The sequence below is a fragment of the Leucoraja erinacea genome, chromosome 24 (assembly GCF_028641065.1).
Source record: "Leucoraja erinacea ecotype New England chromosome 24, Leri_hhj_1, whole genome shotgun sequence".
In the NCBI taxonomy this organism is placed as follows: domain Eukaryota; kingdom Metazoa; phylum Chordata; class Chondrichthyes; order Rajiformes; family Rajidae; genus Leucoraja; species Leucoraja erinaceus.
In genome coordinates, this window is record NC_073400.1 from 19248836 (window position 1) to 19379582 (window position 130747).

The 130747-nt window shown below is 52.1% G+C and overlaps 9 protein-coding genes and 1 non-coding gene across 16 annotated transcripts in view; 6 read left to right on the forward strand and 4 right to left on the reverse strand.

Annotated features, from left to right (window-relative positions):
• Positions 1–390: 390 nt before the first annotated feature.
• LOC129708712 (protein turtle homolog A-like) lies at positions 391–13256 on the forward strand. The gene is made up of 11 exons (XM_055654655.1): positions 391–857; positions 1279–1419; positions 1709–1825; positions 2745–2892; positions 3050–3161; positions 4130–4305; positions 4931–5175; positions 8419–8503; positions 11767–11812; positions 12202–12689; positions 12982–13256. Exons 1-11 carry the CDS (start codon positions 735–737, stop codon positions 13164–13166), a joined length of 1866 nt encoding a protein of 621 aa, XP_055510630.1. The 5' UTR covers positions 391–734; the 3' UTR covers positions 13167–13256.
• A 5014-nt stretch (positions 13257–18270) lies between these two features.
• Positions 18271–18344, forward strand: trnar-ucu (transfer RNA arginine (anticodon UCU)). Its single transcript has one exon. It is a non-coding gene; the product is annotated as a tRNA-Arg (tRNA).
• Positions 18345–22663: 4319 nt separating this feature from the next.
• Positions 22664–52129, reverse strand: LOC129708715 (ubiquitin carboxyl-terminal hydrolase 2-like). Of its 4 annotated transcripts, XM_055654658.1 has the most exons (15): positions 51896–52129; positions 49512–49557; positions 48332–48397; positions 45340–46160; positions 44157–44216; positions 34097–34220; positions 32802–32913; positions 30979–31116; positions 29995–30059; positions 29739–29842; positions 29276–29359; positions 28223–28301; positions 27546–27653; positions 25533–25647; positions 22664–22758 (listed from the first exon to the last, which is right to left on the reverse strand). In XM_055654658.1, exons 4-15 carry the CDS (start codon positions 46123–46125, stop codon positions 22671–22673), a joined length of 1863 nt encoding a protein of 620 aa, XP_055510633.1. In that variant the 5' UTR covers positions 46126–46160; positions 48332–48397; positions 49512–49557; positions 51896–52129; the 3' UTR covers positions 22664–22670. The 4 variants fall into 4 exon arrangements, with proteins under 4 accessions (XP_055510633.1, XP_055510634.1, XP_055510635.1 ...); XM_055654659.1 differs by having other exon boundaries at positions 48332–49557; XM_055654660.1 differs by lacking the exon at positions 49512–49557 and having other exon boundaries at positions 51896–51993.
• Positions 52093–66076, forward strand: b4galt3 (UDP-Gal:betaGlcNAc beta 1,4- galactosyltransferase, polypeptide 3). Of its 2 annotated transcripts, XM_055654662.1 has the most exons (7): positions 52211–52590; positions 55862–56170; positions 58277–58512; positions 59287–59477; positions 61472–61594; positions 64107–64211; positions 65412–66076. In XM_055654662.1, exons 2-7 carry the CDS (start codon positions 55882–55884, stop codon positions 65611–65613), a joined length of 1146 nt encoding a protein of 381 aa, XP_055510637.1. In that variant the 5' UTR covers positions 52211–52590; positions 55862–55881; the 3' UTR covers positions 65614–66076. The 2 variants fall into 2 exon arrangements, with proteins under 2 accessions (XP_055510638.1, XP_055510637.1); XM_055654663.1 differs by lacking the exon at positions 61472–61594 and having other exon boundaries at positions 52093–52590.
• Positions 66077–66931: 855 nt separating this feature from the next.
• Positions 66932–82184, forward strand: ppox (protoporphyrinogen oxidase). The gene is given in 15 exon segments (XM_055654665.1): positions 66932–67021; positions 70638–70729; positions 71169–71303; positions 73214–73329; positions 73703–73763; positions 73765–73842; positions 74446–74577; positions 74579–74594; positions 75113–75306; positions 77464–77524; positions 77620–77738; positions 78146–78259; positions 80374–80523; positions 80690–80732; positions 81782–82184. Coding segments are annotated over 15 exon segments (1509 nt in total). The 5' UTR covers positions 66932–66951; the 3' UTR covers positions 81910–82184.
• Positions 82185–83245: 1061 nt separating this feature from the next.
• LOC129708717 (CD276 antigen-like) lies at positions 83246–91990 on the reverse strand. The gene is made up of 4 exons (XM_055654664.1): positions 91348–91990; positions 90709–91095; positions 84458–84799; positions 83246–84269 (listed from the first exon to the last, which is right to left on the reverse strand). Exons 1-4 carry the CDS (start codon positions 91397–91399, stop codon positions 84115–84117), a joined length of 936 nt encoding a protein of 311 aa, XP_055510639.1. The 5' UTR covers positions 91400–91990; the 3' UTR covers positions 83246–84114.
• A 183-nt stretch (positions 91991–92173) lies between these two features.
• Positions 92174–106149, reverse strand: LOC129708719 (V-type proton ATPase catalytic subunit A-like). Its single transcript, XM_055654666.1, is given in 16 exon segments — positions 92174–92331; positions 92621–92792; positions 94515–94609; positions 95875–96078; positions 97201–97264; positions 98233–98347; positions 99406–99528; positions 100309–100417; positions 100780–100942; positions 101324–101475; positions 101980–102099; positions 102101–102118; positions 102486–102700; positions 103138–103266; positions 105223–105320; positions 106009–106149. Coding segments are annotated over 15 exon segments (1854 nt in total). The 5' UTR covers positions 105305–105320; positions 106009–106149; the 3' UTR covers positions 92174–92238.
• A 2046-nt stretch (positions 106150–108195) lies between these two features.
• LOC129708721 (kelch domain-containing protein 9-like) lies at positions 108196–116716 on the forward strand. 2 transcript variants are annotated; one of them, XM_055654669.1, is made up of 5 exons: positions 108196–108232; positions 112930–113465; positions 113868–114030; positions 114275–114473; positions 116312–116716. In XM_055654669.1, exons 1-5 carry the CDS (start codon positions 108227–108229, stop codon positions 116476–116478), a joined length of 1071 nt encoding a protein of 356 aa, XP_055510644.1. In that variant the 5' UTR covers positions 108196–108226; the 3' UTR covers positions 116479–116716. The 2 variants fall into 2 exon arrangements, with proteins under 2 accessions (XP_055510644.1, XP_055510643.1); XM_055654668.1 differs by lacking the exon at positions 108196–108232 and adding an exon at positions 109405–110013.
• A 2258-nt stretch (positions 116717–118974) lies between these two features.
• The window catches only part of pfdn2 (prefoldin subunit 2), a 48389-nt gene continuing 36616 nt past the window's right edge, over positions 118975–130747 (reverse strand). Inside the window, exons 2-4 of the mRNA XM_055654672.1 lie at positions 121495–121690; positions 120826–120949; positions 118975–119380 (exon numbers count right to left, since the gene is read on the reverse strand). Of these exons, the coding sequence (XP_055510647.1) occupies positions 119213–119380; positions 120826–120949; positions 121495–121670 (468 nt within the window). The 5' untranslated portion in view covers positions 121671–121690 and the 3' untranslated portion in view covers positions 118975–119212. The remainder of the gene's footprint in view (positions 119381–120825; positions 120950–121494; positions 121691–130747) is intronic.
• nit1 (nitrilase 1) overlaps positions 121881–130747 on the forward strand; it is a 14398-nt gene continuing 5531 nt past the window's right edge. For both annotated transcript variants that reach the window (XM_055654671.1, XM_055654670.1), the window contains exons 1-5: positions 121881–122020; positions 127566–127808; positions 128222–128325; positions 128595–128728; positions 129476–129601. In XM_055654671.1, the coding sequence (XP_055510646.1) occupies positions 121986–122020; positions 127566–127808; positions 128222–128325; positions 128595–128728; positions 129476–129601 (642 nt within the window). In that variant the 5' untranslated portion in view covers positions 121881–121985. The remainder of the gene's footprint in view (positions 122021–127565; positions 127809–128221; positions 128326–128594; positions 128729–129475; positions 129602–130747) is intronic.

Here is a 130747-nt window from a genome sequence, read left to right on the forward strand (position 1 = left end):
CCTCCAATGCAGGCAGCGTTCGGGTAAATCTCTTCTGCACCCTCTCCAATGGGCGACCAGAACTGCACACAATGCTCCTAATGCAGCCAAACCAGTTTGATAAAGCTGCATTTGACCTTCTGACCCTCATACCAAGTGCCCCGACTGATGAAGGCAAGCATACCAGGTGTACTCTTTACCATTCTATCAACTTGTGTGGCCATGTTTAGGGAGCTACGGACTTAGACCCCAAGATCCCTTTGTGCTGTTCTAGACCGAGACTGAATTGTTCTAGAGTGGTACCGGGCTGCGTATGTGCTGTTCTAGAGTGGGAATGGGGTGTTCTAGAGTGGGAATGGGTTGTTCTAGAGTGGGAATGGGTTGTTCTAGAGTGGGTGGTTGGCTGCTATAGAATGGGATGGGATTGTTTTCGACAAGGGACAACTGCTCTAGAGCGGGGTTGTGTTGTTCTAGAGTGGGAATGTGTTGTTCTAGAGTGGGTGGTGGGGTGTCGGCTGCTATACAATGGGGCGGGATTGTTTTGGAGTGGGATTGGATTGTTTCTGAGAAGGAACGGATTGTTCTAGAGCGGGGCTGTGTTGTTCTCGAGTGGGGATGGGCTGCTCTGGAGGGCGACCGGCTGTGCTAGAGTGGGGCTGGGATGTGCCGGAGTGCAACGTGGTAGTGGGTGTACCTGGGGCTGGGCGGTGCTGACACTCGCTCTGTGCCCCTCAGACCCAGCCTACACCCTGCCGATGCCTCCCATCACCATCCTCGCCTCGGGGCTGGGGGGTCGGATCCCGTGCCCGTCTGTCTCCACCCCCCCACTGAGCCACGTGACCTGGAGCAAGGACGGACACCCACTGCCAGTCGCTCAGGTAGACGTCTCACTGCCGGCTCCCCACCGTCTCCCCGTCTCCGCCATCTCTCCGTCTCCCCTTCTGTGCCATCTCTGCTGTCTCCGCCTTCTCCCTGTCCCCTGCATTTGTCCATATCCCTGTCTCTCCCGTCATCTCCTCCACCCCCCCGCACCCATCTCACCATCATAACCCCACCATCTCCTCACTGTCTCCTGGTTTTCCCCCACCATCACTACCCTGTCCCCCCACCATCACTCAGTCTTCCTGTCATTGCCCCATATGTGTCCATCTTCTCCACATGGGCACTACACCATCTCTCTCAAATCTCTCCCTATTTATTTTGTGCTTGTTGGTTCTTGCTATTGTGCCTCCCCTCTCCCCCCTCCCCCACTCCCCCTCCTCCCCCCCCCCCCCCCCCCTCCTCCACCCCCTGCTGCAGGTGCCTGGTTGGTCCCTAGCGGAGGACGGGGCCATACTGATAGCGGTGGTGGACAACACAGCTAGGGGTGTCTACAGCTGCACCCCCTACAACAGCCTGGGCACCCTGGGGAACTCCACCCCCACCCACATCATACTCAAGGTTTGTATCTGTTGCCCCTCCTCCCACTCTCTCTCTATCCCACGCTCTCTCCCTCCCACTCTCTCTCCATCTCTCTCATCCCCCTCTCCCCCCCTTCCCCTCTTCCTTCTGTCCCCCTCTATCCCTCTCTCGTACACACCCCCATCTCCATCCTCTCAACCCTTGTCTCTACCTTTCCCATTGTCTCCCCTCCTATTTCTCTCTCCCCCTGAGCCCCTCCCCCCCATGGCTCTGTTCTCTGCCACTCCCTGCCTCTCCCTCTGTGACTGAGCTCAGTATTTGTCCTCAGGACCCTCCGAAGTTTGTAGTGCGGCCGGCGGCGAGATACCGGTCGGCAATCGGTCAGGAGCTGAGAATCGGCTGCAGCGCCACAGGGGATCCACGGCCCAGAGTCAGCTGGAGCAAGGTGGGGTGGGAGGGGGAGTGAGAGGGAGGGGGAGTCAGCAGGAGGGTGGTGGAGGGGAGAGGGAAAGGGGAGAGTGGTGTAGAGGATTGGGTGGAGAGAGAGGGATGGTGGAGAGAGAGAGATTGGGGATGAGTGGGAGGGGAGAGGGGGGGTGTCAGCTGGAGCATGGTGGGTTGGGGGGGTGGAGGGGGAAGGGGGGGGAAGGAGGGGGACAGGGGATGGGGTGGGTGTGTGGAGAGGTGGTGGTGAAGGATAGGGAGAGGGAGGAGGGATGAAAGGAGGGTGAAGGAGGAAGAGAGAGGGGGGGAAGAAAGTTTAGTTGAGTTTATCATTGTCATATGTACTGAGCTACAGTGAAAAGCTTTTTTGTTATGTACTATCCAGTCAAATAAAATACTATGTATGATGACAAGCCTTCAACAGATAAAGGATAAAGGGTACGACATTTAGTGCAAAATAAAGTCCAATAAGATCGGATTAAAGATAGTTCCAGGTCTCAAATAAGAAAGATGGGAGGTCAGGACCACACTCTAGCTGATAAGAGGACGATTCAGTTGCCCGATAACAGCTGGGAAGAAACTATCCCTAAATCTGGAGGTGTGCATTTTCACACTTCTGTACCTCTTGCCTGATGGAAGAGGGGAGAAGAGGGAGTGACGGGGGGCAGTCCTCGATTATGTTGGTGGTCTGGCCACGGCTGTATGAAGTGTAGATGGAGTCAATGGAGTAGAGGTTGGGTGGGCACTGGGGGAGAGATGGGTGGGGGCTGGGGGTAGACGCTGGGGGGGGGGGGCTGGAGGACCGAGGAGTAGGGGGTGGGGGCGGGGGGTGACAGGGTACTGGCAAAATGGGTGCGTACGGCCCTGGGTGACTCCACTCTCTCCTCTCTCTTTCTCTCTCTCTCTCTCTCTCTCCACAGCCGGACAAGGTGGGTGCCCATTACCGGGTGCTAGTTGACGGGACACTGTTCCTCGGCCCCGTCTCCCGGCAACACCACGGCCTCTGGGAGTGTGTCGCCAGCAACAACGTGTCGCAGGTCACCACCAACACCCGGCTCCAGGTCACAGGTCAGAGGTCACCGCCCAGCCAGGGGCAGGGAGGCGCGTGGTCCTACAGACTATGGGGGTGGGGTCCCAGTGTTTGAGGATGAGTTTGGCCGTCTGGGGGTTTGGGGGCAGTGTGGCTTGTGGGTGTGTGAACTCTCCCCTTTGACCCCTGCCCCAGGCACCAGTCCACACCCTGCGACCACGGTGACCCTCGGCGCTGGAAGTTTTGGGGTGAACGTTTCCTGGTCTCCGGGGTTCGACGGAGGTCACCAGCAACACTTCTCCGTCTGGTAAGCCCCCCATGGTGGCGAAGTCAGGGTTCATCAGTATCATGGATATGAGGGCGGATTTGGTCAAAGCTCGCTTGATAGGAGCTGCTATCTCCTCCCTGACCTATGACATGGCCTGGGTAAACCTATCTCCTCGGCCCAAAGCCCTTTGTTTGGACCATGGTCCCCTCCTTGACCTCCACCACTACTACACCCATTGGGGCTGATTGTGCCCAGGGATGACTTTTCACCTCATGGAGACCACGTTGCCAAGATGGACCAGTCCCCTCATTGTATGGCTCCAGTGGCCCCCACTGCCCACTTTGTGTGACCCACTGCCCTCACTGTGAACCCCACTGCCCTCACTGTGACCCCCACTGCTCACTGTCACCCCCACTGCCCTCACTGTGTGACCCCCACTGCCCTCACTGTGACCCCCACACTCACTGTGTGACCCCCACTGCCCTCACTGTGACCCCCACTGCCCTCACTGTGACCCCCACTGCCCTCACTGTGACCCCCACTGCCCTCACTGTGACCCCCACTGCCCTCACTGTGACCCCCACTGCCCTCACTGTGACCCCCACTGCCCTCACTGGACCCCCACTGCCTCACTGTGACCCCTGCCCTCACTGCCCTCACTGTGACCCCCACTGCCCCCCACTCACTGTGACCCCCACTGCCCTCACTGTGAACCCCAGTGCCCATGATGACACCACTCTGGGGATGGGCCAGAGCTCCACGGAGGGAGACACTTTGCTTTCTGCACCCATCGATCTGAGTGCATGGATGATGAAGATCGGAGCTCAACGTCTCTCTTCTTTCCCTCCGTCACACTCCCTCCTTCCACCCCTCAAACTCTTCTTCCGCTCTCCTCCCCATTCGTCCTCTATTCCTCTCTCCAACTCTATCTTTCCATCAGTCTCTCCTCAACCACCTCTTCCCATGTCTCTATCTTTCACTCTCTCTCTCGTTCTCCCTCTCCCCAGGTTTCGGCAAGTGGCCCCCCAGCAACACGGCTGGATTTTCCGGAAGGTTCCGCTGGGTGCCCATTGGCTGTGGGTGGCTGGTCTGTGGCCTGAGACGTGCTACCAGTTCAGTGTGCTGGCACAGAGCGAGCGGGGGAGCAGTCCCTTCACTGAGATCCTGTCCGCCTGCACCCAGAGTGAGTGCCCACCCTGACCCTTGACCCCATGCCGACCCCCGAACCTGTGTCCACCCCCTACCCCATGCAGACTCTGACCCCTGACTAGCACAGACCCTTGACCCCACGCCGACCCCCTACCCCATGCCAAGCCCCGACCCCGCGCTGACCCCGACCTCCTGCCGACTCTGACAACCTGACTCGCACCGACCCCTGACCCTGCGCCGACCCCACGTTGCCATCCAAACCCACAACACCAAGACAGTGCCATCTTCTGCCCCTGTGCTGACCCCTGACCTTGAGCCATAGACCTCTTACTCAACTTCCCCAAGTTGACCCTGAGCTCTGCTCACCTCTGACTCCAAGCTGACCTCCGCTTTGACTCTGTGACGGTGACATCAAGCCCCTGGAATGACCCCTCACCCCTCGCTGTATTTGTCACCAGCCAATACTGCACTGACCTCTGCCCAGGATCCAACCATCTGTGACCTCTGACCTCCAACAATGAGCAAGGACCCTGTTGTTACCATCCTGACCCCTGGGAGAAATACTTGACCCCTGACCCAAAGTGCTGACCTCTGACACCCATTGACCGAGCTGTAACTCCCAATCCATCGAACACTCTTTCACCCTCCCCCCAAAACAGGTGTTCCCATGGCAACAAGCCCACCCCGGCACCCAGTGATGGAACGGCTTCACCTCCTCCCACCCAGCTCCCTGATGGCCAATCGGACCCAGAGCGGGATCTTGCTGTGCTGGGCAGCTCCCCTCCCCTCCTCACTGCCTCCCAACGCCTATATCCTGGAGTCCTGGGAAGGCAGTGGCTGGAGACTGATGTACAGTGCGATCCCAGCCACACAAGAGGAGCTGCTGCTGACGGGGCTGGTCAAGGTGAGAGGGAGGGAGAGTGGGAGAGAGTGGGCGTGAGAGACAGGGGAGGAGGGGGAGAGAGGGAAGGGGAAAGTCATAGAGAGGGGGATGTGAGACAGGAGAGAGGGTGAGGAAGGGACACGTGGGAGAGAGGGAGCGTTGTGATGGACAAGGGAGAGAGGAGGGGGTAGAGGGAGGGAGAGTGGGAGAGAAGGTGTGAGAGACGGGAGAGAGGAGGGAAGGGAAAGGTGGTAGAGAGGGAGTGGATGTGAGACAAGGTGGAGAGAGAGAGGAGGGGGAAATAGGAGAGTGGGATGAGGTGTGGGAGACGAGAGGAGGAGGATGTGGGAGAGAGGGAGAGTGAGGGAAAGAGGGGGTAGGACCGGGTGTAAGGTGTGAAATAGGGGAGAGAGAGAGGGAAGGATGAGGAGGGTGATCGAGGAGAGTTCATAACAAGAGGATTTCAGTATAGGAATAAAGAGGTTCTTCTGCAGTTTTATAGGGCTCCGGTGAGACCACATCTGGAGTATTGTGTACAGTTTTGGTCTCCTAATTTGTGGAAGGACATCCTTGTGATTGAGGCGGTGCAGCGTAGGTTCACGAGATTGATCTCTGGGATGGCGGGAATGTCATATGAAGAAAGATTGAAAAGACTGGGCTTGTCTTCACTGGAGTTTGGAAGGATGAGGGGATATCTTTCAGAAACATATAAAATTATAAAAGGACTGGACAAGCTAGATGCAGGAAAAATGTTCCCAATGTTGGGCGAGTCCAGAACCAGGGGGCACAGTCTTAGAATAAAGGGGAGGTCATTTAATACTGAGGTGAGAAAAAAACATTTTTCACCCAGAGAATTCCCTGCCACAGAGTGCAGAGGAGGCCAAATCACTTGATGGATTTAAGAGAGAGTTAGATAGAGCTCTAGGGGCTAGTGGAGTCAAGGGATATGGGGAGAAGGCAGGCACGGGTTATTGATTGGGGACGATCAGCCATAATTGTAATAAATGGCGGTGCTGGCTCAAAGGGCCGAATGGCCTCCTGCACCTATTTTCTATGTCTATGTTTTTAATTGGGAGAGAGGTGGAGGAGAAGGCAAGAGGGGCGAGAGATGGTGTGTAGGAGAAAGGGGGGGGGGGGGGGGGGGGGGGATACGGGGAAGAGAGGGGAGACCGGGTGAAAGAGAACAGAGGGAGCCATTGGCATTGTTGCTTTTATTGTCACATGAGCCAAGATAAAGTGAAAAACTGTAGCAACACAAGAACACGTGGTGCAAAGTGAAAACTAACCAGAGTGCAGAATATAGTGGAACAATGTTATAGCTTTACAGTACAGGGAACTCGTAGATTTTAAAAGTCCGCTATGAGGTAGATTGGCAGATTCGGACTACACCCTAGTGTATGAGAGGACTGTTCAGTGGCCTGATAACAGCGGGGAAGAAGCTGTTCCTGATAATCTGGTCGTATGTGCTTTCAAGCTGTTGTATCTGCTGCCCAACAGTAGAGGGGGGTGGAGGGAATTATGTTGGCTGCTGTCCCAGGGCAGTTTCTTGTGGTCTTGTGCAGAACTAGTGCCCAAACCCACAGAATGCCTCCTGCGGTACATCTGTAGACGCCAGTAACAGTCGTTGGAGACACGCTGAACTTCCTCAGTCTGATGAGGAAGTAGAGGCGTTGGTGTACTGTTTTTAGCAGTAGTTTCACTGGGGCTGGTCCAGGACAAATTGTTGGTGAAGAGGGGAGGGGAGGGGAATGGAGAGAGAGAGCAAAATACGAATAAAAGGATTATAATCGTTGGTGACTTTAATATATTGACTTTGTTAGCCATCGGTGCCAAGGGCTTGGTTGTGACACAATTTGGGCACTATGACCAGGAAGGTTTTCTGAAACAGTATGTAATGACTATACTAGGGAGAGAGGCGGGGGGGGAGGAGCAAGTCAATGACTGAGTGTCAATAGACAATAGGCGCAGGAGTAGGCCATTCGGACCTTCAAGCCAGCACCGCCATTCAATGTGATCATGGCTGATCATCCCCAATCAGTACCCCGTTCCTGCCTTCTCCCCATATCCCCTGGCTCCGCTATTTTTAAGAGCCCTATCTAGCTCTCTCTTGAAAGCATCCAGAGAACCTGCCTCCACCGCCCTCTGAGGCAGAGAATTCCACAGAGGGAATTAGTCAGTGGGGGACCACTATGGGACCAGTGACCATAAGTCTAATAATTCTAACTATCTTGAGATAGTTATGAAAAAAGTATAGGACTTGTCTAGAGATTAAAGTTCTAAAATTAGGTAAGTCTAATATGGATGTAATAGTACACTTAGGAAAGAAATGAAGAGGATTATAAACGTGTGCATGGGATCTACCTGCCAGATAAGGTGAGGGAGAATCCTAAGAGGTTTTGTAGGAGACTAGGCAGCCTAAAGGATCCATGTGCTCAGTCATGGGACCTAGGGGAGATCCTCAATTAATTCCTATTGTGTGTATTAAATGTGGAGAGTGTCATGCAATCGAGGGAATTTGGGGAAGAGAATTTAATGAGTACAAGGACAAGCCAGGGTGGTGCAGCGGTAAAGTTGCTGCCTGACAGTGCCAGAGACCCAGTTTTGATCCTGACTACGAGTGCTATCTGTAAGAAGTTTGTATGTTCTCCCTGTGACCACATGGGTTTTCTCCGAGATCTTCGGTTTCCTCCCCCACTTCAAAGATGCACAGGTTTATAGGTTCATTGGTTTGATATAAATGTAAAATTGTCCCTAGTGTGTGTAGGATAGTGTTAATGTGCAGGGATGGCTGGTCGGCGCGGACTCGGTGGGCAGAAGCTGTTTCCATGCTGGACAACTCTATGTGAGATGGAGAGAGAGATGGGAGGAGAGAGAGGCGAGGAAAAGAGAAGGAAAGTAGGGGAGAGAGGAAAAGGGAAAGCAACATGTAGGGGAGAATGGAAGAAATGATGCAAGGAAAATGGAGGGAAAGAGGAAAGGAGAAAGAGAGATTGAGGGAGAGTGAGAGAAAGTGGCAGAAAAACAGAGATGGTGAGGCAGAGAGCGGTAGGTGGAGGGAGGGAGGTGGTGGAGGGAAGACCATGAGCAGAGAGCTCTGAAGGAGGGAGGGGGAGCGAGTGAGGGAGGAGGGGAGTGAGGGAGGTGGGGAGGGGAGGGATGCGGCGAGGGTGGTAGTAATGGAAGGATACAGAGTGGGAGTGAGGGGGTGAAGGGCAGCCTCGGGCCACACTCCCTCACCCTGCCGGCTCTCGCTCCCTCCCTCAGGACTCGCACTACCTGCTGCGTCTGCGGTCCCGGCGTGGGGAGCAGGTCAGTGTGGCCAGCCTCACCGTCAACGTGTCCACACAGGGTGAGTAGTTGCGGCCTGGAGCCGCCATTGATCCGTGCCTCCTCCCTCTTTCTATGGGCCGAGCCTCGTGGGTGGCGGGCGGGGTGCACAGAGTCACTGTGGGTGACCAGGTGCACAGAGTCACGGTGGGTGACCAGGTGCACAGAGTCACGGTGGCCAGGTGCACAGAGTCACTATGGGTGGCCAGGTGCACAGAGTCACTGTGGGTGGCTAGGTGCACAGGCGGCACTGCATCAAGCAGGGGCAGGGAAGGGCAGAGAGGAGCCGCACATTCAGCAGTCGGGGGTAATGAGCAGTGCGGCCACAGGTGATGGTTAACTGTGAGGGGTCACGTCTTGCAGGGAGAAGGGGCAGTGTAAACTGGAGGGCAGGGTCTATAAATGGGCAAGGAGGGGGCATGGGGAGAGGAGAGGAGGAAGGGAGCAAGTGGGGCTGTGGGGATAGGAAGGAGCGCGAGGGGGAAGAGGAGGGAGTGCAAGGGGGAGGGGAGTCAGTCACCTGACCAGGATTGCTCCTACATCAAGATAGTAAGCTGTGGTTGGGCAGAGTGACCTCACGATCTCCCTGTCATCCCCTCTCCCTGCAGGAATGGTGTGGCTCCCTCCCCGGGAGGGGGGGGACGGGTCGGTGAGGGCAGGGGTCATCGCAGGAGGCTGCTTCCTGCTCACGGCCGTGATGGTCAGCGTGCTGGTCTCCTGTGTCAGCAACCTGCGGCGGGCACAGGAACGGAGGAAGGGGGGGGGGGGGGGGAGCGCGTGTGGGGGTGGAGGCACGGGGAAGAGGGGCAGGTGGGGGGGGGGGGGGGTGTCAGGGAGGGGGACGCAGGGTGGGGGTGTGGAAGGTAGGGGGAGTCGTGATACAGGTATGGGAGTGGTTGGTGGAGGAGGAGGGGTGAGGCATGGGGTGAGGGCTGGTGAAAGCTGTGTGGGTGGGTGAATAACTAGGGCAGGACCTACACAATAAATGGCGGGGCTCTGCGGAGTGTTGTAGAGCACAAGGATCTAGGAGTACAGGTACATAGTCCCTTCTATTAAGAGAGAGTTAGATAGAGCTCAAGGGGCTAGTGGAATCAAGGGATATGGGGAGAAGGCAGGCACGGTTATTGATTGGTGACGATCAGCCTTGATCACAATGAATGGCGGTGCTGGCTCGATGGACAGAATGCCCTCCTCCTGCACTTATTTTCTATGTTTCTTAAGGGGAATGGGTAGGGTAGAAGCCCAGTAGGGGAATCAAGAACCAGAGAACATAGATTGAAGATGAGGGGGGAAGGATTTAATAGCAACCCGAGGAACAACCTTTTCACACAGAGGATGGTGGGTATATGGAACAAGTTGCCAGAGGAAGTAGTTGAGGCAGGTTCTATCACTTCATTTAGTAGACATTTGGACACGTTCATGGATAGGACAGGTTAAGAGGGACTAGTGTAGATGGAGCATCTTGGTCAGCATGGGCAAGTTGGGCCGAAGGGCCAGTTTCCGTGCTGTGACTATGACTATGTAGTGGGAGGGAGAGGCAGCATCTGTAACCCCATCCAGGACCTACACTCATTCACCACTGCACTCGACTCTCTACAACCCATCCCATCGCTACACCACTCAGATTCACTCTGGGGAGAATTTGTACAATATGCTGGCTCTCTGAAGTTGAAGTTGGGGGATGTTGTGGAGACAGTGTGGGTGGGCTCTCTCCATTGGCTTATTGTGCCTGGACTAGGTAGTCCAAGTCCCAGCAACAGATGTGGACACAGGAACTGCAGATGCTGGTTTTGCAAGAAAGGACACAAAGTGCTGGAGTAACTCAGCAGGTCAGGCAGCATCAGTGGTGAACATGGATAGGCGACGTATTGGGTTGGGATCTTTCTTCAGATTGATTGTAGTAAGGGGGAGTAAGCTGGAAGAGAGGTATGGTGGTTCAAAGCCTGGTATGTGATAGGTGGATATGGGTGGGGGAGGCAGATGTGCAGGAAGGAACTGCAAATGCTGGTTTAAACCAAAGATAGACACAAAAAGCTGGAGTAACTCAGCTGTTCTGCGACACGAGCGGGTGGACCCGAAACGTCACCTATTCCTTTTCTCCAGAGATGCGGTCTGACCTGCTGAATTACTCTAGCATTTTGTGTCTATCTTGATCAATAGATGGGTGGACAAAGGTAAGGATGGGAACAAGACAAATGGCTGTGAGATATGGAGATGAGAATATGAAGTGGCTGCTGCTCCAGGGCGCGTGTGGTCACACTCTGGTGGTGGAGGAGACCCAGGGTAGAAAGGTTGGTATTTGTCTTTCCCGAAGTGGCCTGTGTTAGGGGATGATCAGCCATGATCACAATGAATGGCGGTGCTTTGGTCGGCAAGACCAAGACCAAGCTGAGACTCGGCTGCCATTTCACCGAACACTTGACCATGTAAGGCTTAGAATAAAGGGGAGGTCATTTAAGACTGAGGTGAGAAAAAACTTTTTCTCCCAGAGAGTTGTGAATTTGTGGACGGCAGTGGAGGCCAAATCACTGGATGAATTTAAGAGAGGGTTAGATAGAGCTCTAGGGGCTAGTGGAGTCAAGGGATATGGGGAGAAGGCAGGCACGGGTTATTGATAGGGGATGATCAGCCATGATCACAATGAATGGCGGTGCTGGCTCGAAAGGCCGAATGGCCTCCTCCTTCACCTATTTTCTAAGTTTCTATGTTTCTAAGGTCTGCTGGATCTCCTGGGGTTGCTAATCATTTTAATTCCCCTTCCCATTTACATACTGACATTTCTGTCCTGGGCCTCCTCCATTGCCAAAGTGAGGCCACATGCAGACTGGTGGAACAGCATATATTCTGCTTGAGTAGCTATCAACCCAGCGGTATATTCATGGACTTCTCCAATTCTAGGCAACTAAGCAACAACCCTTTCCCCGTCTCCTTCCATGTGTATCCCTTCCTCAGACTTCACATTTCTCATTCCTTATCACGCACGCTTTTGACTTCTCCCTAATCTGGCTTTTGACCAGCCATCTGCCATCAAGCCTCACCTGTATCCACCTATCACTCACCAGGCTTTGTCCCACCCCACCTCTCTTCCAGCTTTCTCCCCCCCTACTACAATCATTCTGAAGAAGGGTCCTGATCCAAAATGCCACCTATCCATGTTCTTCATTGATGCCGCCTGACCCGCTGAGTTACTCCAGCACTTTGTGTCTTTTTTCTCCTGGGAACTGTGAATAATAACTCCTGCAATTATTTGAAGTTGCAATCATATTTTTCTTTGCACTTTTACAGACGTTCCAATCATGTTCAGTCATTTCCAGACATCTCCAGAATCACGGTAAGTCTTTCTGTGTCCAACCCAAACTGCCTGGCAGTTTGCAAACATCACTCAATCAATCACCAAATTACTACATCTGCAATAAGGTCATCCGCAGTGACCTTATCCACAATGTAACGTGGCGACCAGCATTCACAGGAAGCCTCCAGAATGGCTGTGGACACCGCGTGCTCCTTCTCCAGGGGGTCATGCGGACACGGACGTAGGCCCAGAAGAGGGGCCAAGCCATCGACTTGGGTAGAAGCTGAAACTGCCCACTGCCTGGATCCACAAACCATGCCTGGCAGTGTGTGACGGGACAGTGTAGAGGGAACTTCACCCTGTGTCTGATCCGTGGGAGTGTGTGACGGGCCGGTGTGGATCTAACCTGCCTGCCTCTTTGTCCCCAGATACCCTGACAGCCCAGATAGTGTCCTGAAGCTGAAGGTCCTGGTTCCAGTCTACGAGACTTTCTCTGGTGTTTCCCGCTCCCCCGGGGCAGTCAGTGCCGGGGCGGACCGGCCAGTGTCGGCCTGCCTGCAAGGTATACGCCGGGGCCCCGATGGTCGCTTTGCTGTGGACCCAGGCCCCAGCCCCGTGGCTCTGGCCTTCCCACAGAGAGCGGAGGGCAGACTGGAGCGTTGGGGTCACCAGCTGGAATCTGGGCAGACTTCCACCCCTCTAGCCAGCAGCCCAGCTGGCGAATCCAGGCCTGTCTTCACCCCAGGCCTCAGCCCCATCCATGTACCACCAGGCCCCAGCCTTGGCCTACCCAGGGCTCTGGGACCCAGCCTGAGGAGCGGGGCGGAGCTCGACGCAGGGACAACCGACACAGGGATCCTGAGGTGCGGGGAGAGGAGAGCCCACTGCACTGACCCACCGCACCCCAGCTGGCAAGGTCAGTGGCTGGGTGGGGACAGGGAGGTGGGGTTGGGGTTATGGGATGGGGAGATTGGGGGAGGAGTTGTGGTGGCAGGGATGAGGGGGGGGTCAGGGGAGGGGGGGGGGGGGGGTAGGGACTGGGTTGGTGTGGATACGGGGGGTTGGGGGCGAGGACAGGGGTGGAGGCCAGAGGGAGTTGGGGGTGGGGATGGGAGTGCGGGGACGAGGGAGGTGGGGGGGTGGGATCATGTGATTCTCACTGCTGACCCCCCCCCCCCCCCCCCCCCCCCTCTCTCTCTCCTCCCCAGACCCTAGGCTTGGGCTGGACCTCCCCCCTGCGTCCCTCCCTCCCCCCCACCTGGCCTCCCCCACTTCCCGCTGTGCTGCTCTGTGGGCAGAGTTTCAGGAGGTGCGGGGGGCAGTGAGGGGGGTAGGGGACTGGCAGAGGGGAGGGAGCCCCCATCGCTCGATCCAACAAGCCACTCTGCTCTGAGACCTGCCCTGGCATCGGACTGTGCACCTTACTGCAAGGAGTGGAATCAGACACTGTGCACAAGTTGGAATAAAACCATTCTCTTGATCACTCACGTGTCGATCATTTAACTTGTGAACAATTTGCATCAGAGGTGTAAAGGGAGTGTCGGTGCAGGATTCCCCAAAGGTTAATGTGCCTGTTGAATCGGTAGTTCTCGCTCGCTCCAGAGTCAGACAACGTTCTGCCATCGCTTTGCCGCATCTGTGCCGCTGCGGAGACTGTCTGCAGTGCAGGCCTCACCGCCGCAAGTCAGTAGTTGGGCCGTTGTCTGTACCTCTCCTCAGTTGCACTCGTCAGAGTTCGAGAAACCCCACTTTTTCAGGTTGAGTCTGCAACGTCTATATACACATAATCAGTAGTAATGAAGGCAAATGTAATGCTAGCATTCATTTCAAGAGGACTAGAATATAAAAACAGGGATGTGATGTTGGGGGAGGGGAGGGGAAGAGGGAGGGTGAAGAGGAGGGGGAGGGAGTGCTGGGGATGAGGGGGAATGGAGGAGGATAGGGGTAGGAAGAGGGATGGGGAAGAGCAGTTGGGTGGAGGGCTGCCGTGACTCGTGTCACAAGGGGAACCCCTCAGCTGCGCCTGTGCAGTTGTGGGCTATGGGTCAGTGGTGGAATATTGCCTTGGGGCACGGGCCCAACGGGTCCGCACCTGGTCGAGTCATTTTATAAAACTCTATAAGGTCACTCTTCTAAGCTTCATGATAAAAAAGTTCCAGCCTCTCCTTATAACTAGTTCTGGGAATAGAGTTGACTGAAGAAGGGTCCCAACCCGAAATGTCACCTCTCCATGTTCTGCAGATGTGGGGCCTGACCCGCTGAGTTATTCCAGCACTTTGTGGCCAGTAATGCTAAGTGTTACATTGTGGGAGGTTCAACCATCGTGCATTCTAGGCACTCATCCCTCTGTGTCTAAAAAAGAACTTCCCCCACACATCTCCTTTAACCTTTGCCCCTCTCATCTTAAACCTATGCCCCCTAGAATATTATTTTTTGATCCTGGGAAAAAGGTTCTGACTGCCTATCTGTACCATAATTTTATATTCTTTTATCAGGTCTCATGACCTCTGGCATTCCAGAGAAAAGTACCCAAGTCAGTCCAACTTCTCCCTATAGCTAATGCCCCCTAATCCTGGTATAATTCTGGTAACCTCCTCTGCAATTTTTCCAAAGCCTCCACATCTTTCCTGTAATGGGGACCAAAGTCCTATAGTGCTGCATCATAGCTACTTGACGTATATTTGATGCCCACAGATAGGAAAGCAAGTATACCACATGAGTCAAGAGTGTTTTATTGTCATATGTCCCAGATAGAACAATACAATTCTTACTTGCTCCAGTGCAACAGAATATGCAAACATAGTATGATATGACAAACGAGAGAGAACTGAAAATCTCAGTGTGTATATATACACATATTCACAACATACCCATACTTACACATACATATACTCAAAAAAACAAACAAAACAGTGCAACAATAATAATAATAATAATAACAGTCTGATAACAATAATCATAATAGTCAGAGCCTATATGAGGTTGTAGTGTTTAATTGCCTGATGACTGTAGGGAAGAAGCTGTTCCTGAACTTGGACGTCACGGTTTTCAGGCTCCTGTACCTTCTTCCCAATGGCAGTGGTGAAAGGAGTGTTAGGCCAGGATGGTGCGGGTCTCTGAAGATGCTGGCTACCTTTTTGAGGCAGTGACTACGATAAATTCCTTCGATGGTGGGGAGGTCAGTGTTCACAACTTTTTGCAATCTTTTACGCTCCCAGACATTCAAGTTGCCAAATCAGATAATACTGTAGAAGTTCAAGAGAATCCTCTTTGACATACCGAATCTCCGTAATCTTCTCAGGAAATAGAGGCGCTGATGTGCTTTCCTTATATTGAGAGCCAGGTTGTTGTGCTGGCACCAGTTGGTCAATCTCACTTCTATACTCTGGCTCATCGGCATCTGTAATTTGTCACACACAACAGTGGTGTCGCTGGTGGACTTCGCACTATGTCCGGTTGCACAGTCATGAGTATAGAGTGAGTAGAGCAGGAGGCTGAGCATGCAGCCTTGAGGTGCTCACGTACTGATTGTTAATGTGGGTGAAGTATTTCTGCCAATTTGGACAGACTGCTCTGTGGATGAGGAAGTCAAGGATCCAATTGCAGAGAGATGCGTAGAGACCCAGTTCCGTGAGCTTGGTAACCAGCTTTTTTTTAATCAAAAAATTATTCAATTATTAAAACATAATATTTACGCTACAATAAAACAAGGCAGAACCCACCACCATAACACAATACAAACATATATCCATAATAAACTACAATACAGCTATGTTACAATCCTTATTGAGGATACATTCAACACCCTGCGGAGCCCAGCGGTCCCGGAACTCCCTCAGGGTGTTGGTAACCAGCTTCGAGGGGATGCTGGTATTGAATGCCGAGCTGTACTCAATAAACAACAGCCTGACGTACGTGTCGAGGTTCTTGTTGAGGTAGGAGTTGATGTGCGCCATAACCAACCTCTCAAAGCGCTTCATCACCGCGGACATTAGTGACACTGGTCAATGGTCATTGAGGTACTTCATCTTACTATTCTTGGGCACCGGTATTATTGATGTCCTCTTAAAGCAAATAGGAACCTCAGACCTCAGCAGTGAGAGGTTGAAAATGTCTGCAAAAAACTCCAGCCAGTTGATCTGCACAGGTTTTGAGAACTCGACTGGGTGTACCATCAGGTCCAGATGCTTTCCAAGGGTTTACCCCCCTTGAAGGATCTTCTGACATCGGCCTCTGTGACAGTGACCATAATACCATCAGTGCGTATCGGGGCTCGGGAAGGCACATCAGTGTCCTCCCTATCAAAGCATGCGTAGAACGAATTGAGCTCTTCAGGGAGTGATGAAATGACTGTCGCTTGCGGTGGCTCCTGATTTGCTTTCTTTACCACTCTTATCTACTTGTCTTTCCACATTCCGGGAGATTTTCACTGTACCTCATACATGTGACAATAAACTAAACTGAACTGAATTGATGGACTTGGACCCCAAGATCTCTCTGTAAATCAATATTGTTAATTAAGGGTCATGCCATAAATTGTATGTATTTTCCTTTACATTTGACCTCCCAAATTGCTAAATTTAACACGTTCAGATTCAGGAGCAAAGGGGTCCTTCTGCAGTTGTACAGGGCCCTAGTGAGACCACACCTGGAGTATTGTGTGCAGTTTTGGTCTTCCAATTTGAGGAATGACATTCATGCTATTGAGGGAGTGCAGCTTAGGTTCACCAGGTTAATTCCCGGGATGGCGGCACTGTCATATGTTGATAGAATGGAGTGGCTGGGCCTGTACACTCTGGAGTTTAGAAGGATGAGAGGGGATCTTAATGAAACATATGATTATTAAGGGTTTGGACACGCAATAGGCAGGAAACATGTTCCCGATGGTGGGGGTGTCCAGAACCAGGGACCACAGTTTAAGAATAAGGGGTAAGACATTTAGAACGGAGATGAGGAAAAACATTTTCACACAGAGTTGTGAGTCTGTGGAATTCTCTGCCTCAGAGGGTGGTGAAGGCTGGTTTTCTTGATGCTTTCAAGAGAGAACTAGACAGATAGCGAAGTCAAGGGATATGGGGAGAAGGTAGGAACGGGGTACTGATTATGGATGATCAGCCATGATCACATTGAATGGTGGTGCTGGCTCCAAGGGACGAATGGCCTACTCCTGCACCTATTGTCTATTGTCCATTGTCCATTAAACACACCTGCAATTTCTCCACCAATTTCTGCAGGTAATCTATGCCCCACTGTATACTTTGACAACTTTGCTCACAGGCTAGCAACATTGGTGTCATTCTCAAATTTACCAACCAACCCGTCTACATTTACGTCAAGTCATTTATATGCAGTATATCACAAACAGCAGAGGTCCTAGCACAGATTCTCTGCAAAACTCCACTGGTCACAGGCCTCCAGTCTGAACGTTTGTCATGATCTCCTCGCTTGTCTCTCCCAATAACCTAGGATGCACCCCATCAGGTTTTGGGGATTTGTTCATTATAATGGTCTTCAAGAGCCCCCACGCCTCTTTCTCCTTAATTTCAAACTGCCCTTGCAGGTGACGTATTCTCCACTAGCTCAGGAAAGCACTTGTCCGTGGAGTTCAACGGATTAGTGGGGTGGGAGATTGCAACCTTCACATGGTCCGCTTTGTATCGACGAATGCAATCAACCTGGCGTGCACAGTCAAATTAGATCAAATGGAACAAGTTGTCCTACAACTTTAGGCTTTAAGAAGAACGGATTAGTCTTAAAGGTCAATCGGTCTGGAGAAGGGTCCGGACCTGAAACGTCGCCTGACCATTCCCACCACAGACGCTGCCTGACCCGCCGAGCTCCTCCCGCAACTCGTTTTTCGCTCAGGATTCCAGCACCTGCAGTTTCTTGTGTCTGCACGGTTAGGCACGTTGGTCGGCATGGACTAGTGGGGCCGAAGTGCCTGTGGAACTCTGCCTTGCTGCCCCCTTTCCTTGCTCCGGATTTGTGGAGGCAGCTGTGAATGGCCGAGAATTCTGGTGCTTTCCCCGATCCAATCAAACGGGGTTGCCGGGGGGAGAGCCGCTCTCTCACTGCTCCAGAGACCCGGCACCGGACCCGACTACGGACGCTGTCTGTGTGGAGTTTGCAAGTTCTCCCTGTGATTTTCCCCCGGGTTCTCCGGTTTCCCCCCACATCCCACAGAAGCGTGGGCCGCTCCAACCTGCTCCCAGTGTGTGGGCGAGGGGTAGAATGTGGGGGCGGTTGATGCGAGTGCGAGAGGGTGAACGTGATTCAGTAAACCGCGCTGCCTGGAGCCGGAATGGGCCGAATGGCCTCCGTCTGCGATCTCATGTTTCCTCTCCTTCCTTGGATTTCTCATATCCCAATCCAGTTGGAGGAGGAATCCAGGTCCGGGTCTTGCCGCACCCCATCTCTCTGATCCACCCCACACTGTAATAACGCTGCCATGAAAATTTACTCAAATTCTTGCATCCAGGAGCATCGAGAGCGGGTCGGTCTCTGTGGCGCAATGGACGAGCGCGCTGGACTTCTAATCCAGAGGTTCCGGGTTCGAGTCCCGGCGGAGATGATTATTAAGAAATTAATTAATTTTTTTAAGACCATTCTCCTTCCCCCCCCTAAATACCACACGGGATAAAATTTACAGATTTCTGCAAAGCAATTTCCCTCTGACACGGCGGCGGCTGCCTCGCATCGCCGGGTACCGAAGCCGGTCCCACTCACTGTGAGAGATCCACATATAATCGTGGATCCCCATATCTGCCTCGCAGCCCATCCCTCGCCATCTGCCCCCTCCCCTCTCCCCACCAACCCAACTCTCCCCTCCCACCCAGGCTCCATCACCCTCTCCTCTCTGCATCCCTTTCTATATCAATCTGCCCATTGTCACTCTCTATATAGTTACAGCCCAACCTTTTTCGCTTTAAAACTCCCCATCCCCACAGATAGCATTCTAACCCCTCTATATATATATATATATATATATATATATATATATATATATATATATATAGCTATACTTCTACATAGCGATACTGCACAGTCTCTTCTTACTGCGCTCCAACCCTCCCTCCCATATCTCTCACTGTGTTGTACACATAATAGCTGTATCTCTCTCTAGTCTAGTCTTATCACTTTCGCCCCCTCTCTACAGAAATAGTTATTTATATTTACCTCGTCGCTAGAACAAGTATCTATGTTATCCATTCAGAAAAGCTCTTATCTCACCATTCTTTCACTCCACTTTTTCTCTAACTTTCTCTATAAACAGGTCCCTGTTATTTCCACCCTTCTTTTCGTATCTGATCATTTACCTCAAACCCCAACGTCTGCTCTCTCTCTCTCTCTCTCTCTCTGCAACCCTGTCACTTTGCCCCCTTTCTCTCTGTGGTTATTCATTAATCACCCTCCCCCCCCCTCCACCCTCACCCCCATCTGCGCACCAACCGGTCGAGAGTAACTCAATGTGACCCCAAGTCTTAGTTCGTAAACACCGTGTATGTTTGTGTGTGCGTATGTCTGTGTGTGTGTCTATGTGGGAGCGCGTGTGTGTCTGTCTGTGGCTGCGTGAGTGCGTGTGTGTCTATGTCTGTGTGAGTGTGTGTGTGTGTATGTATGTGTCCGTCTGTGTATGCGTGTGTGAGTCTATCTGTGTGTGAGTATGGGTGTGCGTTAGTCTATCTGTCTGCGTGTGTGAGTATGAGTGTGTGTTAGTCTGTCTGTCTGCGCGTGTGTGTGAGTATGAGTGTGTGATAGAGTCTATGTCTGTGTGTGAGTGTGTGTCTCAGTGTGTGAGTGTATCTGTATCTTTGTGTCGTGCATGGGGCACATTGAGAGGCCCTGGCTACAGCAGGTCGGTGCTGATGGAGCCGGGATCTGTCCGAGGTACTGAAAGCCGAGTGAGCTGTCGGCGGTTCTGAAGGCGGCTGTGCTGAATCCCAGAAATTTAACAGCGCGGGCGTCGGCTATTCGGCCCATTCCGTCAGTGTTATTCCAGAATTAGCCCGCGTCCTGATCCCACCCTCCCTGATTGAGTCCGTACCAGGTAAATCCCGTCACCCCTCCTCATCCTGTTTAACTGTGGGAGGGTCTTTGCCTCCCCTTCCCTCGCAGAACCCATCCTCTGCAGAAGCCCTTCCTTATCCCCTCTGGTCGCCAGTTTCTGCACCCCACCCCCTCCCCTGATCTCTGACCCTCTGGAGATGACCTTTCCTATTGACCCTGTTCAGGACCCTCACTATTTTACCCCCATCGATCGTTCCCACTCCCGCCTCTTCTGCTCTGGGTAAAACAATCGCAGCCACTCCGGTCTTCCATCACGACTACAACGTTCGAGTCCCGACAACATCCCGGTGACCCCCCCCCCCCCCCCTCCCTCTCCAGTCTGACCCCGTCTCTCCTGGTAGGTGGTGAGCAGAACTGTCCGCGGGGCCAGGCTGGGTTTTAACTGGTATTGGACACGGTTCCCGCACCCACTCCTTGCTCTTATACACTGAACCTCGTCTGGAGGACAGGGAAAAGTTTGACTTCCCAACCCCATATAGCAGTCCCACTCCTTTAGGGATCTGTGTGTGTCACCACAAGACCAGGTTTAGTGCCCCCTACATTTAATTGTAAATCACTGCTATCCAGAACAGCGAGCGAGGCAGGCTACAGAGTCACGGAAACACCCATCACCCACCTCTCCTTGTCTGTTCTTCCCGAGGCGTCCTGGGTCCAATCTACATTTAACTTGTGATGGAAGGGCGGGCCTGGATGAAGCTGCTGAAGATGGTCGGGCCCAGGACACTGTCCTGAGGAACTCCTGCAATGATGTCGCCAGAAGAAGGTGCAGGTGCTGGCATCTTGAGTAAAACACAAAGTACTGGAGTAACTCAGCAGGTCAGGCAGCACCTGTGGAAGGAAATGGCCAAACGATATTTCGGGTCAGGGCCCTTGATCAGGCTGGTAGAAAGCTGGGGAAGAGAGGTGTGGGTGGGGCAAAGCCTGCTACAGGTGATGGGAATCAATTGGCAGGTGGGTGTAGTGAGGGGCATCATCGTGTCAGATAAGGAGCGGAGGATTGAGATGTAATGCCGGAGAGAGGGATATGGGTGGAAGGAGACATAGGGAGACGAAAGAGGGGGATAAAAGGAAAATGGTGCCCCTGGAGTAGAGGAAGTGGGGAATGAGCATAACGAGGAGGGGGAAGATACAGGGCGATGGGGTGATGCTAGAAACATACCTACACAAGGGTGGGATCGAGAATGGAGGCTAGATGTTGTGAAATTGGGGAAGTCAATGTTCATCTCATTGGGTTGGTGCTGTACCTACAGTTTGTGCGTGGCCTTAATCTAGCAATGGAGGAGGCCCAAGTCCGAGGTTGTTGTTATGGGGAGTTTAAACGGTGAGCAGTCTGGAGTTCTGGCTGTTCTTGGTGGACTGAGCGCACGTTTGGTGAAATGGCTGCCCAGTCCTCCCTTGGCCTCACTGATGTAGAGGAGTCTGCAGCAATGTCCTGAGAGGATTGGCCTCCCGTAATCACAACCACAGACCTATATCCTTGAGCCCTTTGGTTTCCATGTGTCAGTGTTGAACCACAATGATGAACCACTGGCTCTTACGCCCCAGCTGGAGGTACACGACCCATAGACCATTGAATGGCCACTGCACTACCCCCCCTCCCACCCCCAAACCAATCTGACACTGGCAGGGGCCAATACCCAGCCACACCTGGTCGACACATTCAGCCACCAAGGCTTACACGGACACTCCTGATGCTATGTGTCGTCACAGCTGTAACACGAGAGGCCGTGACAACCCTAAAGGCAGTGACAAGGAGTTAACCGCCGATCAAGAGGTTCTCAGGTCGAAGCAGATGCAGGTAATACAAACCAGGCAAAAATGTAAAATAGTTTATTTTGTGTGTGGCATTTTTCTGTACAGTTTGATTCTATTACAATATTTACAGCTGCCCAGTTATATTTACAGAAAACAATGTGGGCAACGGGAGAGTGGCAGAGGGGGAGATAGAGAGAGCATGGGGATGGGAGAGAGAAAGGCAGAAAGTGAGAGAGCAGGGGAAGAGAGAAATGAGAAAGGGAAAGTGAGAGTGAGAGGAGTGGGGGGCAGTGAGGGGTAGGGGAGAGTTGGGGTGGGAGGGAAAAGAGACTAAGAGGGAGGAGGGAGCAGAGGAGTGTGGAGGGAGGAGGGGAGGAGGAGGAGGGGAAGGCAGTGGGAAGGTAAGGAGAGGGAGAAAGGAGGGGGGAGGCGATGGAGATGGGAAGAGGAACCGTTAATAGACCCGTGTATAGGAGAAAGAGACGAGGTTAGTGCATGGCAAAGGTGGGGGAGTGAGCTGACTGGGGATGGGGTCAGCGCATTGGGTCAGGGTGGGTGACCAGTGGCGAGGGGCCGGGGATTAGAGGGTGGTGTGTCCGTGACCCTGGTAAGGGGTGGGTGACATGGGCTGGTCCAGGTGGAGTAGATTTATTACTGAGGTCAGGGGTCAGTGACCACGATTAGGGGGTCAGTAACGGGGGTCGAGACCAGGGAGGGGGGTCAAGAACTAGGGGGAGGGGGATCACGAGGGCCAGGATGGGTGACTGGGGCCAAAGGTGGGGGGTGAGGAGTGAGGGGGACACATTGTGGGGACGGGCGATGGCTTATTTGGGGGTGGGGGGGGGGGGGCAGAGTTCGAGGTGGCTGCTGCAGTGACAGGGACCCGCCATCCCTCCCCTCCCTCCCCCGGTGACCCACAGCCCCTCCCCCAGTCAGACGATGCACACACACGCTCCTGTCCAAAGCCTTTACTGTAATCTGCTGCTCTCTCTCTGTCTCTGCTAAAGCTCCGAGGTTAGGCGACTGCATACGGGTTCGGCCTCACCTCCCCACCCCACCCACCCCCCCCACCACCTCACCGCGACCCCACACCCTGCTCCAGCTCGTAGAACAGCAGGTAGGCCTCACTCGATACAACTTGGTTGTCCTGTATTAGCGACACCCTGCAGAGGGAGAGGGGGGGGGGGGGTTCGAGAGAGGGACGGGGAGTGACAGGGAAGTGGAGAGAGAGGTACGGGGAGAGAGGGGGGAGGGGAACAGGGATATGAGGGGGGAGAGGGACAAGGGTGAGAGGAATGGAAAGATGTTGGAGAAAAGGAAAGGATGAGGGGGGACGGGGAGAGAAGGGACAGGAGATGAGAGAGCAGAGAGAGGGAAAGAAAGGGAAGATGGAAGAGGGAGGAGAGGAACAGGGGAGAGAAGGATGGGGCAGAGTGGAGAAATGTAAGGTAAGGGAAGGGGGAGAGAGGGAAGGGAAGGGGGAGACAGGGACATAAGCGGGTGGGGTGGGGGGGGGGGGGGGGAGAAAAACGAGGAGAGATGCCGAGAGTAGAGAAGGGGGAGACAGGAGGTTGGAGATAGAGAACGAGGGAAAGCGAGAGTGAAGGCAGGGGGGAGAAAGAAGGTAGGAAAGGGAGAGACAGACGGGAGAGGGGAAAGAGGGGAGGGAGGGGGGAAGAGGGAAGAGGAGAGGGAGGCAATGTGAGGAGGGAGCGGGAAGGGGAGAAATAGGGAGAGAGGAAGGGAGAGAGAGAAAGTGGGGATGGAGAGGGGGAAGTTGGGAAGGGAGGGATTTGGGGAGAGGTGGGAGAGAGCATGAGTGAGTGAGGGGGAAAGGATTTGACACATTTTGTAACATTTGTAACTGTTTTAATAATTGTTTAAAAACACAGTGACATTCTCTCCTTTAATCAAGGGGCAGAAACTCCAGTTCTAATGAAACAACTTTTCCTTTATTCATTTTGAGGATCTGGGCCTCAGCAGCAAGAGCATGTCTTGCCCATCCCTCATTGCCCAGAGAAAATGAGTGCCAGCTGCCTGCCTGACCCAATGCTGCCCTTCTGGTGAAGGTGCTCGCACGGTGCTGTCGGGGAGGCAGTGCCAGCACTTGTATCCAGTGACCATAATGGTCACATTATTCCCAGTCAAGGTGAGGTGAGACCTGGAGGGGAACCTGCAGGTGGTGGTGCTCCGCTGTTGCTCTATCCTTCTTGGTGGGAGATACGGCGGGGGTTGGGAGGTCCTGTCGGAGTAGCCAGGGTGCGGACCCACAGTGCATTTTGTAGATGGTGCACTCTGCAGCCACTGGGCAATGGTGGTGGAGGGAGGAAGTGTGTAGAGTGATGGAGGGTGTTTGGGGAGGTGGATGGGGAGGGGGTGGAAGGAGGGTGTTTCGGGTGGAGGATGAGTTTTTGGGATGGAGAGTGGGGGGGGGGGGGGGGGGGGCAATCGAGCGGCTGATTTCTCCTGGACGGCGTTGAGCTACTGCAGAGTTGTTGGAGCCGCACTGACCCAGGTAAGAGGAGAGTGTTCCCTCACGCTTCCGACATGCTGTGGCTGGGGCAGGGCCCTGGGCTGTCATAGGGACTGGGTCTGGTCCAGTGGTGTTTGTGGTCCAGTCTGAGCCCAGGGTGTTGATGTAACTAACGTGCAGCCGATGTAACAGGAGGAGGGGCAGCGAGAGCTGCGGTCTGCCTGCACGGGGAGGGGGCCTGTGTGGGAGGGGGCCTGTGGGGGAGGGGGCCTGTGTGGGGCGGTAAGAGTGGGCTCTGCCTGCACGGGGAGGGGGCCGGTGTGGGAGGGGGCCCGTGTGGGACGGTGAGAGTGGGGTCTGCCTGCACGGGGAGGGGGCCTGTGTGGGGCGGCGAGAGTGGGGTGGGGGGGCTATTTACTCCTGTCTCTTGAATTGTAAATTCTCTGGAATTCACAAAATCATTCAACAGCAAGCCACTCTGCCCCTCCTGCCTGCTTGCCACTCACTGCCTAACATTGTACACAGCCCCAATTCCCTGTCTATTCCCCACCCCCGTCTGCCCCCTGTAACTCAGGGACAGTGCCACTTGCCACATTGGGGAGTGCACAGATTCACAAACTCCCTCTTCAGCACGTCTGAAATGTCGGCCCCCAGCTGTGTTTTGAATTAACAGTGAATGAACCACATCCCCCAAATCCACATCCCCTGGGAGATCCACATCCCCCGGGTTCATGGTGAAGACAGCACTGTCCCTTCCTCACAGCAGCTGAGACAGTACTACGGCCACCGTCTCACTGAGGTAAAGAGTATGGCCTTGAATCCTTTTTAGGTTAGTTTTAGTTTGGAGATACAGCGCGGCCACAGGCCCTTCGGCCCACCGAGTTTGCGCCGACCAGCAATCCCCACACACTTACACTATCCTACACACACTAGAGACAATTTATACTTATACCAAGCCAATTAACTGACAAACCTGTATGTTTTTGGAGTGTGGGAGGAAACTGGAGTTCCTGGAGATAACTCACGCAGGTCACGGGGAGAACGTACAAACTGTGCGGACATCACCCGTCGTCAGGATTGAACCCTGGTCTCTGGCGCTGTAAGGCAGCTGCTCAACCATGCTGCCAGTACAGGCCAGCGCACCTTGGGCCCTGCCCGCTGGCTTCAGTGACGGGTGTACATGGACACCAAGGCTCATGCACCAACACACCCAGACTCTCAGCCGCTCCACAAAGACCCAGCCCTGCTGGAGTGGGGGAGGAGCTACAACAGCTGGCACTGAGGTCAGGAGATCTGGCACATCTGGATCTGAACGCCTGGGCAACGGTAACTAAAGGTGTGGACGTGGGGTTGGGCTGTCTGCTTGTGCTGTCTGCTGGCATTGGGAGGGAACCCTACTGGCAAGGGGCTTGTCTCGGTTGCCCCGTGCCCCTGGAGTGGGTCCTGGCAGCTTACTGTGCCTACCTGGAGTCGTTGTAGACGTGCCACTTGCCCATGGACTTGCAGTAGGCCGTGTAATGCCCTCCGTTTACAGTGCCAGTGTGGTTACAGACCGCATAGAGGTCGTACACGCCGTTACCTGGGGAAACAGGCTGGGTGTGAGACAAGGTCAATGTCTCTAGACCACCACCCACACATTCACAGCCTGTCCCAGCACCCACACACAGTCACGTGAGCATGGAGACAGGCCCTTCCGCCAAACTCATCCATACTGACCAAGTTGCCTGATTCAGCAAGTCCCACTTGCCTACACTCACCCATATCACTTTCCAAGACATGAACCGTTCAAGTGTCTGTTAAATGTTGTAATTGTACCCGCCTCTAATTCTTCTGGCAGCTCGTTCCATGTACCTACCACCCTCTGTGTGAAAAGGTTGCTCCTCAGCTCCCTTTTAAATCATTCCCCTCACTTTAAACTTGTGCCCTCTAGTTTTACACTCCTCTAAGCACTGGGGAAAAGTCTGAGTATTCACCTCATCCATGCCCTTCATGCTATCCTCTCCAAGGTTTTGTAAACCAGCATCTTCAGTTTCTTGTTTCTTTCATTCAGGTAAATATCTTCTGCACCCTCTCCAAAGTTTCCATATTCTTCTCTTAACTCAGATTAGTTTAGTTTAGTCTTAAACCTTGCACGTGCTTCCTTTTTCGTTTTGACCAAATTTACAACCTCTTTGGTCATCCAAGATTCTCTTACTTTGCCACCCCTTATCCTTCCTCTTTCTTGGAACATGCCGGCTCTTAGCTTCGATCAACTGGCCCCAGTTTTTTCCTGCTTGCTTTATATTCCTCACTGGCTAGAGGGTGAAGCAGACTTGAGGGGCAACATTTGTACACAGAGGGATAATGTACATGGAACAAGCTGCCAGAGGAGGTGGTAGATGTGGGTAGAATTGCAAAGTTTAAAAGACATTAGGACAGGTACATGGATAAAACATTTGGAGGTAAATTGACTAAATGCAGACAAATGGAAGGAGCTCGGGTATCTTGGTTGGCATGGATTTTGGGCCTGTTTCTGTGCTATTTAATTCTATGACACTCACTCGCAGTGCACATGCAAACATACATACAGCAGACATGCACAAATGTACACGTGTAGAAACACAATCAGTAACAAACACGCACACACACTGCAAATGCTCACAAATGCACGCCTGCACGATCAGTCACACAGCCACACTCTCCGTGCAAACATCACACACACACACACACACACCCGCTTCTTGAATCACAGAGACATACACCACAGCGCACAATCCACCAACTACCCACGTACATTAATTCATGAATCCCATTTTTCTATTCTCCCCACATTCGTAGCAACTCCACCTGGATTCTATCCCACACCCCCACTAAGGGGGGAATTTACGGAGGCCCATTAAGCTGCCTTTGGGCTGTGGGAGGAAAGAGGAAACTGGGGTAAACCCACACGGTCACAGGGAGAACATGCAAACTCCACATAGACAAAGTCTGAGGTTGGGATCTAATGCAGGTCCTTGTAGCTGCTAGGCAGTAGTACTACCCGCTGCACCACTGAACCGCCACATGTGATCCTCCCGAGCTTCCATGTAGTGCAGTGCTGGCCGCAACGTCCCAGTGTGGGACAGAACTGTTTAAGTATCTGTTTAAATGCTTCTAACAGCTAGAGGCCCTTCGGCCCAGCAGATCTTGCCAGTCCCTCTGCTCCCTCCAGCGTCCCCCTTTTTCTCTGCGTACCACTCCATTCCCCATGCCCCCTGTAATGAAGCAACAGTATTGTCCTCAGACCCCTCCCCTATGCAGGTGCGTGTCACCTCACCGATCGCTGGCCAGAGGAGCTCCCATTGATCTACTCTGGGGTCCCCTCTCACACCAACAACCTCCGGTCCTGTCCGTCCCACCTACCAAACCTTTTCCCTGCACCTACCCAATCCCCCCTGCCCATCCTTCCGCAGGGGGAGACCCCGTCCCCTCACCCATTTCATGGGCAATCACACTCACCAGCTCTCTCTGCAGAGTAGTGTCGTAAACTCAGCCCGTACAACGGGAAGTCCACAAAGGTGGTGCATTTCCTAATCGCATAGCGACTGAAAGCAAAACGATTCAGGTCTGAGGAGCTAGTTAAAGGCCGTCATCATGGACTGTGTACAGGTGGGGGGGGGTGAGGCAGGGAGGGGGGGGCAGGCAGGGAGGGGGCAACGAACATCACAGAAAGAGGGTGGAGCGAGGGAAGGAGATGGAGTGAGGGAGGGAGTGATGGTGAGAGGTGGAAGCAAGGGAGACAAAAACACAGATAATGAAGAGATGTAGAGGCAGGAAGAGAGAGAGAGGCAGGAAGAAGAGAGAGGGGGAGAGGGGGAGAGAGGGAGAGAGAGAGAGAGAGAGAGGGAAAAAAAACGGAGTGGAAAAGGAGAGATGGAGAGGGAGAGAGAAAAAAAATTGAAAGAGACTGAAACAGAAAATGGCGGGAAATACGAAAAACTATTTTTTCCGAGTGTCAGGGAGAGTATAACAGAGGGAACATGGAGAGGCAGCAGCAGAGAGAGTGGGACTGAGAGAGAGAGATGGGGAGAGACGGGAGGGGAGAGAGGCAGAACGAGTGAGAAGGGGAGACAGAAAGACAAGTGATGAGAATGGGGCAATGGCGACAGAGAGTGGGAGCAACCAGTGAAGGATACGTAGAACGAGAATCTTGGGGAATCTCTGGATAGTTAACTTCTTTGTGCTTCTCTTCCTCTGGTTACACCTCTCGCACATCTGAAGAGAGAAAGCATGGTGAGGGAGGGAAAGGCTGCAAGAAACGGCAGAGTTGTGGGTGCGGCCCAGTTCGTCACACAGACCAGATTCCCCACCATTGACTCCATCAGCAATTCACACTGCTGCAGGAAAACAGCCAACGTTATCAAAATCCTCTCCTGCCCAGGATGTTTGCCCTTGTCCCTTCTCCCATCAGGCAGAGGAAACAGAAGCTTCAAGTGCACACCGCCAGGAACAGCTTCTTCACCTCTGTTATCAGACTTCGGAACAATCCTCCCATAAGCTGGGACACAAGTGCCAATTCTCCAACCTGTCCCATTACAGACATAGGATTTAGTCTGTGGAACTGTTACGCTACAATGCTGAGAAACGTCTGTATATTCAGCACTCTGGCAGGTTTCTCTCCACTCTACCTTTTGTACTTTGTGTTTGGCTTCAATGTATTCATGGATAGTACATCTGATTTGATTGCATAGCACCCAAATAAAAGCTTTTCACTGCACCTCAGTATATGTGACAATAATGAACCTAAAGGTGGTATCGGTCTACAACTGGCAGAGTGCATGTTGCTTCCAGTGTGCAGGAAGGAGCTGGTTTAAACCGAAGATAGACACAGAAAGCTGGAGTAACTCAGCGGGTCAAACGGCATGTCTGGAGAAAAGGAATAGGTGACGTTTTGGGTCGAAACCCTTCTTCAGACTGAGAGCCAGGGGAAAGGGAAACAAACGCTACAGATGGTGATATAGAGAGACACTGAACAAATAAACAAAAGATATGCAAAAAATTAACAATGATAAAGGAAACAGGACATTGTTAGCTGTGGGCTAGGAGACGAGTTACAGACAATGAGACTCTACAAGGCGACTTTAAACCAGGCACAGCAACTTGGGTGGGGGAGGGTCAGAGAGAGAAGGGGATGCAAGGGTTACAAAGTTAGAGACATCTCAGTGTACAATGGGTTACACAGTCCTTACCGGAGCGTTCTCCGTGTCCAGCTCCTCCTCTGCAGTGAAGAGGTTGAGGCACTCGGCCAGCGACACCCGGCTGGACACTGATGCCTTTTGTGGGGCAAGAGGGAGCTGAGTGAATGAACTAGCCCTTGCACCCCTCTCCATGCTCACACCCAGGACATGCTGGGGACCAGCCCACCCCTCTCCCCAAATACCCCCTCCTCAGCAGCCAACCAACCACTCTCACCTGAACCCCACCTCATTCGGAGCCCCCCAACCCTCAGTGGCCTGACATCATCCTCTGGAGCCCCCCCCCCCCCCCCACCACCCCCCCACTTCACTACCCCACCCACCCTCTCCGGAGCACAACACTCTCCTTCCCTCAGTGACCCCATCCCCCTGACACAGTCCCCCTCCCATCTTCAGTGCCCCCGCCCTCCTCCTCCACAGCCCCCCACCCTCTGATCCCCGTGTGCGAGGGACCTACCTTTGGGATAGGCAGTGAGAGGTCACAGAACACGTCGAAGGTGCTGGACTTGTGGCCACACAAGGTACACCTGAGCGTGCTGTTCAGCTGACCCACAAAGAGATCTGTGTAGCAGGAAGCGGCATTGTTAATCTCTGTACCCAACCCCCACACCACCCCACCCCAGCAGTGTGTGATGGGACAGTGTCGACGGAGCTTCACCCCGTGTCTGACCCATGCCCTGGGAGTGCGTGTGGGGATGTAATAAATGCCTTACCTACGATTTTGCTGTCATCCCGCTCCAAGTATCGTTTCCACATCTGGATTGATTTTTCGTCGTCACTAGGAATGGAAAATAATTGGCATCGGAGAGAGAGTGAGAAGAGAGCAGAGACTAACAGACTGAGAGAGAGAATGGAAAACAGAAACAGGCAGAGAAGAGGGGAAATGGAGGACAAATGAAACAAAAGGCGAAAATAAAAACAAAAAACCCAAAGAGCGGATGAAATGCCTACACCAACCTGACGTCGCGGTCTCCGGTGGGGGAGGCACCGATTCAGGACTTACCTTGACTTTCATTCATCTGGACGCCCGCAGCAGCAACTGCGGAGGGTTGAGGTCCAGACCACGGGGGGAAATGGAGGAGGACTGACCAATTTCTGTGCCTTCCACCACAGCGATGAATGCTGTGGTGGATGTTTGTGTTACATTTTTATTGTGTTTTTGTGCGTTGTTTCTCATTGTACCGCTGCTGGCAAATTCATTTCACTTGCACTTTATGTGCAATATGACAAATAAAACCATATTGTATTGTATTGTATTGTATTGTCTTTCTTCTGTTGTATCCACAGAATAAATTGGACCTGAAGCCAATGTCTCAAAAAAAAGATCAAGCCACAAATCTAATTCTTCATCATGTGCATTTTCAAGGGTCTCTTCACTTATTGCTCAAGTAGATATGGCTGTTCTCAGAGAGAGGAGAGACGGTGGGGCAACCTTCTTCATACCCAAGAAGGACTGGAAGTGGTTTTTTTTAAATCTTTGAATGCATTCAAGTTGGCAGAGTTGTAAGGAGGGAGGAAGGGAGTGGATCCAGGAGGTATAGAAAAGATAGAGACAGACAACACGAGGCAGAGGAGAGAGAAAGTGAGGCTGATGGGGGGTGGAAGAAAGAGGGAGAGAAGAGACACAGAAAGACGAGTGGGGCGAGGGAGGCGCGGAGAGAAGGGGAGGGGCAGGACAACCTGCCACGAGCACTCACCGCATTCGCTCCATGCCTCCGGTGGAGCCTCGGATCCCCGACACCGACATGATGCTGGGAGATTTGCGGGATTTCCGGTTGATCTCCATGTGGAGCCAGTCCATGAGGAAGCGGAGGAACTCCTGAGCATCCTGCTGACTGTGAGAGAGGGAGGGACAGAGGGATGGGATGGAGTGATTGAGAAAGGGAGGTAGGCAGAGTGGAGGGTTAGAGAGCGGGATTGGGAGGGGAGGAAGAAAGAGACAGAGAGGGAATAGTCAGTGAGCTTTCCAGGGGATAGGAGACCATTCGGCCCCTGTTGAATGTTACACAGGGAGTGGAGAAGGCCACTCCAGACCTGTATGCGCTGTCACAATGCTGTGTGTGGGATTCGCCACATCTCACTGACTGCCTCGTCCCATACATTAGAGTGATGTTTTGGGGAATGAATGGTTGGGTGTAGAGGTTGGTGTGGTGAATGGCAAGGACCAGAGTTCTATCTGGGGGAGGTTGGGGGAGCGAGGGTAGAACTGCTGGACATGGTAGAGGGATGGGAGAGGGATGGGGAACAGCATGGGGAATAACGTTCACTGACTACACAGGACGTCTCAGATCTCCTAAGTCCAAAGCCGCACCTTGGGGACAAATGTGGTAGAGATGGAGACATTGAGAGTGAGACGTGGCTTCCTTGCAAGAAGCAATGGTGGGAGGAGTCAGATAGAGCCCTGCCTGAGCCTAGGGACAGTTCTAGTCACCGTGTACCAGGGAGACAGTGCAGAGGAATGGAAAACACGAGCTGATGACTGGAGAGGTCATGGATCAGTCATTTACAGATACAGTGTGGAAACAGGCCCTTTGGCCCACTGAGTCCACGCTGACCAACAATCACCATACACGAGTTCTATCCTGCACACTAGAGACAATTTACCGAAGTCAATTAACCTACGAACCTGCATGGCTTTGGAATCTGTTTGGAAAATCAGCACGGTCACAGAGAGAACGCACAAACTTTGTACAGACAGCACCCATAGTCAGGATCGAACTTGGATCTCTGGCGCTGCACCACTGTTATATTCAGGGTGAAGGGCTATAACGAGCAGCCTGCTGCAGGGATCAGAGCTGGGGCTCTCCACAATTGACATTCAGGACCGTGAGGATTGAATCAAATGCCTCATCTCCAATTGTACAGTGTAAAGTCAAGTGGGGCCCAAGTTGTGAGGAGGGTGAAGAGTTGCAGGGGGGCGGGGCGGACACAGACATTTAGCAGAGCGAGTACCATGTGGTGAAGGTGGTCTTTACTCATCCACATTTCAGGATGGGGGGCATCGCCGGGAAAGGTAAAGTTCATGCCACAATCGTGCCAGGCCACAACCATCCATTTTTTTTCAGCTCAGTCACTTCAGAGAACATTGGTGGGTGAACCACGATGGTCGGTTTGGAATTGTACATGGGCCAGTGCACAGTGCACATTGCTGCTCTCCTTAATGGGGGGGGTGGGGGGGTCCACGTGTAGGGGTCATCTCAAAAGGTGAACCTAGGGGTCATCTCAAAAGTTGAGCTACCCCCTTCGTTACCTGGAATCTCCCTGTTGAGGAGAGGATTAATTCTTGGCACCCTGCCCCAACAACACTGAGCGAGCACTATGACCAGGAGTGCAGTAGGCAGGGAATGCAGTTCACCACCACCTTCTCCAAGGAACTAGGAATGGCCAATAAATGATGGCCTTATCATCACCAATTGCCAACATCCTGGGGGATGGGTGAGGGGCCAGGCTGGAGATAGGCTCGGTTTGGTGGGTGAGGGGAAGGGTTTACCGGGGATGGGTGGGATCGTCCATTGCTCACCTGTAGCCCATGAAATGTGGAACAAACCTCTGGAACGTCTGAAGAAAGCGGAGTGGGGAGACAGAACCAGAGCTGGCGGGATCCCACAGAGCAACCACCAGTTCAGCAAAGGCTGTGGGGGGCGGAGAGGGGAGGGAGGGAGAAAGGCAGAGGCAGAGAGAAGAAGATTCAAAATGAAAAGAGAGAAAGTCAAAGAGAATAAGAGAAAAACAAGACATTTTTGGTAAGGAGAGGGAAGAGAATAAACACACATCAGCCTAATTTAGACATACGCGAGCACCAATATACACCGACCGGAACTATTATTCACCCACACATAATGAGGGGGTCATGTTCCCAGTAATATACACGGGGATGGTATTCTCTATGATATACACGTGGGTTGCAGTTCCCCGTGATGCACATGTGGGCTGATACACTGTGACTGCATTCCCCGTTCCATACATGATGGACGTATTGCCTGTTCTATACAACCTATCGCTGGTTCTATACACTGCAACCGTATTCCCTTTTCTATACACTGTGGCGTTGGCCGCTGTTGTACACACTGTGCTACCTTCCCTGTTCCGTACACCATGGCTGTATTCCGTGTACTATACACGGTGACTCCAATGCCTGTTCTAGACATTATGGGCATATTACTGGTTTTATACACTGTCACTGTACTGCCTGTTCTAGAAAATGTGCCTGTTCCGAACACTGTGTCCTTATTCAATTTTTCATTCTTTTGGCTGTTCTAAAAAAAACGAGGCTACTCTACACACTATGGATGTGATCCTTATTTTGTATATCCTGGCTAGATTGCCTGTTTTATACACTCTGACTGTATTACCAGTTCTGTGCATCAACGCAGTATTTCCTATTCTATAAACTGCTTCTTGTTCTATACACTGTGGCTGTATTTCCTGGTTCAATACACTGTGACTGCATTGCCTGTTTTCTACTCTTGGCCTGTGTTCCCTGTTCTACACACAGTAGCTGTATTCCCAATTCTATACATCATGGCCATATGCCTGCTCCATACACTGCAGCTGTGTTGCCTTATTCAACGCATTGTGGCTGCATTCCCGGTCTATTGCCTATTTCCTTCGCTCCATAGATGCTGCTGCACCCGCTGAGTTTCTCCAGCATTTTTGTGTACTGTGACAGTACTGCCTGTTCTATGCAATGCACCTATTCTGCACATTGTGACTGTATTCCCTGTTCCGTATACTGTTGCTGAGCTCCCCTGTTTTATACACGGTGCTGTATTGCCTGTACTATATATGGTACACTCCCCCATGCACAACTCCTACCATCCATCAGCTCGCAGTGTTTCTTTCCCGATCCATTAGCATCCAGCAGGTATTCTTTCCGGATGCAGTACTCCTGCAGATCCCTGGTGTTGCTCAGACACTGGAGAATAGCGTTCATGAAACACTGTGGAACCGATGGGCTATGTGTTAGTTCAGTCAGCTGGAGTTTGAACACACCCGTCTCCGTCACCAGCCTGGGTCTCGGCCGGCACTTGTTCAGCTGCCGATTGTTACCCACCCCTGACTGCCCCACAAGGAGTGAGTGTACGCTGGCCCTGTACCTCATTGCAATAAATGAGGCGTAAGTGTTTGCAGAGAACTGCCAATCCCACCCCCTGTCAAATCCTCTCTCACCTCTCTCTCTTTCCTCCTCTCTCTCCCATCCCTCTCTCTCTCTCAACAATTCCCTTTCAATGCAGGACCATCCCCCAGTATTGTTAATGCCATTTCTCTCTCCACAGATACTGCCTGATGTGTCGAGAATCTCCTGTATTCCCCATCTTCGTTTTATTCCCTGTCTAATCCCATCCTCTCACCTGCCTCCCTCCTGCCCTGTGGCAATGTCCCACCGTGTGCTCGAGGAACATCACCTCATCTTGTGACTGGGCACTTTAATCCCATGGCTGGATATTGACCTGAACTTCAGATAACCAGCAATTCCAGTTTGTGCTAGAAACAGCCGGCTCTGATGCAGGGTCATCAACCTACAACCTAACTCAATTCTCTCCACAAACACTATTCCCCACCATCTCTAGAGCTACACATTCTCTGTGAATGCTGTGCTCTAGTTCATGCAATGTCTCTTTCCCTCTCAGCATTCACTTCCCTCTATTTATCCCTTCTCCAGATACATCAACTGGGATTAACCACCCTTCCACACCCTTGCCCAGCCAAACCACAACCACGTACATCATCCAAACTCCCCTAGACTTACCCCTCCTGAGGAAATATTATACAAATAGAACCGCTTGGATAGTGACTTTTATATAAGCTAGGTAATTTGCAAAAGAAAAGCTAAAAGCTTTCCTGAACCGAAATAAAGTGCAAACAGACACATACACACAGGCAAAGATGAATAAAAACATGGAGGCCTGAACCAGAACCTGCTTAGCTTAGGTTATTGTTTGGGGCAATTATAGCACTGAAAGAAAAATTGTATTTGATATGGCTTTGTGTTGAAGATTCGGAAGCTGAATAAGGGGCCTCTTCTTAGGCCATCTGCTCTGTCTCTATGGTACATTTTTGAGCTCTGAATGTGACATAAAGGTGAAGAGTTATGGCTTGTTTTGCTAGGTTTGAGAGAATTCAAGGCTGAGAGATGATAGACTGCAGTTAGCTTTGGCTGTGTACAATTATAATGTGTGATAAGGAATAAGATGCAAGTGAAAGAATAGTTGCTTTGAGAAATAATTAGATTAAGGGAGTAGTTTATAGAAGGTTGAAGCAGATGGAATTCTGACGTAATGGTCTGAGATGTAGTCTCTTGTGTTCTGCCTGGTACATGAGATTGGAAATCCTACTTCCCGATAACAGGAAAGGCACCAAACTCATATTAAGTAAATTGACAGATTTACGACCCATGTATCTTTGGATGGGAGATGGAAATGTGTGTTTTGAACTTAGAAACCGTAATTCAGCAAATTTATATAATTAATGTTTTAAAGACATAGGTAATGGTATTTCAAAATGTATAAAATTATAGTAACACCAATTATGAAATGTATTGGCTTAATAGAAAGGTACACTTTAGACTTATAGAAATTGTTTAGATTTATAGAAATATATTTTCTCTTGGTATAGACAGTGTATGACTTGTGTGATCATTGTGTTATATATGTATCTTGTATTTTGAGGAATGGTCTTTCATAAGAGCCTACTGGGGTTTTGCTGTGTTGCAATAAAATAATTCTAAAACAGTTATAAAGCACAGGCAAACAAAGGCTGTAATGAGGCCAGGGAAGGGGGATCATGTGACTGATGTTGTAAATCACCAGAAGGACTCAGATGATTGGTTACTAGCTTGTCATACCCTCTGTATCTGAAATGTCTAATACCTATATAAATGCCATGAGTTTGTATCAAAGTTACTCCTCTCTGGACCCGCCCCAGAGCATTAGCTCTGTGTTGGAAGGTTCAAGAGACTAGTCTCAGCTGAATAAAGAATTGATTTTAACAGCAACAAGTGTTTGAGTCAAGTTGACTTTAGATTGAAAGAACTCAGTTTAACATTTGGTGTCAGAAGTGGGATTCAGATGGATAACTGACAACTCAAGGAACGAAAATAAGAGTCAAACTGCGCACTGATCAGACCAGAGGAATTGGCCAAGCAGGAGTGAGTAGTTAAACACCACTCTGTTTTCCTCTTCTCCGTATTCTCTGTGTAGTCGACCCTTCGTTCTTGTGTTGAACGGGATCCTGACAGAATCAAGTCAATCTAACAAACCTTGTTGAGTGGTAAGATAGACTTTTAAACATACTGGTCCATTGGGAATGGAAAGACTCTGCCATTTGGAATGGAGAGACTTGGTTATTGGGAATGATCGATGGTAAATGATGGCTGAACTGGATCCTGTCAGCTAAACACTGACAATGCTAAATTCCTCTTGGTAATTTGGAATGGCAAGAGGGTTGAACTGGATCCTTCTTCTTGTCATTTAGAATGGCAAGAGGGGGGTTAAAGATTTGGAAACAGGGTCGGCTAAACACTGACAATGCAAAATTAATCTTGAATCATTTGGAATGGTGGGAAACAATTGAATTCAGATCCAGTGATGTCACGGTTGCTAAATAAGAAATAGTAAAACGTTAACGTCATTATTATATTGTTGTAAGAATAAAGCATAAGAATATTAATACTGTGTATGGAATAAGTGGGTGTGAATATTGTAGTGTGATAAATTTAATAAGTGGAGGTATTGAAATGAGAGTGTGCACACTAGAGGAATAAGCAACAGGAGAGAGAGAGAGAGAGAGAGATAAGACTGAAAACAAGCAGGCTGGAAATTCTGGAAGATAAGAAAGGACTGTGCAGTTCAAATGGTTGGCCTTCAATTAGCAGTGGGAGACGAAGGGGAGGTATAGGAAAATAATTGGAATTTGTTCCCTATCAGCCCCCGGGTCACAGTCCGAGCTCTAGTCAGTGGTGGCAGAAATTTACCCAAGTTTACCCAGGGCAGAGTCAGGAACCGACAGTGCATCCACCTCAGGCGTCTGACCCAAGAAGAAGGAGAAGCCCCAGTTTAGTAGCAAGGCATACTAGGTCCCAGTCTAGAGAAGGTGCTGAAGAACAGTCCCTAACCCCAGAGCCCTAATGCCTCCTCCACCCAATCAACAAGACAACGACGAAACAGCCATGAATAATGTGTGGCTGCTGTGGAAACCACATGAGATGATGGCAATTTTGTTGGGAGTGCCTAAGAAACGGAATCCACAAGCTTTCATTGAATTTTTAAGAACAACGATATCTGTATATCACGCTGATTCCCGAGATTTATTGGTACTAGTTCAGCAAGTCTTAACAGCGATTGAGTATACCAGATTCTTGGTTCATTTAACCTAGAACAACCATGCAGCCCTAGCGGTGGCGCACCCAGGGGCAGGTAACAATGAGGATCGATTACAGCTTATGCTGGCAGCCGTGGGCCTCACTCTCCAGCAGCCAATCGATATATCAAAGGGAGATATGAAACCAGGGGAAGGAGAGGCTGCAGAAGATTTTCTGGGAAGGTTTAAAAAACCCATCTACGGCAACCAGTCAGGTGACACTCAGTATCAGCAAGGAAATGACTGGCCACGGTTTTGTGCTATGGTTATGAACTGTTTGCCTTCCAGCATTGCAATGGGTATTTAAACCAATAATATGGACTGGTCAGTCTTCATCGGCCCGCATGTCAAGAGCTGTGAAAGCCTTTTGGAAAGACTGTCCTATTGGAGACAGTGAAGCCCAGGTAAAGGTAAAAACGAATATGTGATGAGAGAAACGAGAGAATTTCCACCAGTGACTGTCCCTGACTGAATGGGCTAACAAATCTGGATGTTACCCTGTTTACGGATGGCAGCTCATTCATTGTTGAAAAGGGAGAATGGTTGTCAGGCTATGTGATTGTTAATCAGGAGGGAACGACCATTGAAGCAGCATCTTTTGAGGCTCCCTTCTAGGCCCAGCTAGCCGAACTATTTGCGTTGACTAGAGCCTGCACCCTGGCCGAAGAACTATCTGCAAATATTTACACAGACTGCCAATATGCTTTTGGAGTGGTTCCTGATATGGACAATTATGGAAGAATCGGGGGTTTCTAACCTCTTCAGGGACAGTGATATCTCACAAAAATTGGTTTCTAATTTGCTACAGGCCATTCAGTTACACAGTCAGCATGCTGTTATCAAAGTTAGAGCCCATAGTATAGGCCAAGCCCCATAGACATAGGGAATTGCCTTGCCAACGAGTTAGCTAAGAAAGCTTCTAGGAGTTACCAAATTGTGGGTCCCACACGATGAGGCAGTTTAAAAATTCTACTATGAATAAGTCTCCCTCGAAAAAAGGAATGCCAACCATCCAAGAAGTACTTCAAATACAGGAGGACGCTCCTGCATGGGTAGAACAGCTGTGGCAGGACCAGGGTTGTCTGTACGATCCTGTCACTAGCTTATGGGTTACGCCTGCCGGACAGACTTGCAGGTCTGATGAGCTTGCGTTGTGGATTATTGAATTTGTACATTTTGCAACTCATTGTGGGGCCAAGGCTGTAAGTGATATGCTTTTAGAGACCTGGTGGCACCCGAAACTTTTGACTTGTCCCAACGCATCAGCCAGCAATGTCTGATTTGCTAGCAGCATAATCCAGGTAAAGGCTTGCCCTGTGAACCAGTTAAGACTCCTTTACCATTTGAGACCTTTCAAGTGGACTACATTGAGTTGGAATGATTTCAGTGTTATAAGTATGTTTTTGTAATCATTGATGTTTTTAGTAAATTAATAATTAGTGTAAAGACCTCTCATGTGTGTGGTAGCATTATGGTTTTTGAATGAATGCTGAAGTTAAGTCTTTTATTTGTTGTAAATCACATGTTATAAGTGTAGGTGTGTGTCCCTTTAAAAAAAAACTGTAAGCAGGGGGCTGAAGTTTTTTTTACAGCTACCCTCGGCTGTGAGGTTAACCTCTCAATTTAAAAGGGGAAATAAGTTAATTGCTGAAACACGACCAGCTTTAATGGTTTGTTTAGATAAACATTCTTGTTGATGAAGGGAACTGACTGATAATGGGTTAGTCATGAGTTAACGTGATATTTTGCTAAATCACTGGAATATAACATCTTTGATCACTCCTGTTTGACAGAAAAATTGAAAGTATGTTGGGTTTATTTTAATTTGTTGTATTTTACCTGTTTTTAAGATGCAAACAGTATTATGTGACAATCCACCTGAGATTTCGAAGTGGATTGATTTGATTGTTTGCTGAAATTTTCAGAAACAGACAGTGTATCGGATAGTATGGAGAACTATAGAAGAGGGGAAGAATAAGAATACAGACCACTCCATCTGGTACAGCATGAATAATGCCTGCGGGAATCCTATGTATTAACTTTAACCTGTGCTTTGCAAACTTCTCATTCACAGGTCAGGGCTGCATATGGTGAGGAGCCAGCAGTCAAAGTTCCAACTAATATTGAGCCATGTTGCTATGTGCTGGTCAGGAACTGGATGGGTAAGCACTTGGACCCAATCCGACCGCTGCCAAGGTCGAGGGTCGTGCTGCATGGGTTCATCTGAACCACTGCAAATTGATTGGGGAGCCCAATCAAAAGGGGGGAGAAGAGTAATTTTATTAAGTTTTTAGTTTTTACATTCCTGCTTTGCTTGGAAGTTGTATCATTATAAGTTTAGTTGTATCATTATAAGTTTAGTTTTGAATCCTTATTTTGCTATATGGTTAAGTATATGCAACTGATTACTGGACTGACTGACTGAAGGACGGTTAACTTGAATGAATAGTTGATTAAGTCAATTAAGTAAGAAATGAACTTTTTGTGAGCCTTTGCATATTTCAGATAAATTAAAATGAGGCGATTCATCCTGCTATGCATCCTGATGCTACTACAGATGGAGGGAAATGAAGGAAAAATTTGACGATGTGTCCCGGGACAAACAAGCAGAGTCTTTCACCTCTGCAAAAGAGATGTGGTACAGTGCAATGGCCCAGATGCCTTTGGATCCTGGGATGTCACCAAGATTGACTATTGCAATGGGATACAGCGTCAGCCCGATTGGCAGGTAGACTTAGATAACCAACACCCAGGGAATTACCCTGTTGGTCTCTGGAGTGCAAATTTGACTTTTTCTGCAAACGGTATTCTTTGGAAGACAACTCGGCAAAGGAACATTTGTATGATGGACTATGCTATCGAGAAGCATTAGAGGTCTACCCTTGTTTACAGGAGAAAGAACATGAGAAAAATATGGGAAAAATGGGCATTGGAAGAAATAGACTCTAACATGTTTATACAAGCCCATAATGAACTATTTGGTAAAGGACAAATTGTGTGTTACCTTGCTACTATCAGAAATACATCTGTTCTCTTTACAGGATAGATATGCCTTATACTATCTGTTGGCACATGAGGGAGGGACATGTGCTATTGTGAAAGACAGATGTATGATGGGAATTCAGGACAGAACAGTAACATCACAAACATCAAAATGACATTATTACACTGCTCGATGGGATACAGGAGGGTATTGAATGGGGAGACTGGGGATTTGGGGGATTTTCTAATTGGATAAATTGTACTACTTTGGTTCTGTCTTCACCAAGGAAGACATTAATAATCTGCTGGAAATAGCAGGGGACCGGGGGGTCAAATGAGATGGAGGAACTGAGTGAAATCCAGGTTAGCTGGGAAGTGATGTTAGGTAAATTGAATGGATTATCTGAATGGTGGCCGATTAGGAAAAGGGGAGATGCAACGAGACCTGGGTGTCATGGTACACCAGTCATTGAAAGTAGACATGCTGGTGCAGCAGGCAGTGAAGAAAGCGAATGGTATGTTAGCATTCATAGCAAAAGGATTTGAGTATAGGAGCAGGGAGGTTCTACTGCAGTTGTACAGGGTCTTGGTGAGACCACACCTGGAGTATTGCGTACAGTTTTGGTCTCCCAATCTGAGGGAAGACATTCTTGCCATAGAGGGAGTACAGAGAAGAATCACCAGACTGATTCCTGGGATGTCAGGACTTTCATATGAAGGGGTTGGACAGGCTAGATGCAGGAAGATTGTTTCCGATGTTGGGGAAGTCCAGAACAAGGGATCAGGGGTTATGGAGAGAAGGCAGGTACAGGATACGGAGTTGGATGATCAGCCATGATCATATCGAATTGCGGTGCAGGCTCGAAGGGCTGAATGGCCTACTCATGCACCTATTTTCTATGTTTCTATATATGCAGCAATAGTGGTTTTGTGTTTGTTTGTGGGAATTGCTATTGTTAAATGTACTATTTCTAGACTAATGACAGCCTTGGGTAATGTGGAAACTGGTGAGAAGATATTATTGCAACATCTAGAAGAAGACATTCTAATGTTGAATGATGAGGTAGTTGAAAGGATGGTAAATGCGCAGGTTGAGAAATAATTATTAGAAGATGAATGTATTAGAATGAATAAAATGGAGATAGATCAGTGGTATGGAACCCAGAATAGCTGAGCACCCTAAGGGCTAGGGTATTAAACACAGCAGAGAAGTAGGGAACAGCATTGGTGTCAACAAGCCAGCCTGCTGACCTACGTGGTCCAGGTTTTGGGGGCTATAAAGCATCTCGAGGTTAGGTATAAACTTGGATGACTAATAAGCCAATGCTGATGAATCTCTGCCTTGTGTTATTATCCTATTAGTGGTCATAGAATGACCAGAGTGGGGAATGAGGAAATATTATACAAATAGAACCGCTTGGATAGTGACTTTTATATAAGCTAGGTAATTTGCAAAAGAAAAGCTAAAAGCTTTCCTGAACCGAAATAAAGTGCAAACAGACACATACACACAGGCAAAGATGAATCAAAACATGGAGGCCTGAACCAGAACCTGCTTAGCTTAGGTTATTGTTTGGGGCAATTATAGCACTGAAAGAAAAATTGTATTTGATATGGCTTTGTGTTGAAGATTCGGAAGCTGAATAAGGGGCCTCTTCTTAGGCCATCTGCTCTGTCTCTATGGTACATTTTTGAGCTCTGAATGTGACATAAAGGTGAAGAGTTATGGCTTGTTTTGCTAGGTTTGAGAGAATTCAAGGCTGAGAGATGATAGACTGCAGTTAGCTTTGGCTGTGTACAATTATAATGTGTGATAAGGAATAAGATGCAAGTGAAAGAATAGTTGCTTTGAGAAATAATTAGATTGAGGGAGTAGTTTATAGAAGGTTGAAGCAGATGGAATTCTGACGTAATGGTCTGAGATGTAGTCTCTTGTGTTCTGCCTGGTACATGAGATTGGAAATCCTACTTCCCGATAACAGGAAAGGCACCAAACTCATATTAAGTAAATTGACAGATTTACGACCCATGTATCTTTGGATGGGAGATGGAAATGTGTGTTTTGAACTTAGAAACTGTAATTCAGCAAATTTATATAATTAATGTTTTAAAGACATAGGTAATGGTATTTCAAAATGTATAAAATTATAGTAACACCAATTATGAAATGTATTGGCTTAATAGAAAGGTACACTTTAGACTTATAGAAATTGTTTAGATTTATAGAAATATATTTTCTCTTGGTATAGACAGTGTATGACTTGTGTGATCATTGTGTTATATATGTATCTTGTATTTTGAGGAATGGTCTTTCATAAGAGCCTACTGGGGTTTTGCTGTGTTGAAATAAAATAATTCTAAAACAGTTATAAAGCACAGGCAAACAAAGGCTGTAATGAGGCCAGGGAAGGGGGATCATGTGACTGATGTTGTAAATCACCAGAAGGACTCAGATGATTGGTTACTAGCTTGTCATACCCTCTGTATCTGAAATGTCTAATACCTATATAAATGCCATGAGTTTGTATCAAAGTTACTCCTCTCTGGACCCGCCCCAGAGCATCAGCTCTGTGTTGGAAGGTTCAAGAGACTAGTCTCAGCTGAATAAAGAATTGATTTTAACAGCAACAAGTGTTTGAGTCAAGTTGACTTTAGATTGAAAGAACTCAGTTTAACACTCCAACAGACTCTTGCTCCCTCTCCCCTCCCACCGAGCTGCAACTTCAAACCTTTGCCTGGGTCTGAGGAAAGACCGTCGACCTGAAATCTTAATCCTCTCCACGGGTTCCACCAGAGTACCCCAGGCATTGTCCGAAGGCCCGCAATGAACACAAACACCAGAACAGCAGTAGGCTATTCAGCTCCTTTGGCATGCTCTACCATTCAACAACTCCTCAATCTTGGCCCACACCACTGTTCCCCTCCCTCCCCACAACCCTTGTGTTTGAATGTCTGCCAACCTCTACTTCCAGTCCACTCAATCAAGCTTCCTCCACTGTTCTCTGCGGGAGAATCCACATCTCGGAGAAGAAATCCCTCCTAAGGGATGCTAACTGCATTTCGATGTCTCTGTACTGTACATTGCACAATGACAATAAAGATTGAATCTGAATCCTTTCCTCGGTCTGACACTGACAACCCCGTATCCCACAAGGGTGGCGTCCTCTCAACGCCCACCCTGTCAGTCTACCTCAGGAACCCTTTCACCTCTCATTGCTCCCCACTCCAATGAAAAATGACCTCTCATCATTAGTTTAGTTTCGTGATAGAGCGTGGGAAACAGGCCCTTAAGTTAAGTGGGAATGAGAGGAAAAAATAGATTAGCCATGATTGAATGGTGGAGCAGACTCGATGGACAAACTGGCGTAACTATGTTCCTATGTCTTATGATTGTATGATCCCATCCCCCCTGTTCTCTCCATTTAGTCTCCAATTTTCCATCTACTCTGTCCTCCTTTACACACAGCCCCCAATTTCCCATTTGCATACAGTCCCCAATTCTCCATTTGCACACAGCCACCCCATTTAATCTCACCGTATTTCCGAGATTCCTGAGCCCAATTTGACCGTTGCCAATGGGCAAGATGGAGTCCCTCTGGAAAATAAAGCAGAATAAAAGGCAAACTGAGACGTGCAGCTTATTTACATACCAGTACATTCCCAGTTTGCTCAATAACGTTACTTTTGTCTCATGACTTGGGCCTCTCTTGATGAGCATTTCTTGCCCATCCCTCATTGCCCTAGAGAAGATGCGGCCAGCTGCCTACTGCTACAATGCTGTCCTTCTGGTGAAGGTGCTCTCATGGAGCTGTCACGGAGGCAGTGCCCAGCACCTAGACACAGTGACCATGAAGGAGCGATGATGTATTTCCCAGTCCAGGTGAGAACTGGAGGGGAACCTGCAGGTGGTGGTGCTCCCTCATTGCTCTTTCCTTCTTGATGGGTGATACGGCAGGGTTGGGAGGCCCTGCCAGAGTAGCCTGAGTGAGGAACCACAGTGCATTTTGTTGATGGTGCACTCTGCAGCCACTGGGCACTGGTGAACGGAGGGAGGGAGTGTTTAGGGTAGTGACAGAGAGACTGAGAGGTACAGATATATATTTTACTGAAAGTGGATACACTGGTAGACAGGGTGATGACGAAGGCACATCAAATGCTTGCCTTCATCAGTCAGGGAATTGAGTACTAGAGAAGGTACAGCTGTACAAGTCATTGATGAGACCACACTTGAAGTATTGAACCAATTCCAGTCGGCTTGCTATAGGACAAATATCATTATGCTGGAAAAGATGCAGACAAGATTCACGAGAATATTACAGAGACGGGAGGGCTTGAGCTATAAGGAGGGTCTGGATAAACTGCCACCGTTTTCCCTGGAGCATTGGAAGCTGATAGGTTTAAAAAATAATTTAAAGGCGACCGGAGGAGCAGCTTTTTCTAAGAGAGACTTTTTCTAAGACATGGAATGAGCTGCCAGAGAGTGAGAGGGTTGGGTACAATGACAACGTTTAAAAGACACTTGGACAGTACATGGATAGGACTCACGTTTAGAGGGATATTTGTCAATGGGAATGGCTCATGTAGGCACTTTGGTTGGCATGGGAAGGTTGGGCTGAAGTGCCTGTTCCAGTGCTGTGTAGCTGCTGGACTCGAGCAGGGAGAGCGGGTGTGCACTGGGGCTGAAGTGAAGGTCGGTGGTGTGGCTGCACGAGACTCACCTTGGACGTCCGTTGCTGCTCGGGGGCGAGGCGGTGCCCGCTGCGGGCTGTTGGTCGGGAGCCGTTCGTGGTGCGGGAGGTCCCGGGCAGGGTGTCCAGCTGGCCGGAGCGAAACGTCCCACTCGCCCCTCCCGCGCCGGGTGGCCTGGCATCCGGGTCCTGGGGCAGTCCCCGCAGCGAGGAGCTGCGGCGGAGAATGGGGGGCCGGTCCCGGCCCTCCAGCCGTCCCAGCGAGGGCGAGCGCCGCGGCTCCGTGCTGGGCAGCTTCTGCAGGCACTCCTGCACCTCCCGTGGGTCCCGCAGCTGAGAGCAGCGGCTCAGGGGGGCTCCCCGGGACCCCCGGACACGGCCTGGCTTCTGCTGGGCTGGAGGCGAGGAGGCGGGCGAGGGCGGGCTGGAGGAGGAGGATGAGGAGGAGGAGGAGGAGGAAGGTGGGGCAGGGGCAGTGGGAGGCTGAGAGAGCCTCAGCCCCAGCGAGTGGTCAGCACGCAGGGGGCCACGTCTGGTGGAGGGCTGGGCCGTGTGGGGCTGCCCCCGGGCTTTGGCCTCCAGCTTCCTGCCCCGCTCGTCCAGGGGCCCCGGTCCCGGTGGCAGAGGCCGAGGCTTGGCCGGGGTCATGACAGACAGCCGCCCGCCCGGCGAGGTGTGGCTGGTCCCCACCGAACGTGGCCCCACCCGCTCCGTACCCACCGAGATCAGCAGCGGCCGACGGCTGGGCTTGGGGGTCAGGGGAGCGGAGCCGAGGGGGGCAGGGTAAGGGGTGCGGAGGGAAGAGGGCTGAGGCATCTCTCATCACGGTGAGGCTGAAGGAAGCAACAGACCTGCGGAGGGAAGCAAAGGAGGTGATAAGTAACAGTGAGGGGGGGGGGGGGCAGGTCACAGAGCAACGGGGTGAGAGAGCCGGATTAAGGTCAGTGGAGATACAGTCAGTGACACTTGTGGGGAGGGGTTACCGTGGGACAGTATGAGGGGAAATGGAATAGCATTAACGGGATGCAGTCAGTGTCGCAAGGAACTGGGAGTGGGGCGTTACTGAGGGAAATTATGATGAGATTGGGATCACACCTGTGGAGATACAGTCAGTGTCACAGGCCAGAGGGGAAGAATTACTGAGGGAGTGTGTAAGGGAGCTGGATTAATATTAGTTGAGATAGTCAGTGACAGAAAAACTGGGGGAGAGTGAAGGCCGATGGCGGGGCTGCAAGTGGTCTCAGGGTGATGGCTGGTCAGCACGAACTTGATGGGCCAAAGGGCTGTATGCCGAAGGTCTAAAAAGGGATAATGAGACAGTTAGGGAACTGAATTAACACGAGGGACGAAACAATCAGCGACACGAGGTTCTTGGGTCGAGAGATTACTGACGGACATTGTGAGCAAAGTGCATTAACATCAGTAAGGATGCAGTCAGCGTCACAAGGCAAGGCAAGGATTACTGAGGGAGCTGGATTAACCGATAGAAATAGTGACACTGGGGAGAGAGTCAGTGACACACGGTTCTAGGGACATGAGATTATTGAGTCATAGAGCACGGAAACAGGCCCTTTGGCCCAACTGGCTCATGTCAACCAAGATGCCCCATATGTATTAGTCCTACCTGGCCACATTTGGCCCATATACATCTCTAAATCTCTCCAATCCAAATGCCTTTTAAATGTTGTTATAGTACCTGCCTCCACTACATTCTCTGGCAGCTTGTTCCATGTGCTTACTTGTCTGTGTGTGAAAAAGTTGCCCCTCAGGTTGCTACTAAATCTTACCCTTCGCACCTTAAACCCATGTCCTGTGGTACTTGATCCACCAACTCTGGGGAATAGTCTGTGTATTCACGCTATCTATTCCCATGATCGTATACACCTCTATAAGATCACCTCTCAGCCTCCTGCGCTTCAAGGAATAAAGTCCTAGCCTGTCCAGCCTCTCCTTGTAGCTTAGGCCCTCAAGTCCTGGCAACATTCTCGTAAATCTCTGCACTCTTTCCATCTTAACAACATCCTTCTTACAGCGGAGTGACCAAAAATGAACACAATGCCAAATGTGGTCTCACCAACATCTTGTACAAATTTCACATAAGGAACTGCAGATGCTGGTTTACACCGAGGATATACACAAAATGCTGGAGTAACTCAGTGGGTCAAGCAGCATCTCTGGAGAATAGCAATAGGTCGAGACCCTTCTTCAGTTTCGACCCGAAACGTTACCTATTCATTTTCTCCAGAGATGCTACCTGACTCGCTGAGTTACTCCAGCATTCTGTGTCTATCCCGACTTCTATACAATACCTTGATTGATGAAGCCCAATGTACCAAAAGCTTTTTTGATCAACCTATCTACCCGTGAGGCCACTTTCAGGGAACTGTGCACCTATACTCCTAGATCCCGCTACCCTACAGCACTCCCCTGGGGCTATTTACTGTGAAGATCCTGCCCTGGTTTGACCCTCCAAAATGCAATATCTTGCACTTAACCATTCCCAAGCGCACTTGCCCAACTGATCAAAATCCTGCTGTAATTTGTTAGTACTATCGTCACTATCTATGATACCATCCACTTTAGTTTCATCTGCAAGCTTACTAATCATGCCTCCTACATTCTCATCCAAATCAACAGCAACAGGCCCAGCACCGAACCCTGAGGCACACCACAAGTGACAGTCTGTAAATCAACCTTCCACCATCATCCTTTGCTTCCTTCCATGAAGCCAATTCTCTATCCAGTCGGCTGGCTCTCCGTATCACATGCGATCCACCCTCCAGAGCAGCCTTCCTTGCGGAACAGGGACAGTGTAAGGGAACTGGATTAATACAGTCAGTGACTCAGCGCACTAAGGGAGGTCTTACTGAGGGACAGTGTTAGGGGGCTGGATCAACGTCAGTGCAAATACAGTCAGTACAGGGCATTGGGGAGAGAGGTTACTGAGGGCCTGTGTGTGTGTGTGAGCTCGATTAACATCAGTGGAGATATAGTCAAATTCAAATATAGTTAAATTACTTACAGTATCAATGATTGTTTAGAGGGTGATGAGTGAAATTCTTTTCTTTCCCATCAAAATGCTGATCAACTGCAGGAAAAAGGTAATGTTACGGATATGAAACGACTGCGTGTATTTGTTGGGGGGATGCGAGGTTTTTCACTTTAGTGGAGACGCAAGGCGTTGTGTAAACGGAGAGAGGATGCAGAACGCTGAGTGTGGAGAGATGTGGGATCCCCCCAGTACCCGCAACTCAGCAGATCAGCACGGGGTCACCCCCAGGGCAAGGGGGTGCGATGGCCTTTAATACAGAGGGAGGGGTTAAGAATGCAGGCGTGTCAGTACATGGGACCTCACCTGGAGTAGTCCCGTCAACCCCAGAATCCTACGGGCTAATGCAGTCACTGGAGAATAAGGTAGAAGCCCTTTGGGGCGGCACGGTGGCGCAGCGGTAGAGTTGCAACCTTGCACCGCCAGAGACCCGGGTACAATCCTGACTATGGATGCTGTCACTACGGAGTTTGTACTTTCTCCTTGTGACCTGCGTGGGTTTTCTCCGAGAGCTCCGGTTTCCTCCCAAAGACCTAGAGGTTTGTAGGCTGATTGGCAATAAAATTGTAAAATGTCCCTAGTGTGTGCAGGATAGTGCTAGTGTACTGGTTGGTGTGCACTCGGTGACCGAAGGGTCTGTTTCCGCGCTGTATCTCTAAACTAAACCAAACCTAGAAGCAAGCCTGCTGTATCAGAGGGACATAAGGAACTGATAGAGACTCATAGAGACATGGCTCACGTCCAACACTCCTGATACGGCGCTCCAACCCGCATGGAGTGAAGGTTGGCATCTGCTTCACAATACACTCATTGTGATGCTCAGATGACAGTCTTGTTCCATTCCTGTTCCCCTGACCTGGAACATCTGAAGGCAAGTGCGGACCAAGCGACTGAAGGAGTTTGCCGCATCTACTGAATGCAGTCTACATCCTGCCTCAGGCAGACGTCAAGCCCACACTTGGGGAACAGAGTGCTGCGATCAACAAGCACAAAACTGTGTGGACCGACGCCTTCCTCATCATCGCTGGGGACTTCCAACCAAGCTGAATGGAAGATGTCTCTGCCTAACTAACATCAACGCAACACTAGAGGACCCAACACACACAACCGATGCTAAACCATCACCAGGAACGCCGACCACTCCATTCCTCACCTGCATTTGGAACATCGCACCACCCGGCTGTGCTTTTTCTTCCCGCCTAAAGACAGGGAATGAAGAGCAAGAGGACCTTAAAGAGCTGGACAAAGGAGACAGAGGAACGCTTTTAGGACTGCTTCAAGTCAGTGGATTGGGTCATGTTCAAGGATTCATCAGTGGACCTGAATATGCTACACTTGTCACTGACTTCATAAAGCAAAGTGTGGACAAGTTTGTACCTACAGAAGCCCTGGATGAAGCAGGAAACTCATAATGTGTTGAGGCATAGATCTGCGGCGTTTAAAACAGGTGATCCAGTATCATACAAGAGGTTTAGGTGTGACTTCCTGAAGACCACCAAGTGCGGCAATTCCAAGCTAAGTTGCAGTCACAGGTGGATGCTCGACAGCTAAGGCAGGGCTTGCATGCCATTAGCATCTCTGAGGAAGGATGTGCTGGCGTTAGAGAGGGTCCAGTGGAGGTTTACAAGAATGATACCGGGGTTGATTGGGTTAACATAGGATGAGTTTGAGGTCACTGGGCCTGTACTTGCTGGTTTAGATGGGGGACCTCATTGAAACTTACTGAATAGTGAAAGGCCTGGATAGAGAGGATGTGGAGAGGATGTTTCAACCAGTGGGAGAGTGTAGGACCAGAGGTCACAGCCTCAGAATAAAAAGATGTACCTTTAGAAAGGAGATGAGGAGGAATTTCTTTGTTCAGTGGGCGGTGAATCTGTGGAATTCATTGCCACAGGCGGCTGTGGAGGCCAAGACATTGGGTATTTTTACCACAGAGATCGACAGATTCTTGAATGGTAAGGGTGTCAATGGTATGGGAAGAAGGCAGGAGAATGGGGTTGAGAGGGAAAGATAGATCAGCCTTGACTGAATGGCTGAGTAGACTCGATGGGTCGAATGGCCTAATTCTGCTCGTGACATGAACTTATCACCTCCTCCAAGGCGAAACCGAGTAGCATAAGTGGCAACAGCACATCATTTCCATCTGCGCTCAATGGCTTCCATGCACGCTTTGAAAGGGAGAACACTGACACACTTACAGTTGCTTCTCCAGCCCTGACTGCCCTGTGGTCAAAGCATCTTTCGAGAGAGTCTATCCAGAAGAAGTGTGCAGCCAGGGGGAGTACCTGGCCGAGTGCTGACAGCCTATGTGCACCAAACGGTTGGAGTATTCAAGCTCACCTTCAACCTAGCGCTTCTGCACTCTGAGCTTCCACCCACTTCAAGGGCAACTACATATGGTGCCCAACAAGAGCTCAGTGACCTGCCTCAATGCTACCTGGCGAGTAGCACTTACATCCACTGTGATCAGGTGCTTTGAGAGGTTGATTATGGCACGTCAACTTCAGCTTCAAAAATGAACTAGATCCTCTTCAATGTACTTATCGCCACGTTAACAACTTTCGCATTGAGTCTCCACTCTTCTCAGGACATACATCAGGCTGTTGTTCATCGACTATCGCTCGGCATCAAGCATCCCCTCTATCGTCACCAAGCTCCAAGACCTGGACCTCTGTACCACCCTTTGTAACTGGATCCTCTGCTTTCTCATCAGCAGATCTCAATGTGGAACAGTAATAACATCTCCTCCCCACTGACCATCAACACAGGTGCCCCTCAAGCTGCGTGCTTAGCCCTCTGCGCTACTTTCTTGACTCCCATGTTGGTGTGGCTAAACAGAGCTCCAATGCCATCTGTTGATGAGCTTGTGATATTAATTTAAAATCTGAGGAATAGGTCCGTGTCACTGAAGCTTTTATTTTATGCAGAGAAGTTATGATGTGAAGAAGGAAAGAACTGCAGATGCTGGTTTAAAACCAAGGTAGACACAAAATGCTGGATTAACTCAGCGGGACAGGCAGCATCTCCGGAGGGAAGGAATGGGTGACGTTTCAGTTATGATGTGATGATGTCTAAAGGGAGAAACGGGATCAATGGGGATAGAACATATTCCGGGAACAAATCCAGAAATGGGTCCAGAGGTTTTCTATGCTGTGGCAAAGGGATGATTGACAGACTATGTGGGTTTACTGATTGCCATAATTTTGCTTACTGTTTGGTCATTGGCTGATTCATGGGTTTATCGCATGTTTATTGACCAGCTTGGGTTTATTCATTAATTATTGGTCGGCATTGGGTTTATTGATTGGTTACTGGCTGAATGTTTACTTTCATTGGGTTTACTCACTGAACGTTAACCGACTGTGGGTTTTGTCATTGGCTGTTGTAGTGAGCCCCTCTGACCTCGCGGTAACCCCTCCCCGGGATTCAGTCCCAACTGACCGTCCTGTCCACCTGCTCCAGCCTCTCCACTCATGATCCAACTGGGAGCCATCCCGCCCCTCGCGCTCACCCCCCCAACTACAGCAAACCATTTACCTCCGCGAGAAACCCATTGCCACCGCCGCCGCCGCCATCTTAGATTTTCCCCACCGGCGTTGGCGTCAGCGACGCAGCACGCGCGGGGTGACGTCACCGCGCCTATTGTTTGGGAGACGCTGTCGACGAGGAGGAGGCGACGGTAGGCGTTAACTCGAGCGAGCGCTTGATCGCCGTCTTAAAACGAAAGGCGCACATTCAACACGTCGAATTAGGTTGCAGTTTCCATTTGCCGTTACAAATACTAATGAAGGGATCAACAATCGTATTATTATTCCCCATTGATTGGTGCAAAGTTGGAGTCGGCGGAGTTAGAGTGGCCAGGCGGTGATGTCACTGGGAGTGGGTGGGGTCAGGCTGAGTGACAGTTCAGACCGCTGAGGGCGTGGTCAGTGACGTCAGGAAGGCGGAGTCAGAGTGATGGGCGGTGTGTGGCAGCATGAGGCTGGTTCAGAGCAAAGATCCTATAGCTATAGGATCTTTGGTTCGGAGTGATCGTCGGCACGTGATATCCAGCGGGCAGGGCCAGTGACGGGGCGGGACCAGGCTGACGCACGCTCAAGCCAGACGTCGGTGGAGGTCGCGCCAGTGACGGTCACGTGGGGACGCTCCAACGTAGCGTGCCCACCCGGGCCTGTGCGCCGTCGCTGTCGTCGAGGACCGGCGCCGGGCCGCGGGCCTTCGAGCGGCGCCGGGTGAGTATCGGGCTCGAGCCTTCGCGACGTTACCGCGAGGACCCGCCTGGTCACCAGGAACCCGCGCTGCAGGCCGTTAAGGTCAACTCTTTCCTCACTCTCGCTAACCCCGCCTCTCCCTGACATCACATCAAGCGGCCAGTCAACAGCCCCGCCCCTTTGCACGCAGCTGTCAATCAACCATGCCCCGCCCCCTCTGACCGCAGACACTTGTGCGTTCACACTATCGATAGAAACATAGAAAATAGGTGCAGGAGTAGGCCATTCGGCCCTTCGAGCCTGCTCCGCCATTCAATATGATCATGGCTGATCATCCAACTCCGTATCCCATCCCTGCCTTCTCTCCATACCCCCTGATCAGTTTAGCCACAAGGGCCACATCTAACTCCCTCTTAAATATAGCCAATGAACTGGTAGTTACCTTCTGTGGCAGAGAATTCCACAGATTCACCACTCTCTGTGTGAAAAATGTTTTTCCTCATCTCGGTCCTAAAAGACTTCCCCCTTATCCTTAAACTGTGACCCCTTGTTCTGGACAATCTTCTTGCATCTAGCCTGTCCAACCCCCTTAAGAATTTTGTAAGTTTCCATAAGATCCCCCCTCAATCTTCTAAATTCCAGCGAGTACAAGCTGAGTCTATCCAGTCTTATAAGATCACCCTCTGCTTCCTGTACTCCAAGAAATAACATTCTAACCTGCCCAATCTCTCCCTAAGGCTCAGGCACTTGAATCCTGGCAACATCCTTATAAATCTTCTCTACACTCTTTCCAGTTTAATGACATTCTTTTGGAGTGACCAATACGCCAATTGCAGCGTCACTAACGGCTTGTACTTCTGTAACATAACCTCCCAATATCTACAGCTTTGCCCTCGTCAACCTTTTTGGTCATATCATCAAAAAGCTCGACCACACTGACTATCCCTAGACCAGTCTGAAGAAGGGTCTCGACCCGAAACATCACCTATTCGTTCTCTCCAAAGATGCTGCCAGTCCCGCTGAGTTACTCCAGCTTTTTTTGTCTATCTTCTGACTATTCCTAATCAGCCGTGTCCATCTAAAAATGCATATATATCTTATCCCTCAGAATACTCTCCAACCACAGATGTTTGGCGTACAGTCCTTTAATTCCCAGCTTTTCCCTTCTGCCCTTCTTAAATAGAGGCACAATATTAGAGGCTACTCTCCTGTATTCTGGCACCTCACCAATATTTAATCGTAAATCTCATCCAGGGCACCTGCAATTTCCTCTCAAGCTTCCCACAATGACCTCCGATATATATGATCAAGCCCTGGAAATTTGTCCACCTTTAAACACGTCAGGACCTTCAGCTCCATGTGTCAGGCCCAGGACCAGACCTGGGATGGGAGCCCAGGTGGGTCAGAGTGCAAAAAGACTGCATGTTCCATGCTCCTGAAACTCCTTCCCGTCACCTTATGTGTTTCCATTGAGATCTCCCTTTTTGGACTGCACCGCAGCTTTCACCCCTTCTCCCCCTGGATGGGGCAAGAACAGACTCTCCCAGGTCCTCATCTTCCATCCACCAGCCTCCGCATTCAACGGATCGTTCTTCACAATTTCCGTTCTAACGAAATTCCACCTCCAGACACATCTTTCCCTCCTCTTCCATCCTTACCCAGGGACTTCTGAGATGCCCTGTTCCCCACCTCCATCTCCACCCACCACTACCTGCGGTTCTTCCCCGTCAACCACAGGAGGTGCAACACCTGACCTTTTTCCTCTTCTGCCCAGGGACCACAGTCCTGTAGGTGAAGCAGTGAGTCACTTGCACATCTTCCAATCCAGAGGGCTGTGTTGGCTATCCCAACTGGGGGTCTCCTCTACACCCGGGGACACTGGACACAGGTTAGGGGTGACTGCTCTGCAGACCGACTGTGCTCAGTCCACAGGGGAGACCCTGAGCTTCCAGTTGCTGACATGTTGATTCCCCACCTCACTCCCACTCTGTCTGTGATCTGTTACAACCAGGCCCAAGGTCCCCCAAGATGGACACAAAATGCTTGAGTAACTCAGCAGGTCAGGCAGCATCTTTGGAGAAAAGGAATAGGTGACATTTCGAGTCAAGGCCTTTCTTCAGACGCCAGCCCCACCTCATCTTCAGTTGGGACAGATTGTATCCAGCAGGACTCTGGCACGATTCCTGTAACTGTAGATAACGTTCTGTCTTCCTGACTAAACTGGATTCGCTTCCAGCTGCCAGCCTTTTCCTTTCCCTCTCTGTCGTGCTGGGTTTGCGCTGGGAGCCAGAGCCACAGTAGCTCCCATTACAGAGTGCGGTTCCCATTATAGAGCGCAGCTCCCATTACACAGTGTAGCTCCCATTACAGAGTGCAGCTCCCATTACAGAGCGCAGCTCCCATTACAGAGCGCAGCTCCCTTTACAGAGTACAGCTCCCATTACAGAGCACAGCTCCCATTACAGAATGCAGCTCCAATTACACAGTACAGCTCCCATTCCAGAGTGCAGCTCTTGGCCCGGTTGGGAGACTGCCTAGCTAGCCCTTGTCCCACCGTACCAGGTGTTGGGGAGGCTCAAATTTGTAGAGTAGTTCCGGCTGAGGTAGACTCCGCTCAGCCGGAAGTACTTGTTGGCACCATGCCCAGGAATCCTTCTCGGGAGCCGGTCCCACACAACCTGAGCCGCCTTTCCTCGACATCCTTCATCTCCCTCTGAGATGCTGGAACGACTCACCCCAGTTACAGTTCTGACATTAACGACACTCCCTGGTTACAAGGTTCTGGGGTTAACAACTCTCCCTGTTACAGTCTTGGGGTTAACAACCCTCCCCATTACAGTCCAGAGGTTAACGACTCTCCTCGTTACAGTCCTGAGGTTTACAATTCTCCCCATTACAGTCGTAGGGTTAATGACTTCCCATTGCAGGGTTCTACTAACGACTGCCCCTGTTACAGTCCTGAGATTAATAACTTTCTCCGTTACAGTCCTTGGGTTAACAACTCTGCCTGTGACAGTCCTGAGGTTAATAAATCTCCCCATTACATTTCTTGGATTAGCAACTCTCCCTGTTACAGTCCTGAGGTTAACAAATCTCCCCATTACAATCCTGAGGTTAACAACTCTCCTCATTATAGTCCTTGGGTTAACAACTCTGCCCATTACAGTCCTGAGATTAACAACTCTCCTTGTTACAGTCCTGGGATTAAGGACTCTCCCTGTTACAGAACTGGGGTTAACAACAGCCCGTTGCAGTCCTGAGGTTAATGACTCTCCTTCCCCCCTCATTCCAGTGTCCGGAGGCTGATGGTTAATGCTCCCCACCCCCGGGACGATGCGGTGTCTCTCTCTGCCCTCTGGCTGGGGCTTTCCTCTGGACCGACAGTGCACCTTCGGCCTGCTCCTGGCCTCGCAGCTCCTCTTCCTGCTCTACTACACATTTGGAGGGATCCGTAGCATGGCCCTCCAGCTGTGGCACGGGCCGCAGCCCGCCTGGGACTACTCCAAGACGCAGGACGTCTACACCAACCTCAGCCTGATCCAGCTACTCGTCCCGGGCACCCATCACCTCGCCTACTGTCCCCAGAAACCCCCGTACCTTGGTAAGTAGCTGCAACCCAGCCAGAGTGGTGGGAGGTGGTTGAGGATTGGGGGGTGGAGGTGATGTAGGCAGGTGAATGGAAGACAGAGGGGGGCGGGAACGGGGAAGCTGCAGTCTGACAGGGTGCACTGGAAGGAGTGAGAACTGTGGCAGAGGAAGGAAGAGGAAGAAGAAAATGAGAGCAGCAGTAAGATTGCAGGCACCACCACTGCCTCTGTTTTATTTATATACAACACTTTGACCTCAGTATTCGCGTCCCCCCTTGCACCGCTCACAATTGGCCCTGACCTTACTCTCTTCTAGAACTTTCCTTCCCATTAATTCGAAAATCTTTTGTAACTATTCACTATTCCTGTATTCACTTCCCCTTCTTCTCCATCTATACTCACAATTTGTCAATCCCTCACCCCACTATTTAGTTTAAACCCACACGTGTAGCCCTAGCAAACCTGCCTGCCAGAATGTCGGTCCCCCTCCAGTTAAGGTGTAACCCGTCCCTTTTGTACAGGTCATCCCTACCCCAGAAAAGATCCCAGTGGTCTATAAATCTAAATCCTTGCTCCCTGCACCAGCCCCTCAGCCACACATTCAGATCCCCTATCCCCCTGTTCCCGTCCTCACTAGCACGAGGTACTGGAAGCAATCCAGAGATAACCACCCGAGAAGTCCTGCCTTTCAGTCTTCTTCCCAACTCTCTGAACTCATGTTGGAGAACCTCCTTCCTCTTCTTCCCAATGTTGTTTGTGTCTACGAGCACAACTACTGCTGGCTGTTCACCTTCTCTCTCGAGGATGTTCTGAATTCGGCTCGTGACATCCTGAACCCTGGCACCAGGGAAGCAACAGACCATCCTCGCGTCTCGTCTGCCGCCACAAAGTTTCCTGTCTGCTCCTCAGACAATGGAGTCACCCACCACTATGGTTCTGCCCAACGTTGGTCTCTCCGGTCGAGTCCCATCTCTAGGTTTCAATTCTAGGTTTCTTCAGTTTCAATTTATGTGTAGGAAGGAACTGCAGATGCTGGTTTAAACCGAAGATAGACTCAAAGTTCTGGAATAACTCAGCGGGACAGGCAACATCTCTGGATAGAAGGAATGGGTTACGTTTCGGGTCCTTCTTCGGACTCCTTTCTCTCCAGAGATGCTGCCTGTCCTGCTGAGTTACTACAGCATTTTGTGTCTATCTTCTGTTTCAGTTCAGGTTTGTTTATTGTCACGTGTATAAGGTACAATGAAAAGCTTTTGTTGCGTGCTAACCAGTCAGCGGAAAGACTATACATGATTACAATCAAGCAATTTACAGTGTACAGATACATGATAAGAGCAACGTTCAGTGTAAGGTAAAGCCAGCAAAGTCCGATCAAGGATAGTGTGAGGGTCACTAAAGTGGTAGATCATAGTTCTGGTTGTGGTAGGATGGTTCAGTTGCCTGATAACAGCTGGGAAGAAACTGACCCTGAATCTGGAGGTGTGCGTTTACACACCTGTACTTGTTGCCTGATGGGCGAGGGGAGAAGAGGGAGTGGCCAGGGTGAGACTCGTCCTTGATTGCGCTGCTGGCCTTGCCGAGGCAGCGTGAGGTATAAATGGAGTCAATGGCAGGTAGGTTGGTTTGTGCGATGGTCTGGGCTGCGTCCACAATTCGTTGCAATTTCTTAATGCTTGCTGAACCTATTTATTTTTCTGGGGAGAGTTGTCAGTGTCAGTGGTTATTGGGGAGAAGGCAGGGGAATGGGGTTGGGAGGGAGAGATAGATCAGCCATGATTAAATGGTGGTGTAGACTTGATGGGCCGAATGGCCTAAGTCTACTCCTACTTGTGGGAGAGTCTAGGACTAGAGGTCTAGCCTCAGAATTAAAGGACGTTCCATTAGGAAGGAGATGAGATAGAATTTCTGTAGTCAGAGGGTGGTGAATCTGTGGAATTCTTTGCCACAGATGGCGGTGGAGGCCACGTAAGCGGATAAGGCAGAGATTTACGTAGTCTCTGAAATTTATGTTAAGATTAGAGTCGGGACTTTTTTACCGACTCCAGCAGCACCAAAATTGCTCCGACTCCACGACTCTGACTCCAGGGCCCTGGTACAAACATCAGTCTCCCTCTCTCTAGTGGGCCCTCTGGCCATTGCCTTTAACCGGACCCCCTCGCTGGACGAGATCCGGGATCGGAATCGCCTTGTGATGCCCGGGGGATTCTACATGCCGCCGAATTGCCAGGCCCGCCACCGGACGGCAGTGATTGTGCCACACCGAAACCGGGAGCCTCACCTCCGGCACTTCCTCTACTACATCCACCCATTCCTGCAGCGGCAGCAGCTGCAGTACGGGCTGTACATCATCCATCAGGTGAAGAGCCCTGGGACCACCCTCCTCTCACAGCACTGCCCTGACACACACCCCACAACACCCCCTCCCGATTGTACCACCCAGACATCCCCCTCCTCCCATCAACTGCACTACCCAGACACCCTTATCCCACAGCACCGATCTGATAGTCAGCCCCCCCACCCCCCACTGCCCTTGCACCACCCCCTCATCCCATCGACTGCACCGTCCTGACACCCCCCCCCCCCCCCCCAACGGCACTGCATTGACACCCTCCCCACAACACCCACCCTGTCAGCACCGCTCCCATACGCTCAACCCCATCCCTAGTGCCCCTCTCAACACCCCTCCCCTACTCATCCCTATACCCCTTACCTACCCCGTCTCCCTACCTCATCCTTACACCCCCCACCCTACCTCATCCTTACACCCCCTCCCTACCCCATCCCAACACCCCTCCCTATCCCATCCCTACACCCCCTCCCTACCCCATGCCACCTCTGTCTATGGTCCCACCACTCTTCCTCCTAACCCTGCACCCTCTAACCTTACTTGCCAACAACACCTTCCACCCCCCTCACACTCACCTCCCACCCTCTCAACACCTACCAGCCCGCCCACCCCCTCCTACATCTCAACTCTAACTCCTTCCCCTCTCCACTAACACCTCCATTCCCATCCCTCCCAGCTCCACCCTCCCCTTACCTCTCCCAGCCCTATAGCCACCGTCCACTCCAAAGTCCTTGTCTCCTTCCTGAAGCCACATCCAACATCTGACCCCCTCCCTTTGGCCAGGCTGGGAACGAGACCTTCAACCGAGCCAAGCTGCTGAACGTGGGAGTGAAGGAGGCGATGAAGGATGAGGACTGGGACTGCCTCTACCTTCACGATGTGGACCTCATCCCAGAGAATGACCACAACATCTACACCTGCGACCGCTCTCACCCCAAGCACGTCTCCATCGCCATGAACAAGTTCGGCTACCAGTGAGTAACACACACGGATAATGGACGATTCCACACATCGAGGCTGACACACACTGACACCAGGACTCATGCCCACTGTAATCCTCACACTCACATGCTCACAGTGCCCTCCATAATGTTTGGGACAAAGACCCAACATTTATTTATTTGCCTCTGTACTCCACAATTTGAGATTTGTAATTTTAAAAAAATCACATGTGGTTGAAGTGCTCATTGTCAGATTTTATTAAAGGGTATTTTTATACATTTTGGTTTCACCATGTAGAAATTACAGCTGTGTTTATTCTGAGACTTTGCCCCTCTCAATTTAAAGCTAAGCCCTGGAAAAGAGAGGGCATACTGGGAAAGGTAATGGCTGTCTTCCGTGACTCTGCCTCTCATAATTTAATATACTTTGTTTAACTCTTCCGTCAACCTACCTTTCCAGAGAAAACAATCTAAGTCTGTCAAACCTCTCTCTGTAACTAATATTCATAATCTAAGTAACATTCAGGTAAATCACTTCTGTATGCTCTCCAAAGCCGCCACACCCTCCCTGTAATGAGACAACTAAAACTGCAGGCAAAAATCCAAAGTCTTATGGAGCCGCATCATGATTTCCTGACTCGTATACTCTGCCTCGACCACTAATGGCAAGCACACCACAAGCCTTCTTTACTACTCTTATCTGCTTGTTTTGCCACTTTCAGGGAGCTATGGATCTAGAGCCCCAGATCTCTCTGCACAATCTTCTTAAGGGTCTTGCCATCAACCATATACCTTCCACCTTACATTTGACCTCCCAAAGTACAACACTTCGGATTAAGTCTGCCATCTTTCCACCCATTTCTGTAGGTGATCCATATATCACTGTATACTTTAACAGCTTTCCTCACAGTCTCAACTCCACCAACTTTGGTGTCATCAGCAAACTTGCAAACCAACCCATTTACATTTACATACAGCACAAACAATAGAGATTCCAACAAAGATCCCAATTGAACTCTTCTTCTTTTGTATGGCGTGCACAGCCTAAAGTAGGACAACTTGTTCTTTTTGATCTTTCATTTGTGCACGTCGAGTTGATTGCATTAATCGAAACAAGGCGGACCACGTGAAGGTTGCAATCTTCCACCCCATTGAACTCCATTAGTCACAACATACAGGTGCTGGCTGTATGGAGTTTGTACGTTCTCCCTGTGACTGCATTTGTTTTCTCTGGGTGCTTGGGTTTCCGCCCATATTTCAGACGCGCAGGGTTGTAGGTTAATTGGCTTTGGTAAATTGCCCCGATAAAACTAATGCATGAGTGATCATCGTCAGCGCAAACTCGGTGGAACGAAGGACATGTTTCCACACCGTGCTCTTTCACCGCAACCCTCCAACTTCCATGTAATCCAGTTCTATGCTCTGGGAAAGAGAGGGCACTCTGGGGTAAAAGGTTCCGGCTGTCCACCCCATCACTGCCTCTCATAATTATATATACTCCAATTAGCTCTTCCCTCAACTAACCTTTCATTCCAAAGAAAACAATCCTAGTCTGTATCCGTATGACCAAGTCACTGTGAATCTGTGCATCTTAATCTTCTGGATCACCCTTACACCTACACACACTGACATCACTTCAAAAGCAGTGGTCCATCGCCTGTACTCTGAAATTACACTAAAGCAGTGTTTCATAGCACCAGGGTTTTCACACAAAATTCACCAAATAGAGGCATCATCTATCACACTCGGGCTCACAGACATTTGTTACAATTATCAGAGCATTCACTTACACCCAGTCTCTCACTCTCTCACACACGCGCGCGCACACACATACACACATCACTATTAACAGAGGGTTCCCTCACACCCAGCCTCACGCACACACTAACATGACCATTAAAGGAGGGTTCTGCCACTCCCAATGTTTCAGGTGCCACATTCTGATGGGGCCATTGTGCGTTGATGGTTCTTGGGGTAGTTTGGCGCTCTGTTTAGTTGCTGACCTGCCGTTGCTGGTGTGGTTTCAGACTACCGTACAGGACGTATTTTGGAGGCGTATCTGCCGTGACACCCGAGCAGTACCTGCGAATGAACGGATTCCCCAACGAATACTGGGGCTGGGGGGGTGAGGATGATGATATCGCTACCAGGTAATCCCCAACTGACCACTCACCCCGACCCTCCAAACATCCCAGCCTGGGACTCACTTGGACATCATCTGTTATTCTGTAAAGTCCTGGCCCCCTCCATTGCATCCCAGTCTGTGACCCAGAGATTTGTTATGCTGTAAACCCCTGACCGTCTCAGAGATCTGTTATTCTGTAAAAACCCCGCCCCCTCCATTACATTCCAGCCTGTGACGCACACAAATATCTGAATATAAACTGCAAAACCCTGGCTTAGATCCCAGCCTGTAACTCACCCTCAGAGATCTGTCATTCCATATATAAACCCCAAATCCACTCAATCAGTTCCAGGCTGTAACTGGTTCCTGGAGATCTGTAATTCTTTATAAAAACTCCCAACCCCTAGATTAATATCCTAGCCTGTAACTTGCCCCCCTGGGATCTGTTATTCCCTATATAAACCCCCAAACCTAATGATTAGATCCCAACATGTAACCCACACCCAAATATCTGCTTGCGTGTGTTATTCCACATGGGAGATTGTGAGGGCATGCGAGAAAGTGAGTTTGTGTGAGAGAGAAAGAGAGAGTGATCAAGAGGGAATGTTAAAATAAGGAGAGAGGGAGAGTGAGTCACTGAACACTCTGATTTTCCTTGTCAATTGTACCTGTTGTTTTCTGTCTTGCCTGATGTATCTCTCATTTTACATTCTCTCTCCCAATCCCACACTTTTTTCCCCATTTCCCAGTCACGTTTCTGTTCCAGGAACTCCGACATTTCAAGGTGAGTGCAACACTGTCCTTCAGTAACCTCTCCCTCCAGCATCCTGTGTCACTGACTGTATCCCAGCCAATGTCAATCCAGCTTCCCCAGTAAGCCCTCTTCCCCCAGTACCCTGTGTCACAGACTGTTTCCCTTGACTTGCTCCATCTACAATGATGTGAAGTCAACCCCCTCATGCTGTCCCTCAGTAACCCCTCTTCCCAGGCCCTGTGTCACTGAATGTATATCCATCAATGTTAATCAGGCTCTCTCACACTGGCCCTCGATAACCATTTCCTCTTGTGCCCTGTGTCACTGAATGTAACCCTACTGATATTAATCCAGATCCTTCACATAATCTCGCAGTAACCCATCTAACTCAGTGCCCTGTGTCACTGACTGTATCTCCATTGATAATAATCCAGCTTCCTCACCCTGTCCCTCAGTAATTCCACTGTCCTAACCCTGTTGATATTAACGTTTCCGTATGTATTACTATTTCTCCTTATCCCGGCAGCCTCTTTGACCCCATTATCACTCCTGGTATTTTCCCTATCAAACCTGCCCATACCAACATCCTACATTCTTTCCCATGCTCACTGAAGAATATTTCCTCCCTTTACTCCCTCTTTCACGTGTTGCTCCCTCACCCCTCTCTCTGCCCCCACCCCTCTCTCTGGCCCCACCCCTCTCTCTGGCCCCACCCCTCTCTCTGCCCCCACCCCTCTCTCTGCCCCCACCCCTCTCTCTGCCCCCACCCCTCTCTCTGCTCCCACCCCTCTCTCTGCCCCCCCCCTCTCTCTCTGCCCCCCACCCATCTCTCTGCCTCCTCCCCTCTCTGCTCCCTCTCCTCCCCTCCCTATGCTCTCTCATTCCCCTTTCTCTCAGCCACTCCCGTCATTCGCCCAACCCTCGTTTGCCCCCCACTCACTCCCTGCTCCACTCGCACCCCCTAGCTCTTTCTCCCCCTCTCTCTTTCTCCCCCCCTGCTCGCTTGCTCCCCCCCCCTGCTCGCTCACCTCCTGCTCGCTCCCCCCGCTCACTCCCCCCCCCCCCCCCTCGCTCACCTCTCCTGCTCGCTCCCCCCCGCTCTCACTCCCGCCCTGCTCGCTGCCCCCCTCCCCTCTCGCACTCCCTTTAATTCCCTATCCCTCTCATTCCCCCTCCCTTCCTTCCCCCTCCCGCCCTCCTCCCCCTCCCTCCCCCTCCCTTCCCCCCTAGCCCTCTCCCCCTCCCTTCCTCCTCGTCCTCCCTCCCTTCCCCACGATCTGCACTCCCCCCACCCCCACCACACCCCTCTATCCTTCTGCTACACTCTTTCTGTGCCCTCTCTACCTCATCTCATTCCCTCTACCTCTCCCTCTTGTCTCCCAATCACCCCACTCCCTCTGTTCCCCACTATCTCTCTATATATCTCCGTGTCTGTCTCCTCCCCTTCCCTACTCTCTGTCCAATATGTATTTTCCTCTCTTTTTTTGCTTCCCATTGTCTTTCTTTGGGGACATCCAGTGTTTTTCTGTTTATGTTAATCCCCCCCCCCCCATTCTGTTGCAACCTCAGTCCATCCTTGTGTTATTTTCTTGGTCTCTCACTAAATTCCTCCCCTTCAGTCTTACATCTCATGAACTCTCCTCGTTCTCTCAACCTTAGCTCCCTCCCTCTGCCTAACTCAATAACTCTGCCATCTCTCTCTCTCGCACATATTTCTGCGCATCCTCTCTCTCTCCTCTTCCACCTGCCCTCTGTGTAGCTCACCCTCCGCTCTGCTCCGCAGGCTCCAGCTGGCTGGAATGACAATCTCGCGCCCCCCTCTCTCCGTGGGCCGCTACAAGATGATCAAACACAACTCGGACCGGGGAAATGAGCAGAACCCAAGGAGGTGTGTGGGCCCGGGGACAGGGCAGGATGGTGGTGGGGGGGGGGGGTTCCTGTGTGTTGGAGAGGGGGTGAACAGAGGAGGGGGTGGAGAGAGGCCGTCCTGTGTCTTTGATGAGGGGAGGGGAGAGGGTTGTTTGGGGGTATCTATCCCCTGTGTGTTGACTGGGGGGAGGAATGAAAGGAAAGGGAGGTACCTTCCTGTGGGTTGGTTGGGGGGGGGGGGATGGGTGGGGACTGGGGTGAGATACGTACCTGTGTGTTGGACGTGTGGAGGTGATGGGCAGAGGGGTGGGGCGGGTGGGGGCTTGCGCAGGGTGGAGGGGGGGGGGGGGAAGTGAAGTGGGGGGGGGGGGGGGCAAGGGGGGAAGAGTGCCACCGATGCGGTGGGTCCGCCCACCACTGCTCTATGGAGATATACAGCCGGTGCGAGCTTCATCCTGGAGGGGTTGGGGTCGGGTGGGTACAGCCCCTGCGGTGGGGGGTGTACAGCAGTTCAAGTATTCATGGACATTCTCTGTTTCCCTCCCACTCCCCCTCCACCACTCCCTCCCACTCTCCCTCTCCCCTTTGTTCCCTCACACCTTTCTTCCTTCATATCTCTCTTGATCCCGATATTTATATTTCACATCTATTTCTTACATTATTTCCCTCAAACCCTTTTCTCGCATTCTCTATCCATTCCATCCATCTATACCTACCTTCCTTCCTCTATCACTTTCATTTCCTTTCCTACCTGCTTGCTGTTTCTCGCTTTCCATTTATATGCATTTTCCACCCCTCCCCCTCTCTTGCCCCCTCTCCCTCTCTCTTGTTCCTTCTCCCCCCTTGCCCCTCCCCTTCTTGCTCCACCCTCGTCCCCTTTCCCCCCTCTCTTTCCCCCTCCCCTCTCTTGCCCCCTCCCCTTTCTTGCCCCCTCCCCTCTCTTGCTGCCTCTCCCACTCTTTCACCCTCTTGCCCCCTCTCGCTCCCCCTCTGTTGCCCCTCCCCGTCTCTTTCCTCTCTCACCCCTTCTTCCCCCTTTCTTTCCACTTCCCTCACACCCTCTTTCTCCCCCCCCTCTCCCTTACTCTCTCCCCCCCTTACTCCCATCCTTTCCCTCTCCCCTTTTTTGTTCTCCGTGCCTTTTTCCCTCCCTACCGTCCTTGTCCCCTCTTTCCCTTCCTCAATCTCTGATTCTCCCTTCACCCCACACTCCTGGCAGGTTTGACCTACTGCTCCGTACCCGCCGCTCCTGGACCCAGGATGGGATGAACTCTCTGGTCTACACTACTCTGGCTCACCAGCGCCACCCTCTGTTCACCAATGTGACTGTGGACATTGGCCCTGCTCCCCGCCGTCCAGGAACCCCTCTCCCCAAAACCCACAAAGGCTCCCTTGTGTCTCTGAGGGCAGCAGGGGTGTGACCAACACATGGTCTGACTGTGCTTCTACTCTAGAGGAGGGGCAGTGTGGCCGTGAGCTCACGGCCGGACGTCATGGGGACAGTTGGGCTGGACGATGATATCCGTGATGGGGAGGCAGGACAGTGAATTTACAGGCCCCTCACCTCCATCACTTCCCTCTACCTCACCAACTGTCCTCAACTCCCACCATCCCAGCCAGAGCTGAGATCAGGGGCTGAGAATCGCTGTCAACGTGGGGAGCTGCCTTCTGCCTCAAGTGACGGTTCCTGGTTACATTGTGGAGCAGGACATCACTATGCGAGTGTGTGTGGTGTCCCTGTCTGTGTATGTTTGTGTCCACCTTCTTTCCCTGTGTGTGGGGAATGCCTGTTTCTTAGCTTTGATAATGTGCTTTAAATCTCTGCGTCAATTTTCTAGTGGAAATCATTATATGGAGATAAATAGTTTAATTTTTGTACAATTACCTGGTCTCTGTGTTTCAAACACTGTGAAACTCCCTCTGCACTATCCCGTCACACATTGGCCAGGGATAGGGGGGAAACGGGCGAGGTCGCACAGGGAACTGGGTGAGGGGCTGTGGGTTATTCCGGCATGAACCCAAGCCCAGCTGTTCCTGAGCCCCCTCCCTCTCTTCCCCCTTCCCTCCCTCCTGTGGGCTCCATAATGTACCATAGATCTTTGGGGCAAGAATGCTCCCTATTCACAGAAGCATACTGTACCTTATTGGCAAACCAACAAAGTACAGTGTAAGGTAGACAAAAATGCTGGAGAAACTCAGCGGGTGAGGCAGCATCTATGGAGCGAAGGAAATAGGGAACGTTGCCTTGTACTCACTAGAATTTAGAAGATTGAGGGGGGATCTTATAGAAACTTACAAAATTCTTAAGGGGTTGGACAGGCTAGATGCAGGAAGATTGTTCCCGATGTTGGGGAAGTCCAGAACAAGAGGTTGCAGTTTAAGGATAAGGGGGAAGTTTGTACCCCAGTTAAATTTTGCGGTCATGTGGGTGAGGATCTATGCTCCAGTGACCTTTCGTGAAATCACCTTATAGGCAACGTTTCGGGTCGAAACCCTTCTTCAGAAGAAGGGTTTCGGCCCGAAACATTGCCTATTTCCTTCGCTCCATAGATGCTGCACCCGCTGAGTTTCTCGAGCACTTTTGTCTACCTATTCCTTCTGTACCATTTTGGCATTTGTCACTGGCTGCGGCAATGAGGACTCAAACTACAAATCCCAGGATCCTCCAGGACGCAGCTGCGCAGTGACCAAGCGGATCGGGGAGCACCACGGCCGCGCATGTGCATCTCCAGTGGGGCGGATCCTACTGCCGGCGGGCAATGCGTGCACGCATGCGCCGTGCACTGGTCCTCCGAGTGCGGACATGCGCGGTGAGGCGAGGAGTGGGAGGTAAGGCCGCGACCCGCAGGCTCCTCCAGCAGCAGCAGCTGCCGCCATCCCCGTGTATCCCCATCTCACTGCCGCCTGTGGCCAGCGGTGTGATCGCTGGTCGCCCACCGCAGGCAGGGTGGGGTTGTGCTGGAGAGGGCGCAGGGAAAGATATTGGCCGGACTGGGGGTAGGTTCAGTCTTGGTGAGAGATCGTGTAGGAAGGAACTGCAGATGCTGGTTTATGGTGAAGATAGACAGAGTCCAGAGTAACTCAATGGGACATTCAGCATCTCAGGAGACGAAGGATGGGTGACATTTCAGGTCGGGACCCTTCTTCACACTGTCCGAACTCCCGTCCGGAAGAGGAGAACAAAGTAGGCACAACCAAAGATACTAAAGTATAACTTGAGGAGCTATCGAAGTGGGTCAGACAAACAGAACTCCCGTCCGAGTGAGGAGGAGAACTTCAGTCTGAAGATGGGTTCCGACCCAAAACGTCACCTATCCCGCTGAGTTACTCCAGCACTTTGTGTCTATGAGATCAGTCTCTCTGAACGTTGTTTCACAATGCTTGCGCTTCACTAAGCTCCGATCGTTTTTGCAGCAAAGTTGCATCAAACATCTGAATTCTTGCCTTGAAAATTGATCCAGTTATTCATCATTTTGTTGTTCGAAATTTTTTGAATGCATTTAACTGATTATGTTTACATTTTTGGTTAGCTTTACTGGATAAACTGACTGATATGTTACCAAACATTCATTGACAAAACAATGAATTCTCATAGTGTCCAATTTCTAGTGCTAATCATTGATCACTTAAACAAAAACTGATTCATCAGAGCAGCCTTACTCTAAACTAAACAAACTCCCCCCCACAACATAAATACGTCCATGCAAACCACATACACCCTAAAGAACCAAAATACACCCCTCCCCCACAATCCGCATACACCCCCACAAGCCAAATACACCCCTCCCAGCACAACCCACTTTCATCTCTCCCCCCACAACCCACATACACCCCTCCCCCCACAAACCGAATTTCAGGTACACCCTCCCCACTCAAATAACGTACCCCCCGCCACTCAATTTAGGCACCATCCCACTCAATTTATATCCTCCCCCGCTCAATTTAGGTACCCAGCCCCCCTTCATTCAATTCTTTAAATGCTTCCCCTCTCACCTTAAACCTATGCCCTCAAATGTTGGATTCCTTAACCCTGGTGAAAAGCCTGTGACCAACCATCTTTTCTGCACCCCTCATCATTTTATAGACCTCTATAAGGTCACCTCGCAGCCTCCTACGCTCCAAGAAAACATTATCGGCCTATCCAGTCTCTCCTTATAACTAAATCCACCAATCCCAGTAGCATCCTCCTGCAATCGTTACTGCACCTTTCCCAGAGACAGACACACACACACACACACACACACACGGGGAAAACACACATACACATACACACACACACACACCGGGGAAAACACACACACACAGCGAGGAAACACACACACACACACACACACGGAGTAAACACGCACACATATACACACACACACACACACACACACACACACACACAGCGGGGAATATATATACACACACACACAAAAGTTCAAGTGCGGTCTCACCAACTTGTATCTTTGTAATATGATGTCCCGATTCCTGTATTGAGTGCCCCAATTCGATCCCCTCTTCCTCACCCGCTGGTGCTGGAGGGATGATACTGAGAAGTTAATCCCCAGTGCTGTCCCGAGCCTCATGCCGGGGCTGTATGCAATGGGAGTGCTTTATTTACAATGCTGTGTCAAGGAGCGCTGCTCCCTCCTGGTGTATCGGTTCTACCCAGTGGCTCAGTGTTAACAGACATGGGCTCCTGCAGAGTCCCCTCCCCTTCTGCCTGCACCGAGTGTGGAGGGAGATAACACGGGCAGGCTGTCCCTGACCCACCTCTCCTCCCAGTCCCCCACAAAGCCGTAAGGCTCCTGCCTCGTGGCAGCTTCACAGGGAATCCACGGGAAGAAGGCCACAGCTTACCGGTAGGATGCAGCTTGGGCGACGGTCAGCTTGGACGGGGGGGCTACAGGGTGCACTCCTGATCATCCAGCTGTACAGAGGGTGCTTTGAACAGCAAAGGGTACAGAAAGCATTCACTAGGAGGCTATCGGGACTGGAGGGCTTGTGTTATAAGGAGGGGCTAGACAAGCAGGAAGTCTTTCCCTGGTGCAAAGAGGCTGTGGGGTGACCCAGAGGGGCATCAAATCATGAGGTGCTTAGATAAGTTGAATTCTCACAGTGTTTTCTCCAGGGTAGTAGAGTCTAAAACTGGAGGGCACGGGTTTAAAGTGAGAAGGGAACGTTTTACAGGTGATCTGAGGGGCAACTTTTTCACACAAAGGGTGGTGGGTATGTGAATGAGATGCCAGACGTAATGGCAGAGGCAGGTACGATAACAATTTGGACAGGTATGTGGATAGGAAAGTTTTGGAGATATAGGCTAAATGTAGGCGAATGGGACTAGTTCAGGAAGGCACTGGTCGTGGGTGAGTTGGGGTGAATGGACTGCTTGGTGCTGCCCAACTCTGACTGCAATTGGGGGGTTGCTGGCATTCTTTACCTATGCTGCTTGAAGCATTATTTACTTGTGGGCCGAAGGGCCTGTTGATGTGCTATATTGCTCTATGCTCTCAGTGCATCCTCCACAACTCAACTGTGGCTGTGACACAACTGGGTGGCTCATTGAAGAGGAAAGATTCAGACCGCAGGGAGGTGGAGAGGATCTGGGCAGCTGGGCATGGAAGTAGCAAATGTATTCATTTAGATGAGAGTGTGATGGTGGGTTGGGAGGTGAAGCATAGTTAGGAATGCACAATAAATGGGGGGTGGGGGAGATTGCATTCCCACCGATCCCCAAAGGTGCGGGATAACTCATCACGGGTTAGAACGACAGACTGTTTGCTTTCCTTCAGACGAGGCTCAGAGTACAAGGGCAGGGAGGGAGTGCAGGAACCGTGCCCTACACCAGTTAGACCCCAGCCTGATCCTGCAGCGAGTTGTGGTCACCATGTCCCAGAGGGACGGGATCAGACGGGAGAGGGTCTGGGACACTGCTTGAAGGGAGGGTCAAGGAGTCAGAGAGCCTCCCCACAGTTACACATCACCCGTGGCTGGGCTTGAGAGCAATGAGAGAGTAGTGGTGGTCTCCATCATCTGATATTGGAGAGGCCTGACTCACTCCAACAACAGCTGTACAAGGAAACCAGGAACAGGAACAAACCTGTAAAACAACAGCAAGCCACTCGTAAGGCTTGTACAGGGAGAGGCAGGTCGATCCGGCTCTGCGGAAACATTGCAGATAAAGGAACTTGCTGTGTCACCCTGATAAACAGCCAGGCGCAGAGAGCACAAACTCAGACGTGAGGGCTCAGCAGGAAAGGCACGTTCACCAGAGTGTCCACAAGTGTTCCAGCTCCCTCTATGTTCCCTCCGCCTACCTTTGTCTCCTGCTTCTCTCTCTCCTCTTCCCCCTCTCCCACACCCTCCTGTTCCCACCTCGCACTCCCCCTTCCCTCTGTCACTCGGGCTTCTGCCCCTCATGTCTCTGGGCCTTACCCTGCTCTTCCTCATCTCCCCGCAGGTTTGATGCCGCGCACCGTGGTCGTTGTGGGAGCTGGTGTCAGTGGCCTCGCTGCCGCTCTCCACCTCAGCAGAGTTGTACCTGCTGCCAAGGTAACGTTCCCTGCCCCGATGCTCCACCAACCCACCCCTGGCGGTGCTCCCACGCAACCCCTTCCTCCAGTGCCTCCACCCAATGCCTCTTCCCAGGTGCCCACCAACCCTCCCTGTGTGCCCCCTCACCCACCACCCCCCCCCCCCCCCCCGTGTGTTCCCTACCCCAGCACCCAGGATAAAATCCCAGCGTCAGACCTTGTGAAGTGCTTGGAAATTCTGCTTGGTTCTAACCCAAGTAACTGCAGCATCCCTGACACAGGGACAAGACTCAAACTGTAGTAATCCATCATCCACTGTTTACTTCCTCTTCCACCTGTTCCCAATCCCATATTTCCCCACCCTCTAATCCCCTACTCCCAGTCGCCTGTCCCACCTCCCCTCCCTTCGTTCCTCCCTCCACACTATCCCATCCTTCAATCCTCACTTACCTGTCCAGGTGCTGCTGCTGGAAGCGAGTGATCGCACGGGCGGTTGGCTGCAGACCACACGCACCGAGGAAGGGGCGATATTGGAGCACGGACCCAGGGGAGTCCGGTCAACAGGGACAGTGGGCACGAACACGCTCCAACTGGTGAGGGAGAGGGTCTGCGACCCGGGCCAGGGGGGGTTTCACCAGAATTTCACATCTCCAGGAGTGCGTTACAGGCTGCAATCTATGCAAGGGTCTTGTGGGTTTATTTATATTATGACGGTTTCCTAGGATCTAATCCAGGCATTGGGGTTTATGTATAGAATATCAGATCACTGGGAATGAATTAAAGGCTGGGATCTAATTGAGAGGTTCGGATTTCATGTTTTGACAAAACATTAATGTTTTAAACTGAACAAAACTAACAGATTATGTATAAGTGATGTAACATAGAACAGTACAGGAACCTTCAGCCCACAATGTTTGCGCTAAACATGATGCCAAGTGAAACTGAACTCATCTGCCTGTACATGATCCATAACCCTCCATTCCCTGCACTTCCTTGTGTGTATCTGAAAGCCTCTTACATGGCGGAGGTCCCAGCACAGATCTCTGCGGAACTCCACTGGTCACAGCCAGAATATCTATCTTCCACCACAACCCTCTGTCTTCTTTGAATAAGCCAATTCTGAATCCATGTGACCAAGTCATCATGACTCCCGTGCATCTTAATCTTCTGGAACAGCCTACCATGAGGGACCTTATCAAAAGTTTTACTAACACAATATCCCACCTTCATCAATCTCCTTTGTCACCGCAGAAAATGCAATCAAGTTAGTAAGACACATCCTGCCATTTAGAAAGCTGTGGTGGCTCTCCCTAATTAGCCCATTCCCAAATGGGAGTAAATTCTCATCGAAGATTTCTCTCCCGTAGTTTCCCAACCACTGATGTGAGGCTCGCCGGCCTATAGTTCCCTGGATTCTCTCTTATTTTCCTTCTTAAATAAAGGAACATCACGGGCAACTCTCCAGTCCTCCGAGAAGGAACATAGATCCTAATCAAGGCCCCCTCAACAACCTGGGATAGATCCCATCAGACTCTGGGGGCGTCCATCTAAATGCTCTTCAAGAGCCGAAGCACCGCCTCCATAATCACATAATACATACTTTGTCACTATGACCAAAATAGTGTCAATTATTGGCGGCACGGTGGCCAGCCGTAGAGTTGCTGACTTACAGCGCCAGAGACCCAGGTTCGATGCTGACTGGGTGCTTGTATGTACGGAGTTTGTACATGCGGAGATTTTCTCCGGGACATCTGGTTTCCTCCCAGTTGCCAAAGACGTGCAGGTTTGTAGATTAATTGGATGTGTATAATTGTAAATTGACCCTAGTGTGTGTGTAGAATAGTGTTGGTGCGCGGGGATCGCTGGTTGGCGCGGACTCCCAGGAATGTGTAGGTTAACCTATGATGAGTGTTTGTCGGCACTTTGCCTGTACTCACTGGAGTTTAGAAGAATGAACGGGGAACCTCATTGAAGAATAGTGAAAGGCGTGGATGTGGAGAGGATGTTTCCACTAGTGGGAAAGTCTACGACTAGAGGTCATAGTCTCAGAATTGAAGGTCGGTCTTTTAGAAAGGAGACAAGGAGAAATGTCTTTAGTCAGAGGGCGGTGAATCTATGGAATTCTTTGCCACAGAAGCCAGTGGAAGCTAAGTCAGTGGATATTTTTAAGGCAGAGATAGATAGGTTCTTGATTAGTACAGGTGCCAGAGGTTATGGGAAGGCAGGAGAATGGGGTTAGGAGGGAGCGATTGATCAGCCATGATTGAATGGCGGAGTAGACTTGATGGGCCGAATGGCCTAATTCTACTCCTATCACTTGTGACCGTAAGACTCGGTGGGTCGAAGGGCCTGTTTCCGTGCTGTCTGTCTAAACTAGAACTATATGTTGGGACACTATTGACCCCAATTTGACACTATTTTGGGAGTGAATTACAGGGTGGGATGGACATGAAAAGTTTACCTTCATTTTCCTTTTTCCTCTTCCTTTCTGTTTCACCTCCAGGTTTCTGAGATTGGTTTGGAAAGTGAATTGCTTCCAATCACTTACAATGATGCTGCAACCAAGAATAGATATCTCTTCGTTGGCGGCAAGCTTTGCAAATTGCCTACTAGTATCAGGTAGATGGCCATCGCGATGATCAGCCTTTGGTTCACAGTCGCCTACTGCATGGTCGCTCGACCCACCATTGCTCCATCAACCCATCTCGGCCCAGTGCTCCCACCTGTGGTCTGACCCAGGGACACTGATCTCTACACTATCCATTTGTCCTCAAATTCCAGAATGCAACTGATGGGGATTCATGGGGGGGGGGGGGGGGGGGGGGGGAGGGAGGGTCAGAGGTCAGAGGTTGGGGGTGGTCGAGCGGAGGGTGGGGGGGGGGAGGCTGGGACTGGCTGGGATGGATTTGGTCCTGTGGTAATATCTGGCCACAGTTGGGCTCCCATGGACAGCCTCGGTGTTGACAGTTTCTTGCCCATCTTCCTTGTGCAGGAGTGTGTTCAGCAAGTTACCTCCGTTCTCCCAGCCCCTGGCCTGGAGCCTGGCCCGGGAACCCCATCCTGCCACGGAGCAAGGAGGAGGACGAGAGTGTGCACGCATTCTTCCCCCACAGGTTCGGGGCCGAGGGGAGAGTCCTCGGAGGAGTAGGGCAGCGTGTATCCACTGCCAGCAGCCCCCACACCAAGGCCCACTCCCCATCCCCCAGCCCCCCCCCCCCTCACCCCCCCCGACCCCCGCTCCCCCACTCCCCGCTCCCCCCCACACCGCCCGCTCCCCAGACCCCGCTCCCAGCCATTCTCCCCCATCCCCAACATTCCCCGCCAAGCCCCCTACTCTCTGCACCCCCCTTCCCACCACACTACCCTTGCCCCCACCCTGCTCCGCCCCCCTTAGCTCCTACCTCCCAGCCCCCAACTCTGCCCCCCTCACCATACTGCCCTCACCAACACCACTGTACCTCTCCCAGCCCCCACCTCCCAGCCCTCCCTCATCAGGTGCACCACTCCCCACTGGCCCCCCGTACACTCCGTCCCCCTCCTCCACTGCCCCCCCCCCCCCCCACATTGCCCGAGCCCCCAACTTGCTGACCCCATTCCTCCAACCCCCATCTCCCAGCCACCTGCCCAACAGCACCATCACTGCCCACTGTTCCGCCCTGTCCTTTCTCCCCCCCCCCCCCCCCCCCCCACACACACTGCCTTCCACCCCCGTTGCTGACGCTGGCTCTCCCACAGGTGGCGGACTATGCGGCGGACAGCCTGTGCCGAGGGATCTTTGCTGGTGACAGCCGGAAGCTCAGTGTCCGCTCCTGCTTCCCCCCACTCTTCAAGGCAGAGAGGAGCTGGGGCTCCGTGCTGCTCGGCATGTTTGGTTGGATCAGGGGGTGAGTGAGGCCCCCTTCTTCTCTCCGCCCCCCTCCCCCTCGCTGCCTTGCATGTCTCGCCCCCTCTCCGCCCTTCCCCATCAGCTGCCCGTGCACCCCCCCCATCACATCGCCCCTCCCTACCCCCCCTCTATGTCTTGCCCTGCCTCCCTCCTTTGCCCCCCCCCCCCCCCATCCCACTCCTCCCTCTCCCTCCTCCTTCCTTCGCTCCCTTCCTCCTCCCTCTCTCCTCCTGGCCTGGCTCCCCTCCTCCCTCCTTCCTTCATCTACCTCCCTCTCCCCCCCCCCGCCCTACCCTCCCCCCTCCTTCCATCTACATCCCCCTACCTCCCCCTCACCCCCCCCCCCCACCCCCCCCTACCCATCCTCCCTCTTTCGCCCAGCCCCCCCCTCCTTTGCTCTGCCCCCTTCTTTCCCTCCTTCCTTCACCCGGTCCTCCTCCCACCCTCCCTCCCTCCCTCGCTCTCCCGTCCCCTCACGCCTCCTGCAACACGAACCTGTGGCCACTGTCTGTGCAGCTGTGAAGTGGGACGGAGCAAAGACGGAGGTGATGGAGCGTGCGCGGCGCGAGGGCTGGGCACAGTGGAGCCTGCGCCGGGGGATGCAGAGCCTGCCCGAGGCCATGGAGGCTGCCTTACGGGCGAAGGGGGTGGAGATCCACCTGCACACCCCCGTCACCGAATTACGACCCGCTGCCGATGGAGGCTGCCAGGTGGGTGACGTGGAGAGCCGGGTGTTTCATTGGCGGATGTACCCGTCACATCATGTACCCGTCACATCATGTACCCGTCACATCATGTACCCGTCACATCATGTACCCGTCACATCATGTACCCGTCACATCATGTACCCGTCACATCATGTACCCGTCACATCATGTACCCGTCACATCATGTACCCGTCACATCATGTACCCGCCACATCATGTACCCTCACATCATGTACCCGTCACACAACAGTCACATCATGTACCCCGCCACATCATGTACCCGCCACATCATGTACCCGCCACATCATGTACCCGCCACATCCCATGTACCCGCCACATCATGTACCCGTCACATCATGTACCCAGCACATCATGTACCCGCCACATCATGTACCCAGCACATCATGTACCCGCCACATCATGTACCCGCCACATCATGTACCCCAGCACATCATGTACCCGTCACATCATGTACCCGTCACACAACAGTCCATCATGTACCCGCCCATCATGTACCCCTTCCATCATGTACCCGCCACACCATGTACCCGCCACATCATGTACCCAGCACATCATGTACCCAGCCTCATGTACCCAGCACATCATGTACCCGTCACATCATGTACCCGTCACATCATGTACCCGTCCCATCATGTACCCGCCACATCATGTACCCGCCACATCATGTACCCGTCACATCATGTACCCGTCACATCATGTACCCGCCACATCATGTACCCGCCACATCATGTACCCGCCACATCATGTACCCGCCACATCATGTACCCGTCACATCATGTACCCGTCACATCATGTACCCGCCACATCATGTACCCGTCACATCATGTACCCATCACACAACAGTCACATCATGTACCCGCCACATCATGTACCCGCCACATCATGTACCCGCCACATCATGTACCCGCCACATCATGTACCCGTCACATCATGTACCCGTCACTCATGTACCCAGCACATCATGTACCCGTCACATCATGTACCCAGCCATCATGTACCCGCCACATCATGTACCCGCCACATCATGTACCCGACATCATGTACCCAGCACATCATGTACCCACATCATGTACCCGCCACATCATGTACCCAGCACATCATGTACCCGTCACATCATGTACCCGTCACATCATGTACCCGCCACATCATGTACCCGTCACATCATGTACCCGCCACACCATGTACCCGCCACATCATGTACCCAGCCACATCATGTACCCAGCACATCATGTACCCGCCACATCATGTACCCACCACATCATGTACCCGCCGCACAACAGTCACATCATGTACCCGTCACACAACAATAACAGGCCAGTAAACACAAATCACATACATAAATATATAATAATTATAATACAACACATTAACTGTCATATTAGGTAACCAAAGACACAGTCCGTCGAAGATTAAAATAGGCACAAAATGCTGGAGTAACTCAGCGGGTCAGGCAGCATTCTGGAGAAAAGGAATAGATCGAGATCCTTCTTCAGACTGATGATGAAATGTCACCTATTCCTTTTCTCCAGAGACGCTGCCTAACCTATTACTCCAGTATTTTGCGTCTATCTTCAGTGTAAAGCGGCATTTGTAGTTCCTTCTTATATAGAAGATTCATGTTGCTCAGGTTCGTGTTGTGCAGTGTTCAAGAGCCGGGATGAAGCGGTTCTTGTACCTGGTGGATGGGGTTTTCAGTCTCCTGTACCTTCGTCCTGACGGTCGTAACAAAACGATTCGGTGCCCAGGGTGGTGTGGGTCTTTGATATTGGCTGCCGCTTGTGTAGATGCCCTTGATGGTGGGGTGGTCAGTAGCTGCGTTGTGCCGGGCGGTGTCCACCATTCTTTCCTGACCAGTTACTGTCCCTTGTTGCTGGGTGTCTGTTTTACATATCACCCCCAAACTCTTGGATTAGAGCCTGTTCTGTAACCCACTGCTGAGTATCTGTTATTCTGTACACAAGCCCCAACCCTGGGTGGGGTGACGGCCTGTAGCCCACTCCCAAGTACGTGTTAATCTGTGTATAAACCCTGACCCCTTGGGTGAGGTGTCAGCCTGTAAGCCACCCCCAGGGGTCTGTGTATTAGCCCCGATCCTGGGTGAGGTCTCAGCTCTGTCTGATCGGTTTGTGTCTTTGGCAGGTGCTGACAGAGGGAGGGATCCTGGCAGCGGACCACGTTTTCTCTGCACTTCCTGCTGGAGGTAGGTAGAGTGGTGCAGTGGCGTCTGGCCCCAATCACTGTGTGTGCCGCCCCTGACCTCTGCTCTCCTCACTCCCCCCCCTCCCCCCCTTGCAGTGCTGGGCCCGCTGCTGCCCCCTGCCTGGCGACCGCTGGCACAGGCCCTGGGCAAGATCGGCAGCGTCTCTGTGGCCGTGGTGAACCTGGAGTACGAGGGACGAGTGCTGCCTGTCACGGTGAGCAAACCACCCCCTTCTACACTCCTCGTTCCATTCTAGCCCACCCCTCCCTCGTTCCCTCCCGCTCCACACCCCCTGGTGACCACTCCACCCTCCTTGCTGGCCCCTTCCACACTCCTCGTGCCCCACCCAACCGTCCCAATCTCACCCTCGCTCCCACTCCACACAGCACCCCTCCCCGCCCCACTCTCTTCCCCCTCGCTCTCCTTTCCCCACCTTCACCCCATCTCACTCTCCCCATCCTCTCTCTCTCCCCCCACACTCCTCTCTCTCTCTCTCCCCATCACCCTTCCCCTCCCCGCTCTCACTTTCCCCTCCCCCTCTCTCCCCCCCCCCCCTCTCACTCTCCCCCCTCCCTCAGTGCCAGTCGTCTAATTCTCCCTCTCTACCGCCCCACCCCACAGGGTTTCGGACACCTGATTCCGTCGGGTGAGTGTGGGGAGATTCTGGGTGTTGTCTACGACTCCTGCAGCACCCCCCAGCATGACCGATCGGGATCACCGACCACCAGACTGACGGTACGCATCCCTGCCGGGTGGGTGGGGACATCAGTGGGCACACTGTCAGGTTCCCCTCTGGATGGGTGAAGTCGTGGGCACTGGGACAGATACCCTCATGGATGAGGGTGGGTGCATCAATGGGCACTCTGGTTAGATATCCACCAGATGACGGTGGACCAGTGGGCACCGTGCCAGATACCCCACTGGGTGGGTGTGTGTATATCAGTGTGCACTGACACAGATACATGACTGGGTGGGTGAATATCAGTGGGCACCATGTCAGATACACCACTGGGTGAGGCTATCGGTGGACACTGGGACAGATACCCCTCTGGGTGAAGGTGGACCAGTGGATACCCATGTTGTGCTCAGGCCGACCCCAGATTGGGTCCCTATGGCAACAATGGAGGCCATTCATGCTATCGTTATCCCAACAATGGAGGCCATTCATTGCATCCTGTCTATCCTGCTCTTCCACTCTGTGCCCTGACTACAAGGCCATTGCACAATTTCCTTGTAATTCACCCCTCCCCTCACAGATCACCATCAGCTGCTGCCAGATCCTCCCAGAAATGAAAAAAAAACAAAACGTGTGAGGCAAAATGATAGAAGAGTTGTGAATTGGAAAGCCAGAGGAAGGAATGTTGGGGTTGAGGAGAGGAGGGGGAGGGGGGGGGGGGGGGGGAGGGAGAAGAAAAAGGGTCTGCGTGAGAAGGGGTGGAGGGGAGTGTTACCTAAAACTTGAGAATTCTGTTCATACCATTACGTACAACCCGGTGAGTTGTGTTGGGTGTCCACACTGGGGTCTCTTCTACACTGGAGGTACCGGACACAGGTTGTTGTGGACCGCACGATGGACCGACTGTGCTCAGTCCACAGGGACTGTCACCTCTCACTCTCCAGCCCCCACCAATCTCATCACACTGTCTGCCTTGCTGCCCTCTCCCAGCGTATGCTTGAGTACCACCCTAGTCACTGACTTGCTGAGTACAGACACAGATCCTTCGGCCCACCATGTCCCTGCTGACCATCACGTGCCCATCTATGCACATCCCATCTCCCAACAATGTTCTTCAGCCACCTCTATTTTAGCAATTTAAGTGGTTATCTGGGGACTTTTGTGAGTCCTTGGCTCGACCACCTCTTCACACTCCAAGCATTGTTTGGCAGAAAATAAATCCTCAGATCCTCAAAACCTCACCTTGAAGCTGTGGTTTCGGACATCTCTGAAATGAGATGTTTCCTGCTCTCACCCCTGCTCTGCCTCTCATAATTGCCAGCCTCTTATAATTCCCAGGTCCTGACAGAGGGCACAGGCCCTGGGCACGACCCTCGCCCCTCTCGGAGGAAGGACATGCAATACTCCAACTGCAGCCTAACCAATGTTATACACTCTTCCACTCTGCGCCCCACAACTACCGAAGGCCAGCATCCCCCTTCTCCACATGTGCTGTTATTTTCAGGGTTCCTTGGCTTTGTACTCCGAGGTTCCTTTGTTTAGGAAGGAACTGCAGATGCTTGTTTACACCAGATAGACACAAAATGCTGGAGTAACTGAGTAGGTCTTAGCCCAAAACGACACCCATTCCTTCTATCCAGAGAAGGATCCTTTGTTCCTCCACACCACCTGGAATCCCACCCTCCTACTTTCATCAGACTTCCCAACGTGCGTCGCCCAAGCATGGCGGGATTAAATTCTATCTGCTTGCCCAATTTACCAGCCGGCCAATCTCATTCTGAAGCTGCCTTGCTGTTAACAACACCACCAATTTTCCTGGCATCTGTAAACTTAATCTCCTGATTTGACTAACTGCAGCCCTCGGAACTCGCTATTGAATTCTGATAACGAGCCTTTCCAGTTTGTGCCTCTTGCCCCAGCATGGTTTCCTCCTCTCTCCCCTGCTCACCTTACAGTTTTCATTCACCTCTAAGTTTTATGCCAGAGACCAGCACCAGAGCATGTCATTCAATCCTGGCCCCGGCATCATGTTTGGCATAGTGGTGCTGAGAGCCCTGTTCCTGTGCTGTACTGCCCTGTGTGTCCTACTGGGACAGTTTTTTTCCGTAGATGGGGTCAGTGAGAGATCAGTTGCCGTGGGTTTCCTCTCCCTGACTGGCTCCAATCTCGGCAGGTCATGATGGGTGGATCGTGGTTCACTGGTGCATTCGGAGACCCACAGAGAGTGTCAAAGGAGCACCTGCTGGAACGAGCCAAGGAGGCAGTGCAGGAACAACTGGGAATCGCAGGACAGCCACTGACAGCCATCGTCAAAGTGCACAAGGTGAGAGGGGGCGGCAGCTCGGCAAAATACGGGGGGGGGGCACGGGTCAGACAGCGCAGAGCTCCCTCTACACTGTCCTGTCACATGCTCCCAAGGCACGGATCAGACACAGAGTGAAGCTCACCCCGTTTTTATCTCTAACTATTCCCATGTTTTTGGCACACAGGATTGTATCCCACAGTATGGAGTCGGACACTGGAAACTCCTGGGTAAGTGTGTTGAGCTACTCGCAGTGTGTCCAGGTCTGCCTGTGTCAGCGCCGCACCAGCCCCATGCCCTTGACCTGCCCCCCGCTAACCCCTCAGTGTGACCAGGTCTACTTGAGTCGGCACCACTCCATCGCACACACTCGACCCCGACCCTCACCGCCAGCCACCAGGCATGACCAGGCACAGAGAAGGACAAATGTGGCATTAAACGTCGTTGATGGATGCACCTTTGTTGGAGGCACTGTCGTGGCATTGCCCGGGCATGGCCTCCCACGCTGTGCCCACCTACCATCTCTCTGCTCCACAAGCAGCAGACATCACATAGTACTCAACACTGGCAGAATGGCACCCAATCCCCATCTGCCACCAGCCCTCACCGCCCCTCTTCTCCTGCATGAAACTACACCTCTGTCACATCTGGCTGTTCCCCCTCCTGAACCCCCCCCCCCCCCCCCCCCCCCAGCCTCTGTAACCCCCTCCAGTGGAAAACCTCCCTCCCTGTCTCTATAATCTGTGATGCCAACTTCCCTCCGTCTCCATATGCCCCCCTTTCTATAACCTTGCTACCCTATACCCACCCCATTGTCTAACTCCCTACTATACCTATACCCCTCCCTGTCTCTGTAACCCCCTCTGCCCCATACAGCCCCCCCTCCTCCAGCCAGTCTGCCTTCCACCAACTCTGTACCTCTTCACACACCGGCATCATTCCCTATCTCTGCAACGCCCCACAGCGGTCTGTCTCTGCAGCCACATCCGACCCCTACATCCCTCCTTCCCTCTGTAACAACTTCTGGCCCATACACTCCACCCTCTCTCTGTAACCCAAACCCCAACGCTGAACCCACCGAACTCTAGTGTCCTGCGACTCTCTGGTAGCTGCGATCTTGCTAGGTCAACACTGGTGACACCCAATCAACCCTGCGGCACTGACTAACTACATGTTATCTCTCCCCACACCTCCCTCTTCACCCCTCCCTCTTGCTCTCTACCCTCCCCTCCATCTCTCCTCCCTCCCTCTTGCTCTCTCCTTCCCCCCCACCCCACAGCAGACATCTCCAAGTGGACAGCCAGCCACCGTGTACCGCTGACGCTGCTCGGTGCGTCCTACGACGGCGTGTCGGTCAACGACTGCATCTACCAGGCCCAGCGCGGGGTGGAGCGGCTGCAGGGGTGAGGGACGTCGCCGCCGGTCGCAGGCCTGTCGCCAGCTCACTCTCGCCCCCTGCACGGACTCGCCACCTCCACAGCGAGGGATCCTCGGCCCCTGTACCGTTCAGCGTGGGCCGGGCATTACCGGTTTCCCGGGGGACGCGAGCCATGACTCGGCGAGCAGGGCTGGCACACAGCAGATGCATCGATGCGTAAACCCGCAGCTGCATTCGGCGGCGGAGATGGAGGTGGGGCCGAGGAGCGGCACATACTGTTCAATACAGGGAGGTGTGAAGCGAAGCACCGTGTGCGTGTATTATATCGCCTCGACGATCCTCTCGGTCAGATACAGGTGGCGGTAACAAACCCACGCTGCTTTTCACGGAACGGTCCATTCACCCGACTGGCCAATTCTTTCCTTCATCTTCATGCCTGTTCCCACCCCGAGGTCACATTGATGGCTCCATAGATCCGCTCATAGCTAGAACTCTGCAGCTCCATCCGCATCCACCCACCCCCTCCTATCTATCTCTGTAACCCTCTCTCACCCTGACAGCCCTCTCTAGAACTCCGCTCCCCCCTGTCTCTGTGACCCCTGTACACCGACAAGTCCTGGTCACCCTCTCTCACCCCCCACATCCCTCCCTACTGTCACAGTCTGTCCTCTCCTCATTCTCATCCACTTCACCTCCCGGTACTTTTCCACCGGTCCCTCCTTTTCCTCACCTGCCTGCCTGCCACTCCCCTCTCATCAGCCCAACTCTCCTCACCTGTTGCACTCAGTTGCCTCTGATCACCTATTAACCCGGTATATAGACTCTCCTCACCGTTCACATAGTGCCAGATTGTTCTCAGCATTCATGCAAGACTCTCCAGCGATTTCCCGACTGCCAACATGGATTCGAACCTGCCTGCCCCTGACCATTCCGTCCTGTCGTCTTCCCGGATATCACCTCAGCCTTCTGTCCCAGACCCCGGCCTTCGTCCCGTACCTCCTGGTTTCTGTCTGCCTCTCTCCTGGGCTGTTTGGTGTATCCCTGCAACGGCTCCTCGACTTCCTGCCTGGCTTCGACTCTCCTTTCCACTGTCCCTCGCAGGTTTGTTTGCATCGTGTGTTGGATCGCCTGGTTACCGGACTTTCCGCTACCCCGACCACGTCTCCTGCCTGCCCCTCTTCGGAACCCTCGCTCAATCCTGAGCCTCTGTGTGAGTACGGTGTACCCATTCCCGTGTTTCTACTCTGTGCTGCTATTGGGTCCAAGCTATACCCGTTACACCTACAACCCAGCAGCTTCCTTTGCACCCATATCTGTAACCCCGACACACCGCCCTATAACTGGAGCTCCGTCTTTAACCCGCCCTTTTTAGAAATACAAATATTTTTATTCAGTATAAAACAAAAACAAATATTTACAAAAGGGCAACACGATCAAAACCGCCGTTGTGGCAGTTCACCAAACAACGGTTATCAATTTTAAAATAATGTCATCCTCAACAGTAATACACTCGGGCCTCTCGCGGCGACCGGCGTCCACAGGAGGCGGCCATAGTCCCCGTGGACACCGCGTCTTCCCTCTCCAGGGACACGCGAGCCCATAGGCCGGGAAAAGGGACAAGTCGCCGACCCCGGTGTGGCCGGAACAGCGAATGGCCATCTTGGCCAGGCCCAGCTTCCCCCTCCCCCCTCTGTACCGGGTGCCCAAATATCAGGAGCGTGGGGCTAAAATGTAGCCAAAACCTAAGGAACAGCCCCTTTAGATATTCGAAAAGTGGCTGCAACTTCTCACACTCCATGTACTAACCAGCCCTGGGAGAGTTTGCGTGATGGTGCCCTGCTCTCTCGCCGTGTCCTTCACTACAGAGAGAGCTCCGTTGCAAACGAGCCCACCGCGCTGGGCAACCACTGTTGTGTGTGGCGAGGGTCCTTGCCGCGGTTACACCAGGCAGTCCCCGTGGTGAGGTAGCGAGGTGAAGCTTGCCCAGACCAGCGCCACCCCATTCACAATCTCTGCATGTGGCCGGCTGGGTCTACCGCTGGATTATGGGAGTCACTGCCTACTGTCAGGCTGTAGAGGGGCCGAACGGCCGTCACCTAGCCCAGTAGTTGCAAGAGAGAGGGTGCACGGCTTCCTCTTTCCGCGGAACAGTCTCCGGGGCCGAATGGCCTTGCGCGGCCAATCAGTGATAGTGTCTCCAGTTACCGGACTGGCCCGGGTGATGAGCCGGCGCTTCATGCGGATGGCCCTCGCTCCAGGCACAGCTCGCACGCCCGCTCCCCCAAACAGCACCGCCCTGGCAGTAAGGCCAGCAACACGAGCAACAGCAGCAGCACGGCGCTGAGGACCACGCCGATGCGTCGGTGCGGAGAGCAGTGGGCCGGGGAACCTGCAACACAGGGGACTAGTCACACACAGATCGTGCAAACTCCGCATAGGCAGCACCAGCAGTGAAGATCGAAGCCGAGTTCAGAGCGGGTAACGGGAGGGAGGCGTGGCAGGAATACAGAGAGGGATGAGTGGCGGGGAGCAGCGGTGCGGAGCTGCCTCGTGTGGTACGGGCTGAGGTGGTATTACCGTCGTTGTTTGAGCAGCGGCCCGGCATGGAGACGCTGCCCTCGCTCCTCCCGGCGGGGCACGTGGCGCGGCTGCTCTCGGACCGGTTGCTACCGGGAAGGCCGAGCACACACCGCAGGGCGGGCGCCTGGCTCACCGCCACGTCCAGCCAGCTCCGGAGCCCGAAGGTCCCATCCGTAGCCGGCATCGTCTTCGAACCCGAGGCCCCGGGCCCGTACGCGCTGCCGTTGTCCCAGCGCCAGCTCAGCTTGGAGGAAGGGTAGCCGCCTGTCGCCAGGCATATCAGCCTCACCACGGAATCCGGCTTGGCTTGACAGCTCACCCGAGGGACGCTGAAAGGAGCTGGGGAAAGAAGCCACAGGAGGGATTACTTTCAGTTCAACCACCATGGCAGGCTGCTCTGGAAGGTTAGATCGCATGGGATTCAATGAGAGGCAGCTGAACGGATAGAAAATTGGCTTCGTGGAACGAAGCAGAGGGTGATGGTGGAAGGTTGCTTCTCGGACTGGCGGTCTGTGATTAATGGTGTGCCTCAGGATTCGATGCTGGGCCTGTTACTGTTTGTCAACTACATCAATGATTCGGTTGAGAACATACACGGCAAGATTAGCAAGTTTGCAGGTGATACAAAAGTGGGTGGTTTTGCAGATAGTGAAGATGGTTGTGAAAACTTGCAGCAGCATCTTGATCGATTGGCCAGGTGAGCTGAGGAATGGTTGATATAATTTAATGCAAAGGAATGTGAGGTTTGGCATTTTGGGAAGTCTAACATAGGCAGGACATACACAGTGAATGTTAGGGCTCTGGGGAGTGTTGTAGAGCAGAGGGATCGAGTAGTGCAGGTACATGACTCCTTGAAAGTGGAGTCACGGGTAGATCGGGTGGTCAAAATGACTTTTGGCACATAGGCCTCCATCAGCCAGAATATTGAGAATGGAAGTTGGGAGGTCATGTTGCAGTTGTAGAAGGCATTGGTGAGGCCGCTTCTAGAGTATTGTGTTCAATTCTGGGCACCGTGTTCTGCGAAAGATGTTGTCAAGTTGGAAAGGGTACAGAGAAGATTTTCGAGGATGTTACCAGGACTAGTGGGTCTGAGCTATAGGCAGAGGTCAAGTAGGCTGGGACTCTTCCTTGTAGTGCAGGAAGATGAGGGGTGATCGTATGGAGGCGTATACAATCATGGGAGAAATAGATCGGGTAGATGCACAGAATCTCTTACCCAGAGCAGGTGAATCGAGGACCAGAGGGTCTAGGTTTAAGGTAAAGGGGAAAATATTTAATAGGAATCTGAAGGGTAACATTTTCCACACAGTGGATGGTGGATATAAGGAACAATCTGCCAGAGGAAGTAGTTGAGGCAGGGACTATCCCAAAATTTAAGAAACAGTTAGACAGGTAGATTGATTGGATATGTTTGGAGTGATATGGACCGAATGTGGGCAGGTGGGACTAGTGTCGCTGGGACATGTTGGCTGGTGTGGGCAAGTTGGGCTGAAGGGCATGTTTCCACACAGTGTCACTCTATGACACCGCTGTGACTGCAAAGCTCCCCCCCCCCCCCCCCCCCCCCCCCCCCCCCCCCCCCCCTCCGCTCTAGTGCTCGTGAGGGTAAGGGCAGAAATATTGGGGAGATTAATATGTGGCCAAGGAGTTGGTGCCGGGGGCTGGGATACCAATTTCTAGACCATTGGGAATTCGAATGGGGAAGGGGTGGCCTGTACAAGAGGAATGAGTTGCACCTGAACTGGAGGAGAACCACTATCCTGGCAGGCAGGTTTGCTAATGCTACATCGTGGGTTAAACTAGATTGGCATAGAATTAGGATTGTATACAAGACCAAGGCAGGTGAGAGGTTAGAAGTTGATATGGAGATTGATGAGAGACATTATAGAGGACAGAATAGGCAAGAGAAAGGCAGGGAGTGATTAGATTAGATTAGATTTTATTGTCATTGCACTTTTCAGTGCAATAAAATGATTTTGCCTGCAGTCATAACATAGAATAAATAACAAAACAAACACTCAACATAGTTTAAAGTCCAGAAGTCATTGTCTCTTCGCTCCTTGCTCTCCCTCTGCGCTGAGGCAATCCAGGCCTCCGATGTTATGACTCCGCCGGGTGATGGTAAGCAAGCCCTGCGGCTGAATGCCAGCTCCGCGAACGGGCCGGTTCAAAGTCCGCGATGAAGGAAAGTTGGTTTCAACTGCACATATTATAATGCAAGAGGCGTGACAGGTAAGGGAGATGAGTTTAGATAATTAGAGAGCTCGGAAAAAATGCTGAAAAGCAGGACCTCCAGGGTGGTTATCTCCAGTTTGCTTCCAGTTCCTCGTGCTGGCGAGAGCAGGAACTGAATGCGTGGCTGAGGAACTGGTGCAGGGGGCAGGGATTTAGATTCTTAGACCACTGGGATCTGTTTGGAGTAAGGGGGAACTGTACAAAAGGGACGGATTGCACCTTAACAGGTGGGGGACCAGTATTCTGGCAGGCAGGTTTGCCACTGCTACATGGTGGTTTTAAACTAAATAAGGGGGGGGGGGGGGGGGGGAGTTAAATGGGATAGTCAAGGACGGAGTTAAAGGGAAAGAGAGTAAAGGGATAGTTAATGACCCAAGAATTAATGGGAAAGAAAGCTCACAAAGGGATAGGAGAGTATGGACAAGTGTAATAGGGATCGATGTGAAAGGTGAGATGCGTAAGGAATTAAAATTATTGTATATGAATGCGCGAAGTATAAGAAGTAAGGTAGATGAGCTTGAGGCTCAGTTAGAGGTTGGTAGATATGACATTGTGGAGATTACTGAGACGTGGCTGCAGGAGGATCGGGCCTGGGAACTTAATATTCAGGGTAATACATCCTATAGAAAGGAAAGGCAGGTGGGCAGAGGAGGGGGGGGGGGTGTAACTCTGCTGGTGAGGGATGGCATTCAGTCCCATGCGAAGGAAGACAATAGGGACTGGCGAGGTAGAGTCACTGGATTGAGTTGAGGAACTGTAAAGGCATGAAGACTTTGGTGTTATCTATAGACCCCCCAAATAATAGCACAGATGTAGGGTGTATGTTGCAGCAGGAGTTAAAACTGGTATGTAACAAAGGTAATGCCACTGTAGTGATGGAGGATTTCAATATGCAGGTAGACTGGGAAAATCAGGTTGGTTCAGGACCCCAAGAAAGAGAGTTTGTAGAATGCCTCCAAGATGGATTCTTAGAGCAGCTTGTAATGGAGCCGACCAGAGAAAAGGTAATTCTGGATTTACTGTTGTCTAAAGAACCAGATTTGATAAGAGAACTCGAGGTTATCCCACTTTTCAAGAAAAGAGCAAGAGAGAAAACGGGGAATTACAGACCAGTTATCCTGACTTCGGTGGTGGGAAAGATGCTGGAGTCAATTATTAAAGAGGTAATAATGGGGCATTTGGATAGCAGTAAAAGGATTAGTCCAAGTCAACATGGATTTATGAAAGGGAAATCATGCTTGACTAATCTTCTGGAATTTTTTGAGGACATGACAAGTAAGATGGATGAAGGGGAGCCAGTGGATGTAGTGTATCTATACTTTCAGAAAGCCTTTGATAAGGTCCCGCACGGGAGACTTCTGACTAAAATTAAAGCACATGGTATTGAGGGTAGGGTGTTGACATGGATAGAAAATTGGTTGGCAGGCCAGAAGCAAAGAGTAGGAGTGAACAGGTCCTTTTCAGAATGGTAGGCAGTGGTGAGTGGAGTGCCACAAGGCTCGGTGTTGGGGCCGCAAATGTTTACTAAACATATTAATGATTTGGAAGAGGGAATTAGGAGCAACACTAGCAAGTTTGTGGATGACACAAAGTTGGGTGGCAGTGTGAACTGTGAAGAGGATGTTAGGAGGTTGCAGGGTGACCTGGACAGGTTGAGTGAGTGGGCAGATACGTGGCAGATGCAGTATAATATAGATAAATGTGAGATTATACACATTGGAGGCAACAACAAGGGGGCATATTATCATCTCAATAGGTAAGGTGGAAGTGCAGCGAGACCTGGGTGTCCTTGTACACCAGTCACTGAAAGTTGGCGTGCAGATACAGCAGGCAGTGAAGAAAGCTAATGGAATGTTGGACTTCATTACAAGAGGATTTCAGTATAGGAGTAAAGAGGTTCTTCTGCAGTTGTGTGGGGCTCTGGTAAATACCACATCTGGAGTATTGTGTACAGTTTTGGACCAATTTGAGGAAGGACACCCTTTTGATTTAGGCAGTGCAGTGTAGGTTCAGGAGATTGATCCCTGGGATGGCAGAACTGTCATATGAGGAAAGATTGAAAAATGGGGAATCGTATAGAAACATATACATTTATAAAAGGACTGGACAAGCTGGATGCAAGGGAAATGTTCCCAATGTTGGGCGAGTCCAGAACCAAGACAGGAGGCCTTTTAAGACTGAGGTGAGAAAAAACGTTTTTCACCCAGAGAGTTGTGAATTTGTGGAATTCCCTGCCACAGAGGGCAGTGGAGGCCAAATCACTGGGTGGATTTAAGAGAGAGTTAGATGGAGCTCTAGGGGCTAGTGGAATCAAGGGGTATGGGGAGAAGCAGGCACAGGTTATTGATTGGGGACGATTAGCCATGATCACAATGAATGGCGGTGCTGGGTTGAAGGGCCGAATGGCCTCCTCCTGCACCTACATTCTATGTTTCTATAAGTACTTATGGCGGGGACATTGTAGCCATTATGGAGACTTAGTTAAGAGAGGGGCAGGACAGGCAGCTCAATATTCCAGGGTTCAGGAGAGACGGGGGTAAAAGAGGAGAGGAAGTTGCATTATGAGTTTAGGAGGATGTCACGGCAGCGGTCAGAGGTGACATTATAGACGGGTTGCCCAGTGAGGCTATATGGGTGGAGCTGAGGAACAAGAAAGGGATGATCACCTTGTCAGGGGTGTACTACAGACCCCTGAACCGTCAACGGGAATTAGAAGTACGAATATGCCAGGAGATTGCAGACAGTTGCAGGTCAAATAAGGTTGCCATAGTGGGGGATTTTAACTTTCCTAATGTTGACTGGTAATATCACAGTGCAAACGATGTAGACAGGTAGAATTTGTCAAATGTGTTCAGGAGGAATTCCTCCAGAAATATGTAGAGGGCACCACATGGGAGAGGGCAACACTTGATCTAGTCTTATGAAATTGGGAGGGGCAAGTGGATGAATTGTTTGTGGATGTGCCTTTTGGGACCAATAACCGCTGTTCGATTAGGTTCCATGGGATTCAAGGAGAGATAGCTGAATGGATAGAAAATTGGCTTCATGGAAGGAAGCAGAGGGTGATCATGGAAGGTTGCTTCTCGGACTGGCGGCCTGTGACTAGTGGTGTTACTCAGGTTTTGATGCAGGACCCATTGCTATTTGTCATCTACATCAATGATCTGGACGAGAACGTACATGGTGGCATGGTTAACAAATTCGCAGATGACACACAAAGGGGTGATATTGTAGATAGTGAAGATGGTTGTCAAAAATTGCAGCAGGATGGCCGAGGAATGGTTGATGCAGCATTAACATGGGCAGGAGCTACACAGAGGATAGGATAGACTTAGAGCAGGGGTTCCCAACCTTTTCCGTCCCGTTTACCCCTGGCAACTTTAATAGCACATGACAATATTATTTCACTTATTTATGGACAACTAATGATGAACAGATACCGGTATACCGGAACCAAACACAGTCAGTCAATGAGAAATGTACTCCCTGAGGGTAAATTTACCCCAGGTTGGGAACCCTTGATTTAGAGGGATACGGGCCAAACGCAGGCACGTGGACTACTGTAGATGGGACATGTTGGTCAGTGTGGGTAATTTGGGCCGAAGGGCTTGTTTCCATATTGCAAGACTCTATGACTCACAGCCCCCCCCCCCCCCCCCCCCCCCCCCTCAACAACCAACTCTGACCAACTTCCCACCACCACCCTTAAGAATCCCTGATCTATCCCTCCTCCCCCTCTACCTCCCGTTCTGCTGGCCCCCCCCCCCCCCCCCCCCCGGCACCCCTACCATTACCCCCTCTTTACTGCACCCCACCACTTGCTCTCCCCCATATCTGGCAACTCAATCTCTGCCACTCTCGCTCAGGCCACTTTCTGCCCCGGCTCCCCCCCTCCCCCCCCCCCCCTCACTCGCTGTCCTCTCATTCAGTCACCTCTCACCCTCTAACTTCCCACTCTTTATTTTTCTCCCCACTCCCTCTCCCCCACCTCCCCCATCCTCCCTGCCACCCACCTGTAACGGTGAACTGAGTGTCGATCTCGGTTTTCCAGTCCCGGGTGCGCACTATGCACCGGTATGTGCCCTCATCCTGAACCGTGACGTTGTGCAGGCGGAGAGACGCGTCCCCCAGGTCGAGCAGCGTCTCGTTGATGGTCGCCCTTCCCATGAAGCGGGCGTCCTGGTACTGGGGTTGACTCGCCCCGTCGTAGTAGCTGTAGACCACCAGGGTCTTGGCGGGGTTCCGCAGGCTCCACTCCACGCCCAGGTCGGAAGCCCGGGGCCGGTTGAAGTGGCAGGTCAGCGTGGAGGACTGGCCCAGCTGCGCCGGGGCAGGGCTCAAGGTCAGGGCATAGGTCAAAGTCAAGACTAGAGTCAGGACCGGAGTCAGGGGCAGGGTCTCTGCAAACGGAGACACATTGTGACTGGCATCGTCCACGGGCTGAACAGACCGAATATCCCAGCCCTCCATATCATATCCCACACCCGGGATCACAATGTCACACTCACTCACACACTCACAACCCCAACCCCCACCCTCACCACCTTCTTCAACCCCACGCCCCCCCCCCCCCCCATCGCTACCACTCTCGCTACCACTCTCCCTCATCCCCCCCCCCCCCCCCCCCACGTGGCGCCTGTGACCCGCGTTACCTGCGCGCACCAGGAACTGCGCTGCCCCGCTGCCTCTCCGTCCGTCCAGCATATCGGTCCCCTGTCGCTATCTCCTGGTGCGGGGGGTGGGTATCCGCTGGGGAGTCTTGCCCTCTCTCAGTCTCTCCCTCCTATCCTCACGGTCCCAGCCGGCGGCCGCTGTCTTGTGACCTTCATGCCGGTCACGTTGACCGGTCCCTGTGCGGTGGGATGTGTGTGTGTGGGAGTGGGAGATCGAGAGGGGGAGGGGGAGGGGGGAGACGTAGTGGGATAGGAGAGGGGAGAGGGAGAGAAAGTGCGGCGGGGAGAAAGGGGGGCGGGGTCAGTGTGAAAAGGGACACAACGTTCGGGGAAAGAGGAAATGTTCTCGATGGGGAAGGAATGTGTGTTGAGAGAGACGAGAGGTGGAGGGGGAAGGGGGAGAGACAGTGCGAGGAGTGCGAGGAGTTGGGGTGTACATGTGGTGAGAGGGACGGAGAGAGTTACGGCCTCCCGAGTGTAGCGGCGCTCCTTCCACCTGTTGCTGAGGGCTGGGCTGTTCCTGGTTCCTTCCGAGACGGGTAGGGGAATGCACCGCGCTGATGTGAGAACGGGCAGGCAGCCAGGGAGAGCGTTAACCCTCTCGCCACCTCTCCCCACCCACAACCCGGGAGGCCCTCCCCATCGCAGGCGTTAACCCTCACACCCCACTCCCTTCCCCGATCCACTCCCACCATCCACACCCCGGCAGCCACCTCACATCGGAGGCCTTGGCCCCCAAACCTCACTCCCCCTCAACCCCCTCCTCCCGCCCGGGATTTCGACAGAGGTGTCCAGAGTCCAGATCGGTGTTGAAATATTGGTTTTATTTTTCACGGGGAGTTTGGAGAAGCGCCTATAGAGCGCGCACCTTCAGTCCTCCAAGTTATGGAACGCGTTTTGCATTTCTTCCAGCAGCAGCGCGTAGTCTGCCTTAATCTTCGCCTCCCCGTCTCTGATGGGGTCCTGGGGGAGGGAGGGGAGGGGGGGCAGTGGCAATTAGCAACACTTTCTTAAACCTCTTTGCTGCACCGCCCCCCCCCGCCCTTTGTCACACCTCATTCGCTCTCCTCCCGCTCCCTCTCTCCCTCCACATTTTCCCTCCCCCTATCCACCCCCCCCACCTCTTTAATCCTCTCTCTCCGTCTCACCGACCCTTTCTTCCCAGCCTCCCTCCCTCCTCCCAATATCTCGCACTCCCTCCCTCCCTTTCTCCACCCACCCTACCACCACGCCCCACCCTAGGGTCGCTGACCTTGAACTTCATGGCACTCAGCTTGTAGAGGACGTCGCCCAGGTTGTCTCGGATAATGGCCCAGGTGAGGCGGTTATCAGAGTGAGCCGTGGTCTCCACCGAGTGTCGCGCCAAGTCGTAGAAGGCGATGATGTTCTGCAGGATCCCCACCGTCTTGTAGAAGGGACAGTACCTGCAGTCAAGGCGTGGAAACAGGCCCTTTCAGTCTACATTGGTCCCATCTGACTGGGTTTGGCCCATATTCGTCTCAGTTCGTCAAGTCAAGAGAGTTCAAATTCAAGTCAAGTCTCGTGTCCCAGATAGGACAATTCTTGCTTTGCTTCAGCACAACAGAATATAGTAGGTATGAATATAGAACAGATCAGTGTGTCCATATACCATTATATAAATATATACACCCAGCTCAGGTGTGGTTGGATGATTCAGTTGCCCGATAACTGGGACGAAACTGTCCCTGAATCTGGGCGTGCGCGTTTTCACACATCTATACTTTTTGCCTGATGGGAGAGGGGAGAGGAGGGAGTGGCCAGGTTGCGACTCATCCTTGATTATGCAGCTGGCCTTGCCGAGGCAATGTGAGGTATAAATGGAGTCAGTGGAAGGGAGGTAAGTTTGTTTGGTGGCTGCGTCCACAATTTTCTGCAATGTCTTGTGATCTTGAATGGTATCAATGTACCTGTCCAAATGGTTGTTAAATGTTGTGATAGATAGTACCTGACTCAAACACCTCCCTCGGCAGCTAGTTCCACCCTTTGTGGAAAGAAAAGTTGCCCATCAGGATCCTATTCAATATTTCGCCTTTCACCTCTCACCTTAAACCTGTGTCCTCTGGTTCTCAATTCCACTACTCGGGAGACCTGATTTGGAGGCCAAACCACTGGATTTATGGAGGCCAAATCACTGGAGAGATTTATGGAGGCCAAATCACTGGAGGGCTTTAAGAGAGAGTTAGATAGAGCTCCATTTGGGCTAGTGGAGTCAAGGGATATGGGGAGTAGGGAGGCACGGGTTATTGACAGGGAACGAACAGACATGATCACAATGAATGGCGGTGCTGTCTCGAAGGGCCCAATGGCCTCCTCCTGCACCTATGTTCTATGTTTCTATGTTACTCTGGTCAAAAGACTGCATTTAACGCATCTATTCCTCTCATGATCTTATAAACCTCTGTAAGATCACCGCTCATCCTCCTGCGTTCCAAGGAATAAAGTATAGCCTGCTCAACCTCTCCCTGCAGCTCAGGCGTGGCCTCGCTGATGCAAGAAAGAATTTCATTGTTCCATTGTCTGTAAATATTACAATCAAACATTCGTGGTTCTGTATTTTGAAATTTCCACCCTGGGAAAATTGTCCAGGCTGTCTACCCGATCTTCATGGGGGTAACATACAGAGGTGCAAGGAAAGCAGAGCGGCTTGGGAATATGTGTTGAGCCACAGAGAGAACATGCAGCTTCACATGGTCACAACATCACACAGATTGAAGCTGCAGCAAGGCCAGCTGCTTGCCCGCTGTTTGCTCCGAATGTTAACTCCGCGTCTCCCTTCACTGATGTCCTCAAACCTACTGTGGTTGAGGACATTTCCCATTCCATCTCCCATTTCCAGCAGACTTTCGTTTTATACAATGAAAAAATCCTGAGCGGTCGCCTGGAACAGCCCAGAGAGAGGGGCAGAGCAACCTCCTCCTATCGCTCTGCCCACCCCAGCCCCTCTCCCCTTGCATCCCCCAACCTGAACCTCTCCCTCCTCACCCCGAATCCCCCCACCTCTCTCCGAATCTCCCCCCCCCCCCCCGCCTGAATCCCACACCCCCTCTCTCCCCTGTAATCCCCCACCCTGAATCTCTCCGTCCTTCTCTCACCCCGAATCCCTTCCCCTCTCACCCCACCCTCACCTGTCGTAGGGGGCGTGTCCGTTCTGCTGCAGGAAGTCGTCCTTCAGCAGTTTGGCCACTTCCAGCGTGATCTTGTCCAGCTCGGCCAGCGATGCCTGTGGAATGGGACACACACACACACTCGCAATGGGCCATGGAGAGAGTGCAGGGGTCGCGGGTGGAGACTCAGAGAGAGTGGATGGGCCACTGGGAGAGTGGAGGGGCCCTCGGGGAGAGTGGAGGGGCCACGGGCAGACTAAGGGACAGGGCGCGGGGAGAATGGGGGGTGCGGGTCTTCGGACTAGTGGAGCCACGACTGGAGTATCGTTAATCTGTCCGGTCGCCAGACTAGGGGCAATGTGGGAGTACACTGGAAGGGGGGGGGGGGGAGAGGGGGTGCAGAGGAGATCCACCAGTGCAGGTGTAGCGTCTGGCCAGAGGCATGGCCTGTGTTTCCCTCCACGGACGGTGCCTGACCCACAGGCTCCTCTCCTCCCATCCTTGGCCCCAGATCCCAGTATCCGCACTCTCCCCCGTCTCCAGGGACGGAGCGCGACAGTTACACACTGACACACACATACACACACACACACACACACACACACACACACACACACACACACACACGCAGCGGTGTTCCTGAGCTGATGCAGCTGAACACATGATGGGGACAGAGTGGCAGTCTTTCACCCATGCTGGGGTGTTATGGAAGCTTAGGTACAAGAGTAGGTCTTTCGGCCCTTCGAGCCAGCACCGCCATTCAATATGATCATGGTTGACCATCGAAAATCAGTACCCCGTTTCCTGCTATTCCCCCATATCATTTGATTCCGTCGAGGATTACAGCGAAGGTTCATGAAGGGGTGGAGTGTGCAGAGGGGTTTGAAGGGAACTTGATTTCCTCTTCCCGCAGTGACCACGGAGTGGAGCCAAAGAGTCTCACAAACACCAATCGTGAAGGCAGAGAAGGTTATAGAACAAGTACCGGTGAACGGGATCGGTGGAGATGGGACTGCATGTGGGCCGAAAGGCCTCGTTCTCGGTTGAATGACTCCACACCACACACGCACACAATGTACAGACATACTCAAACATACACAGACACATAAACAGACCCCCACACACACAGACACACAAACTAACACAAACAGACATATACAAATATGAAGGTACACAAAAAAGCTGGAGAAACTCAGCGGGTACAGCAGCATCTATGGAGCGAAGGAAATAGGCAACGTTTCGGCCCGAAACGTTGCCTATTTCCTTCGCTCCATAGATGCTGCTGCACCCGCTGAGTTTCTCCAGCTTTTTTGTGTACCTTCGACTTTCCAGCATCTGCAGTGCCTTCTTATACAAATATGAACACATTGTGCGGCCTCACCTTGCCCACCAGCTGCACGATCTCGGCCAGGTCCTCCTCCTCCTGCAGGATCTCCTTGGTGCGGGTGCGGAGCGCGACAAAGTCGGGGAAGTGCCTGTCGTAGTAATCGTCGAGCAGGCGCGCGTACTTGCTGTAGCTCACCAGCCAGTTGACTGAGGGGAAGTGTTTGCGCTGGGCCAGCTTCTTGTCCAGTCCCCAGAACACCTGGAGCAGGACGGGGCGGCGAGAGGTGAGCCAGGGAAATAGAGACGCTCCCTCGCCGCCCCTCCCACAACGCGGCGCTCCCTCACCGCCCCTCCCATAGCGCGGCGCTCCCTCACCGCCCCTCCCACAATGGGGGGGATCTGCCCCAGGCTGTCAGCGGTGGAGTTATTTTCCATGGGCGGCTACGGAGCAACCGGTTGAAGCTTCATGTTTCACAATCCGTCCCAGTTTCGGCGCCTGGGGGCTGTGTGAATCTGATCTCGGCGAGAGCAGACAGTGCAGACAGGGTATTATGACGGGAGAGCGATAGGGAGTGTAACTGCAGCTCAGATTGCCAGCCGCTGGGGACAGGCCCGTCAGTGGTGGAGCAGCCGGAGGTGGCGGTGAATAAGACCAGGATTACCCACACAAGGGGGCTTTGAGAGACTGAGGTGGGCTGGGAATGGGATTACTGGGAAAGGGCGGCGTGTCGGGGCAGGAGGTGGTCACAAAGATCGTGGGGGTGGGGGGGGGGGGGGGAGTGGAAGGATCAGGAGGGACTTACAGCGAAAGGGAGGGAATGAGTGAGAGGGTTACTGAGAAAGGGGGAGATGTGGGGACAGGAGGAGGTTACAAAGAAGGGGAGACATAGGCGGAGTTGGAGGGTTCAAGCTGCTGTTTGGTCAATGATTTGGTGACCCCTGAGATTGGTGTTGGGTCCATAGTCCATCACTCAACCACCCTCAACCCTCCCTCCCTCCACCACCCCCAACCCGCACTCCCTCCACATACCCTTTCTCCACTACCCTACGCCCTCCCCCCTGCACGCTCCCTGCCTCCACCACTGCTGCAGTGTGCATGCACCATCACCATGTATGTACACATGCCCTATGGTTGCCCACCCAGGCTACTGCGACAGACCCTGATCACACCCCCCCTCTAACCCCCACACCCACCACCTGTAAATTCCCCCACCGTCCCGACCGGGCACCATCAACGGCACCCGCCTGCAGGATGGGAGCTCCGTCACCGGTTGCGTGGGTCAGCTACGCCCTATCCCACCGGGCAATGAGGAGCGGGGCGCGATCAATGCCACTGCGCCAGGCCATGGGCCAGGGAATGTCAAAGGGCAGCAGAGCTCACCTGAACGATGCCGAGAGTCGCAGCGGTGACCGGATCAGAGAAATCCCCTCCGGGGGGCGAGACCCTGTGAGGGGAGGGGGGGGGGGGGGGGGGGGGGGGGGGTGAAGGAGGAGGATGGGGTGGAAGAGGGATGGGAAGGTGGTTACAGTAGGACCCATGACAGGACCCTCTACATAGCTGTGGAGAGTGGGGAGGGTCACAGTGGGACTGTGCTATCGGCTCCCCTCCATTGCCCTCACCCCCTCACTCCTCCTCTGGACGCCCCCCCCCCCCCCCCCCCCCCCCACTGTCAATCCCACCCAGGCACCGTCATTGTCTCCTCCTGCTCGGCCCCATACACCCCTCTCCCTCACCGCTCTCACTCATCCATCTGTTCCTTCTCCTCCTTTCCACTCGCTCATTCCTTCCCTTTCCCCTAAAGGGCACCTCGTGTCTTTGCCCCCTCGAATATTGAACAGCCTAAATATAGTGGATGTAGAAAGGATGTTTCATTAGCGGAAGAGTCTAGGACCAGAGGGCACAGAATAAAGGGAGGTACTTTTAGAAAGATGAGAAGGAATTTCATTATCCAGAGGGTGGCGAATCTGTGCAATTCATTGCCACAGACGGCAGTAGAGGCCAAATCATTGTTTATTTTTAAAGCAGAGATAGCGATTCTTAATTTGTACGAGGTTAAGGGGAGATGCCAGGAGAATAGGGTTGAGAGGGAAAGATAGATCAGTCGTGATCGAATGGCGGGGCAGAATCGATGGGCAAAATGGCCTAATTCTGTCTTTGTCTTCTTATGATCTAAAATATACCTGCGCTGGTTACCACTCGATCCCTTTCCTCCCTCCGGCACTCCCTCCCTCCGTCACCTGCTCTTGATCATTCCCTTCCCCACACCACCCCTCCCACCCCACCCACTGCCGCATCTCCTTTCACCCCCACTGTTGCCTCCCCCCCCCCCCCCCCCCCCCCAATGCCACCCGTCCTACCCTTCTTCCCACTCCCACTCCCACTCCCACCTCAGCCCCATCAAGCCCCACTCACGCTCCGACAATGCTGACACTCCCCTCTCTCTCGGGACTCCCCAGGCACCTCACCCGTCCCGCCCGCTCGTAGAATGAGGCCAGCCTAGCGCCGAGATAGGCCGGGTATCCGCTGTCTGTGGAGAGGGAGGGGGAGAGAGGTTAGACTGGGCCGTGCTCCGAACTCCCAGTGTGGTCTAACCCATGGAGCTCCACTCTGTGTCTGACCCGTGCCCCTGGGAGTGTGGGACGGGGCAGTGTAGAGGGAGCTTCACTCTGTGTCTGACCCGTGCCCTTTTTTTCCAAAAAAAATAAATGTGATCAATTATTTACAACAATAATATTTACAACACAAACAGTAAGAACACACACAACACCAAATACACGAATTATCAAGTATATTTAAATATTCCTCAATACCAAATATACTAAACGTTAAATTACTATACTGCAATCCTTGTCCGGGATGCATTCGACCCCCACCCCTCCCTCCCCTCCACACACACACACACACACACACGGTGCCCAGAGGGGTGCCGGAAATGCCCCTTTTTGTTAAGCAAAAACAAATTTAATCAATTATTTACAATAATAATACGTACAATAGAAAACATTACCAATAAACCCACCACCATAACACAAAGTAAAGCAAATATTCTTAAATACCAAATATACTGAAAATTAAATGACTATATCATCATCCTTATTGAGGATACGTTCCACCCCCCGCGGTGCCCAGCCCGGTGCAGGACATCTCCCAGGGAGCCCGTGGACAACGCGTGGTCCCTCTCTAATGACACCTGGGCACGGACGTACCCACGGAGAAGGGGCAGGCAGCCGGCTCAGGGGGAGCTCTCTTCCGCCTGCGCCGTAACTCATGGATGGCCAGCTTGGCCAGGCCAAGGGGCAACCCAACCAGGACATCCTCTGCTCTACCCTCTATCCTCTATCCTCTATCCTATGCACCGAGTGTCCAAAGATGAGGTAGGTGGGAGTGAAGTACAGCCAGAACGCAAGGAGCACCCCTTTTAAATATTGGGACAGAGGATGCAACCTCACACACTCCATCCAGGTAGACATGAAACATAGACTGTCCCAGCCCGCAGAAGTGGCAGGCGGCTGGCGAGTCTATGAACCCTGGGAGTGTGTGACATGACAGTGTACAGGGAGCTTCACCTTGCAGCCAGCTACTTACCCGCGGGCATCTCCGCGAGGCGGCCAGAGATTTCTCGGAGGGCTTCAGCCCAGCGGGAGGTGGAGTCCGCCATCATGCTGACGTTGTAGCCCATGTCACGGAAATACTCCGAGATCGTTATACCTGGGGGGCAGGAGGTGGAGGGGTGAGGGGTAGAGTCTGGCAGAGAGTGTCGATGGGGAGACAGTGAGGGAGGGAGGGAGGGGTGAGGTGTAGGGTCCGACAGAGGTAGTGGGCGAGTGTCGGTGGGGAAACAGTGAGGGAGGGAGGGATGGATGGATGGAAGGGGAGACGGGAAGAATATGGGAGAGGCTGGGGGCGACTGGAGACGGGGTGCAGGGGAGGTGTGGCTTGGTGGGCGATGCTTTCGGAGAAGACGGGATGAGGAATAAGTGCAAGAAGTGTTGAGGGTTGAGCGGGGAAGTTTCAGTTTTGTTTATTGTCGCGTGTACTGAGGTGCAGTGAAAAGCTTTTGTTGCGTGCTGACCAGAGGGAGCCTCCAACCAGAGAAACGGGGAGAGTGTGAGCAAAGGACAAGTAGGGTGAGAAGGGAGGGAAGGAGGGAGGGATGGTCCACGGAGAGTGAGGGGGAGGAAGGTGGATGGATGAGGAGCAGGAAGATGGGGAGAGGGGTCTCACTTCCTCAGCTGTTTGAGGGCCAGATGTCAGTTGGGAATAAAGTGAAGGGTCAAAGGGCGGGGGGTGGGGGGGGTCAGGGGTAAGGGATGTTGGGGAGGGGGGAAAGAGGGCAAGGGGGAGGGTTGTAAGGTGAGGTGTGGGGGAGGTTGAGTAAAGGGGTCGGGAGCTCAGTGGGAGCTTCGTGCGAGTGGTGTGGGGGTGGGGGGGTGGGGGGAGTACAACGGTAGGCTAGCCGGACGGGGTCGGAGGTCGGAGGGCACTGACCAGTGTAAATGGAAGCCTCACGAGCAGCCACCGGCATGTTGGAGGTGTTGGCGATGAGTGTGGTCCTCTTCATAATGGTGTCCATCTTCCCCTCCACCTCCAGCGTCAGCTTTGGTGGTGGGAGGAGGGAGGGAGTGAGATGGTTACCACAGAGACCACCCACCCCGCCCCCCCCCCCCCCCCTCCCCTCCTCCCCCCGGCATCACTCCGAGCATGGACGGGTTGTCCCACCCCAGCAAAGACGTCCCACAAACATCCCTCCTCATGAGTGTTGGTGATCGCAGACGTCCTCAGAGATATCCCCAGGGTACAGACTCCCCCTCAGGCTCCACACATCTCATGGACGATTAGTCTACACTCCCATTCACCATCCCATGCATCCCCTACCCCAGCCACCCCCAGACACACCCCCAGCCTACGCCACCCCCCCCCCCCCCGCCCCACCCCCCCCCCCCCCCTCCCCCGTGGTACCTCGGGGAAGTCCCGTAGCACTTCCGCCATCTCGTTGCCGCGCTCGCCGCAGCCCACGTAAACGATGACATCGCTGTTGGAGAACTTGGACAGGGACTGGGCGATGACCGTCTTGCCGCAGCCAAACGCACCGGGGATGGCGGTGGTGCCGCCCAGCACACAGCTGGGGGGGGGGGGGGGGGGGGGTGGAGGTCACAACCAGAGACACTACCCTTCTGTTCCCCTTGATCCCCCCCGCTTGTCAGTCCCCCCCCCCCCCCCCCCCCCCCCCCCCCTCTCAGTCCACCACCCCTGCCCCTCCCCCCCAAAATCGGTCTCCGCCACCACTTGGTTCTCCCTCACCCTACTGGCACCCCCACCCTTGTCGCCTCACCTTTCTGTCGACTCATTTCTGTTGCCCCCTCTATCACCCCCACCCTCTATCACCCCCGCTCCTCTATATCACCTCCACTCTATCACCGCCACCCTTTTGTTTACCCCCCCCCCCCCCCGCGCACACACACACACACACTTTCTATCACCCCCCCCCCCCCCCCCCACTCACGGGAAGAGGGCGTCGAGGACCCGTTGGCCGGTGAGCAGCGGGCGGACGCTGGGCAGTTTCTCTGCGCTGGGCCGGACCTGGCGCACGGGCCACAGGTGAACCAGACTCAGCTGCTCCTTCACCCCCTCCAGCTCCAGCTCCAGCACCACGTCCTGGATGGGTGGGGGGGGGGGGGGGGGGGGGGGGGAGGGGTGGTCAGTGTCCGCCGTGTTACCGCCCCTCCCCCCTCCGCCGACTGTACACCCTCCATCCATTGCCGGGAAGACCCCCCTACCCAGCGCATGGAAACCCACGCCCCCCTCTGCACCCCTCGCAACCCCCCGGGACAAGTCCCGCCCTCACTCTCCCCCAGCACTTACTCCCCTGGCCCTTCCTCACCCTCACCTCCACTACCCCTCACCCACTCCCCTCCAACCTCCCTTTGCATCTCTCCTCCCACCTCTCCTCTTCCTTCCCCCACCACCTCCCACACTCTCCCTCCCCTCACCGCCAAACTCCCACCCACAACCTCTCCGACCCCCACCTATAGCCCCCTCCTCCCACCCAACGCCTCCCGCTCCCCCCGCCCATTCCCTCCACCCGTGCCCTCTCTGTATCCCCACCTATTCCCCCCCTCCCCCCCCCATCCATTCCCGCCCGCTACGCCCCTCACCCACCTTGATGCAGTAGTTTCCAGGGGGGGCGATGAAGCAGACGGTGCCGCGGGCTTGGGGGGGCACCAGGATGCGGTGCTGGATCAGGGAGTTCTCAGCCACGCAGCCGAACACATCTCCCCCCCGTCATGTGGCTGCCCACCTGGGTGGTGATGGGGGGGAGGGGGGGGGGGGGAGGGGGCGATCAGTGAGAGCACCTCCAACCTGCACCCCCCCCCCACACTGACCATCCACAACCTGACCACCCCCTCCCACTGAACCACACATTCCACCCACCTCCGTTTCCCCCCCTGCTACTGCCCCACTCTCCTCCCTCCCGCCCGCCTTCTCTCTCTCCCGCTTTCTCTATCCCCATCCCTCTCTCCCTCCCCTGCCCTCTCCATCTGCCCTCTCCCCCTTTCTCTCTCCCCTTGCCCCCACCCTCCACCCCTCATTCCCCATCCCTCTCCACCACCCCCCTCCCACTCCTTCCCTCCCTCCTCCTCGCCCCACTTCCCCATCCCCCTCACCCGGAGCCCGTGGGTGGGGGTGAACTCCCAGAGCCGCTCGGTGCCCAGGGCGCTGACGTTGATGCCCCGAGGGATGTAGATGCTACCGGTTGCCAAGCCGATGTCGCTCAGGGGCCTCTGGATGCCGTCGAAGATGGCCCCCATAATGCCCGGGCCGAGCTCCACGGACAGGGGTTTCCCAGTCCTCAGTACCGGATCTCCCACGGACACTCCAGCTGGGGGTGGCTCAGGAACACACGGGGAGCGAGTGGCCCCAGGCCGGGCCCTGCCTCCCAGGGCAACCCAACCCCCAGGCCCCAGACCCCAGGTCGGGCCCAGCCTCCCAGCCATCCAGGGCCCCAGGCTGGTTGCCTTCCAGGGAACCCCCAGGCTGGGCCCTGCCTCCCAACCATTCCACACAGGGCCCGTCTCCAGAGGGGAGCCCCACAGAACCCCGCTCCCACTCAAACCGACCCCGTGGTCTCCAGAGGAAATCCCCACCACATCCCATCCACAGCCCGGGATCCCACACAGAGGGGAGTCCCGCCTCCGCTCATCCCACCCACTCTCACCACGGGGTCCCCAGTGGACGCCACAGCCCCCACCCGCTCCAGTGGTCCTCGGCACCGTTCGTGGGGACAATGGCGAGCCGGAGTAGCGTGCAGAAGGATACAGGTTTCCTCGTAGACCTGAATGGTGGCCATGTCCCCGTCCAGACGGATAATCTCCCCCACCAACTCCTCGTGACCGACACGTACCAGCTCATACATCGCCGCGCCCGACATGTTGGATGCCACGACAACTGAGGCAAAGAGAGATAACGGTGGGCCTTGTACACCCCGCCCTCGGCCGAGATCTGTGCACCAACCTATGTCCTTTAGCCCCCCTCTCTCTCAGGGGGATATCTGTACACTGACTGCTGTCTCTCACTCCCTCTCTCTAGGGTCAAGGAAAGAGCGTTCACGTCGCGACCCTGTTTCCACCAATCTTTCCACCACCACGCACAAGAAGCGACAAGACAGACACCATTGTATGCAGATGCCAGAGTTGTTCAGCTCTGGCAGAACAACTTCTAATCTTGAAGGAATGAATGAATGAATAAGTTTATTGGCCAAGTATATTCACATACAAGGAATTGGCCTTGGTGCTCTGCCCGCAAGTGACAACATGACATACACATGACATCCTGTGTGTGGACTCGATAAGAAGAAGTCCATCTCTCTCAGGGGGGCATCTGTACACTGACTGGCAGGTATGGGAAGGTAGGACTGATGAATGCATGACTGAGGGTGCAGAGAACAGTGATTCATATTTATGGACCATTGGGATCTCTTCTGGGCAGAAGTGACCTGTACAAAAGGGACGGGTGGAACCTGGGGGGGGGGGGGGGGGGGGGGGGGGGGTGAGAGAATATCCCCGGAGGGAGGGGTGGCTAGTACTACTCAGGAAGGGTTAAACTACAGGGTATAAACAGGGCTGTAAGTCATCAAATGAGAGCTACAACTCAAGAGGGTACATTTGGAGCAGTTGTTATTGGGTAAGTCCACATCAGACACGTGGAAGTCATTTAACATCCAGTTGCTTTAAGAGCCACGTTCCCGTGAAGAGGATGGATAAGAACGGCAAGGTGAAGGGGCCTTGGATGACCAAAGAAGTAGTACATTTGGCCAGAAAGATAAAAATAAGAATATTCAAGGTTTAAAAAAAATGAAATCAGAAAGGGCCTTTGAGGAATACAAAGTGGACTGGCAATTTGAAGGCCCAAAATGGCTTTGACGAGTCGGATAGAGGAAAATCCCAAGCCTTTTTATACCTACATTAATAACAAGAAGGTAACCAGGGAGAAGATAGATCGTGGAAGGATAAAGGAGGGAATTTGGGTTTGGAGTCTGGGGATGTCGGCGAGGTACTTTGCATCTATTTTCACCAAGGAAAAGGACAGTGAGATCAGTGTGGAGAATGCTGTTGAGACGTGTTGGAACTCTTGAAGAGCATTCAGGAGGATAAATCCCCTGGACCTGATGGAATCTACCTCGGGTTATTGTGAGAGAAGGATAGTGGGAACCTCGATGCAGATCTGTGCATCTTCTCTAGCCACTGGCGAGGTCCCAGAGACCATGAGAGTAGCTCGTGGTTTCCTTTTACAGGCCGGTGAGCCTCACCTGGAGAGGGTTTTTTTTGGGATAAGATTTACTCCTATTTGGAAGAGAATAGGTTAATAATGGACAGTCCGTGTGACTTTGTACATGACTGGTCTTGTCTTACAAACTTGATTGAGTTTTTGACGAGGTGATGAAGGTGATCGACGAGGGTAGGGCAGTGGATGTTGTCTACATTAATTATTTGATAAAGTTGCCCTATTGTGGGCAAATCCAGAAGATTAGGATGCACAGGATTAACAGTCACTTGGTGCATGGATTCAGAACAGGCTTACTGATGGAAGACTGAGGGTTGTGGTGGAAGGACAATATTCAGGCTGGAGGTCTGCGGGAATTTGTGCTGGGGCCTCTGTTGTTTATGATATACATATAAATGACTTGGACTTACACGTAGATGGGCTGATTAGTATGTTTACAGATGACACCCAGAATACTGGGGCTGTGGGCTGTGTTGAAGACTGTAAATTCAGGGTATACGGTGGGATACAGTTCAGCCGTGTGGGGTTGCAAGGCAATATCCCTCTCAGGGGGATATCTGTACACTGACGGGTGTCTCTCCAAACTCACCATCACTCTACACCCCTCCCCGACTTCCTTACCTGGCCCTGAGACTCCATGAACGAATCCCAGGCTGCTCTCTTTTTCTTCATCACGGATCCTGGGGAGTGCTTGGAAGTCCATACTGCCCGCTTGTGTACTGTGGTGGAAGAGGGATGGGATGTGGGAGCAATTGGAGAAGGAAGGTTGGCGTGGGAGTCTGTGGATCCCGCCAGTTAGCCATAGTCAGAGTATAACAGCGTTGACACAGGCCCTTCGGCCAACTTGCCCCCACAAGCCAACATGTCCCATCTACACTAGTCCCACCTGCCTGCATTTGGCCCATATCCCTCTAAACCTGTCCCGTCAGTGGCGGTGAGAGGCCGGGCACAGCGACGGGTTCCCTCCGTCCGTCTGCAACAGATCGAACTTCCTTTGTAGCGTCTCTCTCCATCTCCCACTTTCTCTCTCCCTATCTCCCACTTTCTCTCCCCATTTCCTCCCCCCCTCCCCCTCCCTCATTTCTGCCTTCTCTCTCATTTTCTCATCTCCTCGGTCTTGTTACGATTCTCCCCCACACTACTCTTTTCCATGCTCTCACACATTGTCTCCCTTTTCTTGCCCAATCCTTGTCCCCTCTTTCGCCCGGACACTCCGCTTGCACGATGATGTGTCCTCAATGCCTCCTCTCAGGCTGTCTCACTCTATCCCTGCCTCCGTACGCTCCCTCTTTCTCCTCTGCCCCTCCTCCACCTTCCGCCGTTCTCGCAGTCTCTCTCCTCTATCCCACTTTCTGTGCCCGGACACTCTCTCCCACGTTAGTTGCTGTGTCTGGCTGCTCCACTCACCTGCTTGTAGCTGAGACCCACTCAGCCCGACAATGTCCCAGTAATGACCCTGATGAAGGACTATGTACACATTCCAGTGTGTTGGAACCAGGAATTAGTGGCGATCGCTGATCTGTGCAAGCTTAAACCGACATCCAAAACAGGTTCAAACTCAATGTGGAGTTTATGTAACAACACACATCGGGCACCTGTTCCCCATCAGCGAGATTAACCCTCTCTCCTCCTCTAGCTATCCACAAGCTCGTCCCATATCCCTGCTCTTGGCCTGTATCCCTGCAAACCTTTCCTATTCATGTACCCGGCCAAATATCTTTGATCATGGTAATTGTATGTGCCTCTATCATTTCCTCTAGCAGTCGCCACATATACCCACTAACCAATGTGAAAAAGTTGCCACCTCGGTGTTTGAGTTACTGAATGTTTGAGTTACTTAACCCGGCTGTGATGCAACCAGCTGTTACGCTGCCTATTGGACACCTTTTGAGGTTCAATGGAGTATCCACTAATATACCGAGTGCCCTCAATCTTTTAAGGAATGAGACGGGTTGATGAGCATTCTTTCCGATTGTATCAATGTACTGAACTGAACCCCATGAAGGAGGTATTTTGAGTGGGAAGTGATGAAAGAACCAAGGAGTTGTGCGGGGAGGTTATGACCGGTGGTGGGATCAATGAAGGTGACGGAAATGTTGGAGAACGATGTGTTGGATGTGCATACCCGTGGGGTGAAAGGTGAGGACCAGGGGAACTCTATCCCCAGTTCTATCTGAGTGCGAGAGCAGAGGTGACACGGGTGGGAAATAGACTTATGGCCACTGGTCCAGCATGCCTCCCCCACTGACTCTGCAGTCACTTGCCCTGTCTCATTTCCTGAGAGGCGACCCAGTGTGGGTCCTGTTCCAGCAGGCCTTCTACATATTGCTTGAGAACACTTGATAAATTCTTCCCCATCTAGTCTCTTCACACTGTGGCAGTCCCAGTCAATATTAAGGAAGTTGAAATCCCTGACTATGACAGCATTATTATTCATGATTCAAGAACCTTTATTTGTCATTTGCACCAGATAAGAACAGGAACTGTGAAATTCTTACGCTGCAGTTTTACAGGCAGGTTGTATGCAGCAACAATCGCAAATAAATAGACGATAAATTATCAGTTATGTTAAGTAAAGCTGGTCATGTTAGAGCAAGAACCAAAGTAGACAGAGTAACCAGGTTGGTGTACAGTGTACATTCTATGGTCAGGACTGTGTACAGTGTACATTCTGTGGTTGGGGCTGTACTGCTCCTGAGCCCAATGGTGATTGAAAGGAGCTGTTCTTGAGTTGAACCTGCTGTTAACGGTTCTCAGGTTCCTGTACCTCTTCCCGGTGGTAGCAGCGAGATGAGAGTGTGGAGAGGATGGTGTGGGTCTTTGATGACATTAGCTGCCCTCTTCAGTCACAGCTTCCCGTAAATCCTTTTCACCATCCTTGCAGCTATCTGTGCCCTCCCTGGCCATCTGTTCCTCGAATTCCCACTGACCACCAGGGCCTGGGTACAGCCCCATCAAAGTGGTCACCCCCTTCTCATTCTCAGTTCCACACATACACCCCCCACGGGACCATCGCCTAGGGATGCCCTCTCTCTACCACCATGATGTGGTCCCTAATCGAAAACACAGCCCCCCGCCTGCTCTCTTCCTGGAGCATTTGTCCCTGCCTCAGCCATGTATCTATCATGGCTCTCTTACCTCAGTCCCACATACCAATCGTCTACCAGTCATCACTTGTCTTACTCAGACCTTGAGCATGACATTGAATGCAATGCAGTCTATCACTATCTGCCTGTCCTGTCTACTGGACTGGATTTGATTAGTACGGGCATACAAGGTTATGGGGGAAAAAGGCAGGAGATTGGGGTCGATAGATCAGCCGTGATTGAATAACAGAATAGATTTGATGGGCCGAATGGCCTAATTCTGCTCCTAGAAGAAAGGAACATGAACCTGCTCTTAATCCTCTCACCGCCTGTCCCGTCCACACACACGCCTTTCGGAGAGAGTTAACCCCCCCCCCCCCCCCCCCCCCCCACCCTCACCCCAAGCCCCCACGGCCCGTGTCTGAGACTAGGGCTAACCATCACCAGAGTTGTTATGCAGACACTTTGCAACACTGCTGCAAAGCGTCAATGCATTTCTCCAGGGGAACTGTTGCCTGGCAACCAGAGCGCTGCAAGAAATGCAGGTAAAACAATGGAGAGGGAGGAAGAGGGGGGGGGGGGGAACCGGAAGGAAAGAAGAAGGGAGGGAGGGAGAGGGTGGGGGATGAGGTCGAGGGAGGGAATGGGAAGCAAAGATCTTATAGCGGAGCTATAAGATGTTTGGTGGGGACGCAAGGAGGGAGGGGAGGGAGGAAGAGAGGAAAGGGAGATTGATGGGGGAGGGAAGAAAGGAGGGAGTGAAAGGAGTAGGGAGGGAGAGGGAGGAAGGAGGGAGGGAGAGGAGGTATGGTGGAGGGGAGGGGGGAGGGAGAGTGGGCGAGGGAGGGAAGGAGAGTGTGAGGAGGGAGGGAAGCAAGGAGAGGAAAATAGGTGCTGGTGTAACTCAGTGGATTCAGCAGCATCTTTGGAGGACATGGACAGGTGATGTTTCCATTGGGACACTTCGAGGGGAGGGACAGGAGGTGGGGAGGTAAGGTGGGGGGGGGGGAGGAGATAGTGAGACAGGGGGAGCGGGGTGATGATGGGGAGAGGGGGTGAGGCGGGAGATGAGGCAGTGGAGGGGTGGGTCAGGGGGAGGGGGAGTGGGGAAGTGGGGGGGTGAGAGGGTGGAGCAGGGGGAGGGAGGGGGGGGTGCGGGAGGAGAGGATGGAGGAGAGCGAGGAGGGAGGATGGAGAGAACAAGGGAGGGAAAGAGAAAGCGAGGATGGGATGGGATGCGAGAAGAGGGGGAGGATGGAAGGCGGTAGGGAGGAGGAGACAGATGGTGGGAGAAAAGGATGGGGGCGGCACAATGGGAAAAGAGAAAGATATATAGAGAGGAATAAAGAGACATAAAGGGATAATATGGGGGATAGAGAGGGAGGAATGGCGTGTGATAGAGAGATGGGAGAGTGAGAAGGATGGATGGAGGGAGAAGTGGGGATTTTGAAGGAGTGGTGGGTGGGGAATCAGGGTCGTGGTGTGAGGGTTGTGGGTGCTTGCAGTGAGGGGGGGTTTATGCGGTGGGGGTCTGGTGTAGGGGAGGTAGGCTGGGGTGATGAATGGTCATGGGGTGTGGACAGAGAGGGGACATCAGCGGGGGGGGGACATGATGAGGGGTGATAGATTAAGTGGGGGGAGGGTTACTGAGATGGGGCAGGTAGGCAATTCGATGTAAATAATTCGACAAACTGCCGGTCACCAATGTGGCTGGTCAGAGCTTGCACCCCATCAGCCTTTGCACACACATAATCCTTCGACATGTTCCCCACCTCCAACTCGATTCCACCACTAGTCACATCTTCCCTTCTCTATCCCTTTCATAGAAACATAGAAAATAGGTGCCGGAGTAGGCCATTCGAGCCTGCACCACCATTCATTGTGATCATGGCTGATCATCCACAGTCAGTAACCCGTGCCTGCCTTCTCCACATATCCCTTGATTCCGCTAGCCCCTCAAACTCTATCTAACTCTCTTTTAAATTCATCCAGTGAATAGGCCTCTACTGCCTTCTGTGGCAGACAATTCCACAAATTCACAACTCTCTGGGTGAAACAGTTTTTTCTCATCTTAGTTTTAAATGGCCTCCTCTTTATTCTTAGACTGTGGCCCCTGGCTCTGGACTCCCCCGTCATTGGGAACATTTTTCCTGCATCTAGCTTGTCCAGTCCTTTTATAATTTTATACGCTTCCCACAGACACTGTTTCATCCGCAACTCCATGGTTCACTCCCCGGGTACTTTCCCTTGGAACCGCAGGAGGTGCAACACCTGTACCTATAACTCCATCCTCAACTCCATCCAAGGCCCCCGGTGGTCGTTCCAGGTGAGGCAGAGGTTCACCTGCACCTACAGTATCTGCTGTTTTAGGTGTAGATTCCTCTATATCGGCGAGGCCAAATGTAGACAGGGTGATCATTTTGTTGAAGACCTTTGCTCAGTCCACCCAGGCCTCCGCGATCTCCCGGATGCTAAACACTTTAACTCACCCTCCCATTCCCAAAGTGACGTTTCTCTCCTGGGCCTCCTCCATTGTCAGAGTTAGGCCAAATGCAAATTGGAGGAAAAGCACCTCATATTTTGCCTGTGCAGTGTATAACGGTGGTATGAATATTGATTTCTCCTCATCCCCTCTTTTCAACCCACCCCCACCCTAGTCATTGTACTAGTTTCACGGTCGTCCTGCTGAGTTTCACTCATTATCACCTTCTCCATGTGGACCATTGTGGGTTCCACCTTTCCCTGATCATCATTGCCGACTTTGATTGCCCCTCTGCACACCTTTCATTGATTTATTCTTTGTACCTCTTCACAGCTCTAGTTTCCCTCTCCGCAGACTCTGTCTGAAGAAGGGTTTCGGCCCGAGACGCCACCTTTTCTTTTTCTCCAGAAATTATTTTCCTGTACATGGGCGAGACCAAGCTTGGCGATCGTTTTGCTGAACACCTCCATTCAGTCCACCTTAATCTACCTGATCTCCCAGTTGCTCAACACTTTAACTACCCCTCCCATTCCCAATCTGACCTTTTTGTCCAGGGCCTCCTTCATTGTCAGAGTGAGGCCCAATGCAAATTGGAGGAACAGCACCTCATATTTCACTTGGGTAGCTTACACCCCAGCAGTATGAACATTGACTTCACTAACTTCAACTAGCCCTTGCTTTCCCTCTCTCCTCCATCCCCTCCCCACTTCTTCCACCAGTCTTACCGACTACATTCTATCTCTGTGCTGCCCACTCCCCCTGACATCAGTCTGAACAAGGGTCTCGACCCGAAACGTCACCCATTCCTTCCCTCCAGAGATGCTGCCTGTCCCGCTGAGTAACTCCAGCATTTTGTGTCTACATTCTGAGGGACAAGGTACATATACATTTGGATAGACAGGGGCTGAATAGGTATAGTCAGCATGTGGGGTATCAAGTCTTATGAATTTGAAGAAGGAACCAAAAAGATTAAAAGATACATTGTCTAAATAGACTTCAACAAGGCTTTCAATAAGGTTCTGCATAGTAGGCTGCTCTGGAAAGTTAGTTTGCACGGAATTCCTGAAGAGCTAGCTACCTAGATACAGAATTGGCTTCATGGAAGAAAGCAGAGGATGTTGGTGGAAGGTAGTTTTTTCAAACTGGAGGTGTTAATGAGTGGTGTGCCTCAGGAATTGGTGCCGGGCCCATTTGTGTTTGTGGTTTATATCAACAATTTGGATAGGAATGCGCACGGCATTATTAGAATGTTTACAGATGACACAATGTGGGCGGTATTACAGATAATGATGATGGTTATCAAAAGTTATTGCAAGATGTTGATACTAGTGGGCTGAGGAACGGCGAATGGGGTTTAATGCAGATTAGTGTGAGGTGTTGCACTTTGGGAAGTGAAACCAGGACAGGACTTTCAGAGTGAATGGCAGAGCTTGGGGGAGTCTTGGATCTAAGAGTACAAGTACATAGTTTGAAGAAGGGTTTCAGCCCGAAACGTTGCCTATTTCCTTTACTACATAGGTGCTGCTGCACCCGCTGAGTTTCTCCAGCATTTTTGTGTACCTTCGATTTTCCAGCATCTGCAGTTCCTTCTTAAACACAAGTACATAGTTCCCTGAAAATGGCATCACAAATAGATAGGCCGGTAAAGAAGGCTTTTGGTACATTGGCCTTCGTCAGTTATGGTACTGAGTATAGAAGTTGGGATGTTATGTTACAGTTACTGCTGTGTTAGGAGGGAGGGGTATTAATCAGTTTAGTTTATTGTCACATGTATCGAGGTACAGTGAAAAGCTTTTGTTGCATGCTAATCAATCAGCGGAAAGACAATACATGATTACAATCGAACCATTTACAGAGTACAGATACATTAATAAGGGAATAACATTTAGTGCAAGGTAAAGCCAGTAAAGTCTGATCAAGGATAGACCGAGGGTCATCAATAAGGGAGATACTAGTTCAGGACTACTCTCTAGTTGTGGTAGGATGATTCTGTTGCCTGAGAAGAACATGTCCAAGAACAGGCGTGTTGGAAATGGAAGAGACCTGGGTGAGGGCTCCATCAACCAGAGTGGTGGTAGGTCATGTTGCCTGAAAAAGGTGGACATTTCAGACGTCCTGGAGTGCAAAACCTCACCTTAAGAGCAGATGTGTCAGAAATAAAGAAACTGAGTGAGATAGGCATGGTGTCCTTGAAAGATGCAGGGTAATTTTGATTGTGCTGGTGGGTTTGCTGAGCCAGCGTGAATTGTAGATGGAGTCAATGGAAGGGAGGTTGGTTTGTGTGGTGGCCTGGGCTAGGTGCACAACTCTCTCCAATTTCTTGGTGTCTTGGATGGAGCTGTTCCGAAACCATGCTGTGATGCATCCCGATAAAATGCTTTCTACGGCGCAGGAGTTAGTGAGAGTTGTTTGGGACTTATGCTAAGGCATGGGACTTGTGCTAAGGCATGGGACTTGTGCTAAGGCATGGGACGTGCGCTAAGGCATGGGACATGCGCTAAGGCATGGGACATGCGCTAAGGCATGGGACATGCGCTAAGGCATGGGACTTGCGCTAAAGGCATGGGACTTGCGCTAAGGCATGGGACTTGTGCTCAGGCATGGGACTTGTGCTCAGGCATGGGAAATTTGAGACTTCCTTGTAAGCTAGTAAAGCACGATAAAGTAGTAGGCAGATTGGCTGACTGTCCGGTGGTGCCGATTGACCTGTGAGACGGTTGGTCTGTGGCCGGTGACACTACCCTCTCCCTCCTGTTGCAGGGTGGAGCGGCAGAGGCCAGGGCCCCGGATAGTCCTGAGGTCCGTTGGAGCTGGAAGAGGGCGGGCTCGTCGCCGCTGCTGGCCCGGGCCTTCCACAGCGTCAACGTGATGGGCGGCAAGCTGGTGGTGTACGGGGGCACCAAGTCGGCGGACCTGCGGGAGGGGCCGCTGGGCGAGGCGGTGGTCCTCGCCCCCTCACTGGTGGTGGAGGGTGTGGTGCGGGGAGGCCCGGCCCGCAGTCACCACGGCACGGCGGTGCTGCAAGGGCGCTGGCTGCTGCTGGTGGGCGGCTGGGACGGCAGGCGACGGCTTACCGATCTCCACGCCATTGAGCTGGGCAGCCCTGAGCCCGGTACCTGGAGGGCACTGCAGCAGGAGGCAGACACCCTGTCGCCTGTTGGCCTGAGTGGTCACACCGTCACCCAGTTGACCGAGCGGCGGCTCTGGGTGGTGGGCCGCGAGGGAGGGGTCCGCACCCAGAGGAGGTTCGCCAGTATCTTCCAGCTGCAGGTTGACATCCAGCGGGGTCGGTACCGGTGAGTGGGCAGGGGGCAAATGAACGAGCGAGGAGGGGGGGAGGGAGGGTAGGGGGATGGGAGGTGGGGGGTTAGGGATGGAGGAAAGGGGGAGAGAGAGAACAGTGGGGGGGGGGGGGAGCTAGAGAAGAAATGGGGGGGGGGGGGGGGGGGATGAGGACCGGTTAGGGGAGGGAGGACGGGGAAGCCGGGAGGGTGGACATGGTTGATAGAGGAAGGGGGGGGGGGGAGAGAGGAATGAGGATATGGTTAAGGAAGGAGAACGGTGGGGGGAGATGGTGGGGGAGCATGGGCGGACCGGGTTAAGGATGGAGGAGGGGGGGAAGCGGGAGGAGGGAGGAAGGGAAGGGAGGATGAGCGGCAGGAGTATGCCCAGTGGTGACAGCCTGTTCCCCCCGCCAGGTACGAGGAGCAGGCCTCACGAGTCGCGTCGCGCTCGGGACACTCAGCGAGCCTGTGCCGGAGGCCGGGCCGTGATGGGGGCACCGTCCAGCTGCTGCTGTGCGGGGGGCGTAACAGCCAGGGGTTCGAGGTGGCCGGGATCTGGAACGAGGGATCCGTGCAGGTCAGTGACGGATGGACTGTGAGCAGGGAGGGGAGGGGCGGTGCGTGCAGGTCCGGGTGTGTATGTGTGTGTGTGTGTGTGTGTGTGTGTGTGGAGGGGGGGGATAACGGAGCGAGGGAGTGTTTGCAGGTTGTTTGGAGGGTGATGGGGGGGGGGGGGTAGAGGTTGGAGGGTGTCCAGTTGGAGGGGGCAGTGTTGAGGGACGTCTGACTCGGGACCTTCCCACATCTCTAACTGTCCACAGGCCCAGCCTCCCTGTGCCCCAGGCCTAGTGGCGAGGCTGAGCTCCCTCATCAGCGAGAGGGTGGTGACTCCCGGCACCCCGACCTCCCGGCGACACCACGCCGCGGTGCAGGTGGGCCCCTTCGTGGTGCTGCACGGGGGCGAATGCTTCAACAAGGCCGTCGACACCATCTGCGGCGACCTGTACATCTACGACACACGTGAGTCTCAGAGGCAGTGTAGAGGGACAGTGCAGAGGGAGCTTTACTCATTTTTGCCCCTTCCTTCTGGTACATATATTACAGTGTACCAGAAGGTACAACAATGTTCAATAGTCACATTGCATCAGACAATCATTGTTATACAATAATGGCATCTTCATCTACAATGCACGGAAGGCCTTCAGAGTCCCCGTGGACACCGCGTGTTCCCTCTCCAGCGACATGCTAGCACGGACATAGGCCCGGAAGAGGGGCAGGCAGCCGACTCTGGTGTGACCATCGACTACCCGCTGCCTGGTCCAGCGAAGGAGCAAATCGACAGAGATATCCCACCCTCCTGATCGACCCTCCCCGCTCCCTGCCTTGTGCCCAAATACCAGAATCGTGGAACTAAAATGCAAGCAATACTTGAGGAGCAGCCCCTTCAGATATTCGTTCTGGGGCTGCAACCTCTCACACTCCATATACGCGTTGGGATTTATTGCAACAGCCGGCCATTGGGACAATCCCTACGAAAGTGTCCAACCTCCCTGCACGCATGACACCACGCATAACCCCAACTCCAAAACATGCGAGAGCGAATTCCCTCGTGCTCAACATAGACACTCCCCTCCGTGCCCGACCCCGTCCCCACATTCACAAACCGATCTTTTAAATCTCAGGATCCCTTTAAAGCGCGGGTCGCGTCAGGGCTGCATAAGCCTCGTCAGCCTTGACCGCATCTTCCCCTAGCTTTGCCAGGTGTGGAAGAAGGAACGTATGCCGGATGAAAGTGGGAACACAAGGCAGGAAAACTGGTCTCACGGTGAACACCCACGTTTCCACCGGTAATAAGACCCCGCCCACTGTGAGCTCCTTCTCTATTGCTCGGGCCACCCCCTGCAGTGACTTTAAAATAAACTCACATATCCGCCCTCCAATCTCGGACGAGGCAATCATATAACCATATAACCATATAACAATTACAGCACGGAAACAGGCCATCTCGGCCCTACAAGTCCGTGCCGAACAACTTTTTTTCCCTTAGTGGAGGGTGTGGTGCGTTCTTCTGAAACAGATCGTGTTGACCCAATGCTATTGCCTCCTTGGTCCACTGGTACCCGGTTTGGACATTGGTCCCGTATGTGATCCCCAACCCACGTCAACGTAAGGCCCTTCCTCGAATGACCCTGAAACTGCTGCTAAAACCACAGCTATGTAGCTCTGAGCCAGAAACAGAGACAATAGCAGTCTCAGCTTTAAAGCGGTCTCAGTCGTAAATGGCAGCCGAAGTTCTCTCCATCCGAGCAAGGAAAACGCCCACGCTTATCTTCTCTGTCGAGAGCAGTTTTGGGAGGCCTTTTCCAGGTCTTCCGAGCCTCCAGAAACTGCCGGATTCAAAAAGTACCTTCTCTTGTTTATGCCCAGGCGAAACGGTATAGAAGCAGGGTTACCATGCTAGAAACCAAAAACGCCGCTTCTTTCCGACTCCCGGTCTCCAGGTACAATTGGCAATTCACCAACCACTACCAGGGCACTCCAGAAAAGCGCTGGAATTCCTCACTAAAAGGAGAAATCCTTTGAAGATAAGTCTCCGCAGTCCGACGTTATGTCAATCTTTGGAAACTCACTGCTTCTGTTCCTCTTCCTTCGACAAAAACACTTCAAAAATTACTTTGAAACCTCTCGGTCGTCAGAGCAGTGCCAGTCTGCATCACTGTGTCTGACCCGTGGCCCCAGAGTGTGTCACGGGACGGTGTGGATGGAGTTTAACTGTGTCTGAACCGGGGGTGTGTGACGCGACAGGGTTGACAGTGCACTGTTTGTTGATCTTTGTCTCTCTCTCATGTTACCCTCAGGACCCTCTGCGGGGAGGTGGTATCAGTTTCCTGCCAGCGAGGTGGAGTTGAGGCGTGTTGGACACCAGCTGGTGGTGCTGGGCGAGCAGCTGTGTGTAATTGGTGGTCTGGGCCCAGACGGCAAGCACTGCCCCCCTGACATCTACACCTTGACGATCCACCACTGAGTCCGGGCTGCTTCCCGCTCGTTCTGCTTCAAATAAAACTGCTGTCTGGGACACTCTACAGGGTCACTATCATCTGGCCGGTTTGCCATTATCGAGTCATAGACCACATATATTGGCCGTTTGGTCCACATTGCCCAAACGCCATCCATCCGTATTAATGTTGGAAGGAATCGTATCCAGTCCTCCAGCACTTGGCCTTCTGTACTGCTTCTCTCGACAATTAAATGCTGTCACTGACTCTAGTTTCACCTCTCTCCAGCTGTGTGTTCCAGGTACTTCCCACTCTCTGATCCCATCTAAATCTCACCCCTTTACCCTAAATCTACGTGCTCTTGTTTCATCCAGCTCTGATATGGGGAAACGATTCCTTGTCTACCCCATTTATAACCCTCGTCAGTCTATATCAGTCATGTCTCTTCTTACCTGCTCTGCTGCAGGGACCACAGACCTAGCCTCTCCACACAACTGGAGCACTCCATCCCAGGCAATACCCTGGTGAAGGCATAAGGCAGTGAGTAAAACACAATGAAGTAACTCAGCAGGTCAGACAGCATCTGTGGAGAATGGACACTGGCCCGGACTTACTCCAGCACCATGTGTTTTGTTCAATATACTGGTGAATCTGGTCTGCACTCCACAGTGCTCCACTCCCTTCCAGTACCCAGTTCAGGTCAGACCAAGATGCAGCACCTCCTCCCTGCTCTCAGTATTCAATGCCTCCTCTAACAAAGGCAAGTATCCCAAGTGCCAGCAGTCAAGGGATATGGGGAGAAAGCAGGAACGGGGTACTGATTTTGGATGATCAGCCATGATCATATTGAATGGTGGCGCTGGCTCGAAGGGCCGAATGGCTTACTCCTGCACCTATTTTCTATCACCCTATAGCCTCCTGTGCTCTAAATAAAGTTGTAGCCTGCCCAACTGTTCAGTTCTGGTCCACCACTGATCTTCTCCCCAACCACTTTAAAATATATTGATTGACACTCCCACAACCCGAGCAATTGTTTCCCCAAAACAACATCCAATAATGCTCCTTCCCTCGCTAGCCCAGCTACACACTGCATCAAAACGTTCTCCTGGACATATCTCAAATTCTGCTCTGCCTTTATGACTGAGGCAATTCCAGTTAATGTTTAGGAAACAGAATCACCTGGAGGTACAGGCACACCTTGACATACACAAGCGTGAGTTATGGAAACTCGCACTTGCGTAAACACACAATAGGTGGTCCGGTTTCCTGAATGACCTGTTACTGCAATGGGAGGATGGCGAAGGCTTTCCGACCGCATTGTAGATATAAAAGCATCGTCCGGGCTCGCTGCTCCTCCAGTTTATTCAGGCCTCCACCGCTAACAGGATGTGCTGTCACCATGGGGCTCCCACCCCTCTCACCAGCTACCACTTCTTACTGTCAGTCGTCGCTCAGTCTGATCCCCACCCCCACCTTCTCCCCCAGTTGCTGAAATATTCCAAGATGGAAGATTTTGGCAGCTCCAGTGGCAATGGAGGGGAAACAGACAAATCGGCAGGAAGAAGCAGCAGCTGGTGAGAGGGGAGGGAGCCCCACGGTGACTGAGCACATGCTGTCAGTGGCAGTAACCTGAAGAAACTGCTGCCAGCCAGGGGCTACAACAGCTGCATCAACCGCATGGTACCGGAGCCGGTGAAGAAGGGCTCCATGGTGCAGACCAGCAGCATCGGCGCCTACTTTTACGGTGAAACGACAGAAGTGCTGGAGTTACTCCAACAAACCATATCAGTCTGAAGAAAGGTCTGGACCCAAAGCATCACCTATCCATATTCTCCAGAGATGCTGTCTGATCTGATGAGGTACTCCAGCACTTTGTGTGGTTTTGTGTATTAAACCAGCATCTGCAGTTCTGTTTCTATCTAGGTTCTAGGGCGATTCTGGCGTAAAATCTGTTTTACTCAAGGATATACAGAACGTGACGTTTTGTTCACAATCTCTACCCATTTTGATTATTAATTTCAATAGAGTGGGGGTGACAGAAGGGAGTGGGGACATGGGTGGGGACGACTGTACATTTCAACTGAACATCTACTCCGAGCCATTCTCCTGCCGACTGTCTCAACCTTCTCCAGCAGCACTAGCAATCCTTTGCACTGAAGCCCAGCCAGTGCTAGCAGTCCGGATGGGCAAGGAAAGCTTCCTCCCCTCTGCTCATGGGGAGGACCCGCGCGCGCCTTCAACGATCAGCAGCCAGGGCGATCTACTGACCGAATATTGGATTAGCCATGTTTCAGCCCAGGCATGCTAGCATTACTCTGGCCCTGGTCCCACCAGCATCCCTTCACTGATGTCCATCATTGGCTGCCCTTGGTGATAGGGTCCCCAAGCAGAGAATGCTCTATCATCTCCACTCTAACACCTGGACAGGCGGCAACCATTCAGCCTTTACCCAGCCTGTCACAAGGGAGCTCAAGCCCAATTGTGGGAAAGGCAGGGTATGTGGTAGAAAAGTCAGAGGCTCCTGGTTACAACTACACAGTTTAATAAGCACATTAACAGATGCACACGTTACAACACAACAATGTAATGGAGAACCGTGCCAGGAACCCCGGGCCGAGTAATTTAGGTCCCTGTGCCACACAAGACAGGAGCCCAGTGTCCAGGAGCGATGTTGCGGTGCCTTCCCCAGTCGGAAGGGCCCAGAGCCTAATCTGCTCCTCCTCCAGGGAGGGAGCGGGGGTGGGGGAGCCCACCGGGGCCCGGCTAGGACACCAACACCCCCGTGCCCCCCGTCCTGCCGCTGGAGTCGTTCTCGCGGGTCGACCGGTCTTCCTCGTTCATCAGCCTGATGTTGTACTTCTCCCGGTATTCAGTCAGCTCACGGCCCTTGCTCTGGATCTGGGCGTTCAGCGTCTCAATCAGCTTCACCAGCTGCAGGAATGGACAAACCAGCGTTAACACAGCGGGATACAGGGTCATGGTCGGGGGGGACATCAACGTGGCTCATGGTCATGGGCAGGGGTCAACAGTGTGGCTCAGGGTCACAGGCATGAGGACAGCGGTGTGGCAGGGGAACCGTGGTGCATTGACAGGGAGAAAGCTGGTGCATTGGGATTCCTCAATATGGTGGAGGTTACTGCCGTGACACTGAGGTCTAACATTTTAACACACAATCCCGTGTCCATAACCAGTATCGGGGCGATCACACACAGAAGCAGGCCCACCAGCCCACCAAGTCCATGCTGACTGACAACCACCCATTCACATGATTCCAAGTTTATGCTCCACACATATTCCCAGCCACTCTCTACATTCTACCCCGCACCCACATAAGGGGACAATTTCCAGCCTCAGTCTGACTCGGTCTTTAGGGCATGGAAGAACATTTGGGCTCCTGGGGAAACTCATATGGTCGCAAGAAGTGCGAACTTCACATTGACAGCACCCAAAGTCGGGAACTAACCCTGATCTCGGGCACTGGAAGGTAGCACTAATGTTCAGGTATGCATCTCACTTTGGGGCAGGAGAGTTGAGCAGTGGGATGCTTCAAGGAGCAGAGAAACCAACTGTCCAGGTGGACTATAACAAAGTAGTGGATCCGCCAATGGAAAACATCCCAGGCATTAACTGGGACAGCCAAGTTTGGACTTTCCCTTTCCCTGCCTGTGGGAGATGACTAATCACATTGTCAGCTGCATCCAGTGAAAGTCTCAGGATTCAAAGCGATTGATAGATTGGATCCAAAGGGCTCAGTGGGAGGGAGCAGAAGGAATGGCTGGTGGGTGTTTGTGAATCTAAAGTGGTTTTCAGATGGACCATAGGATCAGTCCCTCGCTCCGTGTTGTGGACACTGGTAATTTTAGAAGTCAAGTGTTTATTTGTAACTGGCTCATATGCACTGGATATGAACCAGAACAAATTCTTAATTACAGCAACTTTATTGCATTGGATATAAAGCAAACACAAAAACATTTATGCCATCAGTTATTCTAAGCAAACTAGATCATAGTAGAGCTAAATTTAAAACAGGGAGCAAAATGGAGAAGTTTGCAGACAGTAGAAAAACTATCCATGTGGATGGCAGTGAGGCAAAAGGGTCAGGAATGCAGAGCAATGGTGCAGGAAAAACAGCAAATATAGTTCAATGCCAAGACGAGAGGTGATGCAAGGCAGCGAGGACTGATTAGAACTAATGACCATTCACTTTCCTTCAGACGAGCCTCAGACTACAAGGGCAGGGAGGGGGTGTAGGAACCATTCCAACACCAGTTAGATCCCAGCCTGATCCTGGGGATAGTTCTGGTCACCATGACCCAGGATAGATGGGTTTACACTGGAGAGGGGATCTCAGAACCTCATCCTGGCCTCCTCCTCACCTGCTGGCGGTTGTTCTCCAGCGCTGGTAGAACCTCCTTCACCGTCCGCTCCACCAGTACACCCCCCACCATGCGGTAACACTTGCGGCTGGGGTCCACCTCTGCCAGGGTGTCAATGACAAGTCTGGGAGGGGTAGAGAGAAGATGCGATTGAAGTGTCTGCTCGATCGTCCATCACTCCCCCTACATTTGCTACTTCTCCCCTGGACAGAACACACGACCCAATACTCAGTGAACCCACCACCCTCATTCCCTCCCATCTTCGGTGCCCACCATGCCACCCCTACCCTCACAAATAACTCCCCCAAAAAATAGGTCTTCCCCCACAACCTGGTCACAGATACACAGCACGGAAACAGGACCTTCGGCCCAACTTCTCCAGGGTGACCAAGATGTGACTAGTCCCATTTTCCTTCCCTCCCTCCAAATTATCCCTATCCGTGCACCTGTCAAAGTATTTAACACTTTTAAATTTTACCCAATTCTAACGCTCCCTTGGCAGCTCTTATCTCCTCCTGCTCTCACCACCCTCCTCCCACCATCCTGCTCCTCTCACCACCCTCCTCCCACCATCCTCCTCCTCTCACCACCCTCCTCCCACCATCCTCCTCCTCCCACCACCCTCCTCCCACCATCCCCCTCCTCCTCCCACCACCCTCATCAACCCACCCGTGCTCCGCAACCTCCTGCTCCAGTTCCGCCCCTTTGCCGGCCAGGCCGCGCTGCTCCTGCCGCAGGCGGTTGAAGCCGGCCAGCACCTGCTCTGGGCTGGGCCCGCTGGCAGAGGCTGGGCCTGGTGCTCGGGGCCGGACAGCACCCAACCCTGACGCTGCTCCACTCGCCATCCCAAGGAGGCGGCGACTACGCCGGCCACCAGCGCGCCGCCTTTTATAAACCCTCCCCCAGCGGGTGCCCACCGCGCTCGCCTGTCGGGACCTTCCCGCTCAAGGGGGCGATGAAATAAAGCACAGGCCAAGCCACAGCGCGGAGCCGGGAACGTCGTTAACGCCTCATCGTCCGGTCAAACCCCGCCGTGCCCACGTGGCAACATTTACCGATTCTACGCCGTGCGGGTGTTTATCCACTTCGGCACGGCGTCGGCCACCTGACCCATCAGGACCCCAACCGTCACCGCCGGTCGCCATTTTAATCTCTCGCCAATGCTTCTTCTACCGACTGTCACAGCAATTCGCGGGTAATTCTTCCGATGCCGTCGCACTAGCCAATATTTTCCGACGAATCTGTAGAGCGTTTGCTATTTGATTTGCGCAAAGTAATTTGTTTTTAGTCAGGCTGATGAGGTGGGCTGCTACGGAGAGGACCCGGATCTCCCCCTGGCCGCTCTTAGTGACGTCACGGAGCTGAGGAGGGGCGGGGCTAATTATTAATATATTCTGCTGTAACCAATCAAGGACTTGGGCACGGGTCGTATGCTAATAATTTGCACATGGGGGCGGGAGATGCGATTAATCTGCATAAATTACCTCACAAGGCCCCGCCCCATGTCCAAGTCCCGCCCCTACTTCAGGCTCCGCCCCTGTCCCCAGGCCACAGTCCAGCTCCCTCCAAATGTTTATTATCTAGACCCCACCTTCCCACTATCCTGATTCCCAACTCATCACTCTTACTCTTCCCTTTGACTTTACATTCTCATACCCTGACCCCGAAGAGTCTCGACCCGAAACGTCACCCATTCTATCTCTCCAGAGAAGCTGCCTGTCCCGCTGAGTTACTCCAGCATTTTGTGTCTGTCCCCTTCTCGGTACCCTGCCTCCATCCCATGAGCCCACCTCCACATGACCCTGACTGCCCCTTGACCCCTGCACCACCTCCCTCTGTCCTTGACCATTCCCCTTAACCCCACCTTCTCACCATTCTAACTGTGCCCTCGATCTTTCTCCAACAGGCTCTGCCCATGGCCCCTTCAGTGCTTCTCCACCCTGACTCTGCTGCTCCATAAATTGCACCTGAACCTGTCTTCACCCATTGCACCGTACCCCTAACCAACCTTGTGCCTATCCTCACTTCCTGTGATCCCCAACCTGCACAGTCCTCTCCTGCTGCACCCCTACTGCCACCCCACCACCGCCAGATCTCTAACCGACAAACGCCCCACCAACGGTCCCTCTACTGATGGACCATCTCATGCTGCACCCCCGCCAATAGACCCCCCCACCCCTCCCACTACTGACGGATGTTTGCGTTTGATTTCTGTGCTTCCATTGCCAGCAATACACTGAGGGGTGTTTCGGGGAGGAAGGGAACACAGCAGGATGGCATCTTTGCGTAAGGGGAGCTATTTGTGTGCAGTGGGATGGGAGCGGTATAGTGTCATGGGGATTTACAACACGGAAACAGGCCCTTCAGCCCAACATATCCATGCCAACCATGGTGTCCACCTGAGCTAGTCCCAGTTGCCTGCATTTGGCCCATAACCATTTGAACCATTTCCTATCTATGCACTTGTCAGTCTTTTAATTGTAATTGTACTCGCCTCCTCCCTTCTTCTGGCACCGCATTCCATGTGCCCGGCACTGGCTGTGTAAAACCACATGCCCCTTTAAATCTTTTTCTCACCTGTGCCTCCTAATTTTAGACCCCGCTACCCTGGGGGAAGGAGTATGACCATTCAATTTATGTACACCTTTCATGATTTTGTAAACCTCCATCAGGTCACCTTTTAACCTCCTAAGCTCAAGGTAAAAAGATCCAGCCTATTATTACACAAGGTCTCCAGACCCAGTAATATCTTTGTAAATCATCTCTGTGCTTTTGGCATATTTTCCAGCTTAATAACATTCTTCCTATAGCAGGATGACCTCATCCACACAATACTCCAATCTGGTCTTGACAACAACGTACATCTATTACATGATGTCCTAATTCCTGTACTCCGTGTCCTGACTGATGAAGGCAAGCGTGCCAAATATCTTCTTCACCACCCCATGTACCTGTTTTGCCACCTCCAGGGAACTAGGTCCCTTTATTTGACAACATTCCACAGGGCCCTGGCATTATTTGTGCAAGTCATGCCCTGGTTTATCTTCCCAAAATGCTACGTGTCAAGAGTGTTTAATTATCATGTGTACCGGCAACAGAACAATGAAAGTCTTACTTGCAGCAGCATAACAGGCACTACATGCTTAAATATACAATCAATAAATAATTCAATAAACCTTCTTCCTGATGGTAGGAGTGAATTGAATGTGTGGCTAGGATGGTGTGGGTCTTTGATGATGCCAGGTGCCTTTTTAAGGCGGTGCCTCCTATAGATCCTTTCTATGGTGGGAGGTCAGTACCTTTGATGGACTAGGCAGTGTCCACCACTTTTCGTATTCTCCTTTGTTCCTGGGCGTTTGCGCTGTAGATTGTGGCTAGGCTTGCATGCTATAACAGATTACAAAACATAAGTAGGCAGTAGGGCTGGCAAAAATGGGGCGCTCCTTGAGTAACTCAATGCATGCCCCGTTTTGAACAGAAGGGCGGTGGTGGAATGCCACCAACCAATGTTGGTGCACCTGTACCAACCATTACTGTGGATCTTTAATTTTAAAGATAGACATCTTTAATCTCTTACGACTCCAATACTGAGGACCCCACCTGCTTCAAAAAGACCACTATCATCCCGGTGCCGAAGAAAAGTAAGTCAGCATTCCTTAATGACTACCATCGAGTGGCTCTGACATCCACCATCATGAAGTGCTTAATGAGACTGGTGACGGTGCACATTAGCTCCAATTTCCCAACTGGTTTATGCACTGCCACAACAGGTCCATGGCGGACGCCATCTCTCTGGCCCTCTATTCATCTCTGGAACACCTAGACCAGTGCTTCTTAAACTATTTATGTGTCATTCACCATTGAGTCTTTATCACAAAATGTAATTCACCCTCAACTAAATTTTCTTATGTTTCTTGGTAATTTTTGTTTTGTGTATAATTCTATATATAATGTCACACGAGCAAAAAACATAAATTAACTCATTTCTTAAGTGTTTATTTTATTCAACTTTTTGAACATCCTAAAAATATGTAAAGAAAACTAGGTGTAAAAAAAAAGAAGTTTAATTACCACTGGAGTTGGAAAATCATTCTATTAGAATGAGAAAAAAAACATTCCAACGGCTTGATGCAAATGAGTGCTGGTAGATTAAAGTACACTCAATATATATAGAATTCTAGTTCTAGCAGAAAAGAAGCTAAATTGCCAACACAAAGTAATGTTACACTTCAACAGTTGCCTGCAGCGATCCTCCAGTGTTGCCAATCATAAATGTATGATCCCACTAGCTCATCCCTAAAAAGTTATATTACAGTAAATTTGTGAAATATCCTGCTACTTTGAAAACCATAGGTAGAGAGAAAAACACATATCAAATTTCCAGCTCCACTGACATCAAATATCCAGCTCCACTGCCATTAAAACCAATAAGAGCTTGCTAAGACACTAATAGCAATGCCTTTTTTTTAAGTATAGAGAAAAAAAAATCTGCCATTAAAACCAATAATAATTAGCTTGCTAAGACAGGAGGATGCTAATAGCAATGCCTTTTTTGTGGAAAGTAGGTAGAAAAAAAAAAATCTGAATAAATTAAAGGGTCATTCACCCAGTCATTAGTTTCATTCACAGGCCCAAATGGTATACTTTCATTGCAAAAGGATTTATAGGAGCCCTTGGGGGTCTTGAACCACATTATTGCACCAAATCTTTATGATAGAGGGAGTGCAGAGACGGTTCACCAGACCTAGACAATGAAGAAAGACTGGATAGGACTCCTATTTAGTTGAGAGGGGATCTCCCTTAAGGGGTTACCAATGCGATAGTTCCCGATGTCTCCAGGACAAGGGTTCAACGGATATAAATCCATCCAAACAACTCTCAAAATTGAGGCCAGTTTCGGAACCCTAGGGGAATTACGGGAGTTTGATCCCCAGGCTCCACCACTGAATCTTCAATGTTTCTTTCTGATCCTAGCAGACCAATGAGGATAGGAACCTATAACGCCTTCTCCATAATAATTCTTAACACTGATACTTACAAGATGCGTTTTCAATCTCATACTATACTTCCTATACACTCACAACTGTGTGGCCAAATTCATCTCTAAGTCCATCCACAAGTTTGCAGATGACACCACTGTGAAGAGCCAGATCACAAACAATGACAAGGTGGAGTACAGGAAAGAAATAGTAAACAGGGTTTCTTCCTCATTGGCTTCTCCCTCAATGTCACTAAGACAAAGGAGCTTGTTATTGACTTCGGGAAGATTGTGGAGTACATGCCCCAATCAGCATCAATGGTGCCGGTGGAAATGGTTGAGAGTTTCAAGTTCCTTGGCATAAGTATTACCAACAATCTGTCATGATCTAGCCACATTGATGCGACAACCAAGAAGGCACACCAGCATCTCTACTCCCTGAGGAGACTGAAAAAAATTGACATGTCTCCATTGCCTCTTACAAACTTCTACACATGTACCGTCGAAAGCATACTGTTGGGTTGCATCACAGCTTAGGTTGGGAAGACCAAGACCGCAAGAAATTGCAGAGAGTTGTAGATGTAGCCCAGCCCATCACACAGACCAGACCTTCCCACCACAGGCTCCGTCTGCACTTCAAGCTGCCTTGGAAAAGCAGCCAAGGACATTCAATGACTTGTCCCGATACGGTCATCCCTTATTCTCCCTGCTCCCATTCAGCAGAAGACACAGGAGCTTGGAAGTGCACACCACATGACTCGGGAACAGCTTCCACTTTATATCAGGTTCCTGATTAGTTCTTCTATAAACTCTGATTCACCTCCACCCTAATGTGGTCATTGGACTGTGTCTAAACTACAATGTTGAGAACTATATTCTGCACTCTGTACCTTCCCCTTTGCTCTTATCTATGGTACTTAAGTTTGACTTGATTGCATTTATGTATAATATAACTGATCTGTTTGGATAGCATGCACAACAAAGCTTTTCATTGTATTTCGGTACCTGTGACAATCATAAATCTAAACGTAAATCGGGCCATGGTGCAACCAGTCAACATGCTCTCTAGCACACGTGTAGAAGGTCAATAGAGTATTTGTCAACAGACTGAATATCCTCAAATTTTCAAAGTAGATGGGTTTTGATGGCTTTGTTACGTCTCACATGTGTGGGTTTGTGCATTGGGGGGTGGGAGGGGGTGGAACTAGAGGTCTGACGAGGCTCAGGATGTGGGGCATTTGGCTATGGGAGGGGCTGTTCCTTTAACGCAGGTGGCAAGTTCATATGTGGCCAGTTGCGTGTGGACTGGAGGCGTATTTGCGCACAAGAGAGAGATTTGGATGGCAGTGAGAGGGGTAGAGAGGCGGGGGCATTGATGCACAGAAGGCGTTGTTGTTAGCAAAACGTACTGGGTGTGAGGGTGTGGCTGGGCGAGGGTGAGATGGGTGTGTGTGGTGTGCCGGGGTATTTGTGCGTGGGCCGGGGGTACGGGAGGGGGGTGGTGGGGGGAGAGTGGGGGGGGGGGGGGGCAGGGGGTATCTGGATAAGGGTGAGAGGGAAGTGTGCAGTGTGTTGGGGTATTTGCGTATGGGACAATGGTTATGGTGTGGGGTTTATTTGGGTGTAGGCCTGACGAGGGTGAGAGGGGTGTGCGGCACACAAGGGTATTTGTATGTGGGCCAGGGGTATGTGGTGGGGGGTATTTGGGTGTAGGCCCGGCGAGGGGAGGTGTGTACTGACTGCCTCTGCTGTTCTGGGGCAGGGCCAGAGGCATGTCCATGGCGAGGAAGGCCCTGATCGCCGTGTGCCAGCTGTCCTCGACCGACGACAAGGACCACAACTTGCGGGAGTGCCGGGAGCTGGTGAGGCAGGGGGCAGCGCGAGGGGCCCGTATGGTCTTCCTTCCCGAGGCTTTCGATCACATCTCGTCCAGCACCGAGGTCATGCTGCGTCTCGCCGAGAGCCTGGAGGGAGAGCTGGTGGGGAGCTACCGTCAGCTGGCCAGGTAGTGAGACAGGGGCCCTGTACCTCCCCTCCAGGGGGATCCCTCACCCCCTACCCATCCACCACTTCACCCCTCTCATCCTTGCCTCTCCACCCGCATCACCCTCATCACATCCCCTCTCCCTCATTCCATCCTCTCCTTCACCCCTCCCATCCTCCCCCTTCATCCCTCTCATCCTCGGCTCCCTCCCCTCATCCTCATCCTCCTCCTCCCCATCACTCCTCTCCCCCCTTCCCCCTTCACCTCTCTCCACCTCGTCCCCTTCACTCCATTCCACCCTCTCATTCTCCTTCCCTTCATGCTCCTCCTGCACTTCACCCGTCTGTCCTCTCCCTCTTGTTCCTTTAACTTCTCTCCGCCACTCCCTCTCCCCATCATTCCCTCTCTCTCACTGCTGATGTGTCTGTCCACAGGGAGTCTGGTGTGTGGCTGTCCCTGGGAGGGTTCCACGAGCAGGGTCCTGACTGGGACCGGGAGCGACGGATCTACAACACCCACCTGTTGCTCAATGACTCAGGTAAGGGGGAGCCGGGGGGGTGGGGCAGCGGGGGAGGTTGAGGGGGAAACCAGAGCTGCCAGGGATGGGAAGTGACTCTGGAATGGACCAAAGATATCCTGCTGGCAATCTGCCGCCTGACGCGGAAACCTGGCGACTCTTCAACGCTGGTGGTTTCACACATTTGCCTTGCTGTCACTGGGCTGGGGAGAGGGTGGGCCATGTTGGGCTGACATGAACCCCCGTCACTGACACACCCCTCCTGCTTACACTAACCCTGCTGTCTGTAGGAGAGATTGCCGGCCTCTATCGCAAGACCCACCTGTTTGATGTGGATATCCAAGGTCAGGTTTCGCTCAAGGAGAGCAGCTCCACCATCCCGGGACCTCGGATCGAGCCTCCTGTTACAACCCCAATAGGCAAGGTAAGTGAGACAGGGTATGACTGGGAGTGTAAAGGAAGTTTCTGACCCCTTGCCCTGGGAGTGTGCATAGGGAGCTTCACTCTGTGTCTGATATAGTCACAATCACACAGTTCAAAAACAAGCCTTTCAGTCCAACTACCTCATGCCAAAAAGATGCCATCTACGCTCATCCCATTTGCCTGCATTTGACCCACATCCTCTGAACCTTTCCTGTCCACATACCTGTGCAAATGTCTTTTTGATGTTTTTATTGTACCTAACCTCAACCATTTTGTCTGGCAGCTCGTTCCGTTCACGCATTAACCTATGTATGAAAACGTTGCCCCATGCCTCCCTTTACATTTTTCCCTTCTCACCTTGAGCCTGTGCCCCACTGGTTCTTGATTCCCCAACCCAGAGAAAGGAACTGTGTGTATTCACCTTATCTACTCCCCTAATCATTTTATACACTTTTATAACTACCTCTCATTTTCCCTTGTTCCAAGGAATAAAGTCCCAACCTGCCCAAATTCTCCTTATAACTCAATTCCACGAGTCCTGGCAAGAACCTCGTAAATCTTCCCTGCACTTGTTTCAGCTCAGTGGCATCTTTTCAATAGCAGGGTGACAAAAACTACACACCATACTCAAAGTGTGGCTTCACCAATGTGACATCATATCCCCACAGTACACTCATTTCTCTGACTGATAAAGGCCTTCAGCACCCTGTGTACCTGTCATGCCACTTTCTGTTCTTCTCTTCCACAGATTGGACTTGCTATTTGTTACGATCTTCGATTTCCAGAAATCTCATTGGCTCTTGCCAGTGCTGGGGCAGAGATTCTCACGTTCCCCTCGGCTTTTACACTAACGACTGGCATGGCGCATTGGGAGGTGAGTTCGCAAGAGTAATATCACTAAAATTCCAGGCGGATCACAACGCTCTCGATACTGATTTGAGGGAATGGCCCCTCGACAGTGATATCGGTGTGTGTGAGCCTGTGTGTGATGTCGGTGTGTGTGTGAGCCCATGTGTAAGGTATGCCCCATTAATGGTGATGTCAGTGTGTGTGAGCCCGTGTGTGAGGTATGCCTCATTAATGGTGATGTCGGTGTGTGTGTGAGCCCGTGTGTGAGATACGCCCCATTAATGGTGATGTCAGTGTGTGTGAGCCCGTGTGTGAGGAGGGCCCCATTAATGGTGATGTCGGTGTGTGTGAGCCCGTGTGTGAGGTATGCCCCATTAATGGTGATGTCGGTGTGTGTGAGCCCGTGTGTGATGTCAGTGAGTGCGAGACTGGTATGAGGTATACTCCATTAATGGTGATGTCAGTGTATGGATCTGGGGTGAGGGATCATGACAATAATAGTGATTTCAGTGAGTGCCCCACTGGATGTGAGGAAAGGTTCCTATAATAGTGATTACAGTGTGTGTGAGCCTGACCTTCCCCGCTGCCTGCTGCCCCTCTCTGAGCCTCCACCCCTCCTGCACCAACCATCGGCCACCTATGGCCGGGCCGGGTAAGGCCGGGACCACCCAAAGCTGCCGTCAATAAAGGAAGTATGATGTGGCTGTCTGCTCAAGACTGTCAGAGAGTGTGAGGGGGGAATGGTGCGTATGAGGGCGAGGGACAGTGTGTGTGAGGCAACAGTGTGTGAGGGGACGGTGTGTGTGTGTGTGTGTGGGAGGGGACGGTGCGTGTGGGAGGGGACGGTGTGCGTGTGTGAGTTTGAGGGAACGCTCCTTTATTAGTGCTTTTAGGTGGTGTGGGTGCCTGGTGATGCTGGCAAAAAAAAGTTAAATAACTAACAAATATAGTAAACGTTTGTTTTCTCTTCCCCCATTATGTACTATGTTTACATATATTCACATATTCTGTTGTGCTGGAGCAAGTAAGAATTTCATTGCCCCATCCGGGACATATGACAATAAAACACTCTTGACTTGACTCTAATGTGCAACGGTGATTGACGGTCGGGGTGGACTCAATTCTGTATCTTTCAACAAACGACTGCACACTCCCACTGAAATCCTTCACA

Coding starts and splice junctions, on each gene's coding strand:
- LOC129708717 (XM_055654664.1), bottom strand. CDS start 91,399: ATGCTGGACGGACGGAGAGGCAGCGGGGCAGCGCAGTTCCTGGTGCGC. Junction 91,096..91,347: donor GCAGTTCCTGGTGCGCGCAG/GTAACGCGGGTC, acceptor CTCCGTTTGCAG/AGACCCTGCCCCTGACTCCG. Junction 84,270..84,457: donor CCGCTGCTCAAACAACGACG/GTAATACCACCT, acceptor CCTGTGTTGCAG/GTTCCCCGGCCCACTGCTCT.
- LOC129708715 (XM_055654658.1), bottom strand. CDS start 46,125: ATGCCTCAGCCCTCTTCCCTCCGCACCCCTTACCCTGCCCCCCTCGGC. Junction 34,221..44,156: donor TCAGGAATCTCGGAAATACG/GTGAGATTAAAT, acceptor TCGGTTCCACAG/TGTTTCATGAACGCTATTCT. Junction 22,759..25,532: donor CACGTCTACAACGACTCCAG/GTAGGCACAGTA, acceptor CTCCCTCTGCAG/GGTGTCGCTAATACAGGACA.
- LOC129708712 (XM_055654655.1), top strand. CDS start 735: ATGCCTCCCATCACCATCCTCGCCTCGGGGCTGGGGGGTCGGATCCCG. Junction 2,893..3,049: donor CACCCGGCTCCAGGTCACAG/GTCAGAGGTCAC, acceptor CCCCTGCCCCAG/GCACCAGTCCACACCCTGCG. Junction 3,162..4,129: donor CAGCAACACTTCTCCGTCTG/GTAAGCCCCCCA, acceptor CCCTCTCCCCAG/GTTTCGGCAAGTGGCCCCCC.
- b4galt3 (XM_055654662.1), top strand. CDS start 55,882: ATGCTCCCCACCCCCGGGACGATGCGGTGTCTCTCTCTGCCCTCTGGC. Junction 59,478..61,471: donor ATGAACAAGTTCGGCTACCA/GTGAGTAACACA, acceptor GTGTGGTTTCAG/ACTACCGTACAGGACGTATT. Junction 64,212..65,411: donor AATGAGCAGAACCCAAGGAG/GTGTGTGGGCCC, acceptor CACTCCTGGCAG/GTTTGACCTACTGCTCCGTA.
- LOC129708721 (XM_055654668.1), top strand. CDS start 109,909: ATGGTTCACTCCCCGGGTACTTTCCCTTGGAACCGCAGGAGGTGCAAC. Junction 114,031..114,274: donor GGAACGAGGGATCCGTGCAG/GTCAGTGACGGA, acceptor AACTGTCCACAG/GCCCAGCCTCCCTGTGCCCC. Junction 114,474..116,311: donor CCTGTACATCTACGACACAC/GTGAGTCTCAGA, acceptor TGTTACCCTCAG/GACCCTCTGCGGGGAGGTGG.